General features: G+C 44.1%; 4 protein-coding genes and 1 pseudogene across 8 annotated transcripts; 3 read left to right on the forward strand and 2 right to left on the reverse strand.

Moving 5' to 3' along the window:
- Positions 1–6,638: 6,638 nt before the first annotated feature.
- On the forward strand, positions 6,639–38,700 carry LOC109868939 (semaphorin-3ab-like). Of its 2 annotated transcripts, none has more exons than XM_031804330.1 (17): positions 6,639–7,124; positions 15,802–15,956; positions 17,298–17,360; positions 17,565–17,684; positions 18,668–18,761; positions 18,944–19,063; positions 20,099–20,244; positions 20,387–20,501; positions 25,569–25,641; positions 27,446–27,590; positions 33,623–33,842; positions 33,929–34,017; positions 34,138–34,179; positions 34,729–34,883; positions 35,188–35,249; positions 36,711–36,853; positions 37,129–38,697. In XM_031804330.1, exons 1-17 carry the CDS (start codon positions 7,025–7,027, stop codon positions 37,579–37,581), a joined length of 2,295 nt encoding a protein of 764 aa, XP_031660190.1. In that variant the 5' UTR covers positions 6,639–7,024; the 3' UTR covers positions 37,582–38,697. The 2 variants fall into 2 exon arrangements, with proteins under 2 accessions (XP_031660190.1, XP_031660189.1); XM_031804329.1 differs by having other exon boundaries at positions 6,661–7,124; positions 34,726–34,883; positions 37,129–38,700.
- Positions 38,701–44,867: 6,167 nt separating this feature from the next.
- LOC109869208 (BLOC-1-related complex subunit 6-like) lies at positions 44,868–58,035 on the forward strand. 3 transcript variants are annotated; one of them, XM_020459181.2, is made up of 6 exons: positions 44,868–44,988; positions 52,528–53,168; positions 53,382–53,748; positions 54,186–54,355; positions 55,048–55,131; positions 55,261–58,035. In XM_020459181.2, exons 2-6 carry the CDS (start codon positions 52,539–52,541, stop codon positions 55,384–55,386), a joined length of 1,377 nt encoding a protein of 458 aa, XP_020314770.1. In that variant the 5' UTR covers positions 44,868–44,988; positions 52,528–52,538; the 3' UTR covers positions 55,387–58,035. The 3 variants fall into 3 exon arrangements, with proteins under 3 accessions (XP_020314770.1, XP_031659785.1, XP_031659784.1); XM_031803925.1 differs by having other exon boundaries at positions 44,906–44,988; positions 52,531–53,168; XM_031803924.1 differs by lacking the exon at positions 44,868–44,988 and adding an exon at positions 50,611–50,782.
- On the reverse strand, positions 57,072–58,029 carry LOC116356987 (hyaluronidase PH-20-like). The gene has a single exon (XM_031803926.1). It carries the CDS (start codon positions 57,737–57,739, stop codon positions 57,266–57,268), a length of 474 nt encoding a protein of 157 aa, XP_031659786.1. The 5' UTR covers positions 57,740–58,029; the 3' UTR covers positions 57,072–57,265.
- Positions 58,036–60,168: 2,133 nt separating the features above from the next.
- On the reverse strand, positions 60,169–61,521 carry LOC109869713 (hyaluronidase-2-like; annotated as a pseudogene).
- A 38,394-nt stretch (positions 61,522–99,915) lies between these two features.
- On the forward strand, positions 99,916–113,311 carry LOC109869821 (E3 ubiquitin-protein ligase ARIH2-like). 2 transcript variants are annotated; one of them, XM_020460085.2, is made up of 20 exons: positions 99,916–100,503; positions 100,580–100,707; positions 101,191–101,361; positions 101,476–101,600; positions 101,763–103,129; positions 106,636–107,115; positions 107,497–107,564; positions 107,684–107,756; positions 107,984–108,125; positions 108,487–108,608; positions 108,963–109,072; positions 109,405–109,522; positions 109,610–109,660; positions 110,084–110,105; positions 110,254–110,405; positions 111,019–111,162; positions 111,393–111,461; positions 111,737–111,781; positions 112,526–112,642; positions 112,838–113,311. In XM_020460085.2, the coding sequence occupies exons 6-20, from the start codon at positions 106,852–106,854 to the stop codon at positions 112,907–112,909; spliced, it is 1,569 nt and encodes a 522-aa protein (XP_020315674.1). In that variant the 5' UTR covers positions 99,916–100,503; positions 100,580–100,707; positions 101,191–101,361; positions 101,476–101,600; positions 101,763–103,129; positions 106,636–106,851; the 3' UTR covers positions 112,910–113,311. The 2 variants fall into 2 exon arrangements, with proteins under 2 accessions (XP_020315674.1, XP_031659279.1); XM_031803419.1 differs by lacking the exons at positions 99,916–100,503; positions 100,580–100,707; positions 101,191–101,361; ... (1 more) ...; positions 101,763–103,129; positions 111,737–111,781 and having other exon boundaries at positions 106,693–107,115.
- The last annotated feature ends 453 nt before the right edge of the window (positions 113,312–113,764 follow it).

Raw genomic sequence — 113,764 nt, forward strand, 5'->3', positions numbered from 1 at the left:
GAAGGACCACCTTCCTTTCCAGGCTGACATTGGTATGTTTGGCGAAGTGTTCAAGGAAAATGAGGAAGTCATCCTCCTGCATCCAGCAAGATCCATTTCCACTTCCAACACATCCAATTGATCAATCCCGTACAAAGTGGACGTGGTTTACCTTTTGCATGGGAAAACAATTGTTGGGGGGATAGAATTTCCTATTGCATTGCCACGTTTGTACTATGGTTATTCCTGTCTTGTTAATATTCCATATGTCATTCCCAGTGGCGATCTGTCATTCAGGGCAGGTTCGGCATTCCAAACAATGTGTTTAATAAGTTGAGAGGTCTCCAATTTTTACTGAAATGTAATTATTTCCCTGAAAGATTACCTGTTAAATTGGCTAGGTTTCACCAACAAGCTTTAATGTTCTGGAAAATATGTTTCCTGCACAATTTTTCCCCACATTAAGCTCTTTTGTGGAATTGTTCAAACATAACTGTAAGGAATAAGTCATTGTTCTACCCCAGCTGGCATGAGAGGAATAGTGACTTTGTTCTTGATGTTTTCGGCAACAGGGGTAATATTCTTTCATATGAACAATTTACAACATTGAATGAGTTTCCAATACTTTTCAGATTTTATTTATTTCTGTGATCAAAGCCATTCCCAGTGGTCTTACTACACTAATGGAAACTCATCTTAGCTTTGGTGATGATCACTGAGCTTATCCACATCTCAGTTTGGAAGGCGTGGGTTTACTTGAGAAATATTGTGGTAACAAATACATTAAACACATTTTCCATTCATAGAACCAACATTGTCTGGAAAAAAGCTTGGTTGATGCCTTACAAATATTGTATACCAAACTAATTTAAGAAAGTGCACCTTAAGATTCTACATAAGATTTATCCATGTAATTCTATGTTGTCCAAATTTGTTGATTTGGATATCTGCGTTTTCTTGTGAAAAAGAAGGTGAAAATCTGACTCACTTGTTCTATGAATGTAAATCTTTTCTGATATTGAATACAATTGCACATTACAATTGCACATTACAATTGCACATTACAATTGCACATTAATTGACATATTTTTTACATTATTAATTGAATATATTTATTTTAATGTAATTGACATATATATATTTTTTCTATTTTATGATTTTTCTTTTTTGTATGTTTTTAGTATTTTGTTTATACCTGGGGGAGGGGGGTATGTTTTTAGTATTTTGTTTATACCTGGGGGGGGGGGATGTTTTTAGTATTTTGTTTATACCTGGGGGAGGGGGGTATGTTTTTAGTATTTTGTTTATACCTGGGGGAGGGGGGTATGTTTTTAGTATTTTGTTTATACCTGGGGGAGGGGGGTATGTTTTTAGTATTTTGTTTATACCTGGGGGAGGGGGGTATGTTTTTAGTATTTTGTTTATACCTGGGGGAGGGGGGGATGTTTTTAGTATTTTGTTTATACCTGGGGGAGGGGGGTATGTTTTTAGTATTTTGTTTATACCTGGGGAGGGGGGTATGTTTTTAGTATTTTGTTTATACCTGGGGGAGGGGGGTATGATTTTTGTATTTTGTTTATACCTGGGGGAGGGGGGTATGATTTTTGTTGCGGATAAAAGCCTGTGCGTGATGATTTAGTGCACATAAAAATAACTTTTGCTGTTAAATTCCCATGTACCGAGTAATTTGTAATTTAAAATATTTAATCGAATGTGCCCACTCTGGTATTGGCAAGTGGCCTCTATCCAACAGCTCGCAGATACAGTGTGGATATAGCCTATATTATGAGATGACTATGGACAAAAGAGCGAGATTATTTTAATTAGTCAAATGTCAGCCAAACCTCGATCATCATGTCACCAGAATAATACCCTCCATATTTATTGGAAAGGGACCTCAAACTCATCACACTTTCACCAACCACCCTGTGAAGTTCATCATCGTGTATTTTATCTGTCGGCTAATAAACTGCATGATTTCCGAGTCATCGTGTTCCAAGTTACCTTCAATATAATCATGGTTATTATATCAATAGTTGCACATAAAAGCGTGTCCACCGCAATTGTTCACATAATTCATTGTATCGACATAAAAAGATCCCACTTTGTGTAGTTTATTTTATTTTGTCGATATTTCCATCAGGCCTGTCATGACATTTTATTTATCCGACATGTAGGCCACTTTACTCGCATAAAAAGGTTGGATGGAAACCTGGTTATTCTACTGTTGAGACAATTCAGTCTGCTTCGAGCTTCAATATCAATCTGCTTTCAAGGATGCAACTGAAAAGTTCTGAAAATATACAACAGACAACCATTGCAGCATAAAAATCTGACACAGTTGGTAAAAAGGAAGAAACCTCGTCACCGAGCCCCCACCCCCTTAGCCGGTCACACCACACATCTCGTAAAAGGCCGATGTATTGCACAGCTTCGCTTTTTCTTGCGCAAGGCATTAGCGGAGCGGTGACGTGGGCTAGAGCTGGAAAATCCTGCGCCTCCGCCGCCTTTTCATTCTCGGACGGTTCTCTCGCAGCCTCCACCACTGAGACCAGTTTAGTAGCCCTGTGCAGTCAAACGGCGGATTTATATACAAGGCTATTTTTAGCCTTGACGAGTGAAACTATATTGAACCAATATGAGCTCTTCTTTCCCTGAGCCGCCCAATGAGGGAGAGAGGGGGTTTGGAGGCGGGTAACACAACGAGTATCTGTAGTGAGTGACTGGCTGGGAAGACTGAGACTGATTTTAATTTCTGCGTTTAATTTCCTTCCCGAAACGACACGAATTGCCCTGATTCACCAGCGCCCAAAATTCTTGGACTCCCACAGATGAAAAACACCAAGCCCATGGTCAGGTTATCTGTCTGAACTATGTTTCTGACATTTTGTTGCTTCTGGAAAGTCAAGGAGATGGGCCATTCCCACTGCAGACTGAAGTCACCTATGTCAATCCACAAATTACTTACTCAGCCCCCCCTGCTCTTAAACTGCTCTTAAACGCTAGTAAAACCAAATGCATGCTTTTCAACCGTTCGCTGCCCGCACCTGCACGCCCAACTAGCATCACCACCCCTGGACGGTTCTGACCTAGAATATGTGGACAACTATAAATACCTAGGTGTCTGGTTAGACTGTAAACTCTCCTTCCAGACTCATATTAAACATCTCCAATCCAAAATCAAACCTAGAATCGGCTTCGTATTTCGCAACAAAGCCTCCTTCACTCACGCCGCCAAACTTACCCTAGAAAAACGGACTATCCTATCAATCCTCGACTTCGGCGATGTCATCTACAAAATAGCTTCCAATACTCTACTCAGCAAACTGGATGCAGTCTATCACAGTGCCATCCGTTTTGTTACCAAATCACCTTATACCACCCACCACTGCGACCTTTATGCTCTAGTCGGCTGGACCTCGCTACATATCCGTCGCCAGGCCCACTGGCTCCAGGTCATCTATAAGTCTATGCTAGGTAAAGCTCCTCCTTATCTCAGCTCACTGGTCACGATAACAACACCCACCCGTAGCACGCGCTCCAGCAGGTATATCTCACTGATCATCCCCAAAGCCAACACTTTATTTGGTCGCCTTTCCTTCCAGTTCTCTGCTGCCAGTACTGGAACAAATTGCAAAAATCACTGAAGCTGGAGACTTATATTTCCCTCACCAACTTTAAACATCAGCTATCTTAGCAGCTAAACGATTGCTGCAGCTGTACATAGTCCATCTGTAAATAGCCCACAAAATCTACCTACCACATCCCCATACTGTTTTTATTTACTTTTCTGCTCTTTTGCACACCGGTATCTCTACTTGCACATCATCATCTGCTCATTTATCACTCCAGTGTTAATCTGCTAAATTGCCTAAATTGGCCTATTTATTGCCTACCTCCTCATGCCTTTTGCACACACTGAATATAGACTTTATTTTTTTCTACTGTGTCATTGACCTGTTTATTGTGTTATTGGCTTGTTTTTTGTTTATTCCATGTTATTCCATGTGTAACTCTGTGTTGTTGTCTGTGTCACACTGCTTTACTTTATCTTGGCCAGGTCGCAGTTGTATTCAATCTCATGTTCAATATTCAATCGCATGCACCGAAACCAAGATAATGCACATCCTGTGCCCAGTCCCAAGACAATGTAGTTTAACCAGTTCTTTATATAGCAGTGCTTTGGATAGGGGTCGTTTTTGGGACATGACAAGCTGCAACGTTTTTATTATTTTCCAGTCTTGCAGCGACGCACTTCGGTAAATTAATGTAGATGCACTTTGGCTCAAATGGTGTTGGCCACTGAGTAGTCTGAGCCACATGGGGGCGCCAAGACCCTATGATTATCAAAAGGACATTGAGTAGTCGAGACCCGTCATTTGAGCACGGAAGTGGTCTGGAGTTGAATTCTTACAAGCGTCTCCTGGCACACCAAAAGCTGAAATATACAAGGACAACAGGAGGTTAGGAAAGGGTAAAGGAGAATTAGCCTAGTGAAAGCAAAATATAACTTGTAATCTTTGGGTCACACTTAACATTAAAAGTGATGAACATCCCACAGAAAACTTTGACCATGATTTTAAAAATTAAAACCGTCTTTCCTCGTTTTACTCATTCCCATGTCCTTTCAGTTCAGCTCAATATTTACCCTGGCCATTTTCAATGTTGTGATGTTGCCTCTAGAATTGGAATCTTCCTTCTCTCTCTTTTTGAACTTCTTGGCCTCTTTCTTCTGTCCTCCTTCTGCCTCTTCTGTTCCCTCTCCTCCCACTCCAGCGGTCCTCCAGCTTCTGCCTCTTCTGTTCAGCCTTCAGCAGCTTTGCCTGGTTCCTTTGATTCTGCTCCACAAGTGTGATGTCATACGCCCCCTTGTACATCATTCTGTCATCTATGTGCTCCTCGTTGTAATAGGTTATCTTAATCCTCTTCTGGTAGCGATCTTTAACCTTTTCGTTCACCCAGCGATTCACCTTCCTTCGCTTGATGTTCCCCTTGGGCTCCACACTTCCTTCCTCCTCTCTGAGGTCCTTCCCCTCCTCCTCGTTGACACTCTCCTCCAACTCCTCGGTCTTAGCAATGAGGCTGGAGTACTTACTGCCACTGGATTCAGCTTCTTTCTCCTCCTCCTCTCTCACTAGGAAGGGCTTTGGGTTCCTCTTCATCTGGTCAATGTAGTTCCTGCATTAGGTTTTGTAGGTCTCAGCCTTGGCCTGGTGTTCAGCGTCCTTAGCCTCCCGGAGGAGCCGCTGCTTGGCCTCTTGGATCTCTTCAAGGGGAATGATCCGTCCCCTGTAGACCACATCTACGTCTACACATTTTCGCGCATCAAACTCAATGTCCAGTACCTCACATTGGGTCTCGGCAGCAGCCATCGTGGCGTCTGGAGCTTGATTGTGCTCTGGATCTTGGCTGGATTCGAGAGTTGGGTCTTTCTGGGTCTGGAGCCAACAGTCAGGTGTGAGCTCGACCTGGGGCCTCGGCTTGTAGACAATGAGCCTAGGCACGTGCACAGGCACAGCAGGCTCCTTCTTCTTGTTCTCATTCTGTGCCTTCTCCAAATACATCTCTTCCAAGGTTTTCTCCCACCTCTGTCACCTTTCCTCTCCAACTATTCTCTCCTCCTCTTTCATCTTCTTCTCCCTAAAATCAGATAAGATAAGTCAATTACTTTATTATCCCATGGGGAATTTTTGTGTGCAGATCTGTGCATACATTAAAACACATCATAAATCATAGACAGGGACATATCTAAACAATTATAGCTATTAAATACAAGTCTGGTCTTGTCCAGGTTGGTAAGAGTCTCCAGCTGTCTGAGTCTGTCCAACTCCCTCAATCTATCATCCTGCTGTTTCATGGCCAGGTAGGTCTCTCCCTCGGTCATCACAACTGTCTCCCTCCTCAGTCTCTCCTGGTTCAGGGCTTTTGTCCTGATCTCACTCTGTTTCTGTAATTCTGAGTTTTACATGCTTTATCAACCATCACGATGCTACAACTAGCTACTACTACTACGGTACAGCTGTACTAATACAACTACTGTACTACTGTATTACTACAACTACTGCTACTACTACTATTACTACTTCTCCATCTGCTTCTACATCTACATTACTTGCTGTTTGGGGTTTTAGGCTGGGTTTCTGTATAGCACTGTGTGACATCGGCTGATGTACAAAGGGCTTCATAAATACATTTGATTGATTGATACTACTACTACTACTACTACTCCTACTACTACTTCTACTACTACTTCTACTAATACTCAGTGGTGGGAAAACTACTCAGTTGTCATACTTCAGTAAAAGTAAAGATAGCTTAATAGAATATTAAAGTCACCCAGCAAAATACTAATTGAGTAAAAGTCTAAAAGTATCTGGTTTTAAATGTACTTAAGTAAAGTGGTAGAAAAAGTCGTTTTATCATACTTAAAAGTAAAAAGTAAATGCTATACATCAAAGGCCAACAAAAGGACTGTTTGATGCAGCGGAGTGAAAGTGACAAGAAAGCAAGAGACGGTATAGTGAGAGCGAGAGGGAGAGAAATAAGATGAAAGGCACACCACATAGCAGTTGTCTTATTCCCATTTAAAGTAGGTTTTCCTGCAGCAGTGAAAAAGAGAGAAGGAGTGTGTGTGTTTGTGTATGTAATTTGGGAACTCTTCCCCCGCCTCCTCTTTGCCTATACGGAGGAGAGGAGGACTCACTGACAGAGAGAGAGAGAGAGAGATCAGAGGAGAGGAGAAGAGTACAGTGGGAGAGGAATCAAAACTCAACAGGGGGAGAAACCCAGACATAACAGAAAAGAGACAACAGAGTGAGAGACGCATAAGACAAGTTACACGAAGCGAAGAGATGAGAGGAGACACATCTGATCAGTAGCTGTTTAGCTGAAGCCAAGTGGGAGTAGTGTGTTTTGTTGGACTAGATTTATCTAGGTATCTTTCCGAGCCCACACACATATTACTCGTGATTGTGTTTCCTGCACTTGCCTTCCTCGTGAAGTGTGTGTTGTGCTCAGGACTTTGAGTGTGTGTGAGTGAGAGACCATGTGGCGGTTCGTGACCCTGGTCCTCCTAGCCCACCTGGGGAGCAGTCTGACGGGGGCATGGAGAGCCTCCCAGCCTCGCCTACAGTTCACCCACTCAGGTAAGACAGAACCCCTCTCTCTCCCATTCACACCCTGCTGTCTCTTTGTTAGTGTGCCTCACGTGCTGTATTTTTGTATAGCTCTCCACTCACTGTGTCTCACTAGTTCCTTCTATGTCCCTATAACTGCTTCCCTCATACCATTACATAATAAAGGATCAGCTATGTTTGGAAGAGTATGGCAGTTTTGTGTGAAGATTTGTGTGTATGATTGACAAAGTGCGATTTTGTGTAAAGATGATGTGTGTCGTTGAGAGTGCTAATTTTAGCTTTAAAGAATGTGTATGATTGTATATTCATCTGTCTTCTAACATATTTTTGGTCTGTGCTCAGTGAGTACTGATTGATATTTGAGCTGCTCCATCTACTCATATCTGATAATGCAACAATAATAAACCCCAGTTGGGAGTGATAGTCTAATCGTAATGGTCTGTACTCACACCATTTAAACACACCCAGACATCACACAGACTCTGTGAAGTACAAATAAGAAACAGATTCAAGGCTGAAAAGGACATGGCCTAGAAAGTACAAAAGGAAATTATGCAGGGAGGAAAGCTAGTATTTCAAAATACTCTCAGGTGGGAATTTTCTCATTAATTTAGTTTAGTCAGAGCTAAAGTGGCTCAACACAGAGAGAGGTTTTATTTTCTGCATTTTTGATCTGCTGTATTTCAGTGCTTCATCTGGCTGCTTTTGATGATGTGTACTGCCAGATGTGAATTGTGCTTAATACAAGGTGTTTCAAGGTGGTACTGTGGTCCTGTGCGTTAGAGGGAGAAAGAGTGTGTGTGATAAAGGAATTGCTGGGTGTCAGAAATGTGTGGGTGTGTGAATGTGTGCATCTGTGCGTCTTTGTCTGGGCGTAAATGCATGCGTGTTTCAATCCGATGCAGACACCGACACACAGACAGTGACTCTCAGAGGGAGTACCATGTGCTGGTCATTTCCCTCCCTACCTCCGATGTACGTCTGATAGCCTGACTGCCTTTTCCTCTGCTCTTCACGGGTCAGGGGCGCCTGATTCCAGATCAGATCCTAGAAGACCACATGTGATGGAGCTGGTTTTTAACCCCACCATGGCTGATTACCCCATCAGCTTGGCTGCCTGGTCCCTCTCTCTCCAACCCTCCTAGCCTTAATGACTAAATTATCCCAGTTATTCAGTCAAACTTCACATCAGCCAGCCAGCCGACACTGGAGTTAGACTGCCTGCCACCCCACTTATAATGACTCAATTATCCCAGTCGCTTGTAGTCTCTGGACCTGATTTCCCAAATGATAAATGACAGCTGGAGACTGGGTTTGTGCCCCCCACACACAAAAGGGGCATTTTACTGCTGCAGATTCAGTGAAATGTATAGCGGCACATACAAAAGGCTAATGAAGCAATCTCTGCGGTTAAGCCATGTGAAAACCGCACACAAGCGGGTTATAATAGAGTTGGGGTTTGATGATGCTTGCCGTGTCTGGTTTCCTTTACAGTTCACCTGCTGCTCTTGTGACCTGTGATGGTGTATTATTACCCGGTACAGTGATTGGAGAGGCAGATGTTTGAACGTTCATTATAATTTAGATTGATTCGCACACAACATACTGACATAGACTGAGAGTCATTTCATCATCTAGATGATGACACATTCTCCTTTCACCTGAGGGGAGAATTAGTACCCCTCTTCCTTGGTAGCACCCTTGACAACGGCAGACAGTGGTTTTGCAGCCTTGAACTAAAGGTGTGCGATAATACTCAGACAAGGACTCAGGCAATCTGATTATGATTTATATCTATGTATTCAGAAAGGTGAAAGGGCAAGGTGTCCACTTGTGCCTGGTTGAGTTGTGAAAGAATCCAGATGTCGGGGAGTGTGTGTTTGTCCGTTTCCCAGACATCTCCAGTCCTGCCTTTCTAATTGCACAGTAATTGGTGAAGTGATAACCCCATTTCCACAGGAAATGTGCCCCGGTTTCCTCATCTCTCTAGTGGCGCACCGAACTAAGTCTTCCTCCTGGGAACTGTGAGCCAGACAACTCAGCTAAGGGGCTCCCCATGTAGAGACACAGACAGCCTAACTCAGTCACACAAACACACAGACAGACAGACACACACACACACTTTCTCACTTACGCACAGGGGTGGGGGAGGGGGGAGTCATAAAAATAAATAGCATAAATACCAATAATTGTAGTAACCCTGTGTTTATAAACGTAGATATTGACTTTAACACTTCAGCATGGTTTTGTGGCACAGTGCAGAAGGTTGAGTGTTCACAGACCCCAACGGATGAGCTCACTCTCCCTACCTGTGTCATTACACTACGATCAGAGCCGGCTGCAGACAACGATCGGCTAGGGGAAATCAGATTTTCAACATTTTGATGCTATACTGTATTTCTAATTATATAAAATATATGCCAGGAATTGTCCAGGTCTCTGTGCCAATGCACCACACACAACCAATAAGAAATGCATAGCTGTATACCGATTCCTTAGAGCGCTTGTAATCATGGTTTGCGTTTTCAACACCACAATCAAGTAAAGCATGTCATCTATGTGGACGACTTGGGAGAATGATGATCGGCAGCAGAATGCGCTTCAGTATCAGAAGTAAAAATACAGCCAGACTGGCCTGCTACTGTGCCCTTCTATAATCTGTTCAGAGTCGATCCACAACTGATCCAAATGGAATGAAACACTCAAATTACAGGGCTTTTGCAAGAATTGGCAACTGCTGGACTAATTATTACACGCTAGATCGTCTAGATGCAGGCAAAAGTGTGCAAGGTGGTATTGAATATGTCACTGTCACCTCAACCTTTTCGACCTGTGTGCACCTACGTTGTAATCTTTCATTCATAGGCTAGGGTGTAGCAACCTCATGATGGGTATAAGGAACATTTGAGTATCATGTAGTAGCCTAAACCTATCGCTGTTACATTGAACTGGGTGAATGGAATTTGAATGACAGTCATCCAATGTGCTGTAATAGAAATAAGTCCATGCTCATTAAAAAATAATAGTCCTCCATCTTAAATGGCACTGGATCAGCTATACCATATTGCAGATAGAGTGTTGCTTCCATCAATGTAATTTTGTAAATATATACAGTACCAGTCCAAAGTTTGGGTTTAAGGGTTTTTCTTTATTTTTACTATTTTCTACATTGTAGAATAATAGTGAAGACATCAAAACTATGAAATAGAATCCTCCCCAAATACAGGTGTGCCAAACTTGTAGCGTCATACCCAAGAAGACTCAAGGCTGAAATCGCTGCCAAAGGTGCTTCAACAAAGTACTGAGTAAAGGGTCTGAATATTTACAGTACCAGTCAAAAGTTTGGACATACAAGGGTTTCAAGGGTTTTTCTTAATTTTTACTATGTCCTACATTGTAGAATAAAACTATGAAATAACACATATGAAATCATGTAGTAACCAAAAAAAAGTGTTAAACAAATCAAGATAGATTTGAGATTTGAGATTCTTCAAAGTAGCCACTGCTTGCCTTGATGACAGCTTTGCACACTCTTGGCATTCTTTCAACCAGCTTCATGAGGAATGCTTTTCCAACAGTCTTGAAGGAGTTCCCACATATGTTATTGATTGATTGACTATGACCTTTCAAATCACCCAGCACTCTTCAGCCATTCCTGAACCTGTAACCAAAAACAAGCTACATATGGACAGTATCAAAACAAATTATCTAATGATTCTGTCTCTTCACAGCAAAATCTGCAGAGCTGGGATGGTTGTATCCCCCATATATGCAACCTTCTATTGGTTGCAAGAATGTTATATAATAATTTAAATTGGAAAATTCTATGTTTTGAATCCGGCCTGACAGCTATTCCTCTATCTTGTGAACTTATATTGAAAATTGGTGCAGATTCGTATGATTTTATGTGTGGTATGATTACTATAGTCTATTGCAGATCTGGACAAACAATCCACCTACCACTATTGTCACTATGAATAGATGACAGGATAGACAGTTGTCTGGTAAAGTGTAGTACGTAAGATGTAAGATGTATAAATTGTATAAATAAGTTTACTCCAATTGGGGGATCGGCGGTAGGGTTTGCGGGGAATAATAATAAAGGTATATTCTTTAAAAAAGTATGTATGTCTATATAGGTAAGTGTATGGATATATGTGTATATGTATGCATGCATGTATGGATATATATTTTTACCCCAAAAATATATGGGGGATTGGAAATGATGCAGACAATTACATTGATGGAACCAATATTCTTTAAGCTGATCCACCCCTAAAAAAATTATAAATAAATAAAATATTTTTTTAAATACAAAGGTGTAGTACATAAGGGAAGTACCAAAACACCTTGATAGAGGAGGCGCATGCAAGTAGATGAGGAAATTTGGCTATATGGGATACATTATATAGTCAAATCAGCAAAATAGAGAATGTAAATCAAGGAAAAAACACACTACCCTTCTCTGTGCACAATAAAAAACACACAACCCTCCCCAAAGCAAAAAAAAAGTTTGTCAACACTCACCTATATTGGACCAGCCCACCCCAGTAAATGTAGAACTGTCCCTCAGTACCAGTCTGAGGAAAAGAGCCAGCTGTCCAAAAAAGGACTCCAACCACAGTGTGTGTGTTTTCACCTTTGTCTCTGTGTGTGTCTGTAATTGCGCTTGTCTGTGTGTGTGTGCGCTTGTTGTGTGCGTGTCTGTGTCTCCTGATGCAGGAATGTTCTTAGCTGTGTCACACGCCATACATTTGCCCTAATCACATATACGCCCATCAGTGGCTCCCATGACTGAGGTTCTCTAATGTCAACTGGCTTGGGTCCTCCTGGTGCCATGCTAACTCACGGTCACTCCCGTCCTCCTGGTGCCAAGCTAACTTACGGTCACTCCCGTCCTCCTGGTGCCATGCTAACTCACGGTCACTCCCGTCCTCCTGGTGCCAAGCTAACTCAGGGTCACTCCCGTCCTCCTGGTGCCAAGCTAACTCACGGTCACTCCCGTCGTCCTGGTGCCATGCTAACTCACGGTCACTCACGTCCTCCTGGTGCCAAGCTAACTCACGGTCACTCCCGTCCTCCTGGTGCCGTGCTAACTCACGGTCACTCACGTCCTCCTGGTGCCAAGCTAACTCACGGCATCCACATTCACACAGGACAAGAGGAAGAGAGGGTGAAGGGTATACAGAGACTCGCCCCAGAAATGCCACAGATATCAGGGGAAGTGTGAGGATTGTAGCATGATGGCATGGGGGCGGAGAGGATGGGGTGAATGGGCTGTGAAAATTTGTCAAACGTTTTCCTTGATTTAGATTGACAGGGTCAAGGAACAACTGACTGGTGGTCAAGGGTCAAGGTCTTAAGGACCTTGCTGTCTCCTTCAGCTTGTCTGAGGATGTCTGCACTCTGCAGTAGAGGTCTTCACAGATCGAACCCGAATGCCCAAGACCCGACCTACCACGGCTCTGCATAGCTTATAGCATATTTATTTAATGCTAATAAGGTGCATTTTTTGACTTATAGAAGGCCTAGCCAACATATAAAGAGATATTTCTTCATCAGAAGAGCAACTTGTGTAATGGTCCTGTGTGTAGCTATGTAGAGAGTCAGGCGCAGGACAGCAGATATGAGTAATCAACGTACTTTACTCAAAATATACAAAATACAAAGCAATACAGCAAGCCCACAATAACGGACCGATGTACAACGAACAATCACTCACAAACAAAAATGGGGAACAAAGGGTTAAATAATAAACAAGTAATTGGGTGAGTGAAATCAGGTATGTAAGACAAAGACAAAACAAATGGAAGGTTGGTGACGTCGACCGCCAAACGCCTCCCGAACAAGGAGCGGGACCGACTTCGGAGGAAGTCGTGACAACTTGGCTGACTCTCTTGGGAGTCAGGTCCGGATCTAGGCCTGGTTGTCATCGGGTCCATTTGGGTTCGGGTGTGATTGTCCTCCAGTCCTTTCGGGTCCAGGTCCAAAATGTTGGACCTGAGAAGACCTCTACTCTGCTGTCTTTACAAACATGTTGAGTCTAACCGGACTGAAAATACTGTACATGGCTGTTCTGAGTTTAGACACATTTAGAAGAAAAAAACCTTCTGTTTGTGATCTCGGACTTTTACTAGGTTTTGGGGGATTTTTAACTAAGCCGACTGAATTTAACAATGTACCTTACATTAACAGTTGAGAAGTTAGCACACTAGTGCATGAAGATAATGGACTTACTCCAGTAGATGTGCTGAGTTTTGGTGTTAGCTGCGGAGGTCAGTCAGTGAAACACTGCCAGGTCTGGAACCCCCACTGGGTCGACACGGTCATTGCTGTCAAGGCAAATGCCCCAGAGGAAGGATCGGCCCAGTGGGGTGGGTGGGTGCAGCTGGTGTGTTGGGAGTAAGTCAGGAGAGTGGCAGTAAGAATGTGCGTGTCTGTGTGTGTCTGTGTGTGTGAGTGTATGTGTGATGTGTGTTGGTGTGGAGATTACATGTCAGTTTCTATAAGGGGGATTTGTGCTTGGAAGAGGCAGGAATGTGTTTTCTGTCACCCTGAATAAGAAGTATTCATCATATACTCAGAATGATGGGTGCCCTGGCCATTGGTTCTATAGTCCAGTGTGTGTGTATAAGTATGCAGTATATACATTCACTGAGTGTACAAAACATACAAAACACTTTCCATGACAGATTGACCAGGTGAATCCAGGTGAAAGCTATGATCCCAAATTGATGTCACTTGTTAAATCCATTTCAATCCGTGTAGATGAAGGAGAGCATATGTTTAAGCCTTGAGACAGTTGAGACATGGATTGTGTTTGTGTACCATTCAAAGGGTGAATGGGCAAGACAAAAGATTGAAGTGCCTTTGAACGGGATATGGTAGTTGGTGTCAGGGGCACTGGTTTGTGTCAAGAACTGCAAAGTTGCTGGGTTTTTCATGCTCAGCAGTTTCCAGTGTGTATCAAGAATGGTTTACCACCCAAAGGACATCCAGCCAACTTGACACAACTGTTGGAAGCATAGGCAACAACATGGGCCAGCATGCCTGTGGAACGCGAGTCCATGCCCTAACGAATTGAGTCTGGAAGGAGTTCTTAACGCTTTGTACACTCAGTGTACAGTATACACTCAATGACCAGTTTATTAGGAACACCACACTGTTCACGAAAATGGTTTTCTCCTACAGACAGCGAGTCACAGTCGTGGCTTGCTATATAAAGCAGGCAGACAGGCATGGAGGCATTCAGTTACTGTTAGAAAACCCAGCCAGTCAGCGGCGGTGCTGTGGTAGGCAACAGCTCGTTGATGAAGAATGGCAAGAATCGTACAAGCTAACAGGTGGGCCACAAACTGGCAAATAAGATGGTTATACTCTTATCAAGGAATTTGATGGTGATATTTAGGACGTGTCACTCAGCAAGTTTGCTAACAACCAAGAGTGTGTGTGTGCCAGTTTGTCAATCTTACTCTCAGTCCTCCCGATATCTTTAAAATAAATCTTTGCTAACTCTTTCGCCCAAAAAATGAAACTGATTCAATGAACTCCAAATGGCACTTTATTTTATTTTTGTATTTTCCCTCAATAACAGGCCGTCTGCTCCAAATTAACTCTCCATTTGATAATTTTTTCTCTTTCATGCCTTCTCCCCATCGATTTATCCTCTTCTCATCGCTGTGTCGTTTCTTCCACACTCGTCATGTCTCATTTCTCAGTCTGTCAGTTTCATCACAATGGCATCAGTCTAATCTCACTGTTCCAGTTTTACCACCAGACAATGTCTGTCATTAAGTCTCCATCTTCTCCAAACCCTCCTTCTATCTTCTATCAAACACATATGCGAGCTAAGCTTTCCTAAAGGGTAACAGATACTTCTATGTGTGAGGACAGTTAGACGAATGTAAACGAATCCATCCTCAAAATTCCTTCCTATGTGATCTCAAAGCTTATAGACATCTGCTGTATGTTAGTGTAGATCAGTTTGTGTGGGAGATGTGTGGTTTCACAATAAGAGTAGACTGATAGAAGTGGCGATTGTCATTCTCTGCTAATCGCTACTCTTAGCTATCCAGCTATCGGATCTATCTTGTAGAGCCTCTATCATAGCTGTCATTGTATCCCTGTTGTAATCACCCACTATCGTCTTATCTGTCTGGAGATGTACTAGTTACTTTTCTCTGACGGACTTGGACTTTGACTTTGCCCGATAAGAGTGCTTGAGAAATGAATTGATGAATGTGTGATAGACACTGTGGGACAGGGTTTGTGCTGTGTCATATTATATTATGTTCCATGTTTGTGGAATGGAGTTGGACTTATGCAAGGTCCTAGCCACAGAGTACTACAACTCATATGATTGATGGATGCAGCCTAGTACCATTCATTAGCTGGTCTTTGGTGTATGATCTGAGATATTATAGCTGGTGTGTGACTATGTGTTTTAGATCTCTCTGCCTTTCTATCTGTATATTGTAAACTGTCAATAAATTGTTTGTCCATGTTGTCAAGTTGTATTCGTCATTAGATTACAGATGCCGTATAACTGTAATATTAGATTTTGTACCATATTGTGACTGTACCCTCATGTCTCTCTGCTGTACCGTGTCCATATTAGGACATCCTCAGTACTGTGCTTCTGATTGTTGTATTCATCTCTGGATTTATCTCTCTCTCTCTCTTTCAGAGCTGGTCCAGAATGGCCGTCTCCTGTCCCTGCCCCTGGCGGCGGGGGACATGCACTCTCTGCTGCCAGACGAAGATGGCCGCCGGCTCTACGTGGCCATGAAGGACAACCTGCTGTCCACAAGCCTGGACGACATTACACAGAACCCACACATGGTCAGACTGCCTGGCTCTCTATAGGCTTCTTTCACATAGGGGCTTTTCACACTACAGAGCCCAACCGAGCCTACCTAACCAAGCTGCACTGAGCTGGCCTAGTGACACATCAACCATAGTTGTTGGAACTTATTGAAAAAGACAATGTGAAAAGCGATTATCCAAACCACAGTATGGCTCTGGTCTGCATGATAGTGTGAAAAGGGTAATAGATTCAATATAATCACATTAACACATTCATTCATACAGTACAGCTACACTCACCAGTAAGGAAAACTAAGGAAAACCATAACTCAGAAAACCTTGTGAGAGAAGGGGTTGGATGACTGTCACAGTCAGGGTGTGTTGTCCAGTGTGTATGGCTAATGCAATGTAAGGGATAATTAAGCCCAATTTGATGGTAATGAGAATATGGATGGTGAAGCCATCTCCAGCTGTCCAGGGTCCCTTCCTCTTTCCATCAAGCCCCCTGTGTCTCTCAACCAACCACTCTCTTTCAGACCAACACTCATTCTAATACCCACAGATCCACACACACACTCTGTCCACCTCTCTACTGTATGTAACCATGTCCACTACCAGTCATATCCTAATTTCTCTCCTTTTCCACTTCCTCTCAGACTCTCATTCTAATACACATAGACACACATTTATACAGGAAGGCTCTCATATAAGTGAAGGTTTCATTCAGCCCTGTTCCCATTTCTGCCTGGCAGGAGCTTGACTGGAGCCATGAGCCCTCTAATAAAGCTATCCTCTGATCAACCAACCCCTGAGGCATTCCTATTGCCTGAGTCCCTCACCACCAGCCCACATCACTCACACTGACAGAAGAACTGTGTGTGTGTGATCACTCTCTCCAACATTCTATTTGTCCATGTCGCCTACCAATCATATCCTCCTTTAATTAGATTTTTTCAATTTTTTCCCTACCACATTCAAACCCCCAGTTCCTTTTTGGTATATTACTAATTGAATTGCATGTTGCACAGGGATTAGTGTAGTTTCTATGCATTTCCATGTCTTTGTCCATGTGACGGAGCATAGAAGCATATTTTCAGCTGCCAATGTATAAAACTCCCATCCAAGAAATGTTATTTGTCACAGATGGTTGATTTATATAAGGTTGTTTTTCACAGTGAGAAACATGGTGGTCTCTGATTCTACTCCTCCCTCTGGTATTCACTGATAATGAAAACATCTTTATCTTATCACATGATCTCTGCTACGGCCCCTAAATGACTAACTCAGTGAACATGCTATGGAGGTTAGTCATCTAAGGTGGCATCATACCGGCTAATCATGGTAGCATGACATTTATACTGGCACTTCCTCTTTCAGCTCTACTGGCCAGCAAGTCCAGACCGGGTCCAAGAGTGTTTGATGGCTGGAAAGGACCGGGAGGTGAGTGGTTATGGTGTACACACACACGCACGCACACACGCACGCACGCACGCACACACACACACACACACACACACACACACACACACACACACACACACACACACACACACACACACACACACACACACACACACACACACACACACACACACACACACACACATACACACACACCGTGCTAACTTCTAGTCTCCCCTACAGTTGGAGTGTGCTAACTTCCTGCGGGTGCTACAGCCCTACAACCAGACCCACTTATATGTGTGTGGAACGGGAGCCTTCAACCCTCGCTGTGCCTTCATCCCCACCAATGTCTTCCTCCAGGTAAAATCACACGCTCGTGCGCTCACACAGACACACACACACACACACACACACACACACACACACACACACACACACACACACACACACACACACACACACACACACACACACACGCACACACACACACACACACACACACACACACACACACACACACACACACACACACACACACACACACACGCGTACCCGGAGTGGTTTGAGAAACACACTCTATTGATGCCTATCTCAAGCTTTCTCTCTCTGTCCCTCTACATCTGTCCTATAGCAATAAATCCTATATCCGTGTGTTTTATCTGACTATAGGTCTAGCTGTCTACCCCTATAGCTGCGCTATCTGTAGGTATACCTATGTGTACTGTACTGTGTACCCCTATACCCTGATACCAGCCTGTCCTATCTGTCTCTGTGTGTTTACCACATGTCTTAACAATGCTTAGCTAAACTCCCTCCCTCTTCCTCTTTCTCGCTGTCTTCTTTCACACACTATTTTCCCACCTTACTCTGGTCCCCAGTGTGTTGGTGTCTGTGTTTCTGAGAGAAGGTACTAAACCCATTAAAGGTGTCTGTGTTTCTGAGAGAAGGTACTAAACCCATTAAAGGTGTCTGTGTTTCTGAGAGAAGGTACTAAACCCTTTAAAGGGGCTCAGGAACACGAGAGGAGGCTGTGCTGTGAGTGGCCGGCGGCGCTGCCTCCCTCGCATTGCATTTTACAAAATGTTCACCCAAATATTTACAGCCATTACTACCTCATTAATCTATACAAGTCTGGGAAAGTTTCACAGGTGTACAGTACATTAGTCATGTGGCAGTGTGATTGTGTGTGTGTGTGTGTGTGTGTGTGTGTGTGTGTGTGTGTGTGTGTGTGTGTGTGTGTGTGTGTGTGTGTGTGTGTGTGTGTGTGTGTGTGTGTGTGTGTGTGCGTGCGTGCATGTACATGCTGTGTATAATGTGTTTATTAAATTCTATTTATTTGGCAGTCGGAGCGACAAACTCTGTCATTTGGAGAGACTGAATGTGGGAAGGGAAAGTGTCCATACGATCCACACCAGAAAACAGCCACAGCCATTATTGGTAAGACCATGACAGTACGTGTGAGAATATGTCTTGTGTGTGAGTAAGTGCACACTAATAAAATAACCTGTTTGCTGTCCTTGTAGGTGGATGTTGATGATAATGTGTGTATATATGTGCTGTTCCATAGGGTAGGCCTATATAGTATGGTGGATAATGTGTTCGTCTGTATTCATGTACAGATGGCGAGCTGTACGCTGGGATCTCTTCCGACTTCATGAGTCGAGACTCGGCCTTCTTCCGCAACCTGGGCAGTCGTCATGTGATCCGCACCGAGCAGTACGACTCCACCTGGCTTCAGGGTAAGGAACTTGGTCTCAGCGTTCTAGGATTCTGTAGGGACCTCTCTATAGGCTTGATCAAACAATAACAACTGAATCATTTCTCTTCATTCTCTCTTTCACTCTTACTCATCGCCACATTTTCCTTTCATTCTCTGTCATTTGTTTTTTTTCTCTTTCATCTCCCTTTCGATCTTTCTCTCTCATTTGTAAACTCTCCCTTCTCTCTATCGCTTTCTCTCAATTCAATTCCATTGAAGGTCTTTATTGGTATGGGAAACATATGTTAACATTGACAAAGCAAGTGAAGATAACAAACAAAAGTGAAATAAACAATAAAAATTAACAGTAAACATTACACTCACAGAAGTTCCAAAAGAATAAAGACATTTCAAATATCATATTATGTCTATATACAGTGTTGTAACGATGTGCAAATGGTTAAAGTACACAAGGGAAAATAAATCAAACATAAATATGCATTCTTCACTGGTTGACCTTTTCTTGTGGCAACAGGTCACAAATCTTGCTGCTGTGACGGCACACTGTGGTATTTCACCCAGTAGATATGGGTGTTTATCAAACTCGGTTTGATTTTTCTAATTATTTGTGGATCTGTGTAATCTGAGGAAAATATGTTTATCTAATATGGTCATACATTTGGCAGGAAGTTAGGAAGTGCAGCTCAGTTTCCACCTCATTTTGTGGGCAGTATAACTTTAGACCGTCCTCGTTTCACATCCGTTACATGAGCATATAGCCTGTCTATTCTTGAGTGCCAGGTCTGCCTATGGCGGCCTTTCTCAATACCAAGGCTATGCTCACTAAGTCTGTACAGTCATAGCTTTCCTTAAGTTTAGGTCAGGCACAATGGTCAGGTATTCTGCCACTGTGTACTCTCTGTTTAGGGACAAATAGCATTCTAGTTTGATCTGTTGTTTTGTTTCTCTCTCTCCCTCTTTCCTTCTGTCTAATTTGCAAACTTTCTCTCCCCACTCTCTCTCCCTCTCTCTCTCACTCTCTCTCTCTCTCTTCCTCTCTCTCTCTCTCTGTCAGATGCCCAGTTTGTGAAGGTGGCCTCGATGGCGGAGACTGATAACCCAGAGGATGACAAGGTGTACGTGTTCTTCACTGAGCGGGCTCAGGAGGCAGAGGGGGCTGCTGGGAAGGTGCTGTACTCCCGAGTGGCACGTGTCTGCAAGGTAAGATCTCTACGTGCCTGTGTTGTGTCTGCTGGTATTGACGTGTGTGTGTGTGTGTGTTGCAGGTATGTGTGTTTGTTTATATTTTTTCTATCATAGTTGCTGTCTAGGTCGATCGTGACATCTGTTCTAATCTGTACAGAATGACATCGGGGGTCAGAGGAGTCTGGTGAACAAGTGGAGCACCTTCCAGAAGGCACGTATAGTCTGCTCCATCCCTGGATCCGACGGGATACAGACTCACTTTGATCAACTACGTGAGTATCAACTATCAACTTTACCTCACTCTTACTTACCAGTGACCACACACATGACCATAAGATTACCGACCATAACCATGAATACAACAAGTCAAACATACAGGTAATCATCCTAAAGTACAACAGACATACCATATGTCTTCAATAGTATTCAATCTCAATAAGACCGCAGTGGGGGAGGGAGTGAATGTTGTACAGACTGTACTGGTGCTGAAACAGCTATGGAAGTGAAGATTCTATGCTTGGCCAACAGAAGGCCCTGTGTTTGATCATGCAGCCAGCATAACTCCACTCCACCCCACCCTGGCTTGTGGTATTCCACACTGTTACCACGGTGACCAGCAGCCTTGTCCATTTACCCCGCTCTGCCTCTGTAGTACTTCAGCCCTGGTCGCCCAGGCAACTGCTCTGAAGTCTCTTAGTCTCTGTTAGAGAGGATTTAAGAGTCTGGTACTGTTCTTCTGCCTTTTCATCTTCTGTTTTTCATGTGTGTTATGGGGTGATTAGTGTGTGTGTGCATGTGTGTGTCTATGTTTATGTGTGCACTCTGTCATGGGTGGTTATATAGGCCATGGTGTATCTGTAAGTGATGTGATCAGTAGCTGGCCTCGCTGAGAGTGAGACAGAGAGACAGGACCGGTCCCTTATCACATCTCTCTTTGTAAAGACAAGCAGACAGTAGAATAAACAACCTGAGCCTTACTTCACCCCCTCCTTCCTTCTCTCTGGGGTTAAACTGAGTCAACTACACACATTATGACACACACACGCACACACACACACACACGCACGCACGCGCGCGCGCGCACACACACACACACACACACACACACACACACACACACACACACACACACACACACACACACACACACACACACACACACACACACACACACACACACACACACACACACACACACTATGACACACACCCCTTTCTGTCCAACCCAACACGTCTCAGCCAGGACAGTGAGTGGGAGGATGACCATAAACATCCCCACACAACAACCTGCCCTGGGACATATTGCAGCTGAAAAGATCACCAAAGATCATCAGCCCAAGAATGCCGCCGGTGTTTAGTTTACACCATGCTCCGTCAGCCAGAAACACTACGAATCCCATGAGCGCCTGGTGTGTGTCCGGGTCCCTCATGGTGGAGGAGTGGACACAGTCTGAGTCAGGTTGTTATCTATGCCGGAACTTCAACAGGAATATTTGAGAAAAACTTGTGTCAGCTTTGACAAAAGCCACTATCCTGGCAGGTCATCTCTGTTTGTACAGGTGAAAGGGATCGTTGACAGTGTTGAGTACTCAACCATCAACATTTACTGAATACATTCGTTTCTAATCCTACAGTCAGAATAAAGTGGTTCCAACAGTAGTCTTGGATTGAAAGCTTATGAGAGACATGGTAAGCGAAAGTCTTAGAGTATCAGAGTTTAGTGGCATTTTTATGGGTTTAATTATAGCCCACTGGGCACAGACATCAAGTCAATGTCTATTCCACGTTGGTTCAACATAATTTCATTGAAACGACGTGGAAACATTGTTTATTCAACCAATGTGTGGCCAGTGGGAGAAACATGTAAAAGGTGTAATTGGTCAGAATCCCATCAACAGAATTCACTGCAATGTTGTTATTATGTTGTTATTCAGGACTGTCATACCATGGGTTTGGACCAGGACACAATGACTATTAGACCACATAGTTGAGGTATGAACACCCAGGTCCCGAAGCAGAGGCTTAAAAAGGTCTTGAGTAGTTTGTTTTGGGTTCATAGATTTCAGGGATTTAGAGGAAGTTCCTATGTGTGTGAGTGTAGCCAGGGGGTATGCAAGACAGAACCCACATCCTAGTCCCTAGATAGCCCAACTCTGATGAGGGAAGAGGAGTGAGAAGGAGGAATGAAGAGGAGGGGTGAGGAGTTGAGGAGAAGCGGTCGTTTTTTGGGATAAGGCTGAGAAGGATAGGGGCTGGAGCCTGAGGGGTGCGGGCCAGACAAGGGTATCTACCCTCCAGGAGAACAGATCCCTTTGTTTAGAGGAACTGACACTGTTAGAGCCCTCTGGAAAGAAAAGTAGAGACACAGAGAGAGAGAGAGAGAGAGAGAGAGAGAGAGAGTGAGTGAGTGAGTGAGTGAGAGAGTGAGAGAGTGAGTGAGTGAGTGAGTGAGTGAGTGAGTGAGTGAGTGAGTGAGTGAGTGAGTGAGTGAGTGAGTGAGTGAGTGAGTGAGTGAGTGAGTGATTGAGTGAGGTGAAAGTGAAAGTGAAAGACAAAGAAATGTAGAGGAAAGAGACTCCCAAAATGGGGATTTGAGAGAGATGATTGTTCAGACAGAGAGAGAGAGAGATAGAGACAGAGAGACAGCCAGCAGTCTCCACAGCATGGTGTACCCAAACTCCTCTGCTGTGTGTTATGCCCTGGGCTATGCGGCAGCGTGTGTGTGCAGTGGTGTGTGTGTGGGAGGTAAGATTAGATTCCCACCAGACTGATCTCATCGAGGCCACCTGAAGCAGCAGGAACGAGAGGAATGTGAGAATAGTTATACGCTTCTTTGTGTACCACACCACAACTACAAGCCCACCATACATACTGTCTGTATGCTAGCGTGTGTGTTTGTCTGTTTGTGTGTTTGTGCGTGCGTGTGCGTGCGTGCGTGCATTCCTATGTACGTGTGTGCATGTGTTTGTTTGTCGCATCCAGTATGTCTGTCTGTACAACTGGTTCATGTAACTGTGTATACACAGACTGCGTGTGCCTAATATTTATTTATGTTTTATTTCACCTTTATTTAACCAGGGAGGCCAGTTGAGAACACCTTTATTTAACCAGGTAGGCTAGTTGAGAACACCTTTATTTAACCAGGTAGGCTAGTTGAGAACACCTTTATTTAACCAGGTAGGCTAGTTGAGAACACCTTTATTTAACCAGGTAGGCTAGTTGAGAACACCTTTATTTAACCAGGTAGGCCAGTTGAGAACACCTTTATTTAACCAGGTAGGCTAGTTGAGAACACCTTTATTTAACCAGGTAGGCCAGTTGAGAACACCTTTATTTAACCAGGTAGTCCAGTTGAGAACACCTTTATTTAACCAGGTAGTCCAGTTGAGAACACCTTTATTTAACCAGGTAGTCCAGTTGAGAACAAGTTCTCATTTACAACTGTGACCTGGCTAAGATAAAGCACAGCAGTTCGACACATACAACAACACAGAGTTATACATGGAATAAACAAAACATACAGTCAATAATACAGTAGAAAAAATAAAAATCTATATACAGTGTGTGCAAATGAGGTAAGATAAGGGAGTTAAGGCAATAAATAGGCCATGGTGGCGAAGTAATTACAATATAGCAATTAGACACTGGAATGGTAGATGTGCAGAAGATGAATGTGCAAGTAGAGATACTGGGGTGCAAAGGAGCAAGATAAATAAATACAGAATACAGTTTGTGCTACAGGATGCAAATTTCTGCTTGAAAAAGCTAGCCTTTGCTTTCCTAACTGCCTGTGTATATTTGTTCCTAACTTCCCTGAAAAGTCCATATCAATGTCTTGTTTGTGTACATGTTCATGTGTCATATATTTGGTCAGTGGTTGATCTGTGTCATGGGGTTGGGAGGGATGGAGGACAGTGTGGGGCCATAGGAGACAGAGAGGCAGAGAGGCCTAGCTGCAGGGCAGGAGAGGCCTGCTGTAGGAGGATTGGTCATGGAGGATCAGCTCGTCTTCAGCTCTCACACTGAAATATACTATGCATGTAATACTAATACTAATATACTATGTATGTAATATGCATATTACTGACTGGGATTCGTTAGGTTGGCCCACTCAGCCGTACCACCATACCAAACAGCATTAGTCACATTTGGACTAGGAACACATTTGTATACACACACACACACACACACACACACACACACACACACACACACACACACACACACACACACACACACACACACACACACACACACACACACACACACACACACACACACACAAACACACGCACACACGCACACACACACAAACACACAAACACACAAACACACAAACACACAAACACACACACACACTTGTACACTTGCTCACTCGCATGCTCACACATACATACGCACACATTTCGTATCCGATGATGACTTCCACTACTGCTTGTGGGTTTGCTGACAACTGTATAATCCGATGCGGGATGCACATTATCTGCCGTTGAGGCCAGTCTCCTTGCCAGACTACGTTCAGTCCTTTTTTCCGCGGCCAACTGCACTCTTTGATGGCAGAGGCCTGGCCAGGTGGAAAGGTCCACATCAACATTCTGGAGGGAGGCAGGATTCATCCCACACTTCTTTAGTGATGTCTTCAGTTGGTTCTTCAGCTGCCTTTTCTGCCCAGCTGAAGAGCAATGGCCCAATTGTAGCTGTCCGTGCAGCATCTTTTGTGGCATCCGGATAGCATGGCTGAGCCATAGTGGTGTGTGATGGACTCGTCAGTGCTCCTGCAGTTGGTTTTCTGTAGGATCTCTGAGTGTGGAACACGATTCTGGTCACTTTCAAAATGCACACCCCACCTCTGGATTATTTTAGTTTATGAGTGTAGACCCATCTGCACTTCTGAGGGTTACGGAGAAAGCAACTTCTTGGGCCGTGTGTGTTCTTCAGGGCATCATAAAAGTGTCATATCTGTCCGCACAAGATTGTATTTCTTGTGCTTTGGAGATCCACCAGTCATTTTGTAGATGTCGTAGAGCACTCTGTGCCTCCCTCCACTGAACATGCCATTGCTTTTGAGGGCTTCAGAAGTGGGGTTGTTGAGTGTGGCTTTATGTACCTTGTCTGTGCTGTGGAGGGTGGATATGTACCCTGGCTATGCGGTGGAGGGTGGATATGTACCATGACTATGCTGTGGAGGGTGGATATGTACCTTGTCTATGCTGTGGAGGGTGGATATGTACCTTGTACCCTGTCATGTCACATATTGAATAATGCAAATCAGCCCTATAATCAGTTTGACCCAAGTTTCTCACCTAATGCAACATTTATCCCCTCTCTTCTCCTTCCAGAGGACATCTTTATCCTCCATGATGGGAAGGACAAGAAGAACCCTCTTATCTACGGACTCTTTACCACATCCAGGTGATTCAGCCTGTTTGTGTGTGTGTGTGTGTGTGTGTGTGTGTGTGTGTGTGTGTGTGTGTGTGTGTGTGTGTGTGTGTGTGTGTGTGTGTGTGTGTGTGTGTGTGTGTGTGTGTGTGTGGGTATGTGTGTGTGTGTGTGTGTGTGTGTGTGTGTGTGTGTGTGTGTGTGTGTGTGTGTGTGTGTGTGTGTGTGTGTGTGTGTGTGTGTGTGTGTGTGTGTGTGTGTGTGTGTGTGTGAGAGAGAGAGAGAGAGAGATACTGATATGCGTCAACAGTAACCTTGGAAAAATCCTCTGCATTATTATTAACAGCAGACTCGTACATTTCGTCAATGAAAACAAGGTACTGAGCAAATGTCAAATTGGCTCTTTACCAAATTACCGTACAACAGACCATGTATTCACCTTGCACACCCTAATTGACAACCAAACAAACCAAAACAAAGGCAAAGTCTTTTCATGCTTTGTTGATTTCAAAAAAGCCTTCGACTCAATTTGGCATGAGGGTCTGCTATACAAATTGATGGAAAGTGGTGTTGGGGGTAAAACATACGACATTATAAAATCCATGTATACAAACAACAAGTGCGCGGTTAAAATGTGTAAAAAACACACACATTTCTTCACACAGGGCCGTGGGGTGAGACAGGGATGTAGCTTAAGCCTCACCCTCTTCATCATATATATCAACGAAATCCATTTTTTTGTCCGTTAAAATAACATCAAATTGATCATAAATACAGTGTAGACATTGTTAATGTTGTAAATGACTATCGTAGCTGGAAACGGTAGATTTTTTAAAATGGAATATCTACATAGGTGTGCAGAGGCCCATTATCAGCAACCATCCCTCCTGTGTTCCAATGGCACATTGTGTTAGCTAATCCAAGTTTATCATTTGAAAAGGCTAATTGCTCATTAGAAAATAATTTTGCAATTATGTCAGCACAGCTGAAAAGTGTTGTTGATTAAAGAAGCAATAAAACTGACCTTCTTTAGACTAGTCTAGTATCTGGAGCATCAACATTTGTGGATTCGATTACAGGCTCAAAATGGCTAGAAACAAAGAACTTTCTTCTGAAACTCTTCAGTCTATTCTTGTTCTGAGAAATGAAGGCTATTCCATGCGAGAAATTGCCAAGAAACTGAAGATATTGTACAACGCTGTGTACTACTCCCTTCACAGAACACTGCAAACTGGCTATAACCAGAATAGAAAGAGGAGTGGGAGGCCCCGGTGCACAACTGAGCAAGAGGAGAAGGCCAGCATCCTGGAGTCACCTCCTCACTGTTGAGGTTGAGACTGGTGTTCTGCGGGTACTATTTAATGAAGCTGCCAGTTGCGGACTTGTGAGGCGTCTGTTTCTCATACTAGACACTCTAATGTACTTGTCCTCTTGCTCAGTTGTGCACCGGGCCTCCCACTCCTCTTTCTATTCTGGTTAAGGCCAGTTTGTGCTGTTCTGTGAAGGGAGTAGTACACAGCGTTGTACGAGATCTTCAGTTTCCTGGCAATTTTTCTTTAAAAATGATAAACTTGGATTAGCTAACACAAAGTGCCATTGGAACACAGGAGTGATGGTTGCTGATAATGGGCCTCTGTACGCCTATGTAGATATTCCATTTAAAAATCTGCCTTTTCCAGCTACAGTAGTCATTTACAACATTAACAATGTCTACACTGTATTTATGATCAATTTGATGTTATTTTAACGGACAAAAAAATTATTTTCTTTCTAAAACAGTTGACAGTTGATTGAAAGGTAATAATGACTGACACACTATCCCCTCTCTTCCCCAAAGTGACGTTCTGAATGGTTCGGCGGTGTGTGTGTACCGCATGCAGGACGTGGTAAGGGCCTTCAAGGGAAACTTCTACCACAAGGAGGGACCGCAGTACAAGTGGGCTGAGTTCACAGGAAAGGTCCCCTATCCAAGACCTGGCACAGTAAGTTCTCTACTAATGAGCTGTCATTCCCTGTCCATCATTACTCACCATATTCTGATTCGTCAAGTTAAAATGGCAAGAAAAAGTACAGTTCAAGTCAGAAGCGTACATACACCTTAGCCAAATACATTTAAACTCAGTTGTTAAACTCAGTAATCCAAGTAAAAATGTCCTGTCTTAGGTCAGTTATTTTTTATTTTAAGAATGTGAAATGTCAGAATAATAGTAGAGAGAATGATTTATTTCAGCTTTTATTTCTTTCATCACATTCCCAGTGGGTCAGAAGTTTGCATACACTCAATTAGTATTTGGTAGCATTGCCTTTAAATGGTTTAATATGGGTTAAACCTTTCGGGTAGCCTGCCACAAGCTTCCCACAATAAGTTGGGTGAATTTTGGCCCATTCCTCCTGACAGAGCTGGTGTAACTGAGTCAGGTTTGTAGGCCTCCTTGCCTGCACACGCTTCTTCAGTTCTGACTACAAATTTTCTATGGTATTGAGGTCGGGGCTTTGTGATGGCCACTCCAATACCTTGACTTTGTTGTCCTTAAGCCATTTTGCCACAACTTTAGAAGTATGCTTGGGGTCATTGTCCATTTGGAAGACCCATTTGCGATCAAGCTTTAACTTCCTGACTGATGTCTTGAGATGTTGCTTCAATATATCCACATCATTTTCTTTCTTCATGATCCTCATCTATTTTGTGAAGTGCACTAGTCACTCCTGCAGCAAAGCACCCCCATAACATGATGCTGCCACCCCCACGCTTCATGGTTGGGATGGTGTTCTTCAGCTTGCAAGCCTCCCCTTTTTCCTCCAAACATAACAATGGTCATTATGGCCAAACATTTATATTTTTGTTTCATCAGCCCAGAGGACATTTCTCCAAAAAGTACGATCTTTGTCCCCATGTGCTGTTGCAAACCGTAGTGTGGCTTTTCATGGCGGTTTTGGAGCCGCGGCTTCTTCCTTGCTCAGCGGCATTTCAGGTTATGTCGATATAGGACTCCCTTTACTGTGGATATAGATACTTTTGTACTGGTTTCCTCCAGCATCTTCACAAGGCCCTTTGCTGTTGTTCTGGGATTGATTTGCACTTTTTGCACCAAAGTACATTCATCTCTAGGAGACAGAACGTGTATCCTTCCTGAGCGGTATGACAGCTACATGGTCCCATAGTACTTGCGTACTATTGTTTGTACAGATGAACGTGGTACCTTCAGGCGTTTGGAAAATGCTCCCAAGGATGAACCAGACTTGTGGAGGTCTACAGTTTGTTTTCTGAGGTCTTGGCTGATTTCTTTTGATTTTCCCATGATGTCAAGCAAAGAGGCACTGAGTTTGAAGGTAGGCCTTGAAATATATCTACAGGTACACCGCCAATTGACTCAAATGTTGTCAATTAGCCTATCAGAAGCTTCTAAAGCCATGACATCATTTTCTGGAATTTTACAAGCTGTTTAAAGGCACAAACAACTTAGTGTATGTACACTTCTGACCCACTGGAATGAATTATAAGTTAAATAATCTGTATGTAAACAATTGTTGGAAAAATTTAATGTGTCATGCACAAAGTAGATGTCCTAACCGACTTGCCAAAACTATAGTTTGTTAACAAGAAATGTGTGGAGTGGTTGAAAAACAAGTTTTAATGACTCCAACCTAACTGTATGTAAACTTTCGACTTCAACTGTATGTGAACCCTTTGGATTTACCTGGATTTCTGCATAAATTGGTCATCAATTTTGATCTGATCTTCATCTTAGTCACAACAATAGACAAACATACTGTGCTTATACACACACACTGAAACTATCTGCCACCATTGTCGCAACCCCTATTACCAGCCTGTTCAACCTCTCTTTCATATCGTCTGAGATCCCCAAGGATTGGAAAGCTGCCGCAGTCATCCCCCTCTTCAAAGGGGGAGACACCCTGGACCCAAACTGTTACAGACCTATATCCATCCTGCCCTGCCTATCTAAGGTCTTCGAAAGCCAAGTCAACAAACAGGTCACTGACCATCTCGAATCCCACCGTACCTTCTCCGCTGCGCAATCTGGTTTCCGAGCCGGTCACGGGTGCACCTCAGCCACACTCAAGATACTAAACGATATCATAACCGCCATCGATAAAAGACAGTACTGTGCAGCCGTCTTCATCGACCTTGCCAAGGCTTTCGACTCTGTCAATCACCATATTCTTATCAGCAGACTCAGTAGCCTCGGTTTTTCGGATGACTGCCTTGCCTGGTTCACCAATTACTTTGCAGACAGAGTTCAGTGTGTCAAATCGGAGGGCATGCTGTCCGGTCCTCTGGCAGTCTCTATGGGGGTGCCACAGGGTTCAATTCTCGGGCCGACTCTTTTCTCTGTGTATATCAATGATGTTGCTCTTGCTGCGGGCGACTCCCTGATCCACCTCTACGCAGACGACACCATTCTATATACTTTCGGCCCGTCTTTGGACACTGTGCTATCTAACCTCCAAACAAGCTTCAATGCCATACAACACTCCTTCCGTGGCCTCCAACTGCTCTTAAACGCTAGTAAAACCAAATGCATGCTTTTCAACCGGTCGCTGCCTGCACCCGCATGCCCGACTAGCATCACCACCCTGGATGGCTCCGACCTAGAATATGTGGACGTCTATAAGTACCTAGGTGTCTGGCTAGACTGCAAACTCTCCTTCCAGACTCATATCAAACATCTCCAATCGAAAATCAAATCAAGAGTCGGCTTTCTATTCCGCAACAAAGCCTCCTTCACTCACGCCGCCAAGCTTACCCTAGTAAAACTGACTATCCTACCGATCCTCGACTTCGGCGATGTCATCTACAAAATGGCTTCCAACACTCTACTCAGCAAACTGGATGCAGTCTATCACAGTGCCATCCGTTTTGTCACTAAAGTACCTTATACCACCCACCACTGCGACTTGTATGCTCTAGTCGGCTGGCCCTCGCTACATATTCGTCGCCAGACCCACTGGCTCCAGGTCATCTACAAGTCCATGCTAGGTAAAGCTCCGCCTTATCTCAGCTCACTGGTCACGATGGCAACACCCATCTGTAGCACGCGCTCCAGCAGGTGTATCTCACTGATCATCCCTAAAGCCAACACCTCATTTGGCCGCCTTTCGTTCCAGTACTCTGCTGCCTGTGACTGGAACGAATTGCAAAAATCGCTGAAGTTGGAGACTTTTATCTCCCTCACCAACTTCAAACATCAGCTATTGGTAAATAGCCCACCCTTTTTCACCTACCTCATCCCCATACTGTTTTTATTTATTTACTTTTCTGCTCTGTTGCACACCAATATCTCTACCTGTACATGACCATCTGATCATTCATCACTCCAGTGTTAATCTGCAAAATTGTAATTATTTGCCTACCTCATGCCTTTTGCACACATTGTATATAGACTCCCCCTTTGTTCTCTACTGTGTTATTGACTTGTTAATTGTTTACTCCATGTGTAACTCTTTGTTGTCTGCTCACACTGCTATGCTTTATCTTGGCCAGGTCGCAGTTGCAAATGAGAACTTGTTCTCAACTAGCCTACCTGGTTAAATAAAGGTGTTCTCAACTAGCCTACCTGGTTAAATAAAGGTGTTCTCAACTAGCCTACCTGGTTAAATAAAGGTGTTCTCAACTGGACTACCTGGTTAAATAAAGGTGTTCTCAACTAGCCTACCTGGTTAAATAAAGGTGTTCTCAACTAGCCTACCTGGTTAAATAAAGGTGTTCTCAACTAGCCTACCTGGTTAAATAAAGGTGTTCTCAACTAGCCTACCTGGTTAAATAAAGGTGTTCTCAACTAGCCTACCTGGTTAAATAAAGGTGTTCTCAACTAGCCTACCTGGTTAAATAAAGGTGTTCTCAACTAGCCTACCTGGTTAAATAAAGGTGTTCTCAACTAGCCTACCTGGTTAAATAAAGGTGTTCTCAACTAGCCTACCTGGTTAAATAAAGGTGTTCTCAACTAGCCTACCTGGTTAAATAAAGGTGTTCTCAACTAGCCTACCTGGTTAAATAAAGGTGTTCTCAACTAGTCTACCTGGTTAAATAAAGGTGTTCTCAACTAGCCTACCTGGTTAAATAAAGGTGTTCTCAACTAGCCTACCTGGTTAAATAAAGGTGTTCTCAACTAGCCTACCTGGTTAAATAAAGGTGTTCTCAACTAGTCTACCTGGTTAAATAAAGGTGTTCTCAACTAGCCTACCTGGTTAAATAAAGGTGTTCTCAACTAGCCTACCTGGTTAAATAAAGGTGTTCTCAACTAGCCTACCTGGTTAAATAAAGGTGAAATAAAAATATAAAAATATAAAAAAACATGATTGTATTTTTCTTGTCTATATTGAATATATAATTTAAACATTCAGTGTAGGTTGGAAAAAGTATGTGAACCCCTAGGCTAATGACTTCTCTGAAAGCTAATTGGAGTCAGGAGTCGGCTAACCTGGAGTCCAATCAATGAGACGAGATTGGAGATGTTGGTTAGAGCTGCCTTGCCATATAAAAAACACTCACAAAATTTGAGTTTGCTATTCACAAGAAGCATTACCTGATGTGAACCATGCCTCGAACAAAAGAGATCTCAGAAGACCCAAGATTAAGAATTGTTGCCTTGCATAAAGCTGGAAAGGGTTACAAAAGTATCTCTAAAAACCTTGATGTTCATCAGTCCCCAATAAGAAAAATAGTCTATAAATTGAGAAAGTTCAGCACTGTTGCTACTTTCAGCACTGTTGCTACTGGCCATCCTAAAAAGATGACTGCAAGAGCACAATGCAGAATGCACAATGAGGTTAGGAAGAATGCTAGAGTGTCAGCTAAAAAGATCTACAGAAATCTCTGGAACACGCTAACATCTCTGTTGACGAGTCAACGATTCGTAAAACAGTAAACAAGAATGCTGTTCATGGGAGGACACCACGAAAGAAGCCACCGCTGTCCAAAAATAATCCATTGCTGCAAGTCTGAAGTTTGGATGTTCCACAGCGTTACTGTCAAAATATTCTGTGGACAGATGAAACTACAGTTGAGTTGTTGGAAGGAACACACAACACCATGTGTGGAGGAAAAAAGGCACAGCACACCAACATCAACAACTGTAACGTATGGTGGAGGGAGCATCATGGTTTGGGGCTGCTTTGCTGCCTCATTGCCTTGACAGCTTGCTATCATCGACGGATAAATTAATTCTCAAGTTTATCAAGACATTTTTCAGGAGAATATTAGGCTCTCTGTCCGCCAATTGAAGCTCAACAGAAATTGGGTGATGCAACAGGACAATGACCCAAAATACATAAGTAAATCAACAACAGATTGGCTTCAACAGAAGAAAATATGCCTTCTGGATTGGCCCAGTCCTGACCTCAAACCGATTGAGATGCTGTGGCATGACCTCAAGAGAGCAGTTCACACCAGACATTCCAAGAATATTACTGAACTGAAACAGTTTTGTAAAGAGAAATGGTCCAAAATTCCTCCTGAACATTGTGCAGGTCTGATCTGCAACTACAGAAAATGTTTGGTTGAGGTTATTGCTGCTAAAGGAGGGTCAACCAGTTATTGAATCCAAGGTTTCACTTTATCCACCCTGCACTATAAATGTTTACACGGTGTGTTCAATAAAGACATGAAAGCATGTTATTGTTTGTGTGTTATTAGTTTAAGCAGACTGTGTTTGTCTATTTGTTTTAACCTAGATGAAGATCAGATCAAATTTTATGACCAATTTATTCAGAAATCCAGGTATTTCCAAAGGGTTCACATACTTTTTCTTGCCACTGTATACTGAATGTAGCTGGGAACGAGGCTCTCTACCAGTCAAAATTAAGGAATACAAGCACTATCTTTGACCCAACTCAAGCTCAACAAATATTCTAGTCCAAAGGCACAACTTTTTACAACTCTTCTCAACCTTAACTTGATCCCAACTTTAACCATGTTTTGCCCAACTCTTTCCATTTCATTGAATGCTTGATGCCAATGCAGCTCTCCCTATCTCTCTCCCTCTCCCTTCAGTGTCCCAGCAGTACATACGGTAGCTACAGCTCCACCCGGGAGTACCCTGATGACGTCATCTTCTTCAGCCGTACCCACCCTCTGCTGCAGGAAGCAGTGCTGCCGCAGGGAGGGCGCCCTCTGTTGGTCAGGGTGGGAGTGCACTACAAATTCAGCCGACTGCTCGTGGACCGAGTAGAGGCAGTGGACGGACAGTATGACGTCCTGTTCATTGGCACAGGTGTGGGAATAGGTTTTGTGTATGTGTGCGTGCACGTGAGTGTGTGTTTGAGTACAGTACAAGCAGGAGTGTCCTCTGTGTTGCAGACTCAGGCCAGGTGCTGAAGTCTATCCCCCTCCCAAAAGAACACGGTGTCACCCAGGAGGTCACCCTGGAGCAGCTGCAGGTCTTCCAGGTACAAGTTTGTTGTATCCTTACTTTGACAAATCTGTAGTTTTAGATCATTTTTTGACATATCTGTAGTTTCTTCTGTTGTCTGGTCTACCCTAACACCTTTTCCCCTCTCCCACCACAGCACAAGTCACCTGTGACTACCATGACACTGTCCAAGAAAAAGGTAAGAATGATGCACATATACCATCCCCCCCAAACACACACAAAGCTCCCCATCTTATATCTCCAAGAAGTGCTTAATCACTGGTTGCTATGGTAACCACAGAGTGATGAGGAATCCCACTGGGCACAGACGTCAATCCAACGTCTATTCCATGTTAGTTCAAAGTAATTTAATTGAAATGACATGGAAACAACTTTGATTTAACCAGTTTTTGCCTAGTGGGCTGGTGCACATTGAGATGGTGAATCTACATAAACACACGTAAACATGCTCTGTAGCAGACAGTCTCAGTCGTGTGTGAATTTGGAAAGTGTGAATCATCGAAAGCATAATTCCTGAAATAACTGACAGTTGTGGCATTTGCTCTCTCAGCCATTTTATAATGATGTGTTTTTATTCTATGTTTTCTTTTTTCTTTTTGTGTGTGTGTGTGTGTGTGTGTGTGTGTGTGTGTGTGTGTGTGTGTGTGTGTGTGTGTGTGTGTGTGCGTGTGCGTGTGCGTGTGCGTGTGTGTGTGTGTGTGTGTGTGTGTGTGTGTGACTACAGCAGTGGCTGTTTGTGGGTTCTGCGGAGGGTGTGGCCCAGTTGGCTCTGTTCCAGTGTGAGCTGTACGGCCAGGCCTGCACTGAATGCTGTCTGGCCAGAGATCCCTACTGCACCTGGGACGGACACGCCTGCAGCCCCTTCATGCCCATTGCACGCAGGTGGACACGCTTAGCTCACACGCAACCCAGACCCAACACTTACTGTATATCTAGCTAGCACTTCACACAGTTACAGTATAGAACTACAGTATAAACTACAGATGAATAAACATGCTGTTAAAATAGAGAGGAAAATAAAGTTGTAAGTTTAAGTCTATGACATGCCAGCTCACTCTCATATACCCAGTACCCACTAATCCAATACATGTCTATGTAGCTATAGACCTGCCCTACTCAGAAATGCTCACATTTAGTGCATACTCTTATCTAACATTATGTCTTTTTTGGTTTCCTCTCACCGAAGGAGGAACGCTCGCCAGGTTGGTGATGAGGAGGACCCTCTGACACAGTGTGTCAGACAGGGAGGTAAGCAGAGACTGTCAGAAGCCGCAACCCCACAGACATACAGTACCAGTCAAAAAGTTTGGACACACCTACTCATTCAAGGGTTTTTCTTTATTTGCACTATTTCCTACAGTGTAGAATAATAGTGAAGTCATCAAAACTATGAAATAACACATATGGAATCATGTAGTAACCAAAAAAAGTGTTAAATAAATCCAAATATATTTCATATTTAACATTCTTCAAAGTAGCCACCCTTTGCCTTTATGACAGGCATTCTCTCAACCAGCTTCAAGAGGAATGCTTTATCAACCGTCTTGAAGAAGTTCCTATATATGCTGAGCACAGCGGTCCAACTCATCCCGAATCATCTCATTTGGTTTGAGGTTGGGTGATTGTGAAGGCCAGGACATCTGATGCAGCAATCCATCACTCTCCTTCTTGGTCAAATAGCCCTTACACAGCCTGTAAAGTGTGTTTTGGGTCATTGTCCTGTTGAAAAACTAATGATAGTCCCACTAAGTGGTAGCCATACTGGTTAAGTGTGCCTTGAATTCTAAACAAATCACTGACAGTGTCACCAGCAAAGCACCCCCACACTATCACAACTCCATGCTTCACGGTGGGAACCACACATGCGGGGATCATCCGTTCACCTACACTCTACTCTGCATCTCACAAAGACACGGCGGTTAGAACCAAAAATCTCAAATTTGGAGTCATCAGACTAAAGGACAGATTTCCACCGGTCCCATGTCCATTGCTCATGTTTCTTGGCTCAAGCAAGTCTCTTCTTATTATTAAGAAGTAACTCTGGGTCTTCTTTTCCTGTGGAGGTCCTCATGAAAGCCAGTTTCATCATAGCACTTGATGGTTTTTGCAACTGCACTTGAAGAAACGTTCAAAGTTCTTGAAATGTTCCGCATTGACTGACTTTCATGTCTTAAAGGAATGATGGACTGTTGTTTCTCTTTGCTTATTTGAGCTGTTCTTGCCATAGTATGGACTTGGTCTTTTACCAAATAGGGTTCTTTTACCAAATCTTCTGTATACCACCCCTACCTTGTCACAACATTACTGATAGGCTGTAACGCATTAAGAAGGAAAGAAATTCCACAAATGAACTTTTAACAAGGCACACCTGTTAATTTAAATGCATTCCAGGTGACTACCTCATGAAGCTGGTTGAGAGAATGCCAAGAGTGTGCAAAGCAGTCATCAAAGCAAAGGGTGGCTACTTTTATGAATCTCAAATATAAAATGTACTTTGATTTGTTTAACACTTTTTCGGTTTCTTCATGATTCCATGTGTGTTATTTCATAGTTTTTATGTCTTCACTATTGTTCTACAATGTAGAAAATAGTAAAAATAAAGAAAAACCCTTGAAAGAGTAGGTGTTCAAACTTTTAACTGGTAATGCATACTAGCTTGAGTTTCTATATAGAGCAGACCTTGTGACAATTTTCTCTGTCTCTGTTCAGCTGGTCTGCAGGTGAAAGCAGAGCAGAGGATGATGATGGTTGCCGAGGGTAACAGCACCTATCTGGAGTGCTTGCCCAAATCCAGACATGCAGCCGTCACCTGGTACATACAGGCAGGAGAGAACAGCCCTGAGCTGCATCAGGTACATACTGACACACAGGCAGTTACACACACACACACACACACACACACACACACACACACACACACACACACACACACACACACACACACACACACACACACACACACACACACACACACACACACACACACACTCACATACACACACACACACACACACACACACACACACACACACACACACACACACACACACACACACACACACACACACACACACACACACACACACACACGCTGGCCTACACACTCACACTTTTCTCTGTGTTGCAGTTGCAGTCAGGAGAGCAGCTGGTGGTGATTGAGAGAGGTGTTCTGATCCGTCAGGCCGAGATGGGTCACTCTGGCGTGTATCACTGTCAACTGGAGGAGCATGGCTTCCGTTGGACTGCCGTCACCATCCGTCTGAGTGTGTGGAGCCCCTCCCGTGCCCTCTCCTGGTCCCCTAACAACCCCAACCCAAGCCCAGATGCCTTCCAGCCTTGGTACCAGGACGTCATGGCCCTCATCCATCCCAGCAGCCTGGAGAAGCACTGTCAGAGGCTGGGCTTCCGACAACGCCGGAACCGCAACCGCGACCAGGATCAGACCAAGGACACCAACCGCAAGACAGGGGACGGCCCCAGGGGCGAGAGGCACAAACATGGAGGCCGAGGTGGAGGTGGAGGAGGAGGCGGGAGAAAGAGCAGGAGCAAACCCCAGCAGAGGTCTCCACGAAGTGCTTAGATGCTCTACTGCCTAGAACATGCTTTCTTCTGACTTACACCCTCAAACACTGTCTCACTTTCTCAAAGACACACACACACACACTTACAAAAACACATATTCATGTAGATTGGAGACATAGGAGGTTCAGTGTGGGCTGGACTCAGAAATGTGAATGTGGTTGCGTAGCGTGTTGTATGAAGGATGCACAGCATGTCCAAGAGACTGGTGAGGAATATATTAAGGCATGAAGAGGACCTGGAAGAATGTGGTGTCTCATAAGACACACTATGTGAACTTGTCTGAGGAACTGACTGGGTCTTAATGTACAGAGGAGGTGAAGCTAGCTGGGATCTGTCCCAACGAAAGACAGAGAGGGAGTCAAAAGGACTCAAGCACGTGAGAGAGACTTATGTGTCTCTGAGGCACAACATTTGTGATTTGTCTTTGATGTTTAATGTAAAAAAAAATCTTATTTAACTATGTGTCATATTTATTTATGTTTTGAATAAAAAGGTTTGTTTCAGTAGTTGTATAAGGTCAGTTTTATTTAGTAAATGCTCTGTGGTGTTCATCAGGCTTTCAACTCAAGCTTGACTCCACATAACTGGCATCATTGATGCTGGGTGTGTTTGACATTAGTGCATCAGAGGAATTAAAAGGGGGAAATCTGAGTCAAACTTGCAAGACTGCCAAAATGAAATGCAGCAAAGCTAAAGCACTTCTAATGCTGTAGGAAAATCAACTTGAGTTTTATGTTCTGGAGCAGCTGCATAAAAGCAGAGAGAGACAGAGACATTTTTAATGTTGTCAGACTTCTTTACTGAGCAATGTCCTCGTGGCGCGTGTGTGTGTGTGTGTGTGTGTGTGTGCGTGTACTTTATTCACTACCTTAAAGTACGATGGAAAGTATTTTATAATGAAACATGTAATGTCGATGCTTTCCTCAAAGACCTTGTTCAGATCCTTCCCTGATTCATTATGCGCTCATGTATTTCATTGTGTAGCGTATATTTATATCTCTGTGCCAATATTTATTTCAAATTGACTTTAAAATTAAATCAAATGTTTTCAATTGATCTCTCCCAAGTTAAGGAGACACCCAATGTAAATATTAAATTCTGCCAGTATGTTTTCATACGTTTCCTTTTTGTGCTATAGGAAGCCTGTCAATCAACAAAAGTAGACATACACGCACACATGCAGTGCATTCGAAAAGTATTCAACACCTTGACTTTTTCCACATTTTGTTATGATACAGCCTTACTCAAAAACGGATGAACAACTTTTTACAGATCAACAATCTACACACAATACCCCATAATGACAAAGCAAAAACACGTTTTTAGATTTATTTTCAAATTTATTACAAATAAAAAACAGAAATACCTTATTTACATAAGTACATAAGACCCATTGCTATGAGACTTGAAATTGAGCTTAGGTACATCCTGTTTCCATTGATCATCCTTGAGATGTTTCTACAACTTGATTGGAGTCCACCTGTAGTAGATTCAATTGATTGGACATGATATGGAAACGCACACACCTGTCTATATGAGGTCCGACAGTTGACAATGCATGTCAGAGCAAAAACCAAGCCATCATGGTGAAGGAATTGTCCGTAGAGCTCCGAGACAGGATTGTGTCAAGGCACAGATCTGGGGAAGGGTACAAAAAATGTCTGCAGCATTGAAGGTCCCCAAGAATACAGTGGCCTCCATCATTCTTAAATGGAAGAAGTTTGGAACCACCAAGACTCTTCCTAGAAGGAGGTGACCAAGAACCCGATGGTCATTCTGACAGAGATCCAGAGTTCCTCTGTGGAGATGGGAGAACCTTCCAGAAGGACAACCATCTCTGCAGCACTCCACCAATCAGGCCTTTATGGTAGAATGGCCAGATGGAAGCACACTTGGAGTTTGCCAAAAGGCACCTAAATGACTCTCAAACCATGAGAAACATGATTCTCTGGTCTGATGAAACCAAGATTTAACTTTTTGGCCTGAATGAGAAGTGTCACGTCTGGAGGTAACCTGGTGCCATCCCTATGGTGAAGCATGGTAGCGGCAGCATCATACTCTAGAGATGTTTTTCAGCGGCAGGGACTGGGAGACTAGTCAGGATCGAGGGAAAGATGAACGGAGCATGATACAGAGAGATCCTTGATGAAAACCTGCTCCAGAGCGCTCAGGACCTCAAACTGGGGCAAAGGTTCACCTTCCAAAAGGACAATGACCCCAAGCACACAGCCAAGACAACGCAGGAGTGGCTTCAGGACAAGTCTCTGAATGTCCTTGAGTGGGCCAGCCAGAGCCTGGACTTGAACCGAATCAAACATCTCTGGAGAGACCTGAAAATAGCTGTGTAGCAACGCTCCCCATCCAACCTGACAGAGCTTGAGAGGATCTGCAGAGAAGCATGGGAAAATCCCCCCAAAAACAAGTGTGCCAAACTTGTAGCGTCATACCCAAGAAGACTCTGAAATCGCTGCCAAAGGTGCTTCAACAAAGTACTGAGTAAAGGATCTGAATACTTATAGTACCAGTCAAAAGTTTGGACACACTTACTCATTCAAAGATTTTTCTTTATTTTTACTATTTCCTACATTGTAGAATAAAACTATGAAATTACACAACAGGAATCATGTAGTAACCAAAAAAGTGTTCAACAAATCTAAATATATTAAGTAGCCACTTTTTGCCTTGATGACAGCTTTGCACACACTTGGCATTCTCTCAACCAGTTTCACCTGGAATGCTTTCCCAACAGTCTTGAAAGAGTTCCCACATATGCTGATAACTTGTTGGCTGCTTGTTGGCTGCTTTTCCTTCACTCTGCGGTCCGACTCATCCCAAACCATCTCAATTGGGTTGAGTTTGGGTGATTGTACAGGCCCGGTCATCTGATGCTGCACTCCATCAGTTTGAGTTTATTTATTGAGTTTATTTTTATTTTTACAGGGACAGTGCACATTAATCAACATTTCAGTAAAAGTGCCGGTTTTAGCCAGCCGGCTAATTTTCAACCACAGTCCCTGGGCAGGTTATTAAAAACAATTACAATATAGACAATAGCAACATAGAACAAGCAAGACATAGCAACATAGGACAAGCAAGACATAGCATACAGACAGAGCATCATAGGACAAGCAAGACGTAGCATACAGACAGAGCAACATAAAACAAAAAGCAGCAAGACAAAATTCATAAAAGCAACAAAGTGTTTCCACACCTCACAAGCTAAAGACAACATGGAGAGCGGCAACACACAGCTAGGGACCATGTTCACAAATCTGATTGACCTTTAGCCATGTCTTCAAGCATTTTGTGAAAGTGTGATATGTGGTGCAGTTATGTGTGTCTGATGGCAGTGTATTCCAGACATGGGAAGCTCTCACAGAGAATGCAGATTTACTAAAGGTGCTTTTCCTTAGGGGAACTATACAGTCACCTCTCATGGCAGACCTTGTGGATCTGCTGCCATATGTCTGGGTTTTCTGTTTAACAAAAATATTGAGTGGAGGGGGAGCCAGGCCATTGAGGATCTTGAATACAAGACATGCGTCGGTGTATTGCACAAGATTTTCCCAACTCAAGAGCTCATGCTTTCTAAGGATGTGACAATGATGATGGCTATTGGGCTTCCTATCAAGCACTTTGAGAGCCTGTTTGTAGACAGACTGAATAGGTTTTAATGTTGTACAGCAAGCTTGGGCCCAACTAGTCAAGCAGTATGTTAAGTGGGGGAGAATCATAGATTTGAAGTACAGTTTTGCTACCTCTGTAGTCAAACAATTTCGTATAAATCGGAAATTAGCTAGGTTGAATTTGGTTATTTGAATGACCTTTTTCACATGCTTTTTAAAAGAGAGGTTGGAATCAAGTATGATGCCAAGGTACTTAAAATCGGATACCACCTGGAGCTTCTCCCCTGACACATAGACATCTGGCTCAGTAGCATCTGTTGCCCTCTTTGTGAAGAACATGCAAACAGTTATTTTCACATTGAGATGCAAACACGAGTCACTGAGCCACATCGTAACCTGGACCATTACAGTAGTGAGTTCTTGTGCAGCTTGTTGTTTGCTCTTTGCATGCACATATATCACTGTATCATCTGCATACATTTGAACTTCAGACCCACTACAGACAGAAGGCAGATCATTAATGTACAGGCTGAACAGGAGGGGCCCCAGTATTGACCCTTGGGGCACGCCCACATCATAGCTACGAGTGGGCGACAGCTCATTGCTCACTCTGACACACTGAGTTCGCATCAATCTCCTTCTTTTGTCAAATAACCCTTACACAGCCTGGAGGTGTGTTGGGTCATTGTCCTGTTGAAAAACAACTGATAGTCCTGCTAAGCGCAAACCTGATGTGAGGGCGTATAGCTGCAGAATGATGTGGTAGTCATGCTGGTTAAGTGTGCCTTGAATTCTAAATAACTCACTGACAGTTTTACCAGCAAAGCACCATCACACCTCCTTCTCCATGCTTCACAGTGGGAACCACACATGTGGAAATCATCCGTTCACCTACTCTGCATCTCACAAAGACACCATGGTTGGAAACAAAAAACTAAAATTTGGACTCAGACTAAAGGACAGATTTACACCCGTCTCATGTCAATTTCTCATGTTTCTTGGCCCAAGCAAGTCTCTTCTTCTTATTGGTGTCCTTTAGTAGAGGTTTCTTTGCAGCAATTTGACCATGAAGGCCTGATTCATGCAGTCTCCTCTGAACAGTTGATGTTGAGATGTGTCTGTTACTTGAGCTCTGTGAAGCATTTATTTGGGCTGCAATTTCTGAGGCTGGTAACTCTAATGAACTTATCCTCTGCAGCAGAGGTAGGTAACTGGGTCTTCCTTTCCTGTGGGGGTCCTCATGAGAGCCAGTTTTGTTTTAGCGCTTGATGGTTATTACAACTGCACTTGAAGAAACTTTCAAAGTTCTTGAAATTTTCCGCATTGACTGACCTCTATGTCTTAAAGTAATAATAGACTGTCGTTTCTCTTTACTCATTTCAGCTGTTCTTGCCATAATATAGACGTGTCTTTTACCAAATAGGGCTATCTTCTGTATACCACCCCTACCTTGTCAGAACACAACTGGTTGGCTCAAACACATTAAGAAGAAAATAAATGAACTTTTAACAAGGCACACCTGTTAATTGAAATGCATACCAGGTGACTACCTTGTGAAGCTGGTTGAGAGAATGCCAAGAGTGTGCAAAGCTGTCATCAAGGCAAAGGGTGGCTACTTTGAAGAATCTCAAATATAAAATTTATTTTGAGTTGTTTAGCACTTTTTTGGTTACTACATGATTCCGTGTGTGTTATTTCATAGTTTGATGTCTTCACAACTACACAGTAATAAGGCTGTAATGTAACAAAATGTGGAAAAAGTGAAGGGGTCTGATTACTTCCGAATGCACTGTACACACACATAGCATGCGGACACATGATAGATCTGAAGGATTTATATCATCCAACTTTATTAGTCCACATACACATTATCCATCATCGACTTCTCACATTCCAATATTGTTCAATGCAAAATAATGCATTTGACATTATTCTGCTGTAAATCCGCAAACATACAAAACATTAAGAACACCTTCCTAATATTGCTCTCAGAACAGCCCTTTATTTGTTGGGGCATGGACTCTACAAGGTGTTGAAAGTCTTCCACAGTGCTTCCCACGGTTGTGTCAAGTTGGCTGGATGTTCTTTAGGTGGTGGACCATTCTTGATACACACGGGAAAATGTTGAGGGCTAAAAACCCATAAATACACTGGGGAAAACAAGCAACATCTGGAGGGGGTGGAGACAATAACGAGGACAGGTGAAACTGATCAGGGTGTAACACTCATACCGGTGCGCCTGGCACCTACCACCATACTCCGTTCAAAGGCACTTCAATATTTAGTCTTGCCAATTCACCCTCTGAACAGCACACATAAACAATCCATGTCTCAATTGTCTCAATACTTAAAAATCCTTCTTTATCTGCCTCCTCCCCTTCATCTACACTGATTGAAATGTATTTATCGGTGACATGAGTAAGGGATCATAACTTTCACCTGGTCAGTCTGTCATAGAACGTTCCTAATGTTTTGTACACTCAGTGTATAACATGAGTACATAAATAATGAACTAGCAAAGTCGGTCTTACAAACAAGATATCCCAGTAGGTCTGAACTGAATAAAGGAAACCACACATTAAAACATTTTCAGTGCATTGTGTTGTTGGGATGGTCATGGTTATGTTTGGGCGGATCTCAATCACCATGGTTCAGATGTGATTGAACCTGCTCTCTGTCACATTTGCGGTCTGTAAGCTGTTCCCACACAGGACACCACATGGCTCAGGGCCTTTAGGTCTCCTCACGTCCAACTGAGGCTTCATCTAAATGGTGGTGAGATAGCGTTTAAACATATGGTTTGTATATTGTGTGTGTTTCCCTAGATACCGGTGTCCTATAAAACAAATAAACAGATGAACGTACAATTGACAATGTTGGCTGTTGGCTCACTATTTGAGCACAAGCGAATGTATTGTGACACTATAAAAAACTCATTATTTTTGTGTGAAGAATTACCTCAGAGTCCTTGAGCACTGTGAGTTAGCCCTTGTAGGTTAGGGTTATAGCTGTGAAGACATATATCCCCAGGGATAGTCTGTGTTCTGTATCTGCTCTGCCTCTGCCATCTTGAACATCACAAGATTGTGGCAGAGAGGCGCATGGGTGGGGCTCTCTCAGCACAGCTTACACATTCATGGCCATGTGGCAAATACTGTAGCTCGGTGACATCAGAAGTGATGGGCAATGGTCTCTGTCTCCCTCTGTGGGGAAGAGAGATAACTACATGTGTAACAGTATAGACTTTACGTCTGTCCCCTCGCCCTGACCTGGGAGCAAAAAGATGAAGGCACTGGAGGCAAAGCTCATAAGTGCACCACAGAAGGTTGGTGGCACCTTAATTGGGGAGAACAGGCTCGTGTTAATGGTTGGAGCGGAATCAGTGGAAATACATCAAACACTTGGTTTCTATGTGTTTGATGCCATTCCATTTGCGCCGTTCGGGCCATTATTGTAAGCTGTTCCCCCCCTCAGAAGCCTCCTGTGATACACAGATATGATTTACTGTGTTTGATTAAATTCCATTTAATACAACTTCATTCTGAAATTATTCAGTAATTACAATTATTATGGGTTTTATTATATTCATGAAACATCACATACTTACTACTGCATTTAATCATCATGTCAGACATTTACTGTGGTGAGCCAGGCATACTAGTTTTTCTATGATTATGCGGAACTATTGCGTTCTCTACTGCAGGTTGTAGGGATAAATATACAGAGCGGACTGGACTAAATTTCATGGTTGACTAGATCTCTTGGAAAGCATTACACTGGTAAGTGTTTATTTATTTGATTACGCTAAAAACATGCAGATATTTGATTTTCCTTAAAGTTAGTCGTATAAATAAGTATTCCCACACATTTCCGGGTGATGGTTACTCTTGACAGACACGGAGTAACAAGGGAACTGAAAACAAGATAATACCCCGAGGCCTGGCTGCTAGCATCGACAGCTAGCTAGTTAGCTAACGTCATCTGACTGATGAGTAAACTGTTCGTTTATGGCTGATGAAAGCAATATGTCAACTTGCTTGTTGGATGTTGTACCCATTCTTTATGATTTTTACATCATTAGTCTAATAGTTCGTATTGCTCAATGTTTTACAGCCTCCTTTTGCGAGCTGATTAAACGTTAGCTTACTAGCCATAACGTTAGCTAATCACACTGACAGCTTGCCTGAAGATACCGGCCCTACCGTAACTCTTGTTTACAATGAGCTGCACTGGGGTTGGAACGCAATCATGGTTACATTTTAGCAGAAGATACTACTCTACCATTAAGCTTGTTTACACAAAGCTTAGAATGCAATCAAGGTTACATTATCCTGCCCTGAACTTAGCCACTGTTTACTAGCGGGCTACCACCCAGTACTCTACCCTGTACTTTAAGACACTGCTGCCCTATGTACATAGTCATTGAACATTGGTCACTTTTTAATAATGTTTACATACTGTTTTACCCACTTCATATATATATATATGTGTGTGTGTGTGTATATTGCATTCTGGTCAAGGCTCATCCTATATAACTACTGCTGTACACACATTTTCTATTCATATACTGTCCAATTGGCTGCCCGCAGATAAATTTCCTCCTTGGGGTGAACTGAGTCATGGTCTCAACTTACTGTTGCGAGGTAGAATACACAAGGTGCAATTTTGAAATGTGGTGGTGCATCAACAGTTTTCTCTTGTTATATCAGTCACTGATGGTCACCAATTAGCCCATGTCAGCTAAATGTTTCTATTGGTAAGTTAATCTAGCAACAAGCTATCTAAACTTGTATGTCGAATTTGAGCCTTGGGGGGCCCTCATTGATTTTGTTAGTCAGTCTCACTCAGATATCATATTTAAAAACTGCAAGCATTTGTCTCCGCCGCATTGCAAAATGAGTAGAATTGCATGTAATTAAAACACTGCGGCCCCTCATGAGTTGTGATTTTTTTGCCACACTGCATCAAAGCTGCCCATCCCTGGTCTTTACACACCAACATATATATTTATATTTCGGACTCTGACATTTCTCTTTTTAATATTTATTTTATTTTTGGCATTTTTGTGTATTGTTCGGTATTACTGCACTGTTAGAGCTGTGATAACATTTGTGTAAGCGACAAACAAATCAAATGTTATTGAAGACACCATGGAGCTTGCGCGGGATATGGGTTGGAAAATGTACCTCAATGCAGGGATCGAATATGCCACTTTACTCCAAATGTTACCTTTTATCCACACCAATACATTGAGAAGATTCAAATACTACCAGTTTTCCTGGAAAACTTCCCTTTTCATCCTCATGCTAGCTAGCAGTAGCCACCGCAGCCATTTTGGAATGGCACTTTCTTCGTCTTTGGTATCATGACATTCGTACATTTGTTTGTGCATGCCGCCACCTTATTGTGCAGTAGTGTGTGTGGTCGATCACGTTACATTTTGTGATACAAAAATAAAAAGGAAGAGGGAAATGGAAAAAAATTCACCACCAACTAACCCTACACCTATATACCACTATTTCATACAAGTAAAAATCCACACCCCATTCAACTACTTTGACCCTAACTGATCCTACACCAGGCCAATGGCATGGAAGGACGGGACTCTTTCGCTGAACACATCTCGTAACTCTTCTGCAGTAAAACTCAAACACCCAAGTACTTCTCTGCAGATGCCACCACAACATTTATTTTCTATAAATGACATTCTATTTCTGCGGTACAGTTGATAAACATGGCAATGAACGCTAAGATGCCAACCTTATGAAGCACAAATGCATATCACTCTGTATTGGCCTAGCTCTACTGTTCACCCTTGACCCATAATCCTCTACTGTTTTTACTGCCTCAGCATACTGCACCTTCTGTTCGACACTGACCATGGCAACCTCAACCTGTCTCTCTTGCACCAGTAACTTCTGATCCCCAGCAACATGGGCACCCCCACAATTGACACACACAGTTTTTCCACTGATACTACACATTCAAATCAAATAAAATTTTATTTGTCACATACACATGGTTAGCAGATGTTAGTGCGAGTGTAGCGAAATGCTTGTGCTTCTAGTTCCGACAATGCAGTAATAACCAACAAGTAATCTAGCTAACAATTCCAAAACTACTACCTTATAGACACAAGTGTAAGGGGATAAAGAATATGTACATAAAGATATATGAATGAGTGATGGTACAGAGCGGCATAGGCAAGATACAGTAGATGGTATTGAGTGCAGTATATACATATGAGATGAGTATGTAAACAAAGTGGCATAGTTAAAGTGGCTAGTGATACATGTATTACATAAGGATGCAGTAGATGATATAGAGTACAGTATATACATATACATATGAGATGAATAATGTAGGATATGTAAACATTATATTAGGTAGCATTGTTTAAAGTGGCTAGTGATATATTTTACATCAATTCCCATCAATTCCCATATTAAAGTGGCTGGAGTTGAGTCAGTGTGTTGGCAGCAGCCACTCAATGTTAGTGGTGGCTGTTTAACAGTCTGATGGCCTTGAGATAGAAGCTGTTTTTCAGTCTCTCGGTCCCAGCTTTGATGCACCTTTACTGACCTCGCCTTCTGGATGATAGCGGGGTGAACAGGCAGTGGCTCGGGTGGTTGCTGTCCTTGATGATCTTTATGGCCTTCCTGTGACATCGGGTGGTGTAGGTGTCCTGGAGGGCAGGTAGTTTGCCCCCGGTGATGCGTTGTGCAGACCTCACTACCCTCTGGAGAGCCTTACGGTTGTGGGCGGAGCAGTTGCCGTACCAGGCGGTGATACAGCCCGACAGGATGCTCTCGATTGTGCATCTGTAGAAGTTTGTGAGTGCTTTTGGTGACAAGCCGAATTTCTTCAGTCTCCTGAGCTTGAAGAGGCGCTGCTGCGCCTTCTTCACGATGTTGTCTGTGTGGGTGGACCAATTCAGTTTGTCTGTGATGTGTACGCCGAGGAACTTAACTTACTACCCTCTCCACTACTGTTCCATCGATGTGGATAGGGGGGTGTTCCCTCTGCTGTTTCCTGAAGTCCACAATCATCTCCTTAGTTTTGTTGACGTTGAGTGTGAGGTTATTTTCCTGACACCACACTCGAGGGCCCTCACCTCCTCCCTGTAGGCCGTCTCGTCGTTGTTGGTAATCAAGCCTACCACTGTTGTGTCGTCCGCAAACTTGATGATTGAGTTGGAGGCGTGCGTGGCCACGCAGTCGTGGGTGAGTACAGGAGAGGGCTCAGAACGCACCCTTGTGTGGCCCCAGTGTTGAGGATCAGCGGGGTAGAGATGTTGTTGCCTACCCTCACCACCTGGGGGCAGCCCGTCAGGAAGTCCAGTACCCAGTTGCACAGGACGGGGTCGAGACCCAGGGTCTCGAGCTTGATGACGAGCTTGGAGGGCACTATGGTGTTAAATGCCGAGCTGTAGTTGATGAACAGCATTCTCACATAGGTATTCCTCTTGTCCAGATGGGTTAGGGCAGTGTGCAGTGGACCTATTTGGGCGGTAAGCAAATTGGAGTGGGTCTAGGGTGTCAGGTAGGGTGGAGGTGATATGGTCCTTGACTAGTCTCTCAAAGCACTTCATGATGACGGAAGTGAGTGCTACGGGGCGGTAGTCGTTTAGCTCAGTTACCTTAGCTTTCTTGGGAACAGGAACAATGGTGGCCCTCTTGAAGCATGTGGGAACAACAGACTGGGATAGGGATTGATTGAATATGTCCGTAAACACACCAGCCAGCTGGTCTGCGCAGGCTCTGAGGCCGTGGCTGGGGATGCCGTCTGGGCCTGCAGCCCTGCGAGGGTTGACACGTTTAAATGTTTTCCTCACGTCGGCTGCAGTGAAGGAGAGTCCGCATGTTTTAGTTGCAGGCCGTGTCAGTGGCACTGTATTGTCCTCAAAGCGGGCAAAAAAGTTATTTAGTCTGCCTGGGAGCAAGACATCCTGGTCCGTGACAGTGCTGGTTTTCTTTTTGTAGTCCGTGATTGACTGTAGACCCTGCCACATACCTCTTGTGTCTGAGCCGTTGAATTGAGATTCTACTTTGTCTCTATACTGACGCTTAGCTTGTTTGATTGCCTTGCGGAGGGAATAGTTACACTGTTTGTATTCGGTCATGTCTCATGTGCTCCTGCACACTTCTCACATCATGGAATCTCCCTCCTGCACACTGCTGCAATATGACCATAAGCTTGATATCTAAAACACCATAGTGGGTTCGGCACAAAAGCTCTCACGGGATAACTGACATATCCTAACGTGACTGTCAGGTAAAGACCTTCATGTCTTAAAGTATTGATGGACTGTTTCTCTTTGCTTATTTGAGCTGTTCTTGCCATAATATGGACTTGGTATTTTACTAAATAATGCCATTTTCTGTATACCACCCCTACCTTGTCAGAACACAACTGATTGGCTCAAATGCATTAAGAAAGAAAGAAATTCCACAAAATAACTTTTAACAAGGCACACCTGTTAATTGAAATGCATTCCAGGTGACCACCTCACAAAGCTGGTTGAGAGAATGACAAGAGTGTGCAAAGCTGGTACTGTATAGTGTATCAAAGAATACACAGTGCGGTTTGTACTTGGCGCCATTCTTCCTGAAACGCATCTTCCCTCTGCACTCCGCTCTTCTTTTTCTTCCTCGCTGTCCATAATGACGTCTGTTCGTTAACCACACTATTGCAGTGCCTTCTTCCTCTGTATTGCTTTCAGACCACACACTGAGGGCGTTTTTTCAAAACCCATCTGTTCCTTAGCCAGACTTTTGGGCTATCTCCGTACTCTCCATGCTTGTTCAACCACGGAATGGCAGTGTCAGCCAATCAGCTCCTTTTGTTGTTCAACACAATGTGCCATTCCCTAATGACTGCTGTGGTTGAGGACGAAAAGGGCAGTTTTCCGGGAAAACTAGCCGTAGCCTTCGATCTTCTCGATGGAGCATTGTGGATAAAGGTACAGTGGAATCACTGAATTTAAACACGTTTTCTGACCCATATCTCGTACGGGCTCAACGCTCTCTTAATGTAACCATGATTGCGTTCTGACCCCAGTGCAGCTCAGTGTAAACAAGTGTAACGGTAGAGTTGGTGTCTTCTGGCAAACTGACAGCCAGCACGTTAGCAACCTGTGTTTTTATGAGGTAAGTTAGCTGTTGTTGGCCAAAGATATTCTTATCTCGTATTGTACTCACTCAACCTTTGTTATATTTTAGTTTTCATGTGTTTATTGGTAGAGGTCGACCGATTAATCGGAATGGCCGATTAATTAGGGCCGATTTCAAGTTTTATTTTTGGGCGCCAATTAAAAAATATTTATTATTATTATTTTTTAACCTTTTATTTAACTAGGCAAGTCAGTTAAGAACACATTCTTATCTTCAATGACTGCCTAGGAACGGTGGGTTAACTGCCTTGTTCAGGGGCAGAACGACAGATTTTCACCTTGTCAGCTCGAGGGATCCAATCTTGCAGCCTTACAGTTAACTAGTCCAACACTCTAACCACCTGCCTCTCATTGCACTCCACGAGGAGCCTGCCTGTTACTCGAATGCAGTAGAAGGCAAGGTAAGTTGCTAGCTAGCATTAAACTTATCTTATAAAAAAACTATCAATCAATCATAATCACTAGTTCTAACTACACATGGTTGATGATATTACTTGTTTATCTAGCGTGTCCTGCATTGCATATAATCGATGCAACGCTGGGGGATGATTTAACAAAAGCGCATTTGCGAAAAAAGCACAATCGTTGGACGACTATACCTAACCATAAACACCACTGCCTTTCTTCAAATCAATACACAGAAGTATATATTTTTAAACCTGCCTAATTAGCTAAAAGAAATCCAGGTTAGCAGGCAATATTAACCAGGTGAAATTGTGTCTTTTCTCTTGCGTTCATTGCACGCAGAGTCAGGGTATATGCAACAGTTTGGGCAGTCTGGCTCATTGCGAACTCATTTGCCAGAATGTTACGTAATTATGACGTTAACATTGAAGGTTGTGCAATGTAACGAGAATATTTAGACTTAGGGATGCCACCCGTTAGATAAAATACCGAACGGTTCCGTATTTCACTGAAATAATAAACGTTTTGTTTCCGGATTTGACCATATTAATGACCAAAGGCTCGTATTTCTGTGTGTTATAATGAAGTCTATGATTTCATATAGCAGTCTGACTGAGCGACGGTAGGCAGCAGCTGGCTCATAAGCATTCATTCAAACAGCACTTTTGTGCGTTTTGCCAGCAGCTCTTCGCAAGCACAGTGCTGTTTATGACTTCAAGCCTAATGGCTGGTGTAACCAATGTGAAATGGCTAGCTAGTTAGCTGGGTGTGCATTAATAGCGTTTCAAACGTCACTCACTCTGAGACTTGGAGTAGTTATTCCCTTTGCTCTGCAAGGGCTGCGGCTTTTGTGGAGCGATGGGTAACGCTGCCACGAGTGTGGCTGTTGTCGACGTGTTCCTGGTTCGAGCCCAGGTAGGGGCGAGGAGAGGGACGGAAGCTATACTGTTACACTGGCAATACTATAGTGCCTATAAGAACATCCAATAGTCAAGGTATATGAAATAGTCCTATAAATACTATAACTACAACCTAAAACCTCTTACCTTGGAATATTGATGTCTCATGTTAAAAGGAACCACCAACTTTCATATGCTCTCATGTTCTGAGCAAGGAACTCAAACGTTAGCGTTTTTACATGGCACATATTGCACTTTTACTTCTCCAACACTTTGTTTTTGCATAATTTAAATCAAATTGAACATGTTTCATTATTTATTTGAGGCTAAATAGATTTTTATTGCTGTATTGTATTAAATTAAAATAAGTGTTGTAATTGTCGTTATTACAAATACTTTTTTTGTTTTTAAATTGACCAATTTAATTGGTATCGGCTTTTTTGGTCCTCAAATAATCGGTATCGACGTTGAAAAATCCTAATCGGTCAACCTCTATTTATTGGATTGCGTTGAGCTGCAAAGTAGTATTGTTGACAGTTTAGTTCTGTGGGTCTTCCAATGTATGCTGGCTACCGGTACTAGAAGTTGCTTCGACGCAACTAAGCCAGTTTGTTGGGACGTTTGGCTGTTATCAAGAGATTAATAGGAAACATATTACACACAATGCTAAAGTCTTTCTCCCACCGTCCCTTGAAAGCAAGCAAGCCCCAATTACAAAGAGAAGCTAGAGCCCTAGGTGGGCAAGTTGATGAGCAATGATTTGTTGAATCCAACCCAGTTGTTTATAGTTGTATGGATAGGGAGTAGGAGAGCGTGTATGTTATCTAACATATTGAATGCAGCAGGTGGAGGGATGAGCCTCTTCCCTGTGATTGACACATATGTGCCGGAAGCAGCCAATGGGGTGGATACACCAGACTCCCCTGGATCCTGCAGTGAGAATGGCCCGCACATCTACTCCCCTACTACCCCCTCGCAGCTCCTGAAGTTTGGGGGCAGGGTGCCAAGGCCTGGGCACGGATCCCTTGATGGGACCCCTGAAGAGACTGAGAACTGTGTGGATGGAGAGAGAGCATGCCATGTACAAGAAGACCCCATAGACACTCCTCACAACTACATGTCCCATTCGGACAAACACAAAGATGCGCTCCTATCACAGCCCTCCCGCCCCACTGCCACATGCGCGGCAGACACAAACCCACACGCGGCCCCTCAAGACATGTCCCTCACTGGACCCCTCCAAACAGATGAGCCCCTAAATGATGTTCTGTCTAGAGACTCACAGCATACCGCCACTGCAACAAGCATTCCATCCAAAGCCACAGCCCCACAGAGGGACACTCCCAGTGCAGACAGACTTCTGTCAGAGACAGAACACACAGAGCCTTGTAACTGCTGTTCTGTTGAAACGGAGGAGGAGAAGCAGGAGGAGGAGAGCCAGGAGCAGCATTCAGGAAACACCCAGGAGGAAGTCTCAGCTCAGGTGAGTCTGCCATATTGACCGCTACTGCCCCTGTACATAATCGTTGAAGTGCCAGAGCCAACAGCTCAAGAATAGAAAATAGTACTTTAACCATTGTAATGCGGAAATGTTTTGTTTTTGTATGGATTTTTTGACCACCTGCAATAGTAAGGATAATACATGTGTTTGTTCATACGTCTGGTACCGGTATGTAAGACTGCCTCTTCCTCTCAGCTTAGAGAGGAGCCCTCAGCAGCAGCTCCCAGCCCAAGCTCTGCCCCAGCCAAGAGGAATTCATCAGACAGCAGCCCCTGCCCGCCCCACGTCATGGCCCAGGTGCATGTGCGGAACGTCCCCGAGCGGGAGCGCATCGTCCGGGGCATGCAGGACAGCAAGAGTCTGGATGAGATCAGCCAGGCGTGCGGGGGAGGGGGTGGCAGCCGGGGGGGCCAACCAGAGGGCCGCAGGGCCACCATCTCCTCTGCCCTAGAGCTGGAGGGAACAGTCAGCCACGACGGGGACCTGACCCACTTCATCTGCCGCAACCTGGAGCAGAAGATCAAGATGAGCTCCAAGCCCAGCCTGGACTGTGACTGTGACTGTGAGTATAACACCGGAGGACGGATGGTTATTCTCCTGGGTTGTATTCATTAGGCACCAAACTGACTAAAACAGGGAGAGATCACCTGAACTTGTCCAGTAAGATACACTTGTTTTCTGTTGCAAAACGTTTTGCTACGGTTTACCTGAATACGACCCTGGTGATCAGTGAAATGCTGATTCACAAACTGCCTTTTCTGTTATGATTTCAGTGATGCGTCAGTGTTAGAAGCTGCAGTTGAAGGCCGAGTTCCAAATCAAATAAATTCTTCCCCTTTCCTCTTGTGATTAGATTAGCACCCTTAGGAAGGGTGGGAGGACGGATGAGTGTCCTAGCACTGCTTGGATGAGGGAGGCTGATTTGGTTTGCTTTGTAGACTGTCAAGATAAGGTAGTAATTTCCTGTGTGTGTTTGTGTCTCTCTCTTTCTGTGTCCAGCGGACTGCTCGGGTTCCATCAGTAGCAGGGGTCGGGGGTCGTCGTTGCGGCAGCCGGCAGACATCCCTCCCATCGACCCTGCTGTCCTGGTGGACCTACAGAGACACACTCAGGATGTTGCCCACAGTGTGGAGCTGATGATGCGCAGCCTCAACGGAACCATCCAGAATGTACGTGAGCTCAGTTTGTTCACAAACATGGACCATTTTGATCTGCGTTCAACTATCCTTTTAGTCCTGCCCTGATATACATTGCTTATTGTAAGTTGCTGATATTAAGGGTTTGCTATTAAGGGTCTGCTGTGTTAATAGCTGACTTTACAAAACATTAAGAACAGACAGGTGAATCCAGGTGAAAGCTATGATCCCTTATTAATATCACCTGTTAAATCTACTTCAATCAGTGTAGATGAAGGGGAGGAGACCGGTTAAAGAAGAATTTTTAAGCCTTGAGACATGGATTGTGTTTGTGTGCCATTCAGAGGGTGAATGGGAAACACAAACAATTTAAGTGCCTTTGGTATTAGGTGCCAGGTGCACTGGTTTGAATGTGTTAAGAAGTGCAACATTGCTGGGTTTTTCAAACTCCACAGTTTCCAGTGTGTTTCAAGAATGGTCAACTGACAACTGTGGGAAGCATTGGAGTCAACATGGGCCAGCATCCCAACATGGGCCAGCATCCCAACATGGGCCAGCATCCCAACATGGGCCAGCATCCCAGTAGAACGCCTTCGACACGTTGTAGAGTCCATGCCCTGACGAATTGAGGCTGTTCTGAGGTTAAAAGGGGGTGCAACTCAATGTTAGAAAGGTGTTCCTAATGTTTGTACACTCAGTGTATGTCTTTATCTGTGTGTGTCCAGATGACAGCGCTGAGTGTGGGATACATCCAAACCTACAGAGACTCAGTGGACAGCCTGGGGGAGTCTGTTGACATGAGCATAAAGGTGAGAGAAGCGTGAGCTTGGCTAGACATGAGGTAAATTATGATCAATGGCAATCATGGATACTTGTTGTGTCATAAGTATATGATGTGTGCTCACTTCCTCCATGTATTCGATCGTGTGTGTTCATAGGGAATGTACACGCTGATGGCGCGCTGTGAGGAGCTTGATCGTTCCATGCAGCCTATCCACACCCTGGCTGCCCAGATCCGGGACATCAAGCGCACCCTGGATGCCCTGGAAGCTATTTGCAAGTAGCCCCTCCACCCTGGAGACCCCTCTCCCCCAGAGACCCTCGTCCACTGCAAACACTTTGTTAACCTAATGACCCCCCTGGAATCACTGCTACTAATCATGCCAGCTTCATGGGTGATCTACATTAACCCCCTCTCCTCACCCCTCCCCATGGAGACGCCCCTCCCCGCCCCTGAGATCCTCGCTCGGCTAGGAGCCCTCCACCTGACAGAACTTGAAGGAAACGGAACACTTGATGCTGTTCTAAATGTATTCCCGTCCGACCCACTTGGTTCAGATTGCACTAACTCCTGCTGCCCACACGGTGGCACTCTCTCCCTCAAGTTATCATTACTCATTGTGTATCTATTATTTAATGTTTTACTTTTCTATTATTTCTCAGTTTTCTTTCTTTCTCTGTATTGTCGGGAAGGGCCTGTTGTTTATGAAGCATGTGCCGAATAAGGTCTGATTTGTATGGAGCATGAGCTTTAGGAACGGTTGTGATAAGATTTAGATGTTAGTCATTTCATAGGCCGGTTCCTGAAACTGCCTGTGGCAGGTTTTAATAGTGACATGAGAGAGCTGAAGGTGTGGGGGTACATATTATATTGTATAAAGGGCAGTCCCTCCATGTTATATACCTGTTAGTTATCAGGCTGTTACCAACCAAAAGCCATTCCCTGTAAAGCTCTCCTCTGTTCCCTGGATAGATTGTTGTGCTTTAGGAGACTGTGGTACCTTTTGGAACGTCACAGGCTGGCTGGTAGATAGGCCTGTCTCAATTTCTAACATATCTATTTGGCTTAGATTGTGTTGCCATGGTGAGAGGTTCTGGACAGCCGTTACATGTAACATGCCCTTACCGGACTTGTATGTTACCAGATGTCGTCAGACCTGCTGAAGACCCACCTAGATAAGGCAGCACCCGCACGCACACTGGATATAAAAGGGGATGGGCTGTAGGACTATAGACTTTGGGGGGGACGCATGTTTGTCTGGGGAGAGAGGGATGGCCTCCTAACTGCTCTTAATAATATCTCTGTACAATCAGAAGCACCTTTGTGCATATCTTTCTGTAACAAAACAATGATTTTTGTCCTAAGTGTATATTTTAAGAAAAATAACATTTACATGAGCTGCAAAGAGTAGCTGTCTGTTTTTGTTCCTTGTGTGGTTATGATGACATGAGTGCATAGATACAGGACATCTAGAGTGCATCCAATACATTTTATTTAACATATTAGTACATTTCCACAGAAAAAAGGCATGATTTATTTTAATCACAGTAGCATGACCAGTAGGAACACAAAGGTCATGTTGAATGGTGAAATCATCTCAGTTGATATGACTGCAGAAACATGTTGTAGAATGTCTGTTTGAGGAAACCAACTTGGGAACCATATTACAACAAAGCCATTCACATGTAAGGAATAGAGAGAAGAAAAGTGTGCAGATTAACAAAAATTAGTACATTTTTGTCATTTAGCAGATACTCTTATCCAGAGCAAGTAGGGTTAAGTGCCTTGCTCAAGGGCACAGTGACAAACTTTTCATCTAGTCTGCTTGGGGATTCGAACTAGCGACGTTTCAGTTACTGGTCCAATGCTCTTAACCGCTAGGCTACCTACCGCCCCAGAAACATCCAGTACTGCCTTGTTATGAAGTGAACACACACACACAACTGTCGACGAGACAAGTACGGCAATGTTAACCTCATCCTATGAATAAAAAGTGTATTTGTTTGTTTAGACAACACAGACCCCAAAAAAGGATCCACTTTCCAAAATAAAAATATAATTTTCAGATTTCATTTTTAGAAATAGATATTTTTTGTACCATGCTCCTTTTTTATACACTAATGCGACAGTCTTTAGCCTGACCTGATAGTCCTGCTGGTTAGTCAGCCTGAACACAGACTTATGCCTGAACTCCTAAGGCTTAAAGCTGTGGTTAATACCAGCAGTAGAGGTAGGAGAGGTGCAGTGAGTGACGGTCCACTGTGGTTCAAGAGAGCGAGGGTGGGGCTGGTTTCCTGGTTCAGCTCACTCAATAAGGGGGGATTCAGTCTGGCTGGAAGGGCAATCTGTGCCCTGACCTCAGCCCTGTCCTTGAGGACCTCATCGGTGACTGGCCCCTCCAGGGACTCATAACACTGGCACTTTAAGTCCCTCTTCCAGGCCTCCAGGTTGCCAGGGTCCAGCTGGTCCGTGACCTGCACCATCTCTACCTTCCTCTCTGTCATCAGAAAGTTGAAGGGCGGCAGGTGCAGGTAGGCGGAGCTCTTGGATTTGTGGCGCAAGCAGTGGCCACGCCCCTGGCATAGGGAAACGGCTGTGGTCACGTTGACGGCATACGGGCCCAGAACCTCAAGCATGAATGTGTCTAGCTCTGAGTAGGCTGTCTGGGGGGAGACACAGACAGAGGGGAAATGTCATTCGCAAACCTCAGACACAGTTACATTAGTATGACTGACAATGTATGGAAGATTTAAGAGAACTGAGTCCTTGTCAATAGCGACCCGTCATTCAGGGCAGGTGGGGCAGAGCCCCACATTTTTAGCAATGCCTGTTTTGCATGTTATTTTGGCATTAATACATGTCACATATCAGTTTGCAAACCATGTCAATTCTTTTTTTAAATATATCATTGAGTTTATAAAGCTCATTACAATCATGGTCTCTCTTGTTTTCTTGAATAAGGCAGCTCCAAAATGCAGGTGTTTCATCTAAGCTCAGTGCTTTCTTTGGTGGTGGGGCAAGCCAGCAGAAAATATGGAGCTTTGCGTCGTGATTGATTCAGTGTTTTGTCACTCATGGGGACACTACATCACTGCCAAGTCTAAGGGTATAGATTGAAAATTCAAGCCCCTTGGGTGCTGCCATCGAGTTACATTAGAAGTGCCCATCCAAGAAGGCTCAAGGTCGTTGGCCACAGATAAAATTATGTCAAATCACGTTATATGTTGTTGTATTAGTTAATGTGACGAATGTTGTTCATCGAATGATTAAAGTTTCTAATTGCGTGATTAAGTGAATCAAGCAATTATTAACTCATTAACCTGGGGCACCATGGGAAAACTAGTTTTTATTGAGTTTCTATTTCCCAAATTAACTCAAAGAATATCCGAATATCGATTTTACAACAGCCGCTAATCAACCAGTTGCTTCTACCAATCTCGTTCTGAACGCCTTATAGCCCGTGAATCTGCACGGACCCGGGTCTCACCAATGATTTCAAAACAAAAATGACATACATTTTCATATTCCATCTATCGTCATGACCACCATTGTGGCTGACATTAACCATTGTTCCAAAGTCCCTTTATTTCATGTTTAATGTTCTAAGGCTGGTTCTACATAGTAACAGGACAAAGGAATTTGTCTATGGCCTGAGATTTACCAGGGCCGTGAGGGGTCATAAAACTCCCCACATCTTCAGACCCCTAGATCTCTCCTCCTCTGTTGGGGTTGAGAGATAATCTGTAGGGTTGTGGTCTCCTGTAACCTGACCTGGTCAGGACAGTCATGACAATGTACAGTAGCTTTGGTTGGACTGATCTTGTCAACATCATACTTTCAAAATCTTAGCTAGCCGTTATCATCATGAAGCAAGTCGACAATCTACTGGCAAATCCTTTTTAATCCTTGTCATATGAAGAGAAATTATAGATAAAATGTCTCGATGCTCATCGGCCATTGGACATAAACATTACACAACAAGTTGGAAATAGCAAATTCAACAATGAGTGGTTTGGAAGGAATCAGTGGCTAAATACAAGCTTGCAATGCAATCACTACCCTGCTATTCAGTGGAGTGGATGTGTGGTCCCAAGTCTAAGATTAAGGGGCTCCTTTCCTAGTTTAAAATGATAAACATTCAACATTGGCCATGCTGTCAATTAAGCATGATTTGTGCCGCGGTCAAAATAACAAGTCGGAACTGCAAAATCTCAAAATCTGACTCGTAAGTTCAAGACAACTAGGAACTCAGGAATAACGAGCTACGACTGGGAAAATACGTTTTGAACTTTCATCCAACTCGGAATTGTAAATCCGGGTACTCGGGCCTCTTTCTAGAGCTATGACCTGAAGATCACTGACATCATCAAGATTCAACCTTTTTTTCCCAGTTGTCTTGAAAGCACCATAAATCCAGAGAATGCCAGACTTCGATGACAAAGTTTGATGACAAAATTTGCCCGTGAAGGACTGCCGTGCTACCTTCCTGTTCAAGTGAGCACAGCACAACAAGGTGAGTCCAAAAATGTCTTGTATGCTGCTGCATAAATGATGTCATATGCCAGTCTGCTTATATGCCCCCTTTATTTATCCTACGGTTCTGACTTGGTGTACAGGGAGAACACTGTAATAACGGCCCATGTTCTGAATTATGTTGCTGTACATTTCAAAAGTGATGAACAAATAGTTATATTGATGACGTCCTTCCTAGTTCACTCATTGTCTTAATCGAAATTACGGATAGCCTCTAATCAGCTTGTCATTCCCTTATGCCATAGTTTGTACATCTCAATTGTCAGTAGAAACCACGTTTTTTAAAGCAAGTCAGCCATATCAGCTATGTTTTTTTAAAGGCAGTAAATGAGGCTGAATGAACTGTTTTGCTGCCAGACAAGGCACCACTGATAGCCAGGTGTAGCAGTGGTAAGGTGTTGGGACTGCTGTTGGGACAGCTTTATGTAGGCACTGTTTGTCACCGTTATAGTGCTATTAATGTATTGGTTCGTGTTGTGTAGTGGCTTTGCTGGCATGCATCCCACATGTTATTTTTTTGCCCCACCAAGATTTACATGCTAAAATTGCCACTGGTCCTTGTAGAGAAGACACCTGGATCATTCTCCCAGAGGATAACCCCTGCTACCCCCATGGCAGCACTCTAACCAATACCGTTGACCAAGTCCAACTGAGGGAACATCACACATTAGTTACAGACCCACCAGACAGAGAAACCACTATCCAAAATATGGTAACATCCACTTCCACCCAGCACTATCTCTCACCTCATACAGAAAAGAGTTAGTTGACGTATAGACACTACTGACTAATAGGAACACAGGAAGGTCGTAGGCGGTCTCAGCCAAGCCTGTCACTCTCAGTGCCTCTCGGATCTGATTAGATGTGTACAGTCTGGCCCTTGAGATCCTGCCCTGCAGCTTCTCTAGTGTGAGGGCAAGGTAGAGGGCTGAGCAGCGTTTCCATAGCCATAGCGGCACGTCGTTCAACGCCATTTCAGCAGCGGGACAGCGGCCCGTGTAATTGAATATCGACTGGGGGGGCCAGAGTTGTAGTAGTTGGGGTACTAGGACACGCCCCACAGAGCCTTGGGGCGGAGCCTCATCTCCTACAGTGTCTCCATAAGGATGGACTGGGCCGCCATCTCAAAGTCCACCTGGGGGACGGGATGACATCATTATTATGAGACAACTGGCATAGTGAATAGCATCTATAACATCTGTTTATCCTATTACTATAACCTGGCACTGTCGTGATGAGGATCTTACCTGAGACCCCTTCTCCACCTCCTCTGTGGTCCAGTTAGGGAAGATTGTCCTCAGTAGAGCCCTCCAGGTAGATGCCCTGTTTCTCAAGGTTCCTTCCCCACTGCTGGGAACACTGGCCCCAACCCAGTACCCCCATTCCCTGGTACCCCGGAGAGGGTAGGGCGGCCGCGAGGTCCTCCTGTGTATTCTGGAGGGGTCTGAGGTGTTGGGGAAGGCCTCTGTTCATATGCTGGTCCTGGTCAGTGTAATAAGGGTACTTCCCCAGTGTGTCCTCATAAAACATTGCCAAGCAGCCTTCTCTCTCCATCCCAATGGCTCCTGGGTTGGGACGTCCAGAACCCGCCTTGTTGGCTACTCCCCATAGTAATAGGAAAGTCTGCCCTGGTGACAGAGAGATGCGGGCAGGCTTTGTGGGACCACCAAGGCAGCGGGAGGTGAGGAACATCAAGAGGAGGAATGGTAGGAGGGCCCTGTGTGGCCCAGTGTTGAACCCTGCCTGGACCACGAGCTCAGTCCACGCCATGGAGCTGCCTGCTGCCTCTGTGTCTCACCACGGTTCCAGGTCCTCACAGCCAACCATAGCCCTGGGAACACAACACTGAAAGACCCTCACCTCAGCTGTCAACATGTGGAGGCAACACATTGCTACATTTTTTAAAGTTAACAAATGACATCAATATTCATTGAATCATAGTCAACAATAACAATTTAATCACCAAAAACCTGACGTCAACAAACAAATGACATTGCCAGGCTGCCCCAATCACTCCTAGGGCTCTATTCAATCTGTATCACTGAAGCGTTAGGGTAAAGAGCCGACATAGGCATATTTTACTGTGAATGCTGTCTCCTCTAACGCCGGAACATTGCCTTTACATTTCAATCACGCTGTAATGCTGAACTTTCGCGATATGGATTGAATAGAGCTCCTAGTCATCCCCATGTCGCCACCAGTCAGTATTTAAACCTTTCTCATTGACTGGCGAGATTCTAATGCAATCTTATTTGGGCCTCCAAGAGTACAGGCCTGAAACAACAAAGGAAAAGATGATTGATGAGGCGTGTGTGTGTGTGTCAGAGGCAGCACCAGCAGAGGAGACGTAGACTAGAGGAAAAGGATGCCTCAGAAAGGCAATTACCAAGAGTTAATTACCAAGAGTTAATTACCAAGAGTTAATTTGATTCATTAGTGCAGCCCACATTGGCCAGAGATGCTGCTCAGGAATACTACTCAGTAGTGCAGCAGAGGGAGCCATGCCAAAGACAACTACAAAGAAAAACATGATTTTTGACCACTACCGTTATAGCCCTGTGAAAGACAGTAAATCCCTAATACCGGCCATTTTTAAGAATCTGTCCTATTTTGGGTAAAGCTCTAATCTTTTAACAGTAATCTGCTTTTGTTTGTTTTACTGATCAGGAGTGAAGGGGAGGGTACACCACCAAGCATGTGAACATGTAGGATTCAATGTCAAACCTAAAGGATTAACTACCTCGGTCTAAGAAATCAGTCAACCGATATCATGGACAAGAACCCATTGTGCTGTTGTTGGGTGGCAGGTAGCCTCATAGCTGCGGAAAGTAGGGGTCCCCCCCCCAATCTAAAACAGTGGGGTAAAGTACTTAAGTAAAAATATTTGAAAGTATTACTTAAGTTGTTTTTTGGGGTATCTGTACTTTACTTTACTATTTATATTTTGAACTTTTATTTTACTACATTCCTAAACAAAATATTGTACTTTTTACTCTTTTTGACACATTTAATCATGCACTCATACAGTATACTCTAATCCAAGTCACTCCCTGTCTGGAAAAAGTACAAAAAATACTACAGTGCCATAGCCTAACAAATCCCCCCACTAAATCAGACTCTAAACTTAAGAATCGACCTCTAAACTTGGCAACAGAATCTTTATTTGGATTTCTTTAAAAAACGTATTCTGCTCTTTCTGTGGAACTTTAATGTGGAAGAGGACTGGAAAATGTTGCCATCATTGAAAAAGACAAATTTACTGAATGAGGCAATGTCTCATCCTTCCTAGAATTTGTCTGAAAAGCTAAAAGACAGAAAGAAGTGTGTCATGCATATGTCTGTACTTTTGTCTTTTTCATTTCCCTCATGTTTCTTACTTTCTCTATGCTTTTCCCCAGTATCCATGTTCCTTAGTCAGCAGCTCTGTATTTTGTTTTCAATCTATCAATATTTTCTACAGTTTCATATGTCTATTTGGGCCTGAACATCAGCATAGAATCCTAATGGTGATTAAAAATATGTACTAAAAGTAATATAGGTTGGTTTGAGAATCACTAAGCAATAGTGGTGGTAAATGTGCCTGTTTTCCATGCTACAATCATAGAGATCATTGTGTATTTATGTCTAAGATTGCTTTTCTGTGTGTGTGTGTGTTTGCGTGTGTCCATTCGCCCATGTGTGGATTGCCTAAGATATTCCTGGCCGGTTGAAAGACCTGAGATTATGAGGGATCTGAGATGAATCCTGCACTCTGGTGCCCATCACCATGGAAACAGATCAGGTGGTTTGGGTGACCTACAGGACAGGTGGGTGTGGTGTTGAATGATCTGTGTGCAAAGCACTAGTGGTTGACTGGGGTACTGGCAGGTCGCAGGTCAGCTGGCTGGGTGGCAGCAGGTTTTTAGGTGGTGGCACGCCTTCAGGACGGCTCGCAGTTGGATGCATTGCTTCAAAAGTTGTATGTATAAGGTGGTGGTTGGGTAGAGATAAGATGAGAGTAAGTCCCCTTTTACACTGTTTCATAGGATATATATTTTGTAGAATATATTCTGTTCACACTTACACGACGACAGAGGGTTAAATACACAACATCTAATTGATGGAAATCGGACCCAGGTGTGATGGAAGACAAGACAAAACCAATGGAACATTAAAAGTGGATTGGCGATGGCTAGAAGGTCGGTGACTTCGACCGCCGTACGCCGCCCAAACAAGGAGAGGGACCAACTTCGGCGGAAGTCGTGACATTTACACATCCCTAGTCGAAGGTAGTCACTAGTTACCACCACCACGATGTTCCCATTTCTACAATCTCTCTTCTTTAAATGTTATTTTAAATTTAACGCTAACCTTAACCACACTGCTAACTTTTTGCCTAACCATAACCTTAAATTAATTTTTACATTATTTTTTCATTAAATCTTACAATAAGCCTATAGTCAATTTCGACTTTGTGGCTTTGGTAACTAGTGGAAACCCTAATTGAATCCGAACTCTTTATTGCGACAACGCTGAAACATCAATTCCTGGGCGAGACAGTGCCACATTTTCATTTGTGCCGAAATCAAAACAGAAATGTGACATAAACAAAAATGTAACATTACAATTGTTTTTCACACAAAAAAACATCTGATTTAGTCAAGTATTTAATCAGTCGTCTTACTCATGAAGGGGATGATGACGCAATCTTTGCAAGAGCGATTGGTCCTCAACTCGCAGCTCAGTCATCAGGGTAATTACCCTGTAGTTAGCACAGGGAACAGCGCGAGCAGAGACCACGTCATCCAAAAACATGGTAGACATTGACTCTGAGTGATGAAAAAATTAAAGTCCTCAGCAACAATTATTAGAATAATTTAATGGATGTTTTGTGCACAAAAGTGGTGACTAAAGTATCTTATTAGGAATTTTCATATCTGACTTCTCTATGTGGCCATCTATGGAAATTGTCTTTCTGGGCCGGGTGTCAGTTAAACTGCAGTACCCAAGCAAAACTGTAGGAGCAGTCGAAACAGTGCTTCTAGACCAGAACCCTGGTCCTGGAGCAGATAAGTACGGAAGTACGGAAGTCCAGCAAGGAAGAAAAAAAGTATTCACTCGTTATGTCGAGATCATTATTTATTTATCTCATATGATCACGACAGAACAAAAGTTTTGTTGAGATTTTCTCTGTTGTTGTAACAAGAACCCACGAGAGAAGTCATATCCACCGTTGTGGGTGGTGGACAACAAATATTCCCTATGTACCACATTCTAGGCCAAGATTGACACTTTTGCCCTCCTCAAGCACTATCACAAGCCAAAAGACAGACACTCTCGGCCAATCAGCCAACCATCTTTTACGACTCACGTGTTACGGGGGATTTTTAGCTAGTCTTTCAGGTGCCAGGGACGTGAATTCCAGGACAAGAGGGGGGGGGGGGGTCGGGCTATGCCATCAATAGCGCAAGGCCATTTAAACACGTTTTCTGGGCAATGTATCAAACTGAAGGACTCATGACATGTTGAGAACTTGAAGCATACTGTGAAATGTCTCTTCTGATGTCTTTAAAATGGGTATAATGTGTATTTGCTGTAACATGGAATGTGGATATTTCACCCAAGGCATGTTTGGAACCTTACAGGCCGCGTATTTCATCCTAAGGACTGTTGAACTGTTTTCTGTACAATAGGACATGTTGTAGACACTTATGAGGAAATGTCAGGTTTGTGTCAATGGACAGGAATGTGCTGGATTCTCAGAATCAACTGGGTGATCCCTGTGACACGCTGTCTGGCCTAATCGGCCCGCCCTCCGTGAGTATCCGTATAAATTACAGGACTTGCTATCAGACGTCAGGTTAAGTTTCATTGTGCGGCCACACCAGTTGAACAGAGTGATCCATACCTCCTTTGAAGCCAAACACCTAATGACAGAAAACGTATTCTATTCAGACCGAAGCAAGCATCCTGCGCAGGTGGTCCTGCGGAACACACAGTGGTCTCATTTTAAACAAAGTAACTAAATTCACCATCCATCCCGCCTGTGATCAGAGAAAGAAGTAGCTGCACGGAAACAACTCTAATGGACTTTACTTTCCTGGACTGAGTACTGACAGAGAGAGAAGTGGGTATCGCTGCTTGGGCTGTGAATTATTTAGGCCTGCTGGCCTCAGCACTGCTGTCGAGAGAGACTTGGACAACCATCCATCCCTGCTCCATCCCATCCTAATCGGAATCCAACTGGGCAGGCAACACTGACATACAAGTAATATACAGTGCCTTGCGAAAGTATTCTGCCCCCTTGAACTTTGCGACCTTTTGCCACATTTCAGGCTTCAAACATAAAGATATAAAACTGTATTTTTTGTGAAGAATCAACAACAAGTGGGACACAATCATGAAGTGGAACGACATTTATTGGATATTTCAAACTTTTTTAACAAATCAAAAACTGAAAAACTGGGCATGCAAAATTATTATTATAAAAAAAATCTAAAACTGAAAAACTGGGCATGCAAAATTATTATTATTATTAAAAGTAATATAGGTTGGTTTGAGAATCACTAAGCAATAGTGGTGGTAAATGTGCCTGTTTTCCATGCTACAATCATAGAGATCATTGTGTATTTATGTCTAAGATTGCTTTTCTGTGTGTGTGTGTGTTTGCGTGTGTCCATTCGCCCATGTGTGGATTGGCGCATAAGATATTCCTGGCCGGTTGAAAGACCTGAGATTATGAGGGATCTGAGATGAATCCTGCACTCTGGTGCCCATCACCATGGAAACAGATCAGGTGGTTTGGGTGACCTACAGGACAGGTGGGTGTGGTGTTGAATGATCTGTGTGCAAAGCACTAGTGGTTGACTGGGGTACTGGCAGGTCGCAGGTCAGCTGGCTGGGTGGCAGCAGGTTTTTAGGTGGTGGCACGCCTTCAGGACGGCTCGCAGTTGGATGCATTGCTTCAAAAGTTGTATGTATAAGGTGGTGGTTGGGTAGAGATAAGATGAGAGTAAGTCCCCTTTTACACTGTTTCATAGGATATATATTTTGTAGAATATATTCTGTTCACACTTACACGACGACAGAGGGTTAAATACACAACATCTAATTGATGGAAATCGGACCCAGGTGTGATGGAAGACAAGACAAAACCAATGGAACATTAAAAGTGGATTGGCGATGGCTAGAAGGTCGGTGACTTCGACCGTACGCCGCCCAAACAAGGAGAGGGACCAACTTCGGCGGAAGTCGTGACATTCACACATCCCTAGTCGAAGGTAGTCACTAGTTACCACCACCACGATGTTCCCATTTCTACAATCTCTCTTCTTTAAATGTTATTTTAAATTTAACGCTAACCTTAACCACACTGCTAACTTTTTGCCTAACCATAACCTTAAATTAATTTTTAAATAATTTTTTCATTAAATCTTACAATAAGCCTATATTCAATTTCGACTTTGTGGCTTTGGTAACTAGTGGAAACCCTAATTGAATCCGAACTCTTTATTGCGACAACGCTGAAACATCAATTCCTGGGCGAGACAGTGCCACATTTTCATTTGTGCCGAAATCAAAACAGAAATGTGACATAAACAAAAATGTAACATTACAATTGTTTTTCACACAAAAAAACATCTGATTTAGTCAAGTATTTAATCAGTCGTCTTACTCATGAAGGGGATGATGACGCAATCTTTGCAAGAGCGATTGGTCCTCAACTCGCAGCTCAGTCATCAGGGTAATTACCCTGTAGTTAGCACAGGGAACAGCGCGAGCAGAGACCACGTCATCCAAAAACATGGTAGACATTGACTCTGAGTGATGAAAAAATTAAAGTCCTCAGCAACAATTATTAGAATAATTTAATGGATGTTTTGTGCACAAAAGTGGTGACTAAAGTATCTTATTAGGAATTTTCATATCTGACTTCTTTATGTGGCCATCTATGGAAATTGTCTTTCTGGGCCGGGTGTCAGTTAAACTGCAGTACCCAAGCAAAACTGTAGGAGCAGTCGAAACAGTGCTTCTAGACCAGAACCCTGGTCCTGGAGCAGATAAGTACGGAAGTACGGAAGTCCAGCAAGGAAGAAAAAAAGTATTCACTCGTTATGTCGAGATCATTATTTATTTATCTCATATGATCACGACAGAACAAAAGTTTTGTTGAGATTTTCTCTGTTGTTGTAACAAGAACCCACGAGAGAAGTCATATCCACCGTTGTGGGTGGTGGACAACAAATATTCCCTATGTACCACATTCTAGGCCAAGATTGACACTTTTGCCCTCCTCAAGCACTATCACAAGCCAAAAGACAGACACTCTCGGCCAATCAGCCAACCATCTTTTACGACTCACGTGTTACGGGGGATTTTTAGCTAGTCTTTCAGGTGCCAGGGACGTGAATTCCAGGACAAGAGGGGGGGGGGGGGGTCGGGCTATGCCATCAATAGCGCAAGGCCATTTAAACACGTTTTCTGGGCAATGTATCAAACTGAAGGACTCATGACATGTTGAGAACTTGAAGCATACTGTGAAATGTCTCTTCTGATGTCTTTAAAATGGGTATAATGTGTATTTGCTGTAACATGGAATGTGGATATTTCACCCAAGGCATGTTTGGAACCTTACAGGCCGCGTATTTCATCCTAAGGACTGTTGAACTGTTTTCTGTACAATAGGACATGTTGTAGACACTTATGAGGAAATGTCAGGTTTGTGTCAATGGACAGGAATGTGCTGGATTCTCAGAATCAACTGGGTGATCCCTGTGACACGCTGTCTGGCCTAATCGGCCCGCCCTCCGTGAGTATCCGTATAAATTACAGGACTTGCTATCAGACGTCAGGTTAAGTTTCATTGCGCGGCCACACCAGTTGAACAGAGTGATCCATACCTCCTTTGAAGCCAAACACCTAATGACAGAAAACGTATTCTATTCAGACCGAAGCAAGCATCCTGCGCAGGTGGTCCTGCGGAACACACAGTGGTCTCATTTTAAACAAAGTAACTAAATTCACCATCCATCCCGCCTGTGATCAGAGAAAGAAGTAGCTGCACGGAAACAACTCTAATGGACTTTACTTTCCTGGACTGAGTACTGACAGAGAGAGAAGTGGGTATCGCTGCTTGGGCTGTGAATTATTTAGGCCTGCTGGCCTCAGCACTGCTGTCGAGAGAGACTTGGACAACCATCCATCCCTGCTCCATCCCATCCTAATCGGAATCCAACTGGGCAGGCAACACTGACATACAAGTAATATACAGTGCCTTGCGAAAGTATTCTGCCCCCTTGAACTTTGCGACCTTTTGCCACATTTCAGGCTTCAAACATAAAGATATAAAACTGTATTTTTTTGTGAAGAATCAACAACAAGTGGGACACAATCATGAAGTGGAACGACATTTATTGGATATTTCAAACTTTTTTAACAAATCAAAAACTGAAAAACTGGGCATGCAAAATTATTCAGCCCCCTTAAGTTAATACTTTGTAGTGCCACCTTTTGCTGCGATTACAGCTGTAAGTCGCTTGGGGTATGTCTCTATCAGTTTTGCACATCGAGAGACTGACATTTTTTCCCATTCCTCCTTGCAAAACAGCTCGAGCTCAGTGAGGTTGGATGGAGAGCATTTGTGAACAGCAGTTTTCAGTTCTTTCCACAGATTCTCGATTGGATTCAGGTCTGGACTTTGACTTGGCCATTCTAACACCTGGATATGTTTATTTTTGAACCATTCCATTGTAGATTTTGCTTTATGTTTTGGATCATTGTCTTGTTGGAAGACAAATCTCCGTCCCAGTCTCAGGTCTTTTGCAGATTCCATCAGGTTTTCTTCCAGAATGGTCCTGTATTTGGCTCCATCCATCTTCCCATCAATTTTAACCATCTTCCCTGTCCCTGCTGAAGAAAAGCAGGCCCAAACCATGATGCTGCCACCACCATGTTTGACAGTGGGGATGATGTGTTCAGGGTGGTGAGCTGTGTTGCTTTTACGCCAAACATAACGTTTTGCATTGTTGCCAAAGATTTCAATTTTGGTTTCATCTGACCAGAGCACCTTCTTCCACATGTTTGGTGTGTCTCCCAGGTGGCTTGTGGCAAACTTTAAACAACACTTTTTATGGATATCTTTAAGAAATGGCTTTCTTCTTGCCACTCTTCCATAAAGGCCAGATTTGTGCAATATACGACTGATTGTTGTCCTATGGACAGAGTCTCCCACCTCAGCTGTAGATCTCTGCAGTTCATCCAGAGTGATCATGGGCCTCTTGGCTGCATCTCTGATCAGTCTTCTCCTTGTATGAGCTGAAAATGTAGAGGGACGGCCAGGTCTTGGTAGATTTGCAGTGGTCTGATACTCCTTCCATTTCAATATTATCGCTTGCACAGTGCTCCTTGGGATGTTTAAAGCTTGGGAAATCTTTTTGTATCCAAATCCGGCTTTAAACTTCTTCACAACAGTATCTCGGACCTGCCTGGTGTGTTCTTTGTTCTTCATGATGCTCTCTGCGCTTGTAACGGACCTCTGAGACTATCACAGTGCAGGTGCATTTATACGGAGACTTGATTACACACAGGTGGATTGTATTTATCATCATTAGTCATTTAGGTCAACATTGGATCATTCAGAGATCCTCACTGAACTTCTGGAGAGAGTTTGCTGCACTGAAAGTAAAGGGGCTGAATAATTTTGCACGCCCAATTTTTTAGTTTTTGGTTTGTTAAAAAAGTTTGAAATATCCAAGAAATGTCGTTCCACTTCATGATTGTGTCCCATTTGTTGTTGATTCTTCACAAAAAAATACAGTGTTATATCTTTATGTTTGAAGCCTGAAATGTGGCAAAAGGTCGCAAAGTTCAAGGGGGCCGAATACTTTCGCAAGGCACTGTATCCCTGTTATATTCTTCATCTCCTCTGAAAATGGCATTGTGTGTGTAAAGTGGTGGAAGTTATAAGAGTATTGTAAGACGGTTTAAAGTTTAATTTACAAACCCATGATCAATACTGTCTCAGCACTCTCCACATCGGAGGCTAATTGGTAGCCTAGTTCATGCCTTTTCCTGGTTGGTGCGCTCTAGAGTTTCACGGTTGTGAATGCCTAAATTGAAGAAGTCCTCACATTTTCTCTTTCAATGAATAAGATCATGTCATTCTCAAAAGTCTTGTGAACGTTCTGTTGTATTTGCCTGAGTTGAGTACGGAAACCAGTTATACTGTGGAGACTCTCAACTCAATAACTGTGTTGTACCCCATTGTACCCTGTTTTATAACATGTCTTTAACAACCTTGTTTTCCAACTTATTAAGTCTAGTAAATAAAACCTTAAATTAATTATTTGTGGCACTGAGTTCATTTGCAAGTGTTTGGGCTGATAAGTCAGGATTCTGCCTTGTAGGCTCTCTGCAAGGAGCCTTACATATGAAACAGCTTACAAAGCAGCGTCTGGATTTATCAGCTTCTGAGGCTGCTATTGAAATTGATCAGCCTGTTAGGAATGGAGCTCACCCACTCTGTAAATGTAAATACTATCTATAAAACATGAAGTGTCCCTTACAATTATACACATATCAGTTATGTAAGCTAACAACCAGCACAGATAACAAGCTAGCTAGATATCTATCTAACTAACAAAACTACCTAACTTGCTCACTCGCTCAAAAGACTAGCCAAGTTAGGTGCATTGTTGATTGCATGTGATTGGCTGTGGTCTGGTAGGTAGCGCAAAGACAGTGCTGCCTGTCAGGCATCATTCAGAGTTTAAATGCCCCACAAGCTCTTAGTTCAAGGTAAGGGGTGTTTAGCTTGCTAACATTCTAATTTATAAACTGATAATGAGCTCCAAACACTAATGAAAGCATGATGTTAGCATGAAATGTACCATCCCATAGTGTAAGTAAGTAAGAAGCCTTGGCTTCTTGCGAGCCGGAATGGCTCATAGGGCAGGACCCTATCTCCTGCTTCTGTAGCGTGGGGCACTGTAACCAACTTCATATAGCCACCCAGAATAAAGGCACACGGACGCCCACACTCCAGGTTGTCTTGGTTTTTATCTGCAGTAAAAGATATCAAACGATAATGACAGGCATTGACAGGACAGTCACAGCCACACGTTCACTGCTCTCAGAATATCTCTCTCAGACTCTATGCACAAAGTGATCATATAGTATAAATGCGTTGTGCTTAGAAAATAACAAAAATAAAGTAAAGCATTCCTGCAGTAGAAGATATCAAACAGTGATGACAGGAATTGAGAGGACGGTCACAGCCACACGTTCACTGGTTAGGTAAGACACAAGATATCTTTTTGAATGCAACAACAGTAATAATGCATGTCCTTTTTATATAAACCTTTTAAGGTAGTAAGAAAATATATTAACTTAATATTTCTATAAATCACCTGCTAGCAATAGCTAGAGTGACATTACAGTGCACTGACTGACGGTGCTCGTTAGCTCGTCATTAACATGGCTAGCTAAGCCAGCAAAAACTTGGTTAACTTGCTGAAATAGGCTTTAAATACATTAACGGCAACATAAATATATACATAGCCACATTCGCTATTGACTTTGGAATATATGAACCAGTTTTCAAAAGACACTAATTGTGTTATACAGTTTTAAACCATTTTTTTTATGTACAGAGGAAATAGACTCAAACCTGCTCTCATAATATCTCTCAGACTGAAGAGCAGGCAGACCAACTTTCCAAATAGGGGAGAAGAACTCAAAGCCCACTAGTTGTTCTTTCAAGGAAGATCATTTTTAAAATGCTATTGACAACCTTAGTAGAATGGCAGCAAATATTTTAATGAATTCGACAACACATAATGAAAGGAAACTTATATCTGCCACATCCTAATCTTTCACCTGTCTTTGTGCTTGTCTCCACTCCCTTCCAGGTGTCGCCCATCTTTCTAGCTTTCCCAGTTTTTGACCATTCTGCCTGCCCTGACCCTGAGCCTGCCTGCCGTTGTGTACCTTTTGGACTCTGCTCTGGACTACTGACCTCAGCCTGCCCTTGACCTGTCATTTGCCTGCCCCCCTGTTTCTGTAATAAACTTTTGTTACTTCAAAACTGTCTGCATCTGGGTCTTCTCCTGAGCCTTGATAGTACGAACTGGCCATGACGGACCAGGTAGACTCGGACCAGCTCCGCAACGCCGTCTGCTCCCAAGTAGCCACCATTGGAAGGCACGAGGAGTTGCTTCGTGGTTTTATTGAAGGGTTCCAGACCTTGCCCAAACGCCATGAAAGCACCCTGAACACATTGCTGGAGAAATTCTGTGGGTTGTCTGTCAGGCAGCCTACCATGACAGTAAATTCCCAGCCACTCAGTAACCCGGCTGTTAGCCACCCCGGTTTCCCGAGACCCCGCTTACCTCCCCTGAATGCGTCGCTGGAGAACCTGTCACAACATTTCTCACACAGTGTTGTCTCATCATCGAGCTGCAGCCCTCCTCCTTCCCCTCGAACCGCTCAAAGATAGCCCTCCGGGACATCGGCGTGATGAGGTACGCTATCACCTGGGCTACAGCAGTGTGGGAACAATAGTCAGCCTTATGCTTCAGTCTGGAGGAGTTTGTGGCAGAGGTGAAGAAGGTTTTGATTCTCCATTGTCCCGGAGAAGCTGCCCAGAAGTTCCTCCAGCTTCAGCAAGACTCCCGCAGTGTGGCAGACTATGCAGTGGATTTCCGCACGCTGGCAGTTGAGAAAGCCTGGAACCCGTAACCGTTGTTGGACACGTTCCTGCATGGATTATCGAAGGAAGTTAAGGACGAACTAGCAGCCCGGGACCTACCGATGGATCTCGACACACTCATTGCCTTGACCATCTGGATCGATGGGTGGCAACGAGAACATACTGTAGGAAGGAGAGGAGGTCTTATTCCACTCGCCCTCCCAAGGATTCTACCTCGCTTCTGAGGCATTGCATGAAGTCAGTGCCGCCTGGCCCATGACGTCTTCCGGTGGGCTCAGAAGTTGCCCCGGACCTCTCCGCCATTCCTGTCGAGTACCAGGTACTCTACAAGGTTTTCAGTAAGGCCCTTCAGTTCCTTCGCACCGACCCTATTACTGCGGGATCAACCTTCTCCCAGGCACCACACAGCCCCGAAGACGACTGTACTCTCTGTCGGGTCCAGAGACCAAGGCTATGGAGACCCATATCGAGGACTCCCTAGCTGCAGGGTGTATCTGTCCTTCTGCCTCCCCCGCCGGCACAGGGTTCTTCTTTGTGGAGAAGAAAGACAAAACCCTACGCCCATGCATCAACTACCGGGGCCTCAATGACATCACGCTGAAGAACCGCTACCCACTACCACTCATCGCGTCGGCCTTCAAGCCGCTCCAGGGGGCCACAGTTTTCTTCAAGTTGGACCTGCGGAATGCTTACTATCTGGTGCAGATACGGGAAGGGGACGAGTGAAAGACTGCCTTCAACACGGCCAGCAGTCACTACAAATATCTGGTCATGCCATTTGGCCTTACCAACGCTCCAGCTGTGATCCAGGCCCTGGTCAATGACGTTCTCTGTGACATGTTGAACCGGTTCATCTTCGTCTACATCGACGACATCCTAATTTTCTCCCAATCAGCCCAGGAAGACGTGTTCCATGTCTGACAGGTCCTCCAGCGCCTCCTGGAGAACCAGTTTTAGTAAAAGTGCAGAAAAGCGAATTCCATCGCTCCACCGTCCCCTTCCTTGGTTACATCATTGTTGCAGGGAATGTAGAGATGGAAACCGGGAAGGTGAGAAAGGTGGTAGATTGGCCCTAGCCTACATCTAGAGTGCAGCTGCAGCTTTTCCTGGGATTTGCCAACTTTTATCGCCGCTTTATCCAGGGTTACAGCACCCTGGCTTCCCCACTGTCTGCACTCACCTCTCCCAAGGTTCCGTTCATGTGGTCTCCAGCTGCGGACTGGGCATTCCCATATTGATTCATCCTGACCCGTCCTGTCAGTTCGTTGTGGAGACCGATGCATTGGATGTCGGAGTGGGGGCTGTCCTGTCCCAGTGTTCTGCCCCGGTCCTCAAGTTACATCCTGCGTCTTCTTCTCCCATTGCCTCAACGCCACAGAGAGGAATTACGATGTGGGGAATCTTGAGCTTCTCGCGGTGAAGATTGGGTTGGAGGAGTGGAGACACTGTTTGGGAGAGGGCGGAACATCCGTTCTTTGTGTGGACGGATTACAAGAACTTGTAATATCTCTTCACTGCCGAGGGTCTCAAATCCAGGCAAGCTAGGTGAGCCCTGCTTTTCATCCTGTTTAACTTCCCCCTCTCCTACTGACCGGGATCCAAGAATATCAAGCCGGATCCGCTGTTACACCACTATAGCCCTGATGCCCAGAGACAGCCCGCGGGGGGGGGGGCAGATAACTGGATGTTTGTTCCTGACGCTGTCCGCCCCTTGTCCCTGGAGTGGGCCCACTCCTCCAGGCTTACCTGCCACCCGGGCACCCGTCGAACTTGGGCCTTTGTGCGGCTACGTTTTTGGTGGCCTATCATGGTCCCGGACGTCTCCGCGTTCGTTGCCGCCTGCACCATCTGCACACAGAACAAGACTCCTCTGCAAGCTCCGGCTGGTCTCCTTCAACCAGTGCCTGTCCCTCACTGTCCCTGGTCTCACATATTCCTGGAATTTGTCACCACCATCCTGACAGTAGTGGACCGGTTTTCCTAAGCCGCCCACTTCATTTCTCTCCCCAAGCTACTCTCTGCCAAAGAGACGGCCCAGCGCATGGTGCAGCAAGTCTTCCGGATCCATGAACTCCCGGTGGACATATTCTCCGACCAGGGTCCTCAGTTTTCATCCCGGTTCTGGAAGGCGTTCTGCACACTCATTGGGTTGTCGGCCAGCCTGTCCTCCGAGTTCCACCCTCAGTCCAAAGGCCAGTCGGAGCGAGCCAATCAAGACCTGGAGACGACACTTCCTTACTGTGTCTCCGCAAACCCCACCACCTGGAGCCAGCAACTCGTGTGGGTTGAATGTCACACCCTGATCTGTTTCACCTGTCTTTGTGCTTGTCACCAGCCCCTCCAGGTGTTGCCCATCTTCCCCATTATCCCCATTGTACTTATACATGTGTTCTCTGTTTGTCTGTTGCCAATTTGATTTGTTTGTTTCGTCAAGCCTATCAGAGTTTTTCCCGTGCTCCTGTCTTTATCTAATTTCTGTTTTCTAGCTTTCCTGTTTTTTAAATAATTCTGCCTGCCCTGACCCTGAGCCTGCCTGTCATTCTGTACCTTTCGGACTCTGCTCTGGATTACTGACCTCAGCCTGCCCTTGACCTGTAGTTTGTCTGCCCCCCTGTTTCTGTAATAAACTGTCTGCATCTGGGTCTTCTCCTGAGCCTTAATAATATCACACCTTTTTCTGAAGTAAATGGTTCCACCCACTACTCTGTCCACAAACTGCAGTGTTCTTTGATATTTCAATTCTACGCAGTGCAAGCGAGGTTGATGGAAACTCTACATTTCACTTTGTCACAGCAGCTTGATGTACAAGTGCATCCCCTGGTCAGGACGCTAGTCTTTCACAGGGCCTTACCCCCAGTCTACTGTATCTCCTCAGTGCTGAGTGCCAAGCAAAGGCGCATCAGGTCCCATTTTTACCGTTTTTGGTATGACTTGTCAAGGGATAAAACTCACAACTTTCCATTCTTAGGCGGGACACTCTAACCACAAGGCCACTTAGTGTAGCAATTAATAAAAATGGATGCGCTGGTCCACCGTGCCCTGCCACCTCAACCATACTGTCAATCTATCATGAGTAGGTTCACTCCTATTTATAGAGTTTATCTTGTGATCTCGACAAAACAACTTTTGTTATGTGGTGATCATGAGATAAATAAGTTGTGATCTCGACATAATGATTCGTTGCCATAGAAATGTACCTAGCTAAAAGGTTAGCCACTTCCATATGACCGTTATCCCGAGTTGAACTCAGAGTTGACCAAAGTTACCTTGCTAACTCCTCAAACCTGCTTTGTAGGATACCCCTTAGCAGTGAACCACAGTAAACAGCATAGAGCAATGGTTATAAAGTTAGTCGGTTGTGGGTCAAATCCTCTCGGCGATGGTCTAAGTGTGGCTGTGAAGGCCAGCTCCTGAGGCCAGGCTACCACTGAGCTCCCTGTGTATCCATCCATCCGCTCGCCAGCCAGCCAGCCAACCAGTAGCTTCAATCAACAAAGTACAGCCCAGTACAGCACAGCACACAGACACACCACACAAGCATTCGAGTTTGGCTGACATTGCAAGACTGGACTAAGAGTAGAATTGTTTCCAAGTGTAGGCTATGCTATTGTGCTGTGTTCTACATGACTCCATCCAGTAGGAATGTAAGCCAAATGGGAGAAAAGAACATCCTCAAAAACTGGGTTTTAACACTAATATAGCTCCTACAAGTGTTGCGTGTTTGAAAATCCCACCTATAATAGTAATAAACATGTGAATAAAGTCCTCTTCATGGTCCTGGCCCAAACCACTGGTATACTGAAACATTGACACTGGGAGCTCTGTGAGATTACAAAATTGGGTCAAATAATGAATTTCCACACTAAATTGCGGTATTGAGGATATATTGTGGCTACCTCACAATTTCTGTAGGAGCCTGATTAGTGAAAAAAGTTTCCAATCCTTTCACCTTTCAGTGCTAGGTGATGAGCTGAAAAGGAGAAAGGGAAAGGAATCCATTAAATAGTGTTAGGTCAAAGTCGATGCCCACTGTGAAGACCCTCCTGTGATTAATGTCTCTGAGCATTGATCAGTCCCACTGAGCGTGCTAGCTAGGTGCATTATATGCCCAGTGAGGCAGAGAGGACTGTGGAGCCGAGGTATGTCAGGCTAGGTCGGGCTGCTTGACCTGTGACCTGCTAGCTGTTGGTGGGGGCCCTCTGTGGTCTGTAGCTGATTGGAGTTGGCAGGCCGGACAGCCCCTCAGAGGAACTGGGCTTTGGGCCACAGCTGCAGGCAGGCTCCCTGATGCCCAGAGACAGAACATCCCCCCCACCCCTCCTGCCCAAAGACCTTCCCCCAGACAAAACTCCTCAAGTCTTTGAACTGGACCGCTAATCCGCAGCTCTCTTCAGGTGGCTCGTCCCCATGGAAGCGGGAATGGGGGAGTGGAGTGTGGTGTAGGGAGGGGAAGAGAGGGAGTTCACGGTGCAGAAGGAGGTAGTTGTGAGGGGGGTGGGGGGGGCGCTGCCAGGGCGGTTGGGTCCTTTAGGGAACCAGATGACAATGGAAGCGGTTGGACATGGCACAAAACCAGAAAAGGGTTCCACAAAGAGAGAGCGAGAGAGCGAGTTAGTGACACATGGACCGGGACAATGCTTCTCTGGATGGAGGGAGAGCAGGACGATGTGGGGAGGGGCCAGGCCAGTTTGCTTTGATCTCTGTCTTATTTAGAAAAGGATAAATGGAATTAGAGGAGCAGGACGGAGTTGAAGTAGAGAAAGGGGTGGGGGGCAGATCCTGGATCCTCTGCTCTTGAATGGAGACACATGGAAGGAGCTGATGTAAGGGGGTGGGATGTTTCTAGGTCCACCAGCCATGTCAGAGCAAGGATGTGGGGGGAAAGGAATTTACAAATGAAAGGACGTTTTTATTTTAATACGATACCATTTTTCCATTTCACTGCTCCACCAGCAGGCAGTTCAGCTCTTTAAGTGCAGCAATCTGCAGAACAATGTCTTAGAGGGGAGCTGGCAGGGGGTACAGAGACAGAGAGGAGGGCTATGGAGGAAGGAAGGGTTAGAGCAGCAATGACAGGCATACAGTACGGCATGTAGTCAGTACATTACTATAGCTATTATACACACTACATGATTCTAAGAATAGTAGGACAAATCGTGTCTTATTCCAACAAGCAAGTACAGCCCGTTCGTTAAAATCTAAAGCAGGTCATATGTGCATAACGTGTATATAAGTTTTGTATTTTTAAAACGGTCCCTGCCCTGACTTTTTCTCATCCCGAACAGGTGAACACAATTGATTCAAAACAAGATAGAGTGTAGCCTGTTGTGTGACAAAAACGATCTTAAGGGCCCAATTCAGAAACCGCTATCCTGTCCTCTTTCCTTGGCCTCGGTTCCTGGACTGGGTCTTTGAGTTCTGGCACGGACGTCTGTGTTACCAGGTCCTGTCTAACAGTGTTACTGCCAGCCTCTGAAGCTGACAATGTTATTGAAAGTGTGGGAGTCTGAGCCGAGATACAGAGGTGGTACATTGACATAAACAGATTATCACTGCCCTGCGAATGGAATGGCTTTTGAATCTCTCATTGAAAAATGTGTCAAAGTAACCACTTGTTGTCTGTGTCTAAATGCTTTCCCCCACCTGCATACCACAACACGCATTTAAGGCTTTATGGATACATTCTGAATCGCTCCCAAGATTGAAAAGGGACATTCATAGTTGAAATATTAGGGGCATTTGAGGTAGGGTGACAAGTGTGGATCACACAGAGTCCCATCATCAGCCCTTGAACTGAACCATGTCAAAAGTTCAAAGTAAAGGGAGTCGTGTGGCAATTGGAATCAAGGTCGGGTCCATGGGCTGATCTGTGGGGCCGTGTGGAGAGCTACAGGTCATTTAGGCTATGAGGGTGGGTCAGGAGCCCTATTGGAGGTTCATAAGGCCATTGTAAGGGGTTCAGAGACGGGAACAGGGACAGAATGTCACTGGTTTTGTATATGTGTTAGGGCTAGAGGGTCTGTGGACTTGGATTTGATGATCCATGACAAATACAGGGAGGAATAGCTCCATCAGAGATGCTGTGTTAATCGAACCACTAGATTTGTGTGTGTGTGTGTGTGTGTGTGTGTGTGTGTGTGTGTGTGTGTGTGTGTGTGTGTGTGTGTGTGTGTGTGTGTGTGTGTGTGTTTTTGTTTGTGTGTGAGGTTGTGTTTTTCTGTGAGGTTGTGTTTGTGTGTGACGATGTGTTTTTCTGTGAGGTTGGGGATGTGTGTGAGGTTGTGTTTGTTTGTGAAGTTGGGGGGGTGTGAGGTTGTGTTTGTGTGTGAGGTTGGGGGTGTGTGAGGTTGTGTTTGTGTGTGAGGTTGTGTTTGTGTGTGAGGTTGTGTTTGTGCGTGAGGTTGGGTGTGTGCGTGAGGTTGTGTTTGTGTGTGAGGTTGGGGGGTGTGTGTGAAGTTGGGGGTGTGTGTGAGGTTGTGTTTGTGTGTGAGGTTGGGTGTGTGAGGTTGGGTGTGTGTGTGAGGTTGAGTGTGTGTGTGAGGTTGAGTGTGTGTGTGAGGTTGGGGGTGTGTGTGAGGTTGGGGGTGTGTGTGAGGTTGTGTTTGTGTGAGGTTGGGGGTGTGTGAGGTTGGGGGTGTGTGTGGTTGGGGGTGTGTGAGGTTGGGGGTGTGTGTGAGGTTGTGTTTGTGTGTGAGGTTGTGTTTGTGTGTGTGAGGTTGTGTTTGTGTGAGGTTGGGGGTGTGCGAGGTTGTCTGTGTGTGTGGTTGGGGGTTGTGTGAGGTTGGGTGTGTGTGTGAGGTTGTGTTTGTGTGTGAGGTTGGGGGTGTGTGAGGTTGGGTGTGTGTGTGTGTGAGGTTGGGTGTGTGTGTGTGTGTGAGGTTGGGTGTGTGTGTGTGAGGTTGGGTGTGTGTGTGAGGTTGGGGGTGTGTGTGAGGTTGGGGGTGTGTGTGTGTGAGGTTGGGGGTGTGTGTGAGGTTGGGTGTGTGTGTGTGCGGTTGGGGGTGTGTGTGAGGTTGGGGGTGTGTGTGAGGTTGGGTGTGTGTGTGTGAGGTTGGGTGTGTGTGTGTGAGGTTGGGGGTGTGTGTGAGGTTGGGGGTGTGTGTGTGTGAGGTTGGGTGTGTGAGGTTGGGGGTGTGTGTGAGGTTGGGGGTGTGTGTGAGGTTGGGGGTGTGTGTGAGGTTGTGTTTGTGTGTGAGGTTGGTTGTGTGTGTGTGAGGTTGGGGGTGTGTGTGAGGTTGGGTGTGTGTGTGTGAGGTTGGGGGTGTGTGTGTGAGGTTGGGGGTGTGTGTGTGTGAGGTTGGGGGTGTGTGTGTGAGGTGGGTGTGTGTGTGTGAGGTTGGGGGTGTGTGTGTGTGAGGTTGGGGGTGTGTGTGTGTGAGGTTGGGGGTGTGTGTGTGTGAGGTTGGGGGTGTGTGTGTGAGGTTGGGTGTGTGTGTGTGAGGTTGGGGGTGTGTGTGAGGTTGGGGGTGTGTGTGAGGCTGGGGGTGTGTGTGAGGTTGTGTTTGTGTGTGAGGTTGTGTTTGTGTGTGTGAGGTTGGGGGTGTGCGAGGTTGTGTGTGTGTGTGTGGTTGGGTGTGTGTGTGAGGTTGTGTTTGTGTGTGAGGTTGGGGGTGTGTGAGGTTGGGTGTGTGTGTGAGGTTGGGTGTGTGTGTGAGGTTGGGTGTGTGTGTGTGAGGTTGGGGGTGTGTGTGAGGTTGGGTGTGTGTGTGTGAGGTTGGGGGTGTGTGTGAGGTTGGGGGTGTGTGAGGTTGGGTGTGTGTGTGTGTGAGGTTGGGTGTGTGTGTGTGTGTGAGGTTGGGTGTGTGTGTGTGAGGTTGGGTGTGTGTGTGAGGTTGGGGGTGTGTGTGAGGTTGGGGGTGTGTGTGTGTGAGGTTGGGGGTGTGTGTGAGGTTGGGTGTGTGTGTGTGCGGTTGGGGGTGTGTGTGAGGTTGGGGGTGTGTGTGAGGTTGGGTGTGTGTGTGTGAGGTTGGGGGTGTGTGTGAGGTTGGGGGGTGTGTGTGTGTGAGGTTGGGTGTGTGTGTGAGGTTGGGGGTGTGTGTGAGGTTGGGGGTGTGTGTGAGGTTGTGTTTGTGTGTGAGGTTGGTTGTGTGTGTGTGAGGTTGGGGGTGTGTGTGAGGTTGGGTGTGTGTGTGTGAGGTTGGGGGTGTGTGTGTGAGGTTGGGGGTGTGTGTGTGTGAGGTTGGGGGTGTGTGTGTGAGGTTGGGGGTGTGTGTGTGAGGTTGGGGGTGTGTGTGTGTGAGGTTGGGGGTGTGTGTGTGTGAGGTTGGGGGTGTGTGTGTGTGAGGTTGGGGGTGTGTGTGTGAGGTTGGGTGTGTGTGTGTGAGGTTGGGGTGTGTGTGAGGTTGGGGGTGTGTGTGAGGCTGGGGGTGTGTGTGAGGTTGTGTTTGTGTGTGAGGTTGTGTTTGTGTGTGTGAGGTTGGGGGTGTGCGAGGTTGTGTGTGTGTGTGAGGTTGGGTGTGTGTGTGAGGTTGGGGGTGTGTGTGTGAGGTTGGGGGTGTGTGTGAGGTTGGGTGTGTGTGTGTGAGGTTGGGGGTGTGTGTGAGGTTGGGGGTGTGTGTGAGGCTGGGGGTGTGTGTGAGGTTGTGTTTGTGTGTGAGGTTGTGTTTGTGTGTGAGGTTGGGGGTGTGTGAGGTTGGGTGTGTGTGTGAGGTTGGGTGTGTGTGTGAGGTTGGGTGTGTGTGTGTGAGGTTGGGGGTGTGTGTGAGGTTGGGTGTGTGTGTGTGAGGTTGGGGGTGTGTGTGAGGTTGGGGGTGTGTGAGGTTGGGTGTGTGTGTGTGTGAGGTTGGGTGTGTGTGTGTGTGTGAGGTTGGGTGTGTGTGTGTGAGGTTGGGTGTGTGTGTGAGGTTGGGGGTGTGTGTGAGGTTGGGGGTGTGTGTGTGTGAGGTTGGGGGTGTGTGTGAGGTTGGGTGTGTGTGTGTGCGGTTGGGGGTGTGTGTGAGGTTGGGGGTGTGTGTGAGGTTGGGTGTGTGTGTGTGAGGTTGGGTGTGTGTGTGTGAGGTTGGGGGTGTGTGTGAGGTTGGGGGTGTGTGTGTGTGAGGTTGGGTGTGTGAGGTTGGGGGTGTGTGTGAGGTTGGGGGTGTGTGTGAGGTTGGGGGTGTGTGTGAGGTTGTGTTTGTGTGTGAGGTTGGTTGTGTGTGTGTGAGGTTGGGGGTGTGTGTGAGGTTGGGTGTGTGTGTGTGAGGTTGGGGGTGTGTGTGTGAGGTTGGGGGTGTGTGTGTGTGAGGTTGGGGGTGTGTGTGTGAGGTTGGGGGTGTGTGTGTGAGGTTGGGGTGTGTGTGTGTGAGGTTGGGGTGTGTGTGTGTGAGGTTGGGGGTGTGTGTGTGTGAGGTTGGGTGTGTGTGTGTGAGGTTGGGTGTGTGTGTGTGAGGTTGGGGGTGTGTGTGAGGTTGGGGGTGTGTGTGAGGCTGGGGGTGTGTGTGAGGTTGTGTTTGTGTGTGAGGTTGTGTTTGTGTGTGTGAGGTTGGGGGTGTGCGAGGTTGTGTGTGTGTGTGTGGTTGGGTGTGTGTGTGAGGTTGTGTTTGTGTGTGAGGTTGGGGGTGTGTGAGGTTGGGTGTGTGTGTGAGGTTGGGTGTGTGTGTGAGGTTGGGTGTGTGTGTGTGAGGTTGGGGGTGTGTGTGAGGTTGGGTGTGTGTGTGTGAGGTTGGGGGTGTGTGTGAGGTTGGGGGTGTGCGTGTCAGGATCTTAATCATGCTTGACTCTGAATGAGGTGGAAATGCGTTGGGAAATGTGACAGAATTTTCTTGCTTGAACTTCACATTTTGTGCTTGAGTGAGCGTGTCTGTTCTGTGGTCTGGGAAGCAGGAACGAGTCTATGTGTGTGTGTGTGTGTGTGTGTGTGTGTGTGTGTGTGTGTGTGTGTGTGTGTGTGTGTGTGTGTGTGTGTGTGTGTGTGTGTGTGTGTGTGTGTCAGTGTGTCAGTGTGTGTGTCTGTGTCTGTGTGTGTGTGCTTCTGGTGGGAGGGGAAGATTAACTATCATTGGTAGGTGATGCTGACATCCTGCAATTTGTGTCAAGCACTAAGGGCACAGTGAGTGAACTGAACTGGGAGTACACAGACACACACACGCACACACACACACACACAGTGGAATATCATTTTCAGGGTTCACCCTGTCAACCCGCTTCACCCTGCCCTCTCCTGCCCCTCTGCCCTCCTGTTGTGGGATGGCACCAGTGGTGTGGCAGTTGTCCCCACACCCCCACAGAGATGCAGACATTCACAGCCCTCTTCAACTGTACCAGCGGGGTCCTCCTCTCATCATCCCCCCTCTGTGTGCAAACACATTCCTGGAGCCGCTGACCCGCTCTCCCTGGGTTACCATAGCGACCACTGCTTCTCCATAGCGACCATTACTTCCCTAAAGCACACACAACAAGGGGCTTCATCTCCAGGTGACCAGTTTAGTCTCTGTCTTTCTCCTGTCACTTTCCTTCTCCACTCCTCCACTAGCTACCTCTGTCGTTCACTCTCTCCCTCTCTCTTTCGTCTCACACCGTCTCTGTCTTTCTCCTGTCACTTTCCTTCTCCACTCCTCCACTAGCTACCTCTGTCGTTCACTCTCTCCCTCTCCCTCTCTCTTTCGTCTCACACCGTCTCTGTCTTTCTCCTGTCACTTTCCTTCTCCACTCCTCCACTAGCTACCTCTGTCGTTCACTCTCTCCCTCTCTCTTTCGTCTCACACCGTCTCTGTCTTTCTCCTGTCACTTTCCTTCTCCACTCCTCCACTAGCTACCTCTGTCGTTCACTCTCTCCCTCTCCCTCTCTCTTTCGTCTCACACCGTCTCTGTCTTTCTCCTGTCACTTTCCTTCTCCACTCCTCCACTAGCTACCTCTGTCGTTCACTCTCTCCCTCTCCCTCTCTCTTTCGTCTCACACCGTCTCTGTCTTTCTCCTGTCACTTTCCTTCTCCACTCCTCCACTAGCTACCTCTGTCGTTCACTCTCTCCCTCTCCCTCTCTCTTTCGTCTCACACCGTCTCTGTCTTTCCTTTGCTTTATTAGTCTGGTCAGTGAGGTCCAGGGATATATGCTTGCAGAAAAGAGTCAAAACTTTTTAGAATTTCCTCAGTCTGTAGTTTCTAAACACTTTGAGCATGGTCGCTGTGATCCCATTCACAGTGGGAAAATGTGATATTACAGTAACAACGCATAATACAAACATGACATTATTGGACACTAGAGAAAATGGGATATGATCTGATGATGAAATCAGGCTTGAGCATGTCCCAGGTAGCCTCTCTTCTCACAGCCAGAGAGGCTTCAGGTCTCTGGGTGGTCGCAGGTAAAGAAAGGCCATGTTATGTACTATGTCTTATCATCAGGCACTGTCCTCTGTTGTTTCTTCCTATTCATCTCCATTGAAATGAACCCTGGTGCTATTCGTTCTAACCTCAGCTGCCTGCCATCCCAATCCCATTCCACTGCTGACAGGCCCTTGGCATTGACAGAGATCCGCAGTCAAATTCATATTTTTTATTCTCCTCATTCATTTTTTGAGGTCAGCGCTTGCTTTTTGTGTGAGAATGATTGTAGCCTTTACAAAAATAAAATGCCCCGCATCCCTCCTCCCTCCTCTCTGACAGGACTGCCGGTTTCCTAGCGTGTTCTGACCTTTCTCCCGAAAGACCATAACAAGACCAACTGAGAAAAACAGAGAGAGAGAGAGAATGTGTATGTAAATGGTTTAATAACACTGTACTGTAATAGAAGTCAATACACGTGCATGTGTGTGAATGTGTGTGTGTGCGCATGAGTGCGATTGTGTGTGTGTGACTGTGTGTGTGTCGGAAAGAATAGGTAGATTAGTTATGATGACTGGGGATGGGGTTGATGTAAATAAAGATATTTACTGCATTCCATCTTCCTGCTGTAGCCATGACAACTTCATAGCGGGAATAGATGTCTGTCTTACTGTGCTGACATGAATGTAGAAGGAAGCACTGTTTAACTCCCTTTCCTCCCCCTAACACACACACATCCTACACCCCTTGAGAATACAGCTTTTTCCGGTCTTATAGTAACACTGGCCATAAGACTGAAAACTATGGTGGGCTGGGGAGGTAGGGGAGAAAAGGAGGGACTTTCCTTACAAGTGGATTTAAATGAGTAAAATATGTTTAGTGATATCTAGCTTTCTTCAACATCAGATTGGCAACTTTACTGTTTACATTAGCCTTGGACACAGTGTGGTCAAAGCCACATTCCTGCTTCATGTGTGAGTGCAGCTATTATATTAGCATACCATAAATATAACGCTATATAGACAAACAAAATAAGGACAGCAATTCACACTATACAGGAGCTTCTAATCTAAACCATATTGCACATAGTGTTGCACACTTGATTAATGCAATGATTCACAAATGTGTGGATATTTAAAAAATATATATTTTAAAAGCCTTTCATTTTCCATTTGGCTAACAAAGCAAAAATGCTGTCTACTGGTATTATGGTAAGTAAGGTCATCCTTGCAGGGAGATTAGTTGTCCTTACACTGTACCACTCAGAGGGGGGGGGGGGGGGGTGTATGTGGTGTAGATGTCCCCCACACTACCTCCGGAGGTGGTGTGGGAGACATCCCTTAAAGAGAGATTTGAGTCTAGATCTGTCTCTTTAGACTACACAAGTATCTCTCCTGGACCTAGTTTATGTTGTCAAAGTTTAGTAGTGTAGTGCAAAGAGGCCCTTAGCCCCAGAGCGAACCTAGTCTCTAAAGTACTCCTAAAATAAACTGTAACCTGGATATAAATATATATCTCCTCAGTCTTCACTGTCAGCAGGACAAAGCAGAGGCAGATTGTGACCAAGCACAGACTCCCTCTCTGGCCCTGTGTCCCTTTTCTTCCACAGGAAACAGGAAGTCCATGACTGCATCCCAAATGGCACCCTATTCCCTACATATTGCAAGAAATGCACTATAAAGAGAATAGGCTGCCCTTTGGGACTCATCCCCATTCATACCTACTGCTGGATATTTAACAGATTAGCTGATGATTGCAGGGCTGCACTGCTTGATAGAACAACGTTGGAATAGATGTGTGTTTGAAAACGGTGTCTCAAACAGGACTTTCAAAGTGATTAGCATTTCATTCAGCTCTCAAAAACCCAGAGAAGAACCGACATCAGTAAAACATTTTGAGAAATTAAAATAGATTGTGGAATTAGAGATGGATTGCAAGCTTTTGTGTGTGTGTGTGTAATAGTGTTCTCTGTCAGAAGTCTTCTGTCACACTTGGTAATGATCAAAGTCCTCCTCTGGACCCCCTACTGAACATACATACTCAGTCATCTGAAGCAGAATTGCTCATCCATGCAGCTCAACACATTTGTACCACAACTCTTTCCCTAGTATTCTTCACAGGTAGAGTCGTTCTACTAGTGCTTGTGTTTCTGATAAAAACTGTGATCTTTTGCTATTCAAATCCTGAAGTTCCAAGTGTGGGTTGATCGTGAGTGTTTGCTGTGGTTCCAGTACCTCTGTATAAGCATTTGTGTGTGTGTGTGTACGTACATGCGTGTGTATATGTGTGTGCATGCGTGTGCTTCCAATGCCTGTGTATTATATTGTATGTGCGTGCATGTGTGTGCTTTTCAGTCGGTACTCGGCTGAATCAGGAGTTCCAGAAGCTCCCGTTAGGTCGGAAGCATAAGAGAGGGGCAGGGATGGGTGACGGCCTGCCTTTGTGCTCTAAATCCAGGGGGAATCCACCACCCATTGTGGCTCCTGGATCGTGTGCCAGGCAGAGAGCTGAGAGGGGATTTCTAATAGAAGCTCTGCACAGTAGACGAGATGACTCGCATGTTGTTTTTTTAAACTCTGTTTCTGTTATTGTTTCCCTAGATGGACCCGTTGCACAGTCAGTCCCAGAGCCCCAGAGCCCAGACCATGACAGGGAGGTGGGCCTGGAGAGGTGGGTCTGTAGGGCCTGGAGAAGCAGGGGCTCAGGTGTGTGACTGGGGAAGCAGGTGGAAACATCCAGTACAGGATGAATGGGCTATTAGCCTCTTCAGAAAAGCCCATCACATTCCTTCTCTCTCTAACAAACAAATTCTGTAAACTACACTGAACAAAAATATAAACGCAATATGCACAATTTCAACGATTTTACTGAGTTACAGTTCATATAAGGAAATCAGTCTATTGAATTTTTTTTTGTTATGCACTAATCTATGGATTTCACATGACTGGGAATCAGTGGCAGTCAGTTCTGTTTAAGACAAGGACTTATTTCTATTACAGCATATTGGATGAGTGTCATTCATATTCCATTCACCCATCTCAATGTAACATCGATAGCTTGAGGCTACTACATGATACTAAAAATTTCCCTGTACCAATCACAAGGTTGCTACAACCTAGCCGATGAAGTTTACAACATAGGCGCACAGATCTAAGAATTTTGAGGTGACAGACAAGGTGACAGACAGACAAGGTGACAGACAGACAAGGTGACAGACAGACAAGGTGACAAACAATTTCAAGGTGACAGACAGTGAAACATGCAATATCGCCTTGCAAACAAGAATTTCTATTGGACAAATTCTTGTATGTTTATCCCCATTTCTTTCAGTTTCCTTCCATTTAAGAAACGTTTTTCAACAGAATCGGTGGAATGAATACACTCCTGATCACACGCAAACAGTTCACTTTCATAGCAGCCACATAAAAACAGCATGATCATTTTGCTCGTTGTATATATCAGTGGAGGCTCCTCAGAGGAAGAAGGGGAGGACCATCCTCTTCAGTGAATTTCATAAAAATAAAAATAGTGAAACATTTAAATGTTATCTTTTTTAGATAAAATATACTAAATATATTCACATGACCAAATAATTGATACAAACACTGTTTTGCAATGAAGGTCAAGAGTAGCCTCAACAGCACTCTGTAGGGTAGCACCATGGACACCTAGCTTCCATCCTCCTCTGGGTACATTGACTTCAATACAAATCTCATGGCTCATGGTTCTCACCCCCTTCCATAGACTTACACAGTATTTAAGACAACTTCCGGAGGTCGTCCTCCAACCATTCAGAGCTCTTTCAGCATGAACTGACAAGTTGTCAACCCAATCAAAGGATCAGAGAATGAATCTGGTCCTGAAAGCATAAGCTACAGCTAGCTAGCACTGCAGTCCATAAAATGTAGTGTGTAGTTGACTCAAAGAGAGAGAAAGACAATAGTTTAACAGTTTTGAACAAATTAATTTCTTCAAACATGAAGGAGAAGCTGTGTAAGTCTATGGAAGGGGGTGATTATTATATTATTATAATAATCAATTATTTGGTGACGTGAATATACTGTATTTAGTGTAGTTTTATCTAAAAAGGATAACTTTTTTTATGTTTCACTATTTTTATTTTTATGAAATTCACTGAAACATGAGGTGATGGCAGCGGATTAATGGCACGACAATGGGCCTCAGGATCTCGTCATTGTGTTTGCTGTCCATAGCTTATACCTGCCCATACCATAACCCCACCACCATCATGGGGCACTCTGTTTTAATTTATTTAACCTTTATTTAACTAGGCAAGTCAGATTAAGAACAAATTCTTATTTACAATGATGGCCTACCAAAAGGCAAAAGGCCTCCTGCGGGGACGGGGGCTGGGATTAAAAATGTAAATAAATCACATTCGCTGCAGCGAACTGAAAAGAGGAGCGACCCAGGGATGTGTGTGCTTTGGGGACCTTTAACAGAATGTGACTGGCAGAATGGGTGTTGTATGTGGAGGATGAGAGCTGCAGTAGATATCTCAGATAGGGGGGAGTGAAGCCTAAGAGGGTTTTATAAATAAGCATCGACCAGTGGGTCTTGTGATGGGTATACAGAGATTACCAGTTTACCGAAGAGTGCAGTGATGTGTCCTATAAGGAGCATTGGTGGCAAATCTGATGGCTGAATGGTAAAGGACATCTAGCTACTCGAGAGCACCCTTACCTGACAATCTATAAATGATGTCTCCGTAATCTAGCATGGGTAGGATGGTCATCTGAATCAGGGTTAGTTTGGCAGCTGGGGTGAAAGAGGAGCAATTATGATAGAGGAAACCAAGTCTAGATGTGGCTTTAGTCTGCAGTCTTGATATGTACTGAGAAAAGGACAGTGTACCGTCAAGCCATACTCCAAAGTACTTGTATGAGGTGACAAACCTCAAGCTCTAAACCCTCAGAGGTAGAAATCACACCTGTGGGGAGAGGGGCATTCTTCTTACCAAACCACATGACCTTTGTTTTGGGGGTGTTCAAAACAAGGTTAAGGGCAGAGAAAGCTTGTTGGACAATAAGAAAGCTTTGTTGTAGAGCATTTAATACAAAATCCAGGGAGGGGCCAGCTGAGTATAAGACTGCTCATCTGCATAAAATGGACGAGAGAGCTTCCTACTGCCTGAGCTATGTTGTTGATGTAAATTAAGAAGAGTGTGGGGCCTAGGATCAAGCCTTGGGGTAGACCCTTGGTGACAGGTAGTGGCTGAGACAGCAGATGTTCTGACTTTATACACTGCACTCTTTGAGAGAGGTAGTTAGCAAACCAGCCCAAAGACCCCTCAGAGACATCAATACTCCTTAGCCGGCCCACAAGAATGGAATGGTCTACCGGATCAAAAGCTTTGGCCAAGTCAATAAAAATAGCAGCACAATATTGCTTAGAATCAAGGGCAATGGTGACATCATTAAGGACCTTTAAGGTTGCAGTGACACATCCATAACCTGAGCGGAAACCAGATTGCATACAGAGAGAATACTATAGCCTTCAAGGAAGCCAGTCAGTTGATTATTGACAAGTTTTTCCAACACTTTAGATAAACAGGGCAAAATAGAAATAGGCCTATAACAGTTAGGATCAGCTTGATCTCCCCTTTAAATAAAGGACGAACCGTGGCTGCCTTCCAAGCAATGGGAACCTCCTCAGAGAGGAGAGACAGGTTAAAAAGGTCAGCGATAGGTTTGGCAATTATAGGGGCAGCAACCTTAAAGAAGAAAGGGTCTAAACCATCCGACCCAGATAGTTTTTTGGGGTTCAAGTTTAAGGAGCTCCTTTAGCACCTCGGACTCAGTGACCACCTGCAGGGAGAAACTTTGTAGCGGGGCAGGGTTAAAAGAGGGAGGAGCATAGGGGCTCGTCGCATTAGAATGGGTGGGAGATAAGGAAATGTTGGACGGGCAAGGAGGCATGGCATGTTCTTCTTGTCAGTAACAACCACATCATCAACTTTAAGTGACATGGGCAGATGTGAGGAGGAGGTTTTATTCTCCTGGTCTTTAACTGTTTTCCAGAACTTCTTGGGGTTAGACCCACAGAGAGAGAACTGCTCCTTAAAGTAACTAACTTTGGCCTTCCAGGTTGCCTGAGTGCACTTATTTCTCATTTGCCTGAACAAGAGCCTGAGAGCATGCGTGTAACTCTGCAAGACACGGTCGAACCAGGGGCTGAACCTGTTTTTAATTCTCATTTTCATTATGGGAGCATGTTTGTTAACAATATCACTGAAAAAAACTAAAAAGAAGGTCCTAGCATCTTCGAAAGAGGGGATCAAGCTGATTCTATACCAATTTACACTGTTCACAACGTTGACATCAGCAAACCGCTCGCCCACACGACACCATACACGCTGTCTGCCGTCCGCCCAGTACAGTTGAAACTGGCATTCATCCTTGACGAGCACACTTCTCCACCATGCCAGTGCCCATCAAAGATGAACATTTGCTCACTGAAGTTGGTTATGACGCGGAACTGCAGTCAGGTAAAGACCCTGATGAGGACGACGAGAACGCAGATGAGTTTCCCTGAGATGGTTTCTGACAGTTTGTGCAGAAATTCTTCGGTTGTGCAAACCCACAGTTTCATCAGCTGTCCGGGTGGCTGTTCTCAGATCATCACGTAGGTGAAGAAGCTGGAAGATGGCGTGCTGACACGTAGTCTGCGGTTGTGAGGCCATTGGACGTACTGCCAAATTCTCTAAAATGATGTTGGAGGCGGCTTATGGTAGAGATATTAACATTCAATTTTCTGGCAACAGCTCTGGTGGACATTCCTGCAGTCAGCATGCCAATTGCACGCTCCCTCAAAACTTGAGACTTCTGTGGCATTGTGTTGTGTGATCAAAATGCACATTTTAGGCCTTTTATTGTCCCCAGTACAAGGTGCACCTGTGTAATGATCATGCTGTTTAATGAGCTTCTTGATATGCCACACCTGGATGGAAACAGATTTGTGTACAACTTTTGAGAGAAATAAGCTTTTGTGTGTATGGAAAATGTCTGGGATATTTTATTTCAGTTCCTGAAACATGGGACCAACACTTCACATGTTGCATTTATATTGTTGTTCAGTATAGATGGTCATCCTACCAGAGCCTTTGATTCTCATTCTATGTCTATGAGGGCAGAATTATAATACAGTCTTTTGATATGAGTGAGTCTGATCAGCTTCCATGAATAACAATTACTGACTGTTTAGAATGCCAACTGAACTGAATGTCCATGTTAGTCTTGTTTTATCAATCATTGCATATGAAATGCCTGTCTCCTAGACCCCTGTATCAATTTAGGAGACGTGTATTTTTACATAATCTGTATGTCCATGATGTGCACTTATATCAGATCTCAACTATGCAGAGGCACAACATGATGGCAGTAAGTGACATCATTTGACATTTGCCCAAAATGGCCATAGTGAGCAAATGCATGAAGAAGCCTGTGTCTGGCTGCTGTCTTCAGCTTGCTTCCGGAGAAGAAGCAAGCCCCCCCCCCCTCTTGAGCACAGATCAAGGAGCAGTGTTGCTTGGAGGAACAGGGGAGCAGGGAGACATAGGAATGCAGGAGCCTCAAGGAAAGGAGGGGGCAATTAATTCTACAACATCCCTCTAAGTGTTTTTTCTCCCTGTAGACATTTTGGGTTTCTTTTGTTTCCACTTTCTCCTTCAGTCTGGAGCTACAGTTCTGTTGTTAAGACAACCAGAATGAATGGCTGGCGACTTGTTGGTTTGTAATTCCTGCCTGTCCTCATGGAAGGGCTAGTGTAACAGGGCACCACCACACATCCAAACACACAAACAAACGGGGTATTACAGACACACACACCTCATCATGGACACACACACTCACACACACATATGCTCTGCAGCCTCTGATGTTCAATACCTGACTGTCTCAGTCTGTCTCACTCTACTTTATTTTTTGTAGAATGAAAGTGCTCTTTGGCGGTATTTGAATGAGAGTGAAAATACCCTATTCAGCTTCTATGACCCTTTATTAACACGCGTCTCTAGAGCTGCACAAAGCCCCTCGAATGGAGGATGTCTCGTGCTCAGGTATGATGTCCCCTTTCATTCCCCGTGCTCGCCATTCATTGGCTCCCCGGCGCTGGGGGGCTTTTGTTCTTCCCCTCCCCACTCCCTCTCTGTCTGAGCGAGTGAATGGAAATACGCACAGATGTGTTCAAACTTCTCCTGCGCTGTCGCGTAACGGCCAGGCTAGCCTGTGTGTGGTGTCCTTTAACTGGTGGTTAAAAAGATGCGATAGCCTATCTACCTGCCGATGCCACTCTATCCGGCGGTCTATTGCCGTGGTTCACCGGTGACCAGTCCAAGGGTAGTAGCTGTTCTCGAGGTGCAGACGGCAGCCGGGAAAGCAGTTGTTCTTTTCAGGAGGCGAGACCTTGATCCCCGGCGTCATGGAATGGGATGATGCAGCTCAGTGAACCCACATTCCCTTCACTATCGTATCTCAACTCGTCTTCAGTCTAAAAATGACAGAGGCCGAAGGAGTTTATTTTTTAATTAAGGTTAGGGTAGGTAGCCTGTGCCGTTTATCACTAGGTTATATTGCACCTGCTTTCAACTGCTCGCTATGGTTATGGAAATCTCTACTGGTAGGATATTATTAATTTGTTCAGGATGAATTTTCTATTTCATTTAGCCTACCACTTAGGCCTATGTAGCTTTTACAAATCACATGTTGATCTATAAAAGGTGAACTGATGTGTGATTTTGTTGATCTAGAATAAAACATAGATTTTGTCATTTGTTTCATAACAAGCATATGGCTGGGATCCAAGGACCACTGTCGATGTTTCTTGTTTTATTTAAAGAAAAATATAATAATGACGCTTGGCATTATTTGATTTCATAGTCATTGAGAGAGCTTCATTCTTGATCTGATTCAATGGTGAATATATGCCACTGCATTTTCTCTTGAGAAAGGAGGCTGAGGGCAACGGGGCCACCAGAGGCAGTCACAGACAGCGAGAGTTAAAACAATTAGTACTTTCACCTGCAAACGGCCAGACATCTCGGAGAACGCGTCAACTTACGACAGGACAACAGGTGCCTCTGCGCACCACGACGGACACAGAACTGGCATTGCGCAACGGGGTAGCAGTGAGAGAAGACACCGTTTCCTCTTACCTGGTGTGAAATCGGAAAAGGTTATACATGCTTGGGCTTTTGATTTAAAAATATAAAAAGGTGTTGAATAAAGTCGTGGGGGAAACTTAGCCCGCTCCAAAGTGGATTCATCTACACCTGTACCTTTCCTTACCACTAGGTGCAGCGCGGCACCATACCTGCTATAATAGTGTAGTTACTACACCACTCCTGTATGTGTGTGTGTGTGTGTACACTGTTTGTGTAGCTGTAGCCTGTGTGTAAGTTATGGGTAGTCTATAGTCTGCTCAGAGTGCCCACTGCACTGTATGGCTTTTTATTCCTATCTGACTGCGTTGAGGGTTCATATAGGGATGGAAGCCATGCAGTGCGCTGGGCTCATATCACGCTGGACCACAGAAGAGGACCACGGATGCAATCCCCCCAGTGCTCACCCCCCTCTCCCCTCAACTTCCTCTCCACTCCCCATGATGATCTGTCTCCTACTGCATCAAGACTGTCTGAAAATGTGTCTCTCTTATCAGTTCACAGACAGCTCCCTGAGTGACATAATACCTCCAGGCTCCATCATCACCCAGATGTACATCCACAACAAGAAAACATTGTGTGTGTTTGTCCATGAGGAGGTGTGTGTATATGTGTGTGTCTGTGCCACTTTATCAAATACAGAGCTATATGTTTATATATCCCCCTCTGCAGCTTGTTATGGTCTAATCTCACATGTTGATTTTGAAAGATGATTGTGGTTTGGCCAATGTACAATCACAACAATATCAGTCACTGACATGTAACGTGAATAGATGACATGTCTTGTGACTAGACTCAAACATGTCAGAGTGAGATATATATAGAGTGATATCGAAGGGGTGAGAGGGTGGTGCATCTGGCTGTTTTATAGAACAAGTGTTAAGAGTGATGACATTTACCCCTTCCTGTGCCCTCACACACACATATCGTTGGAGGCAACCAGTTTATCTCGCCTTTGGATTTTCCTGGTGCAGACCATAAATGCAAAACCCTTTCTGCCAGTTAGCACAATACTGCCACACCCAGTAATGCACAGTGCACTGCATTTTAGACTTAGTTGTTCTTATCACAGAGTTCGTAAAATCACCACTACATATTACAATCATGTGCACTGAGTGAATTTAACAAATATTAGATCTACCTACACTAGTCTGGAACTTGTAGCCTACTAACCACTAGTACCCTAAGGTCTCTAAGGGTTGGCTTATCGGTATCGGTATCGGTCTCCCAGACACACAGTCTCCTCCCACCCAGTCTCTCCCCAAAAGAAACTCAGATCAGAACACAACCAAAAGTAATATATGGACTATTTTACAACCATTTTACCACTAATCTGAGTTTTGATGTGAAGGGCACTGCTGCCTGTAGGCCATCTCTGTTTCTCTCTCTAGGGAGTACTGATGGAACAGCGGAAGTGGATGCGGATATAACGTTTTCTGAAACCCACCCACAACAATAGCCGCACATTGAGGGGATTTGATTAATCTGGACCGGGAACTCGTATAGGCGTGTTTTGCACCGGGTATTTTGTGTTTCATTAGGATCCCCATTAATTGTTGCAAAAGCTACTCTTCCTGGGGTCCACACAAAACATGAAACATAATACAGAATGACATAATACAGAACATAATTTAGACCGGGTAAAAGTTGATTGCATTCGTTTTGGAACCTGGCTGCCTCCCGGGCGTGAGCCAGGTGCAGGTTGACGTTTATTGCCATGAGTCTTGTCCTGGAGGCAGCACTGAGCGATATCCCATTCGACAGGCCAGCTGTAAAGTCAAAATGGCTATATTGTTAGAAAGAATGCATTTAAAAAATATATTTTTTTAAGATTAGGGTTAGGCATTAGGGTTATCAGTGTGGTTAAGGTTACACGTAACGGGACATAGGCCGGTGTGCTGCGGCTCGGTATAATCGAATCTGCCCACTGTATTATGAAATGCTCGGAAAAGTTGTGAAAATAATCACGGTTTCTCGCACGTTTACACAACTCCACCTGTGCATGGGAAACGCAGTCATTCATGAGTCTGTAATACTGTAAAAAGAACACAATTAATGTTGGAACAGTGAGCCTCACAGGAGGTTGGTGACACCTCCTGTGATGACGGACTCGTAATGGCTGGAGCGGAATCATGGAATGAGTTCGCCGTACACATAGTTTCCATGTATTTGATGCCATTCCAATCGTTCTATCCATTATTATGAGCCGTCCCCCCCTCAGCAGCCTCCGTTGCCATTGCCAAGCGTAAAGAATCTACAGACACACCATTGAAGACCGATACAAAGAAGCTGAAGCAGGTTGCAAAATACATAGCTGGCGGACTAAGAGCCAAAAAGACCAAGGTATTGATACATTTAGCCAACTAGTTACAACACTCGGCTAGCTAGCTAACACTGAGGAAATACTGATTGGAAACATCCATGGAAAAATCTGCTCTGTATCTTTCTATTTAGCTAAGTTAGGCTACATTGTGACACTGACAACGTAACATATCACATGTTTGGCTGCCAGTTACATGTAAAATGCAGACTTATAATGTTGCAGTTGCATCTCTCTGAGTCTGACCGTATGACTTCAATAACTCCTGCTTCAAATGTGTCACTGATGCGTTTTAATGGGCTAGCATCTGTCAGATACATGTTTTTACAGATTGTATGCAGGTGCATGGTTACCATTGTGGATCAACTATCTGTCAATAAACATGGCTGCATATAGGAACGTGTTTTACAATTGATTTGAATTTATTTTTGGTTAATTCTGTGCAGAATTAAACTGTAATAGTTATTTACCACACGTCTTTCATATAACCGTAGCCATATTCATGAACTGGCCTCCTTCCTCAAGATGCTTTTATAGGGCTTTAAACAGAGATTTTAGGGTAGGCAGCCATTATGTTGAGAAACTAAGGTTTTGTCTACTTTATGGTGTGGCACAAAAACAAATCAGTGGACTAGTGAAAGTCTTTCTCTCACTCTCATCTTACAATGACCCATCTCTCCACCCCCTCAGAGAATGGAAACTGAGAAAGTTCAAAGAAAGGCCAAGCCCAAAACTACAGTAGGGGACAACCAACACAAGTAAATACTTCCACAGGGCTCCAGTGAAAGAGGATCCTACTGACATGACTCCTGAGTGTGATATCATCCCTCCTTTTATAACAGCTAGGATATACATGTATACAGTAAAGCCTGGGGGGGAAAGAAGAGGAAGATGAGAAAGGAATGAGCACTAGTTTTGCTTGTACAGTGTTTGTTTACAACACATGTAGATTCGTGTTCTCTGTATGTAGGCCTATGATGGCTCCGGTCCTTACTCTGTGTGTGTGGCCGTGTGATATTGTCGTCTGTCTTCAGAGCTGGCTGAGCCCGTAGGTCCAGTGGAGCCGGTAGAGCCCTGCCCTCAGCCTGTGGAGACAGAGATTGAGACCCTTGACAACATCCGCAAAAAGCCGAAAAGTTGAGAGATGGTGGAAGATACAGTCTGTGTATTTGTGTGTACTCCTTTGGAAAATCAAGTGTTCCACCATAGTATTATCTATCAGAGACTAGGATAATTGTTTATTTTTCCAAGATGGAAATATTAATCAATCAATCACCATGACAACTCTGGTGGTAAACCACATGACTCCAGGGAGAAGAGGAAGGCAGAGTTTGAGACCTACCTGTGACACGATGAACCGCTTCAACAAAGATGTGGTGGAGGACACACACACAAGGTGAGCACACATGCACACCCACACACAAGGCCATGTGGAGGTCCTTACACCACATGTTATCTCACAGACTGTCATGCTGCGTTCACCTGATAACAGAATGACTGTCGTCCATTTTTCGCCTTAACATGTTCTCTTCTCATCTGAACACTATATTCTTACGATATCGATTCTTAACATCTCTCCCATAGGTCCACCTCGTGTCTTTTAGCCAATGGGATATTCCGGAATTGGTTGTGTATTGAACCTGCTGCCCACCCACTTTACCATGGTGGCCAAGGAACACATTGACACTAACTACCCCTCTGGAAATGACACTAGAGTGACATGTATCCAAATTGAAGGCACCTTGCAGAAACTTTTGTGCATGTTTGTCTGTTGCATATTCTTTTTTTTCGCTGCGAATGGAGTATGTTTGTGAGGGAGGACCATATTCTTTTGAACAACTTGGGCTCTTATGGTATGACTTGTTCTCTCTAGACATAAACTCAACTGAAGCCTCTTTCCTGTGTCTTACCTGCATGATGCAACTTTGACCTCTGACCCCTGTGCTTGTCTGTTTCCATCAGCTGTTTCTGTTGGTGCTTAGTTTGTTGCAGCTCTTGTCGACTGCTGCTCTCTCTGCATCCCCTGTCACTGAAGCCCCCCCATCATCAAAGGGTACAGCCTGACTGAAGGCTTTTGGGTCGTTCTACGAAATGTGTGCATTTAGCATCCCTTTGATATTTTTAAGTAGAAATTGTGCACCAATATTTGATTTTAAAAGCCTTTTATATTACATGATGTGCCCTTTAATAGAGACCACATGGAGTATTCAATAAATCTGATTTTTTACATGAATAAAGACTTGCTAAAGTGTTAAAATCCCGCATTTTGATGTGTCCCTCCGTGCACCCTCTGTGAATCTAGGAAGATTTTAACCCACTTAATCCCAACATTTTGATGTATCCCTCCGTGCACCCTCTGTGAATCTAGGAAGATTTTAACCCACTTAATCCCAACATTTTGATGTGTCCCTCCGTGCACCCTCTGTGAATCTAGGAAGATTTTAACCCACTTAATCCCAACATTTTGATGTGTCCCTCCGTGCACCCTCTGTGAATCTAGGAAGATTTTAACCCACTTAATCCCAACATTTTGATGTGTCCCTCCGTGCACCCTCTGTGAATCTAGGAAGATTTTAACCCACTTAATCCCAACATTTTGATGTGTCCCTCCATGCACCCTCTGTGAATCTAGGAAGATTTTAACCCACTTAATCCCAACATTTTGATGTATCCCTCCGTGCACCCTCTGTGAATCTAGGAAGATTTTAACCCACTTAATCCCAATATTTTGATGTGTCCCTCCGTGCACCCTCTGTGAATCTAGGAAGATTTTAACCCACTTAATCCCAACATTTTGATGTGTCCCTCCGTGCACCCTCTGTGAATCTAGGAAGATTTTAACCCACTTAATCCCAACATTTTGATGTGTCCCTCCGTGCACCCTCTGTGAATCTAGGAAGATTTTAACCCACTTAATCCCAACATTTTGATGTGTCCCTCCGTGCACCCTCTGTGAATCTAGGAAGATTTTAACCCACTTAATCCCAACATTTCTCCAAATTGTTGCCATTATTGTAAAGCCATAGTTATTTTGTTGCTTTGACAGTCATTTCTCGAGATTAATATTTATTTAATCTGATTAGTGATTGATTTACATCTGTCCCTCATTTTAAGGTCAACCCTGTTACGTGAACTGAACTCTCATTTTAATGTGATGAAGCTATTCCTTTTAAAATATTTTTTAAACATCTAATAGTCAAACCATAGTGTAAAAGCAGGTGAGCAGGTTCTACTCTTTTTTGGGGGGGGAACCATGTTCTGATGTTATGTGGTGGAAAAATGAGCAGGTCGAACATAACAACCCTGTGTTACCCATAGATAGACAGGCTAGAAATGTTTTAACGATTCCATTTTTTGGGTGAAACTTACTTTCAATTTCCCCTCCCACAACAATCTTCCATTCCCCCTGGTCCCAATGGGATTTATGTCTGTTTTAACGTTAAATAGTCAACCTGTTAATTTATTTGGTACTTAATAGGCACATACTATAGTCTTTAAATTTTTTAAATTTAACCTCTTGAGATGGGAACACATTTATTTATGAAGTTGAATATGTGCTCTTAATGAGAAAATTAGGTGGAATCAAAAGTTACTACTCAAAAGGTATCCAATTTGTGGAACAAACCTTTTATTTATTAGTGTGCTTATGTTCATTGCGGTTGTATGTATACCCTTGTTATAGTTCACCCGCTCTGTGTGTGTCCTTATCTGATCCAAATCTCTTCCTCATAACAAGGCAGCCTCAGGTAGCCTGCCTGGAAAGAGTCCCTTGCAGAATAAACCTCCCAAAGAGATCCCCTCAGAGCCCGAGGTCTCCCCAGGGACCAAGAGACCTGAGGGGGGGGGGAAGAGCAAGAGAGGAGGGAAGAAGGCAAAAAAGAAAGAGTCAGGGGAGACTGAGACAGGTTTTTCAGTGGGACAGAAAACCAGTAACTCCCAAGTGCCGCAGCATAGCCTTGAAGTTGAGTTAGAAGGAGAGCAGTGAAAGGGAGGGACCCAGTGACGGGGAGGAGTTACAGCTGACCAATGAGGAGGACAGCGAGGCATCTGAGGAGCAAAAGCCATCAGGGCCAAGAAAGGGAAAGGAGGCAAGAGTTCAGCTTCATAGAGAAGAAATAGTGGAGGCAAGAAGAAAGTGAAGAGGGGGATGAGGATTGGGGGGGAGAAGGGGATGAAGCCGGCCAGGAGGAAGGGTGAAGACGAGTGGTTGAAGGTCTACCTGGAGAAGACTGGGTGCTGGTTGTGTGTGGGTGGGGCACCCACTGTTCTCCAAGCAGGCCACGTAGCCCATAACCTACGTGGTAGTTGTGGATGGAGATAGTCACATGAAGGATCTGGGCAGCAAGTACGACCCCACCTGAATGACCTCCACCAGAATGTGCCAGGTGGACAAGGAGTGGTGGGAAGTGAGGAATCTGAGAGAGACATCCAGGAGGAAACAGGTGAGAATGAGACGCACATCCACACACTTTCATTTATACAGCTTGTCATGTACACTCCTCTCTGCTCTCGCTCCAGGGGAAGTTGCTGGACAAGCTGTTACCCACATCAATAGCAGAGTACACCCCCCCTGTACGCCCTATACGCCCTGAAGAGACTACTGAGATATGAAGCTCTTACTCCAGGGGAGAGCTCGTCTACTCCAGGTAAGCAGCACACATAACAGGATTTTTTTCATAACTGATTTTGAATGCAAAGAATTAGATAGAGGGCTGCTTAAAATTATAAAGTTGATTCAAAGCAGAGTTAATGGAAATGTTCTTTTTTGGAGGTAATGTAAATGTATTATTGTGGTGTTCATAGAGATTGTGTCCGGTATCCAAAACAAATGTATATTTTTTTACTTTTCACACTCAAAAAATATACAGTTTTAGCCTAGCAAAACCCACTCACACACACACACACACACACAAAGATGATGATAGGTTGTTCGAATCGCTCTTGGAAGGCCAGGATGACATCAGAGCAGAAGGACAAAGATGACCTGCCTCTGCTTGGTAAATGGCAGACAGAGGAGTAACCAGCCACCAGTAGCTGTAGATGGCAGGGTATGATTACTCTCTAAAAAAACTTGTGTGTATATTACAGTGTATTAACCATTGAGTTAGGTGTATGTTTGTTTTCTCCAGGTGCCTCGTAATGACTTTGGCAACGTGTTCCTGTTCAAGCCCTGCATGTTGCCAGTAGGTTGTGTCATTCTTCAACTGCCAAACCTCAAGAGTAGCTAAGAAGCTGGACATGGACTGTGCCTCTGCTGTCGCTGGCTTTGACTTCCACCATGGTGGCTACTTTCATGCTGTGTACGTTTTTCCTTGTCTGTGTGTTTGTATGTGCATATGTATGGTTGTGGAATTGTTTATTTCTGACATGTATGCTGATGTTACATAGTATGTTTCTGTGTGTTTATTTTCTAGAACGGATGGCTACATTGTGTGTGTGTGTGCGTGTGCGTGTGCGTGTGTGTGTGTGAGGAGCATGAGGAGATCCTGAGTTCAGCTTGGGTGGAAGACCAAGAGATCCAGAGATATAGTAGAAAGAGGTGAGTTATAGTGTGTTTGTGAAAATTAAATGCATATTTTATGCAATTAATCCTCTTTATGGAGGTGTCTTTTTTAAACATTCTACAGTGTAGTACAGACAATGTTTGTTATGTTAGTGCTGCTCATATTTTGTTCACATGTATCTTGTGTGTCTTTTCCAGAAGCAGGAAAAGAGAGCCGTGTCTAACTGGACTCTGCTGGTGAAGGCCCTCTGATCAGGGAGACACTCCAGCGGTGCTATGGGAAGAAAGGCCCAATAGCCGGGGGAGGACTGGACCAACTGAAGAGCCAGAATGGGGACAGGGTCTGTCGTCTGAAGGGGAGGGGGATGAGGAGCGTAGGCAGCTGCTGCCACACTGGCACAGACTTGGCCCCAGGACAGTGGCACAGGGGGACCAAACGGGAGAAAAGGGTCCCGTTCGAGAAAGTACGTGTTCTTCATGTTTCCAGAATGGATCAGAGCCAATATTCACAATGTGTTTCAGTGCTGATCTAGAATCTGTTTAGCCTTTTAGATCATAATGAATAAGATTACATGGACAGGGAGGACCAGATCCTAAATCAGCACTCCTACTTTCCTACTTTAAGACACTATGAATACGGGCCCAGAAGTAGGTCAGACAGACAGGTGTTCCGTGATTAGTGTTGCGTGATTCTCGGTTCCTGATGTCTTACAGGAGATGTAGGTCATTGTAATCCCTGTGGACCAAGACCTACAAAGCAGCCTGGCACAAACTCAAACCTGTACTGCTGCAGGTGGTGGACCCTCAATGTAAACTGATTTCCTTCAACCCCCCCATTACACTCCTATTCTCTAGAGTGAGAAAAATAAGCTGCTGGTGTGTGTATGTTTGTACAGGCACGTAAATGGGGGGAGCTCAGTTGTTTGTCTCTACTCTGTATTGGTATAAATAATGTTTCTGTATCAAAAATATTTTTCAAATATTATTTTATGAAAATAAAAAATGTCACAGTGTTGTTCCCATAATGAGTTAAGGACCGCCACTGAGTCATACAGCCAAGAATGCCCCCTCAGTTTTACAAAAGCATTCAGAGCTTGGAATATATTCCCAGCCACTCAGAGAGAATAGTGGAAGAGTGTTTTTGACTTCTGACAGAAGTTGTTTAAACCAGACTGATCTCATATGACAGTGTGTTCTGCATGTTTTTTACATTGCATTACTTTTGTTCATGCAGTGCAGTCTGACCAGAGACAGTCCTTAAAATGTTTTAATGGACTGCTCCTACTTGTTAGCTAAATGTATTGGCATTAAAAGACTGGGAAATTATTTGAATGTAGATTCATTTGTAAATTCACCAGAAACTAATGTCAGACAGTCTATTTATATTTGGGTCCCGTCTTGAAGAACAGAACTGGCCAATGGTAGTCATACCTGGCGACACGGAAGTGGCGTAAATTGTGAATATTCGTGTACTTCCTGTCTTCTGCTTTACTGGGGGTGCTGATCGAGAATTGGTTCTGTTTTGTAGAGCCAGGTTTGGCTTCAATTGCAAGGCAACCCGCAAGGTAAGTATAGACAGCAGTACTTGGTGGGAAGATATATGCTAACGATAAAGCGGAGTGGTTTGTTAATGAGCCCCAGATGGCCTTGTTTATATGCCAATCTCCGGCCTAGAGTGTGAGACGCGGTTGCGAAGGGGCTCCAGCTACTCGTTAGCTAGCTAACTAGCTAGCTATCAGCTGTGGATAATTCCAGGGTGGAACAATGGCACAGCTGTTTTAAAAAAATATATTATTATTGTTTTTACCTCGCCTAGGTCTAGCATATCGTATTTGGTGGGTTATTAAACTATTGAGTTGGAAAACTGATTTTGTGGTTATCTCCAGTGTATTACTATATTGCTATCTAACGTTAATATGTAGCACCCCAAGTGAGGGAGGGTTGAAAAAACCTCTAACATAATTTTTAAAATCAAATGGATACGAAACTATTTAAGAAATAAGAATTGTATTTAGAATATAATCCCTAATTAAATATTCCAACAGATTGGTGGTCAAGCTATTTTACTCAAATGCAACGGTGATGTGGGTAAGATCCCTATTAAGCTATCTAACTAAGTATTTCTAACTTGGAACCAACTTTTCCCCAAATAGATATACAGTACCAGTCAAAAATTGACACATTTGACTCATTCCAGAGTTTCTTTATTTTTATTATTTTCTACATTGTAGAATAATAGTGAAGACCTTCAAACTATGAAATTACACATGTGGAATCATTTAGTAACCAAAAAAATGTTAAACAAATCATTATATTTTAGGTTCTTCAAAGTAGCCACCCTTTGCCTTGATAGCTTTGCACACTCTTGGCATTCTCTCAACCAGCTTCACCTGGAATCCTTTTCCAATGGTCTTGAAAGATTTCCCCAATATGCTGAGTACTTGTTGGCTGCTTTTCCTTCACTCTGCAGTCCAAACCATTTCAATTTGGTAGAGGTCAGGTGATCTCATGCAGCTGGGTGAGAGAATGCCAAGAGTGTGCAAAGCTGTCAAGGCAAAGGGTGGCTACTTTGAAGAATCTCAAATATATTTAGATTTGTCTTAACACTTTTTTTTGCTTACTACATGATTCCATATGTATTATTTTATAGTTTGGATGTCTTCACTATTATTCTACAATGTAGAAAATAAGAAAAAATAAAGAAACCCTTGACTGAGTAGGTGTGTCCAAACTTTTGACTGGTACTGTACTTTCTGGAATAATAAAGACATAAAATACAAAAATAAGTGTGTTTCCAGAACCCGTTTGACAACAACTTTGGGTTAAACAATTGTTGAATAATGATGATTATCCAGAATTCATGAATACATAATATTACATTCACTCCTGAGGAGTATCAAATTGTTGTTAGAGCTGTCCCTAAAGGTGCTATTCTTCTTTTAGGAGAATATAACAGTACTCCAAGTGCAACTGTTGAGGATTTTGTAGCCTCAATTCAGTTAGAAAGAATTGACATTATAAACTATAAATGTAATAATATACATACATAATATAGATGTATGTATGAAAACTCTAAGATGTTACTATTGTATGGCAGCCCCCGCACCTCTGATTCAGAGGGGTTGGGTTAAATGCAGAAGACACATTTGTGTTGTATGCATTGAGTTGTAGAACTGACTAGGTATCCCCCTTTCCCTTATTCCCTCTGCTAGAATATACTGGAATGCAGCCCCGGGACAAGTAAACTGGGACAGTTTTGTTGTTGTCTGGCAAATATTGTATATCTAATAAGGTGAAATAAGTATCATACAAACTCATTCATAGAATCTGCCCTGTAAAGACCTTTATTATACACAGATTTAAAATAGCTATTGATAATAAATGTGTATTTTGTGGTTGTGACACAGATACTCTTGACCATTTATTTTGGGACTGTTCTTATGTCAGAAGATATTGGAGTGAGTTTGAAGATTTTAAAAGAAACCACTATAAATGCTAATTTGAAAGACTGATATTATGTTTTATTTTGATCCAAATGATATGGACCCTGATTTAAACTTGAATTTGAAATATATTTTTCATAGATTCTTTTGCCATAAAATGAAGTGGGTGAAGAACAAACCCCTTTTCATATTGTTTGACATAATAATAAAAAAATTGATTTAATCTACACTCCCCTGGTTACATTTAGTTGAAAGTTTAGTATTTGGACCCATATTCCTAGAATGCAATGACTACATCAAGCTTGTGACTACAAACTTGTTGGATGCGTTTAGTTTTGGTTGTTTAACATTATGTTGTGCCCAATAGAAACTAATGGTAGATCATGGAGGCATCCACATTAATGTAGAAGTGTTCAGAAACAAGTTATATTTTTATTTACGATAAAAGTGACACTACATGACTTACTATTAATTTCTATTGGGCACAACATAATCCAAAACGCAACCAAACAAACTGCAAATCCATTCAACAAGTTGGTAGAAGAGCCACAAGCTTGATTTTTAGTCATTGCATGCTAGGGATATGGGACCAAATACTAAACTTTTGACTAAATGTAGTGAATTTGTTCAAATACCTATGACACCTTAAAATCTGGGGGGGGGGGGGGGCTATTTACATGAAAGTGCATTAGTTTCTAAACAGGAAAACATCTGTTTTGAATATACCCTCAAATAAAAGGTGACATTCTGCACTGTTGCCTCATTTGGAACATTTGATCTTAAATCCAAAATCTGTAGTATAGAGCCAAATTAAGTTTAGGGAGTGTATGTAAAGTTAAGAATGTCACCCTGCATAAGTGCCTATTTATAGCATGGAGAGAATGCGAACAAGCGTCTGGTACTGACCTGGGGCCAGGTCGATTTTGCAAGTCACAAATTACAACTCCTGGCTGCCCACTGTGGTGATCTTATGGCTTCATGTTAATGCTGCATACGTGCATCACAACCTGTAGGACAGGATCAGATATCTGAGAGAGAACTACAATCACAACAGCGCCAACTACATCAAGGTGCTTTTGAGATTGCAAGTCATTAATTAGTTGGCAAACTAATCCTGTTTTTGGTTATTATGGCTAGCTGGACTCTGTCACGCAGCTGCTCGTGTCTACTGTCCTACCAACTTGTCTGTACTGTAAAACATGTCATGTAGCTAATCCTTTAAACTGCTTCTTTAAGCTGTTTGTATCCCACACGTGTTTACTTACTGTTTGTCTAATGTACAGTACAACTAAAAGAAAGTCCTAGGGGTAATGGAAGATCTGAAGAGTAAATCTGAAGCTTTGGTTGGAGAGAAGTTTTACCGGATCTCTACTCAGTGAATCACACAAGTGGCTGGGTATTAGAGCAGACTGCTCTATCTTGTGCAGAGTGAGAACTTGACTGGAGTACAAGTTACATTGATCTAAGTACAGAAGATTTAGATGAATGAACACCATGCCTGGCAAGCCATCTCTCCTCCCTGACCCAGTTCTTCCAGATCATAGAACTTGATTTCCTTATAAATCTCTTTAAAGTAACACTCAACCATGATCTTTTTCCCCCTTTCATCCCTCCCTCCTTTTCTACAGTTCTTTGTGTCCTCTCAGACCATCCACCTCGTCGGTTCCTCATGAAAGACGGGGAGTGTAACTTCTTCTGCTTCTTCCGTTGCTGCTGAGTGGTGTCGGGCTAGTCTGTGGAACTGTGTTCTCTAGGAGCTGTAGTTCCCCTGGTGACGCTGACGGCCAGAGAGCTGTCAGTCAGTCCCAGAGAGAGAGAGAGAGAGAGAGAGGCTCTGCCGGGGAATGTCTGTGGACATGAACAGCCAGGCCTCTGACAGCAATGAGGATGACTTCGGGGTCAACTCGGAGGAGGACGAGGATGACGACGGGGGTGACGATGAGGACCAGGGGGACATAGTGGACTACTACGACGGTGTGGCCGGAGACATGGAGCAGCAGGGGGCCGACTCGTTTGACCCAGAGGAGTACCAGTTCACCTGCCTCACCTACAGTGAGATCCAGAAGGTGCTCTGCAAGGAGGTCAACAGTATCGCCGCCATCCTGAAGGTTAGTGTTGGGCTTGTCTATGGGGTAGTCGTTACCATTAACCACAGATCTAGGATCAGATTACCATTCCCTCAATTGTAACCATAACAATTAGAGGTGTGAAAATATCTGACCCTAGGTTAGGTGGGCATGCATGATTAATTCCCATCAGAACGGGTGTGCTTTAGCCCAAATTAAATGGGGAACTGAAAAATCTGACCATATCAGTGGCAGGGTCACATGATATCTAGGTATAGGAGTTCCTTGTCGTCTCGGTGATTATCAGTTTGAAGAAGTATGAAAATAGTTGAAGATGAGGGTGTGCAGCCTGCTGGGAACCGCTGTATTGATACGCTGCCTTCTCATGATGCTCATGCTGCTCTCTCCCTCCTCTCTGGACAGGTTTTACCTGCTGTAGCCAAACTGGTCCTTGTGCATTTTCACTGGCAAGTGTCACAAATACTGGACAGGTAAACGCACACATGCATTGTCATACTCACTTATATTTTCATACACATGCATAGCAAATATTGTGATATACTGGTACTAATTCTATTTCTGATGCACTCATTTTTATTTTGCCTTTCAGATACAAGTCCAACTCATCTCAGTTGCTGTCTGAGGCCCAGGTCCAGCCCAGCAGCACCTGCAGATCAGTTCCTGTAAGAACTAAGAGTGCTCTTTTGTCTTAGTGAGTGTGTCTGTAATGTATTTCGGTAAAGTTAAAGGTGGTATCTGGAAAGGCAAGGCGACTCAATGTTCCAGTTGTGTAGGTGTTCTGAACTAAACACCAACTAAAAGGTCACTGACCAGATATGGCACTTGGGCCACTATTTGAGAATCACTGGTATGTAATATTGGTATGTTTTAATGTTTTGTGGGTCTCCAGACCCCTCAGTCCCTCCAGTGTGGGGTGTGTCTGCAGCTGGTTCGGAGGGATGCCCTGCTTGCGCTGCCCTGCCAGCACTCCTTCTGCAAAACATGCTGGGAGCAGCATTGCACTGTACTCGTCAAAGATGGGATGGGAGTGGGTAAGCAGCACTGCTAGGGATGATACGACCTGTCAAAGTGTTAAGTCAGGAGCTGGCTCTTCCTTTCAAGGGAGTGATGCGATAGGCTTTGAAGAGGACCCCTGGTGGGATATTTATTTACCAGTATTTGATCGCTTTTATGTGCAATCAGATTCAGATGTATTGATACCTTTAGATGTTTTAGTAATAAATAAATAAAAAACATTATGCACGTGTTTCTCCAGATTCTTTTTTTTTAATGCTCTGTGTGTATGCATCATCTTCAAACGTTCAAATGACGTTTGTGTGTGTGTGTGTGTGTGTGTGTGTGTGTGTTTGTCTGTGTGTGTGTGTGTGTTTGTCTGTGTGTGTCTGTGTGCAGGTATCTCCTGTATGGCTCAGGATTGTTCCCTCCAAATGCCAGAGGACTTTGTGCTCCCGCTGCTGCCTGGTGAGGAGCTGAAGGACAAATATAGACGCTACCTCTTCAGGGACTATGTGGAGGTACAAGTCTTAGCATGTCCCTCTGGTGGTCTGTCTGGCTGCTTGTTGGTGCTTCCCACTCAGTCTGCCCTCTTTCTATTAGTCTCCCAGTTTGCCTTTGTCTCTCACTACACCTTTTGTTCTTGGGACAGCAAACAGTGAACAACCACACTGTCCGCATAATCATTAATTTTTTACAATCAACCTCTTCATTTCTGTCATTTAGCTATTGTGTGTATGTTTATCAAGTGCTCTCCACCTATTGAACATGTCTGTAACAATGGGAAAGGCCCAGTCAGTCTCTAGGCACTGCCGGTAAGGCCTAGTCGGTCTCTAAGCACTGCCGGTAAAGCCCAGTCTCTCGCCCTCCTTCAGAGCCACTTCCAGCTGCAGCTGTGTCCAGGGGCAGACTGTCCCATCGTCATCCAAGTGCAGGAGCCACGGGCCCGCAGAGTACAGTGCATCCGCTGCAATGAGGTCTTCTGGTGAGACACACACAGATGCCCGCACATACAGCTCTTACGCCCAGATGCCCGCACATACAGCTCTTACGCCCAGATGCCCGCACATACAGCTCTTACGCCCAGATGCCCGCACATACAGCTCTTACGCCCAGATGCCCGCACATACAGCTCTTACGCCCAGATGCCCGCACATACAGCTCTTACGCCCAGATGCCCGCACATACAGCTCTTACGCCCAGATGCCCGCACAAGGTGTCAAATAATATGCATCATGTCAGATGAACATATGCACTGATCATATCATTGACTCCCTGCAGATTCCCTTTTTAATGTTTCTCTACATCCGCCCTCAGTTTCAAATGCCGGATCATGTACCACGCCCCAACAGACTGCCCAACCATCCGAAGGTGGCTAACCAAATGTGCAGACGATTCAGAGACCGCCAACTACATCAGTGCACACACTAAAGATGTAAGACTGCACACACACGCAATTGTGTGATTTTCCAATATTTTCCTTTGCTTTTGTACATAATGTTTAATAGTGTGTATTTTTCAGTGTCCTAAGTGCAATATCTGCATTGAGAAGAATGGAGGCTGCAATCACATGGTGAGTGAGGATGGAATCCAGCATTATCTCAAGGTTATACCAACTATGGGCACATTGACATTTGTATTAGTGTTCTATAAATCTCTGGCACTAAGTCATTTCAAACTCTACATGTTCTTTATATTGTTTCTATATAATCAGGCTTTAAATGAATCAGACAGCTAGCTAGACAACTGCCGGACAACCTCCATCTTATGACATCAGAATTATTCAAATACAATTTTCCCAATTAGAATTCCCCTTGAGAGAGACTGCCTACTGCTTTCTTGCCGGGCTATATGCTGAATTCACTAATGCTTTAGCTCCTGTCTTTATTCAGACCAGACACTTTTAAATACTAATGGATTCTCAAGTCATTGAACGATATTCTATGTAATGTTAGAGCTGCCAAATGACTGATGTTGCGTTTCCTCTCTGTTTCAGCAATGCTCCAAGTGCAAACACGGTATGTATCCAATTATACTTACAGCTTTGCACCTAATTAGCTTTTCTACCGATCATCATTTGTCAGTTCAACTGACTCCAGCCATATGTAGCCCATTTTGACATATCATATAGTTTTTTCACTAATGTCAGCATCACTGTGCATGTAGACTTCTGCTGGATGTGTCTGGGGGACTGGAAGACCCATGGCAGTGAGTACTATGAGTGCAGTCGCTACAAGGAGAACCCAGACATCGTCAACCAGAGCCAGCAGGCACAGGCCAGAGAGGCCCTCAAGAAATACCTCTTCTACTTTGAGAGGGTGAGATGCATACACACAAACATGCTACTACCACTGACAAGAACATATGACAGTCAAACATCTGCTCACACTGAGTATTATGTGGAATTAAGTGAACCTTTCTGAAGTATCACAATGTTTAATGTAAATAGATGACATTAACGACATCAAATCACTGCGTGGCCAGAGTAACTGTGTTAATCAGGTGGCCTGTGGTTTGTTTAGTACTTGGCACCACCACCATCAGCACCTGTAATGTCAACCAGAGCCATATAATTTAGAATAAAATAAGAAAATATTATATCAATACATACTGTGCACTTTCAAGGATAGTATATACATGAATGTTCCTCAGTCACACATACTTACACAGAAGTAGTCTTCACATTCTCTTGTACTTTTAGATCATGGGAACTCAATCTCCCATACATGTTAAAAACAAATCTGTGAATGTTACAAGCAATGACGACATGTCAAATTAACACTTAGATACCTCTCAGAATCACCCAAAACATGCTTATTAAGTATGTGACTTTCTTGAGGGTGTGTTGTGTTTTATTTGATTACATTTTGTCTGTCATGTTTTCTTACTGTTTCTCCAGTCCAGACTATGACCGTGTGTTTGTCTCTTTAGTGGGAGAACCACAATAAGAGTCTCCAGCTGGAGGCTCAGACGTACCAGCGGATCCAGGAGAAGATCCAAGAGCGGGTGATGAACAACCTGGGCACCTGGATAGACTGGCAGTACCTGCAGAACGCTGCCAAGCTGCTGGCCAAGGTACTACTGCCCCTGCCTGCCTCAGTCACACACAAAGGAAAAAACACACACATTAACACCGGAATGTATAGGGCTTTTCACACTACAAATTAGTATGTAACCGAGGCAGCACAGTTTGGTTCAGGTTGGCATTATGGTGTGAAAGGAGTATCTGTGTACTTATTTTAACTACTACACTGTGCTTAAACCAATAACAAGTCATGCTTATCTCTTATCTGTTTGTCCCACAGTGTCGCTACACACTGCAGTATACTTACCCCTACGCCTACTACATGGAGTCTGGTCCTCGTAAAAAACTGGTGAGAATCCTGTCTTGTTCTGTGTGTGTGTGTGTGTGTTAGTAGTATAAGCTAACAAAGGCTTAGTAAGCTATATTAAATGTATCTAGTCAAATGCTAATTATCTATATTATAATACCGTATGCCACTTAATTAACTGTGGGGGGGTCTCCACTTACAATTTAGCCCTGATTTCTAAGGGGGGGAAGCACGTCGTCCTGTTACATGCTACTGGTCATTTTATATTTCGCTGTGTTTTGTATTTTTGTTTATTTTCCCGGTTTTTGTGTTTTCAGAATGTTCGTTGCTGTGGGAGATCGTGCTGTCACAATGCATATGATGTAGGCAATTGTAGGCCAATTTGGAAACTGTAGAATGATTACATTACCCATAATACTCATTGACTGAACATTCCAAATTACCATTGCAATTATGCTGCGTTCAGTTGCTAGTCGGAACTAAGAAACTCCGAAATTTGACTTGGAAGCTCGTTGTAGAAACAAAATGTTTCCCACTTAAGTACCAGAACCAACCAATAGGACTCTCCATGCAAATAACTTGCATTCTTTTGATTTCGGAGGTTCTGAGTTTCCGATAGGACTTGAATGCAGCATTATGCATCACAAGGCATTTATTGATCACAATAGTATTTATATTGTGTAGGGCAGGCCAGTAACCTTTGGACATAATTGCTTTAAAAGAGGGGAATTCCACTCATATTTTTAAAGCTTTTATTTAGAAAGATTATAAATTACAAGGGGATATCAACTTTTTCCTGGTGAGGAGTCACGTGTTGAGAGTTACCACTCAGCCACAACTCTGTATACCTACTTAAATTTGTAACCACATTTTCAGTATTGTACACACAGGATGACATTTAGCAGTGAGCAAAATAATAGCTTATTAGCAGCATGAATTTGTGCTTTGCAGGGGGGTTATTGCGTGAACGATTCTGTGACGGTTGCAGTCCACAAAGATGAAATTGAATTGATCAGATCCATAAATTAACGGGCAGGGTGCCGCTAGTTGCTTATGACATATCAAACATGCCGTCTGAAATGAATGTGTTTTTCTATCCTTTTCAGTTTGAGTACCAGCAGGCCCAGCTTGAGGCAGAGATTGAGAACCTGTCTTGGAAGGTGGAGCGAGCAGACACCTACGAGAGAGGGAGTGAGGGGGAGCTGAGCGCCAATGACCGAGGGGTAAGAAAGGGGGGGTTTGGGAGGTTTCCAGATTGGGACTTGCATTGGCTGGGATCACAGGGGAGTTGAGGGGTATTGGCATGTCTTGGGAAATTGGAAGGACCAAAAAGATGTTGCAGCATATTAATTTATTAGACCATTGTGTGAAGAATTTAACTCCTTCATAAGTCATTCATGACCCTCTGTTTCCCTCAGGATCTGGAGAATCAGATGCACATTGCTGAGCAGAGGAGACGCACGCTGCTGAAGGATTTTCACGACACCTGAAGTTACCATCCTACTGCAAAGCACCAACAGCTCCCTCCTTCATCCCTCCCTCATTAAGTGCTCTATTTGTCTGCTACAGGGTCTCAGAATGGCACAGTCCCCCCCCCCCCCCCCATTTAGATCTGTCAACAACGCCACATTCTTACACACTACACCATGAAATGAGAAAGCATGCGCATGCTCGCGCACTCACACATACACTCTTCAGAAAATAAAACAAATTCTTAATTTTCCTCCCACGCGGTCCCACCATCCTTCTACTTTTCTTCTCACATTGTTCACCTTTTTCTGGAAATGGCTGTTGATAGTTAGATCGTTTAAGAAACGGAAAATTTAAAAAATGCTGTAATTTTCCATGGTTGTACATTAATACAGAAATAGTTACTGAGTTTTTAAAACAAATTTGTTTCTTGTGTATTAATTATCACACCAATGCCTGTAAGAGTTTGCAAGAGAGCAGAAACACACTGGCACCCAGGCTAGGTTCACCAGCAGTGGTGTGGTTGTCTATGGGTTGACTGCAAACTTTTACTGATAACCCTTACTCTCAGAGAATCTTAAATTTAGGACTAATTTTGCTAAGATTACAGATTACATACTCAACACTTCAGACGTGTTAAATTCTGATACCCTCTGACCTTCCAACACAAACAGTAGACCTCCACAATGCATTCATTTTGACACAGCCTCTTAAGAGCTTCAGCATAGCAGACTGATCAGAATAAGCAGTGACTATGTCCAAATATAGGCAGCATCATATGCCAGATATAACTGGTCTAATGCCCTCTGTCCTTTTACGTGTGCATGCCACTTTATAGTGGGAGGTCCAAAACTTAAATAGGGGAGCTCACAAGG

The sequence above is a fragment of the Oncorhynchus kisutch genome, linkage group LG24, assembly GCF_002021735.2.
Source record: "Oncorhynchus kisutch isolate 150728-3 linkage group LG24, Okis_V2, whole genome shotgun sequence".
Taxonomy (NCBI): domain Eukaryota; kingdom Metazoa; phylum Chordata; class Actinopteri; order Salmoniformes; family Salmonidae; genus Oncorhynchus; species Oncorhynchus kisutch.

Bases quoted from the DNA above. Each gene is read 5' to 3' on its own strand.
- LOC109868939 (XM_031804329.1), top strand. From the start codon at position 7,025: ATGTGGCGGTTCGTGACCCTGGTCCTCCTAGCCCACCTGGGGAGCAGT. The intron at 20,502-25,568 runs GTGAGTATCAAC...TTCTCCTTCCAG, and splicing joins GACTCACTTTGATCAACTAC to AGGACATCTTTATCCTCCAT. The intron at 34,180-34,725 runs GTAAGAATGATG...GTGTGACTACAG, and splicing joins TGACACTGTCCAAGAAAAAG to CAGTGGCTGTTTGTGGGTTC.
- LOC109869208 (XM_020459181.2), top strand. From the start codon at position 52,539: ATGAGCCTCTTCCCTGTGATTGACACATATGTGCCGGAAGCAGCCAAT. The intron at 53,169-53,381 runs GTGAGTCTGCCA...TCTTCCTCTCAG, and splicing joins AGGAGGAAGTCTCAGCTCAG to CTTAGAGAGGAGCCCTCAGC. The intron at 54,356-55,047 runs GTACGTGAGCTC...GTGTGTGTCCAG, and splicing joins TCAACGGAACCATCCAGAAT to ATGACAGCGCTGAGTGTGGG.
- LOC116356987 (XM_031803926.1), bottom strand. From the start codon at position 57,739: ATGCTTGAGGTTCTGGGCCCGTATGCCGTCAACGTGACCACAGCCGTT.
- LOC109869821 (XM_020460085.2), top strand. From the start codon at position 106,852: ATGTCTGTGGACATGAACAGCCAGGCCTCTGACAGCAATGAGGATGAC. The intron at 107,757-107,983 runs GTAAGAACTAAG...GTGGGTCTCCAG, and splicing joins GCACCTGCAGATCAGTTCCT to ACCCCTCAGTCCCTCCAGTG. The intron at 109,523-109,609 runs GTAAGACTGCAC...TGTATTTTTCAG, and splicing joins TCAGTGCACACACTAAAGAT to TGTCCTAAGTGCAATATCTG.